At 40.4% G+C, this 139,734-nt stretch overlaps 4 protein-coding genes across 6 annotated transcripts; 3 read left to right on the top strand and 1 right to left on the bottom strand.

Annotated features, from left to right (window-relative positions):
- The first annotated feature begins 5,131 nt into the window (after positions 1 to 5,131).
- On the top strand, positions 5,132 to 25,214 carry LOC124258192. The gene is given in 3 exon segments (XM_046692249.1): positions 5,132 to 5,731; positions 23,758 to 24,036; positions 24,039 to 25,214. Coding segments are annotated over 3 exon segments (1,338 nt in total). The 5' UTR covers positions 5,132 to 5,421; the 3' UTR covers positions 24,788 to 25,214.
- Positions 25,215 to 57,580: 32,366 nt separating this feature from the next.
- Positions 57,581 to 68,502, top strand: LOC124258193 (UPF0600 protein C5orf51 homolog). The gene is made up of 7 exons (XM_046692250.1): positions 57,581 to 57,684; positions 61,684 to 61,805; positions 64,572 to 64,665; positions 64,970 to 65,022; positions 66,004 to 66,135; positions 66,897 to 67,011; positions 67,684 to 68,502. The coding sequence occupies exons 1-7, from the start codon at positions 57,585 to 57,587 to the stop codon at positions 67,911 to 67,913; spliced, it is 846 nt and encodes a 281-aa protein (XP_046548206.1). The 5' UTR covers positions 57,581 to 57,584; the 3' UTR covers positions 67,914 to 68,502.
- Positions 68,503 to 72,078: 3,576 nt separating this feature from the next.
- On the bottom strand, positions 72,079 to 126,644 carry LOC124258198 (calcium homeostasis endoplasmic reticulum protein-like). The gene is given in 22 exon segments (XM_046692260.1): positions 72,079 to 72,191; positions 72,981 to 73,172; positions 74,433 to 74,533; positions 74,936 to 75,115; positions 75,572 to 75,793; positions 77,125 to 77,261; positions 78,409 to 78,456; positions 78,458 to 78,618; positions 80,935 to 81,073; positions 81,448 to 81,740; positions 82,644 to 82,824; positions 83,168 to 83,206; positions 86,312 to 86,320; positions 87,568 to 87,618; positions 88,256 to 88,367; positions 88,567 to 88,641; positions 89,529 to 89,605; positions 90,282 to 90,419; positions 90,981 to 91,076; positions 91,078 to 91,622; positions 95,992 to 96,162; positions 126,506 to 126,644. Coding segments are annotated over 22 exon segments (3,021 nt in total). The 5' UTR covers positions 126,531 to 126,644; the 3' UTR covers positions 72,079 to 72,162.
- A 127-nt stretch (positions 126,645 to 126,771) lies between these two features.
- LOC124258197 (MAP kinase-interacting serine/threonine-protein kinase 1-like) lies at positions 126,772 to 135,098 on the top strand. Of its 3 annotated transcripts, none has more exons than XM_046692257.1 (6): positions 126,772 to 126,884; positions 131,349 to 131,538; positions 131,669 to 132,025; positions 132,169 to 132,317; positions 132,434 to 132,837; positions 133,072 to 135,098. In XM_046692257.1, the coding sequence occupies exons 1-6, from the start codon at positions 126,831 to 126,833 to the stop codon at positions 133,373 to 133,375; spliced, it is 1,458 nt and encodes a 485-aa protein (XP_046548213.1). In that variant the 5' UTR covers positions 126,772 to 126,830; the 3' UTR covers positions 133,376 to 135,098. The 3 variants fall into 3 exon arrangements, with proteins under 3 accessions (XP_046548213.1, XP_046548214.1, XP_046548215.1); XM_046692258.1 differs by lacking the exon at positions 126,772 to 126,884 and adding an exon at positions 129,252 to 129,524; XM_046692259.1 differs by lacking the exon at positions 126,772 to 126,884 and adding an exon at positions 129,870 to 129,980.
- Positions 135,099 to 139,734: the final 4,636 nt, after the last annotated feature.

Here is a 139,734-nt window from a genome sequence, read left to right as displayed (position 1 = left end):
CTAATTACACAAGGGGTCGTATGCACAATTGAAGCGTGGCGGTTTTGCATTTAATGTATGTAGGATGAAAGTATATGATAGTGGCGCAATACATGCAGAGTGGCAGTTGTTCTGGGGCACTGAATGAGTGAGTGAGTGAGTTTTGTTTAACGCCGCTTTTAGCAATATTCAAGCAATATCACGGCGATGGACACCAGAAATGGGCTTCACACATTGTACCCATATGGGGAATCGAACCCGGGTCTTCGGCGTGACGAGCGAACGCCTTAACCACTAGGCTACCCCACCGCCACACTGAATATGAGGCTAGTATATTATTATGGCGTAGTATATTCATGGTGGCAGTGGTATTGTGGCACTATACAAGGGGGTCCACAATTGATGCGTGGTGGTGATAATTTCTTTATTTGTAGGATGTCAGTATTCGATAGTCAGCATTCTTGATGTCGGTTCACATCATCACATGGCAAGGTCGGTATCCATGGTGACATATTCCATGCTGTATGTTGTGCACGGATCAACCACTGTGCACCTGCGTCTTGTGGTGCTATAAACATGGCTTAGAGATGTAGAGCTACATTAGTGTAGACATGGAAGTATGGATCTCCAGGTGGCAGTGATCCCAACGAGGGCCTCAGGCACAGAAAATAGAGTCTAATCCCAACGTGACAAGTGGCAGGCGTGTTTCCCGTGCTGCACGAGCAGACGTCAGTAATGCCCATTTGGTTCATTGGCCATCTGAGATATGTCAGCGGCTTTGCACTTGAGACATCTTGTCTAAGGATGACACGTTGGCGCTGAGAAAAACTGCCAGTTTAAAGCAAAGGACGACTGACCACGTCATTGGATAACTGTACGAGGGATAGATGGATTAGATAACTTGAATATCGAGCCAGTAGTAATCTGTGCATTTTATCAGAGCACGTCTGGGAAAAGGCTCCCAATTTTCACGAAATGGTTATCGAATGTGTTCTGCATCCCCAAGCTAGACATAATGTTCCCCTTTGACTACTTCTGATTCAGCAATATCTGAAGACCGAGCAAGCTGGCCGTCGTGCACCGAGCACTGCAACGACCGACGTAATTGCCACCTCGTCTGGAGCAGCGGCCCCGGATGACCGACACAACACCGAGCCGCGTTGCGTGGAGTTTTTATATGTTCCCAGGCGAACCTTGCCACGCGCTTTGAATGATAATAACTTTCATATTTCAACAACAAACTGCGCTTAGCGAACTGGAACGACCGCGGGGCTCCCGATGAGGGGTTGAGGCTGTACTTGACGGGAACTGGTTGTTGTGGCAGCCAGCTGTAACCAAGCTGGCATGATGAGATGGCTCAGTGGTTTAGTGCTCGCTAGTCTCGCTGAGGGCACGGACTGAAAGATGGAGTGAGTGAGTATGGTTTTACGCCGCTTTTAGCAATATTCCCGCAACATCACGGCGGGGGACACCACGTATGGGTTTCACACATTGTACCCATGTGGGGAATCGAACCCGGGACTTCGGCGTGACGAGCGGACGCTTTAACCACAAGGCTATCCCACCGCCCCACTGAAAGATGGAGGAATGTGGAACATTGCATGAAGGACCCGAATAGTCATTTAGATTCTGATATATCTATTTTAGGCGTTTTCAGATGACAACTGGCGCGTTGGGGTGGTCTAGAAGGTAGAGAATATGGGCTCGTCATGCCGAAAATACGGATCGACTCGGTACAATATTGCTAACAGTGGCATAAAACCACACTCACTTAGACGACTCATCGCTAAGCTGGGTATACTAGTGAGTGAGTGGGTGAGTTAGATTTACACCGCCTTTACCATATTTCAGCAATACTACCTCGGAGGACGCCTGAAAGAGGTTTCACACATTGTACCCATGTGGGGAATCGAACCCGCGTCTTTGGCGTGAGGAGAGAACGGTTTAACCACTAGGCTACCCCATCGCCCCTGTGTCTACTATGTAGTGAATGAATAAAGTTGTTAGATTGAAACAAGGCGTCAAGTAAGATCTGCAGGTAGGTCTAATCCACGAACAGTCCTGAACAGTAATTCGATTGTTAAAGCAAAACGATCCGTGTTGACTCGCCGAAGCATGATGTATAATGTTTTCGGAAGGTTTTATTTATATCAGTGACATCTGATGAATATGTGTTCCTACACTGAATATGAATTACTTTGTGAATATGTAATGAAAAAATGTAATTCAGGTTGTCTTTACGCCCTGATCTGACAATATTGATTTGTCCCCCGCAAAGGGGGGTATTAAACTGAACTCCGTCCGTCCGTGCACATTTGTTTTTTCCGGAGCAGAACTTTAAAACTGTTCAATATTTTTTCACCAAACTTGGCACATAGATAGATCTGGTGGTGTACTGGTGCCTTTTGGTAGTTTTGGATATCTGAATAAATTATTATTTTGCATTTCCATGGCAACAAGTTTGGCTTCAACTGAATTTGGTGGTAGTGCTCCTTTCTGGAGCAGAACTTAAAAACCTTTCAATACTCTCCTTCCACTTTGCTAATACATGCCAAAAAATTGACATAATCATAACTAGTATACATATATTTATGAACAGTATTTTGCCGTTGCGGGGGATATTGATGATTTTGTCTTCTTGCTAATTTCATTTTGAAACGAATTCAATGAATAAGACGCAAAAGGATTACATGCTTATTCACAATATCATTTGCCTCTTCATTATGGCATGCATGGATCGCACTTTTTTGACCGATGTGGCTTGGATCACACATTTTGGACCAATATTGCTTTGATCACACATTTTGGACCGATATTGCTTTGATCACACCTTTTGGACCGATATTGCTTTGATCACACCTTTTGGACCGATATTGCTTTGATCACACCTTTTGGACCGATATTGCTTTGATCACACCTTTTGGACCGATATTGCTTTGATCACACCTTTTGGACCGATATTGCTTTGATCACACCTTTTGGACCGATATTGCTTTGATCACACCTTTTGGACCGATATTGCCTTGATCACACCTTTTGGACCGATATTGCCTTGATCACACCTTTTGGACCGATATTGCTTTGATCACACCTTTTGGACCGATATTGCTTTGATCACACCTTTTGGACCGATCTTGATTTGATCACACCTTTTGGACCGATATTGCTTGGATCACACCGTTTGGACTGATATGGCTTGGATCGCTTGGAGACTGACGTCACGAACGTCAGTTACTGTTATAAACTACCGGACAAAAGAAAGTTATCACTTTAAAAGTAATTGTATAAGAAGCAAAAACGGTGGTACAGGCTCGAACCCAAGCAGAAAACATTCGCCAAAACGCAACGTGGTCCCAATAACAACGCAGCTGTCAGAAAACTTCGTACGAATAGTGCATTTTTCAAAATGTGTAAAACGTAATTGTGGGACATTGGTCCAAATGCACGTACATGATTGTGGCATACAAAAAATACAGACACACTCGCTAATACAGACACACTCGCTAATACAGACACACTCGCTAGTGATGACGTGTCCCTGACTCCTCCTGTCTCATGTGACTCTTTATGCACTTTTGGAACGAATTCTGATTTGTGCAATTTTTAATTTGACCCCTTGACTCTTTCTTAATGAATTTCGGTAAATGCAAGACCAGCATTACGATGAACTTTCAGTCAGATTATTAGAAAATGATTTCTGTTTTTAAAATAATTATCATAAATCTCACATACGTCTTTGTTTCTTTTTGTTGGTCAAGTGAAGTCGGTGATAAATTTCATTTGCTCGGTATTTTAGTTTTGATCGCACCTTAGGATCTAGTTTGATGTATTTCACGCGTTGGTTTCCTAAGGATGACAGTTTAGTCACTTTGATAGGTCGATTGCACTCCGCGAACTGATTTAAGGTTTATCGCTCTTTACGCACTTGTTCAGTGAGATCGATGATCAGAAGGTCGCAAGCTCGACCCCTTGACTTCGTTATAACAAAATATCCTTGAATTATGTTACTTGTTGATACCTTGCCTGCCACTCGGCATGAGTGAGTTGAGGTTTACTCCGGTTTTAGCAATATTCCAGCAATATCACGGCGGGGGACACCAGAAATTGGCTTCACACATTGTGCCCACACTATGTGAGGAATCGAAACCGGGCCTTCGGCGTGACGAGCTAATACTTTAACCACTAGGCTACCCCACCGCCCCTCCTTGGCGTGAAGGGGATTGTAATGATGGAGATTGTCAGCGGTGTATCCATGTAAAACTCAGGAATGGTATACCAGTAGATTGGCACTACAGAATCGGCATAAGTTATTGATAGTCGAAGAAGCCATGTAATGCAAATCGCTGAATTTATTCAATAATCTTGAATGCAACAATATTCCCTTTGAACATCAGGATAATATACGCCATCCCACGCTTATACAAGGCGACACATTTCATAACCCCCCTAGTTGCGTAGATTGATGCTCATGATGTCATTCACTGGTTGGATCGGTCCCGACTTGATGATTTATTGAGAACCATCATTATCCTGGAGTAGTGCATCCTCTATAATCTCCAGGGTATACGTTACGATCACTCTCCACTATATATATAGTGGAGAGTGATCGTAACGTATACCCTGGAGATTATCGAAGATGGGAGTAGTGACGTTAAACAACAAACTAACTCTTTCACCTCACCTCACGCAGATCGCATGTCACCCGTGTTTTAGTTTAATTGCCCCGTAGGCTGTAGTTTTAAGTGCGTGGACATTCAAACACTAGTGAAGTGTACGTTGGTCGTTTTGTACCCAGGGACCTTCTATGCATCGTACTTTTCCCAGCGGTACAATGTGGTCCTGACTGAACTCACAGACACATAATCAATAATTGACTATATCACTAACTTCTTTTTTGGTGATTATGTAAGGATTTATGTACTTAAAGGTTGAATAATTTAGTTTAATTGGGTCTGCTTGACGCGATGTCATCTTTTGAAATTCAAATACAAAATGAATTCTACAGACGATGTCAGTCAAGTATATATAGTACAACTGTTAAAAGTAGAAAGCCATAAACACGCCTATGCTTGAGAAGGCAAACAGAGACCCCCTAAATGGAGCCTCGCGTTACTCACACCTGCCCAGGTGAGTGCAAGGGAGGTAATCCTTCATGGACGGGTGGGTTCAGGGTGGTGAAATCAGTGACGAGACAGGAATGTGGCCCTCAAAACAAGGAAGACTCTTCTCTCTTTTGTGAAGCACAAGCAGTGACCTAGAGAGGCGTAACTAAACATTATCCGCTTAACCCTCGATCTATTACGTACTCGCAGCCATGTTTGAAGCAGGATGAAAATGACAGCGACAAGGAGACGAGATTTTCCTCATTCAACGGCCCGGGAGGATGGTGGTTACAGAACGGGGTCATGATCGGGTGGAAACGTTAAAGACTTGGTGTTGATTATGGGCCTGTCGCGCAAACTTGGAGGCTCCTCAAAACCCGAGCCCCTGAGTGATGTTGAGTATCAGTGGAGCAGCCAGAGCTATACCCTCAGGGAAATTGTGAACAAGTTCAAGATACCCAGGGTAGTCCAGTGTGCGTCTCAGTGTTCGGTACAGTTGTCCAAGTTTCAGTTCGATCTACAGCAACCATTACTTATCTACAGGAAGCGGTATATACGTAAAGCGTACGCCCGGAATCTCAAGTATGATGAGACATCTCAGGAGATGATGGCGTCAGGTCCCCCCGTCATCATCCCAGAGGACTACGATGGTAAGTGTGATGTTTACCTCTCCTTACTCACTCCTCACACTAGAAGAGGGAGATGATTCTTAGGCTTGTAGTTAAATACGTGGGACGTAGAGCATTGATTTCAACAGGGATACTCTACAACATATAGTCTCCCTGATTTCAACAACCACCTGTGTTACGTTTCCTAACCATCACCCTGTATTAAAACTTAAAGGGGAAACTTTGGGACAATAATACAGCTGTGAAGGGTGCCATTTGACAAATGTAGATTAGCACTATACAGGGGTGGAAATAACCCTTTGCCCGACGCCCGAGTCCAGTGTTTTTTTCTGTCGGGCAAGCAAATTTGTATATCACACTGTACCGGTGTCCAGTTGATATTCCAATGTTAATTATGTTGTTTATTTAAAAAATCAACAAGAAAACGGCCGGTATAGTGGAATAATTATCAGGGCAAGTGATTTTACATGTGCCACTGTACCGGAGTACACTAGCAATTTTAAAGTTATTTCCACTCCTGCTATATGTAGTTCTAAGATTAATGGCATGTTGAGCTTAGCGTTTGCTAAATAATACAATAATTATTATGGGATGAGTTACATTATTCGATTTTCAAATGGAACCATTAGACAATGTGTGACATGCAGAGTAGTTTAAATTCTACTATATAAATTCTTTTATAAGATAAACATTATTTTCTATTTATATTAATTTTTAAGTTGGTCTGTCAGAATTTGGTTTTGCATGAATTCGGGGAAAGGTGAGTTGGATGTAGGCACAAAGAGCTTTAATGCCTCAAAGACAACTCTTAATAGAACAGAACACGCGTTCATTGAAGCTTGTTGTTGTCGGGTTCTGTACAAATACCTCCGTACATGTAAATCAGTGGCAGCTGTCGCCCGCAGCAGGATAACACGAGACAGCCATTGTGTGTACAGAGCAGCACCGAGAGCCCAACAATAGGGGCAGACTGACAAGAGAAAGCCGCGTTTTGTTCCTATAGATGTTTAACAGTGGCGTAGATACAACACATGGGCGTCATACACATTGAGACAGGGCAGATTTAGAAGTCAACATGCTGTAGAGATACTCACCAAATGCTCGTATTGGGTGTTTTGACCGTTTTTGTATATTTTATTTGGGTGTTAAAGAAGATACGAATGCCTGTATCTACAATCAATTAAAATGACTTGCCTCTTATATTGTATCCTAAATATACAGTAACATGCTTAAGACGCGACGAACCCGATCGGTGGCCAGGCTGGTAACTCTGTCGATGTTATCGTGTCCCATTGCTTAGATCGATGCTCATAATGTTAATCACTGGATTGTCTGGTCCAGACACGATTATTTACAGAACGCCCTCATGTAACAAGAATATTGCAGCTACATGGCGGCTGTCTATAAATGATCGAGTCTGGACCAGGCAATCCAGTGATCAACAGCATGAGCATCTATCTACGCATTTGGGATACGATGACATGTGTCAACCAAGTCAGCGAGCCTGACAACCCGATCCCGTTAGTCGCCTCTTACGACAAGCATGGGTTACTGAAGATCAGTTCTAACCCGGATCTTCACGGATCGGGTAAATAGCAAAGTGAAACAAACACTAACAAGATTCATTTTGCTGATATACTTGAAATTATTTTTATAATGTGAAATTGGAGCACCTGTAGAATACAGAGTGGTGTATCTATCTATCTATCTATCTATTTATCTATCTATCTATCTGTCTGGCTGTCAAGAAATGATATTCTCTAGATTTTCTTTACAGTATATGGTAAATTTGGGTTTTTCTATGAAGTAGTCGTTAACTCAAAGAATCAGAATCGGGAACATTTCTGTATTTCCCCATCAGTGTAAGATTGCAAACCCAAATCTGTTCACCTGGTATTTCCTTTGTCGCCGTAAACGTGATATCAAACCTACTGAGGCGCAATGTTTGTAGGTCCGTGCACGAGGAAACCCAGTTCATTGACCTAGTGCATCGAAAGCGATGCCGTCAAGCGCAAGAAATCAGTCAAGTATGACTGAGTTGTTGAAAGAATACAGTCTATTAAAATCTAGTGACATCATTTTCTTTAAGGGAGGGACCTGAAATAGATTACATTTCATGTTTTAAATTGTCCATTTCTAACTACTGAATGTATTAACTTCAGCAATGGAATGGCGGCTCTGTCACGACCCAACGTATTAATACTTACTGTAATTACTGTGTCACACACCAACTTCCAGTCACAGTTACCCACACAAGAAGTGGCAGAGACAACATAGGAGTGGAAAACATCCATAAACCACTCTTTAGTTTCGGCTACCGGGTTTCAACGGTCAAAGTTTTTCATCAGACAAACTTCAACAACGTCACACAGCTTCAGTCTTTAAGGAATTAAGGCGAAATCGTTATCTCGAACATCTTTAACAGCATACATATCTTTGGAGCATATTGTGGAGGGTTCTGGTTGATACCATGGTATATCGGTATTCCGGTTAATATGGTTTTCATCATGAGTTGAGACCGTGGGTTAGCCTAGTGGTTGAAGCGTTGGCCCGTCACGCCGATCACCCGGGTTCGATTCCCCGCATGGGTACAATATGTGAAGCCCATTTCTGGTGTCTCCCGCTGTGATATTGCTGGAATATTTTAAAGCGATGAAAAGCCATACTCACTCACTCACTCACCTGCTGTCATATAGTTGGAATAGTGTCAAATGCGGCGTCAAACAAAAGTCACTCATTCACTCGGTTGTATTTATACGATGAAGATACAACTATATCTCGTTTCCATGTAGGTTTGATTCCCGTTCGGGTGATGCCATTCATTCTGTTCCAAAGAAATGATACCTCAAATCGAATCTGTCGAACACATTGTGTTTAGTAAAACGCCGCTATATTGCCTGGAAACTTTCAAACATAGCTTTAAACTCACAGTTTGTCAAACAGTCGCTCTGCTATTCTCAGTTATTCAGAATGTTTTCTCACTGTTATAAATATCTTATAGTATGACCAGAAATTATTGAGAATTTTTAGGAATATGTTTAATTGGATTTCTAGTATAAACAACCTTGACCAGCTATCAAGTGCGTGGTTTCATTCAAGAGAGACAACTCCGTTAATCCTTTTTCATTAGTTTGTGAAGAGTTATCCCCCTTTGTTTACTTGCTAGCAGACGACATTTTCAGTGATCCTCAGTATGGATGATTTAGAGAAGAGGAAGTTGATTATAGAGTATTATAACAAGGACATTAGATCAGCTAAAGTGATTTCAAGTAGAACAGGAATCCCTTTGTCCAGTGACCAGTGAGCGGTACACAGATATTCTCGAGGGACATTTACTTCCATCTGCTCACGTGTTCTATGGAAATGTTTGGATTTTCCAGCAGGACAACGACCCAAAACATCGTTCAAAGCATTCACAGGCCTGGTTTCGGACACAAAATATGACATTATTAGATTGGCCAAGCTATAGCCATGACCTAAATCCAATAGAAAATGTTTTGGGACTCATGAAGGAAAGTATCAATAAAAAAAATCTAACAAATGTTGTTGAAGTGAAAGAAGAGGTGGTCCGATATTGGGACAGCATGGACAACGACTTTCTAACGTCTTTGATCAGTAGTGTGCCCCGCCGCATTGAAGCCAGCATTGCTGCCCATGGTTACTTGACAAAATACTAACTGTTCACCTGTCTTTGAATCTGGAGTTATGTTCTGCTAATATTGACATTTAATACGTAAGTAATGAGTGAAATTCTTTTAAAAATTACAATAAGTTCGCATAATCTGGTGTACACTGACATCCTAATATCTCGTGACTCCACACAGAGCCTCTCGCAGTATTTTTGATTGGATGGCTATTTATAGTGCACTGTTATTCGAATCGACTCGCAACAGGCTAAAATATTAAATGGGTTCACATGATTTGTTTTAAGCAAATGGAAGAACCGAAACGTTTATTGAAAAGTGAAATCTTGTATGTTTAGTGGAGGATTCTATGATATGCCCTGTGTGCTATCGTTATGTACCGACCCTGCACTGCATGACAGGCGAGCAACATGATACGGTTTGATTTCCCCGCATGTAGATTGGGTGGCTGATTTGTTTGTGTATTATGTGTTAATGGCTGGATCGGAACGAGCTCTGTTTCTGCCGTGACTTCTAGAGCGTCATTATCGTCTCATATTTCTCCTTAAGGCTTGCCTTAATGTCGACTTCTACATGTCTCGTGGACCGGAATTCTCCGTCGCGCATTCCATGGAATTTGTTACTGTGCCACCCACGATAAAAGAAACATTCATATTGTTGTGTATTTAGAAACCTATGTGTCCACAAGAATTCTGACACTTGACAGCAGCATTGGTGAAACTCTCTCCGCGATGAAAGTTAAGGAATGCACTGCGCCGCGCCCTATGAATAGAGTATACACTGTAACCGATCTCTTGTTGAGCATTGTCTGAATGAAAACAACTGCATTGGCCATTCGGTACTTTGGGGCAGTTAGGTAGGCTAGTAATTAAAACCCAGGTTCGAATCTCCACAGAAGTATGTGAAACTCATTCCTGTGTTTCCAGCCGTGACAGCTTGACTATTGCCATAGTGGCGTAAACCAATACTCACTCCCATACAGGTGATATTTATGATAGAAGAGAATACAGAAGATTCCTTTGAACTTTTGAAAAACTGCCGGAATGATACAATAAATAATAACTCACATTTTTACGGAGCGGGTGAGTGATATAGGTTCAACAAAGAGTTGGTAGGGAGGGGTTTCATAAGCCGAATGCTAGTGAGTTTACCAGACTTTCACCAAAGGATCAACACCTTTAACTGCTATTCTTACCATTATTTCCATACTAACCGAGTTTAGCCAAACGTTGCGCTGTGGTCACTTCATGGAATACAACCCTGTGACTAGCTAGTTTCGGCATGCGATCATAGGGCTTAATTATGTGCATGTCAGTGATGGAAATATGTTATTCGAGCGCTATGATCGCTTTGTCGCAGGACCACACTGTACAATCGATCTCAGCACTAAAACGACCATATATTAATACTGATTTGCGTTAGTCTTAGTGCTGAAATTGCTTGGTGGTACAGGTCGAGACAACACTGTCAAATTCCATCCACCTGTATCCAAGATCTCATTTTATTTGTCATTCAATTTATAATTAGTTTGTGGAGTTTATATTAACATGGTATACATTGTACAGATAAGCTCATTCGACTCGGCAAGAAGCTTTCTTCGGAAGACAGTATGGCTGCACATTCTCCGAATAGAGGAATTACAAATGGGTATCAGAAGACACGTATACATACGCATGGCTAGTTTTACAGTGAAATCACAAAATAGATAAGCTGGATCTGAATCTCATAAAATGCGCCATGGTGACTCGACATAAACTTATAATGGGGCGCATCCACGGAAGAATGGTCACGGTCTTTAAAAGCACATCGAGGCGAATTCCTCGCCAAGGTCGTAAACTTGGATGTATTTCAACAATAAGTTCCCTGCCCGAGGGTGAACCTATCAACAGTAAGCCTCCCCACCAGACGGTGAGCGGAACCCTTGGGTCATGGCGGTCAACAATACAAGTGAATTCTCTCGTGGGTTAAACTGTCCCGGTTAAACCAGCCATTGACTTATAAGGCTGTAAATATCAAATTGTGTCACGCCCAGTGAACAATATGTCCTTGTGTGTACCAACGACTTCGGCAGCAATGAGTTGTGTATCTTGATATACAGCTGCTTAGGTGATTAAATATGTAGAGACATGGCGGATACTTGATTTTGGTTTATTGGTCAGTTCAGATCTCTTTGATGAGCTAAAGTAGGCTCACCCTACAGTGTTGACTTCACGCCAGACCCACACTTACCTTCCCGGTACAAAGTGTCTGATCTATTTCTGGCGTCCTCCCACTGGTAGAAAGCACGAATCGCACTGATTACGTCTTCCAGAAATATACCCTCACCCACTCGTCCCGACCACTATATGATGATATTTTATATTCATATATTACGTATTTAATTGTAATTGACATGATTGTCGGCAGCGAGGATGACTACGTAGCCTAAGGTGTGGTAGTTCGTTGTGCTGGGTTGCGTCAGGGTACCAGAACCCTTTGTGGTGTCGAATCCAAGGTTTGTCAGCGTCATTTGCAGCACGTGTAGTACGTGCATAACGTCCTCCTTTATGTCCCACAGCGTGGTGACATAGGCGGATCCAGGGTGGGGTGGGGGTGCACCCTCCCCTTTGTCCTGAAAGTTTATTAAATTACCATTGAAACTCTCGTGAAAATGAAGTGTGCAAACCCCCACCCCACCCACCCACCCTTTCTCAAAACGCTGTATCCGCCCCTGGGTGACATGCTGTATACACACTTAACTGAAATAGTGTTACAGTTACAGTTACAGCGTGTTACCTATTTGTTTGCTGTTTAACGCCGCCCTCAGCAATATTCCAGCTTCATGGCGTCGGTCTGTATATCCAGACAATCCAGTGATCAACATCATGGGCATCGATCTACGCAGCTGGGAACCGATGGCATGTGTCAACCAAGGTAGCGAGTCTGACCACCTGATCCGGTTAGTTGCCTCTCACGGCACTCATGGGTTGCTGCAGACCAATTCTAACCCGGATCTTCACGGGAACGTGTTACCGAACCCACTCAAGTGATTGTCGGTACAAGCAACTGACAAGTGTATTCTAACGGTCTCCTCAGCGATGCATGGAGCGAAATATGTTAACGTTTATGTACATTCAGAACTGAATAGTCAAGATTTGGGTTTCCACGTGGTTGGCCGTTTCGCCGTTCAATACCAAATTCCGATGTGAATGGTCAGAGTGTCCAGTAGGGTAACATATTCATGAATCATTATCGGCAGTTCATGTAAGTCAGAAAGCAATCGTTCACGTTTCACTGACAATGTCACGACACACCGTCTCAGGCACGCCAAGAATGTACATCGATATTGACAGAGAGCTGTAAGAACATCAATGTATCGTTGAGTTGCGTGCCTGGTGCTTGATGGTTTAGGATGTGTGTCAGTCTCCCCCACCCACCCTCGAGACGCTGTCAGTGTACACGAGGGTCCCTACACTTGGCCTACATACAGACAATGATTATTCAACGATGGGATACAAATTCAATAAGCGAGCCCACCATCACTTGTGAAGCAACAATATCGCCACTGATGGTAACAGACCCACGTGATCCGGGTGTGCACCCTATGTCGCTATACCCACACATGACCGCGGTATAACGAGGAATAAGGATAGTCTTGAATGGTTCAGAAATTGTTAAAGATACAACTGCTTACATATCGCCGTCCTGACCTGACTCGGTGCTTGATTATTGGTGTAAAATGAATATCGTTAAGTCGAAGTCATGGGAGACGGTCGAATAAATGCCGTGCTGTCCGTAATTCGAATATTGATATTGGACAGCTGAGTTTAGCTCGAATTTCTCATTATCCTGTACACGATAGTGGACATAATTGAGCTTGACTACACGAAGTTTCACTGCGTTGGGGTTCATTTGCACTGACGTGTCTGGATTAATCATTATTGGATGCTAGAATCTATTCTATAATGGCGAGTGTGTAACTGTGTTGGGTTTACGGCGCTTCTGAGGGGGTCTACCCACTAGCTCCCTCTGGGCGTACCGCTTAATTTGTATGTCTTGGCAAGAATTCGTGAGTCTAATATTATTAGTGTAGAGAGCTGATACACGTGAGCTAGACAGGGGTTTTCATGTAGAATTTACGTTCTCATAAGCTTAGATAGGAAAACATTTTAACACTGAAATATCGTCATACATGTACAGATTACCATTTCATGGCATCTGTCGACCGGTACTCTGGTATCCGGAGTACCAAAAGGGTTAAACACACTGTTATATACGACAGCATGTCAGGTCATTTTATGAGTGAGTGAGTTGGATTTTACGCTTCGACCACTGGCCTACCCCACCGCCACTCAACTTGTATGATGAAAGCCAGAAGTGGTGTTGGTCGTGGATGTTTAGCCCAGTTGGTGAAGCCACGAGTACGGATGTGGTTTTGAAAAACAAACAACTAAATTTAAGGAGGACATGGAACTCATGTTAAGCCTGACCGGTACAGCAGGGGTGGAAATAACCCATTGACCGACGCCCGAGTCCAGTGGTTTTTTCTGTCGGGCAAGCAAATTTGTATATCACACTGTACCAGTGTCCAGTTGACTTCTCAATATTAATTATGTTGTTTATTTAAAAAAATCAACAAGAAAACGGCCGGTATAGTGGAAAAATTATCAGGGCAAGTGATTTTACATGTGCCACTGTACCGGAGTACACTAGCAATTTTAAAGTTATTTCCACCCCTGTACAGCTAACCGAAGCAACGCATAACAAGCAAGCTCGCTCCGAGACAAACAACACTCAGTCACACACCTTGCCTGTATAATTCATTTGTGATCTGAAGACATTTTTCTCAGTGAAATGTTGTATGTAATTTTTAAACCGTATCCAGGCTTCACGTCAAAAAATGACGTTATGTCACATTAAAAACACGTACATAATTCTTTCTGTAGAAACAACAATTTTGTAATTTCCCACATCATGACCCGACCATGTTCGACTTTCCCAATCAATATTCCCAAATCCATATCAGGGAAGATCTATTACTTCAAGAAGGACGATCAGAATTGAAACGTGTATTCAACTTCCCACTTACCCCACTAGCCTGTTTACACAACTCTTTACGTCGGTGACCAAAGCCATCGATCAAACTCAAATAAATTCTTTCATTCAACGAAAGCCCGGACTTACATTTAGATTCAATGCCCTTTGACATGGAAGGGAACTCCGAATTAGCTTTAAGAGGTTTGAGTTCATCCCAGCAATTTGTAACACTCAAATTGCTCTAAAGCCGTACAGCAATCAAGGCGTCCCTTCATTGAAGGCTGGCCATGTAATGATAGATAGCGAATGAAAAGGCGCCTCCGAGGCCGATCCCGTAATTTGGTTCTTTTGAAAACTCTCTCAAGAGAATGTTTCTTTGGACATAGTTATTTGACATAGACCGTTGTATACTTTATTCTTGTATTGGACAAAATTGTGTTTTTATTTAATTTCTCGTAGATGTGTTTTTCACGGATGTAGGGTTCATATGTACGGATGCATCTTAGTACAATTACACTCAGTAGAACCCTATCTTCTGCGAACAGTCGATTACTCTTGGAGAGGCCTTGAATAGAAGATGGGGTGACCGCTAATATGAAATTTTCCACGAGACGAATGACTTTCTTAAAGTAGCTCCCGATGTAGATTGCGTCGTATTGTGTAAGAAATTCTTTGGATGTTTTGGACTGAAGTTAGATGTTGTGGTGTTCGTTGGGTTGCGTGGCAGATTTTGGATTGAGTTGGGACGGGTGTGCTGGTGTTTTTCGATTGGCTGGATATTTCGGGTTGCGTTCAGCGGTGACGTCGGTAATAGATAATAAATTATAGTGATGTTGAGAAAGTGTAATTCCAGATTTATAGACCTTCTAATTGTGTAGATTACTAACCACCAGTCGATTCAATGCGAAATTTGGAAGACTAGGAAGCCACTGCGTCATCAGTATCTCAGATATTCACTTTTCAAACAGCTGTACATATCTAACGAGTCATCTGACGTGGCATGATCACGACCTATGTTATAAGACATAGACGTGTTAGACAGGAACGACATATATTTCAACACCTGTCATCGTGGGTTCGAATCCCGGTTCGTCGTGATTTAGTTACGTCTTAAGGTTTGTCAGCGCCAGAGTCCGTGGGATTCACAAAGGTGATGATGGTCTAATGCCTGCATTACTCCTTACGTAAAACCCACTGTTCAAACTGGCGTTCTGGGCCTAAATTTTCGAAGCTCTCTTAGCGCTAAGATAGTCGTAAGTGCCATACATTAACATTACCTTACGACTATCTTAGCGCTAAGAGAGCTTCGAAAATCCAGGCCCTGCACAGCTATCTTGGCGCTACGACTATCGTATAACAATTTATAGTACGGCCTATACGACAGCATTAGAACACAGATTGCTTTGTGAGGCGGTTCTGAGTTCTGTTAAAGGGACTGTTGTGTTTTGTCCACGGTGCTGGTGTTTAGCATAAAGCTTTGTGTGCTGTTCATGGGGCGTTAAGTCTGCTTTGTATGTTGGGCGTATGTTTGACATTGCGATTTTGCGTAAAACTTTCCCACAGCCTTTGGTGACTGTGCTTGTACGAAATGGTTAACGTGCTATGCAATAGTTTTACTGTTAGATATAGGTATATACGGAGCACTGCACGTGGTGAGGTTAACATATTTACGGAGCACTGCACGTGGTGAGGTTAACATATATATGGAGCACTGCACGTGGTGAGGTTAACATATACAGTTAAAATTTCAAAGGGACTCGCCATTGTGTTTACTTATCAGATTTTACTGCAAACTGATAAAACCTGTGAGGTATATGTTGCATATGTAACAATGGACCACTTATACAAGCTGGCTCCAGTTGTCAGAGTATTGCCAACTGCATGACGGTTAACATATGTTTGTTTGACGGAGACTGACATGACACTGTCGGATTATGTGTGCTCGCTAGGTTAATCATCTCTTTTGTTAAGTATTTACTTCCATGGACCGTGAACACGTTTAGTTAAGCGGTATATTTACTCATTTTAGTTAACTTTGTTTAATGCAGTATCATTTTTACTTATTCTGATAACGGCGTTAGGATCTACACCGAAACGTCGCAACTACTACTGCAACAAAGAAGTTGTCATTTGTCCGTTAGGATCTATAAACGTCGCAGCTACTACTGTGTCTGTCCATAAAAAGTGTCATCATCCAACTTCTAGATGCCACTTAAGGAAGGAGGCCTATTTGTTTAATTGGCATTCTAGACGTTGGTGAGACTTTAATGAAGCATATCACTTCAAACGTCGATCTATGCAATAAACAAGAAAATGTTATCCATATAGGCTTATGTTCATTACTGAAAGGAGCTCAGCGTGTGGTGGGGCTATATTTGTTTCTTCACTTTCCATTATGAAATCCCTGACATGCTTTCCTGTCGTGTACAACCTAACTAACATGACAGAATGTGTCAGACATTTGTCATGGAAGTCTTCCTACGCTTTCCTCAGTCTCTGTGCATCCTCCCACACCACTTTCTCAAACTGCCAGGAAGACGTATGACCAGCTGTATCTCTTCACATCATATAAAAACACTATGTATGACTTTAAAAAACACTGTTTGCCCAGGGGCTTCAAAAGAAAGATGATTTACAGACTCCGGAAAAACTCGGCTGTTTATTAACGAGATGGCGAGGTATTTTGGACACCAAATCAATAACACGGACATGTTTGTTAGGTTGAAACCAGAAGCTAGATGACGGGTTGATGGGAGAATATATCCATTTGTTGCCTGGATGAGGCTCTCGGCGCGCATCCCACACATACACCGACAGCACTTACGCTGTTAAGAGGAGCTGAGTCACAGTGCTGCCCGAATACACGGTTTAGTCCATCTCATGAACGATACAGATTCATGACTGTGGCTTTTCTTAAACACTGTCATTTAAACAATTTTGTAAGTTCAATCAGTTCAGATCACACTGTTGTCATCGTCGTCGTGGTAGTCGTAAGCGGTATCGCTACCTTAGATGCCATTGTTGTTGTAAGCGTTATCTCTGCCTCTGAGGACATTGTCGTTGGAAGCGTTCCCGCTACCTTAGATACCATTGTCGTTGGAAGCGTTATCTCTGCCTCTGAGGACATTGTCGTTGGAAGCGTTCCCGCTACCTTAGATGCCATTGTCGTTGGAAGCGTTATCTCTGCCTCTGAGGACATTGTCGTTGGAAGCGTTCCCGCTACCTTAGATGCCATTGTCGTTGGAAGCGTTTCCGCTACCTTAAGATGCTATTGTCGTTGGAAGCGTTCCCGCTACCTTAGATGCCATTGTCGTTGTAAGCGTTATCTCTGCCTCTGAGGACATTGTCGTTGGAAGCGTTCCCGCTACCTTAGATGCCATTGTCGTTGGAAGCGTTATCTCTGCCTCTGAGGACATTGTCGTTGGAAGCGTTCCCGCTACCTTAGATGCCATTGTTGTTGGAAGCGTTATCTCTGCCTCTGAGGGACATTGTCGTTGGAAGCGTTCCCGCTACCTTAGATGCCATTGTCGTTGTAAGCGTTTCCGCTACCTCTTAGATGCCATTGTCGTTGGAAGCGTTCCCGCTACCTTAGATGCCATTGTTGTTGTAAGCGTTATCTCTGCCTCTGAGGACATTGTCGTTGGAAGCGTTCCCGCTACCTTAGATGCCATTGTTGTTGTAAGCGTTATCTCTGCCTCTGAGGACATTGTCGTTGGAAGCGTTCCCGCTACCTTAGATGCCATTGTTGTTGTAAGCGTTATAGCTACCTCTGAGGACATTGTCTTCGTCTACATATGTGCATCCTTTGTCGTGTGTACTCAGAGATGGTTTAGTATGCACGTGTGCATTGTTTTATCATGTGTCCCTACAGATGGAGTATGCATTGCATCCTTTATCACGTGTCCTCATGCAGATGGTATAATATGCACGTGTATAGCCTCTGATCACATGTCCTCATCTACAGACGGTATAGTATGCATCCTTTATCACATGTCCTCATACAGACGGTATAGTATGCACGTGTGCATTGTTTATCACGTGTCCTCATACAGATGGTACAGTACGCGCGTGTGCATCCTTTGTCACGTGTCCTCATACAGATGGTATAGTATGCACGTGTATAGCCTTTATCACATGTCCTCATACAGATGGTACAGTATGCACGCGTGTATCTTTCGTCACATATCCCCCTTTGAAACTCCCATAGACCATACGTTAAACATGCGGGCGGGGATTACACTTACGGAAATGTTTACACTCGTGCATTCAAGACCACCTGATTTCGCAAAATATCAGCCTTCTAATCTATAAATATTTCGGCACTCCCTGTCACTTCCAGTCTGTCAATTGTTTCCATGTGTAAGTGAGTGAGTGAGTTAGTTTAGTTTTACGCCGCACTATATGGCGGCGGTCTGTAAATAATCGAGTCTGGACCAGACAATCCAGTTATCAACAACATGAGCATCGATCTGCGCAATTGGGAACCGATGACATGTGTCAACCAAGTCAGCGAGCCTGACCACCCGATCCCGTTAGTCGCCTTTTACGACAAGCATAGTCGCCTTTTATGACAAGAATGGGTTGCTGAAGACCTATTCTACCCCGGATCTTCACGGGTCTCCATGTGTAAGAGATATGCATAAGAAATACTTGGATCAGAAATCCTACAGCGAAAGGACGTACTCGGAAACATGCTGTGCTCATCCACATGATAAAATACATACCCATTCACCCTTTTCTTCGTCATGTTATAAGGTAAAAATTATTTCAAAGTTGGCTCAGGTTATTATAATAGTACACACCATTTGTTGCAAACCCTTGACGAATCTAAAATAAATACTAAAGTGTTGAATATATATTCTAATCTCGCCCATCTATCCGCCACATGGGACAGAATATATTTTTCAGTCAGCCCGTCAAATACGCATTGAAAGAAGTCGGGCAGTTTTTAGCCCACCACTCGTGATTGTTCATAACACATATCCAGCGTGTTCAGTGTACGAGTTAGCTTTGTGCAACCTCAGGGCAATTTTCCCGAAGAACTTTCTGGAACAGATTATTTGATTTTAAGTCATTCCAATTACCCACCAAAAGTGTCGTAGCACCGTTTAAATTACGTCCCTCGTCCTGTAGTACCCTGACCTAGACAGTCACAGAGGGAGCTTTGTGGCCCGGGACAACGGCTGGGTCGACTTGACCTCGCATGACTTATATTAACGACTTCCGCTCCACACAGACACGTGGGCGGAACGTCCATTAGGCAAGGTTTTAGCTGAGGCCGGATCGATCATCCCAGTCACTCCGAGGACGCGAAATACATATTCCAATGGAACTTTGCATGATGAAAGTAGATATTTATGAGATATGGAGTCATTTCCTGAAACAATTTTGCATGGAGGATGGTCTATAAACGTTAAAGTTGCATGAGGAGCAAAACACTAAGACTGGGTTTACGGGAGTAAGAGATCACCTTGTGTCCATTTTAGTGTGTATTTCCTTCATCATCTGGGCTAAAGTTGTACTACATCATATATTGATCGAAATGTTTGGCAATTGCACTATCTAATGGTTTTTAGCGATTGAATGTGATATTAACGCCATCCGCGTTGCCATTTTGCTTTCTCCCCAGAGTCCCATGCCTATCGTACGATCCGACGTGTAACGATATGACGATGAAGTGTGTTCATGATATCAGTCACTAGTTTGTCTGTCTCTGTGTATGTTGTAACGGAGTAATACATTAACTCGATCGTTACACAAATGATACTGGTACGGTTTAAATGCCACCTTCAGAGCTTTCAAGTTTTGTCTCCAGTCTAGTGAGTGAGTGAGTGAGTTGGCTTTTACGCCGCTTTTAGCAATATTCCAGCAATATCACGGCGGGAACACCAGAAATGGGCTTGAAACATTGTACCCTTGTGGGGAATCGAACCCGGGTCTTCGCCGTGACGAGCGAACGCGTTAACCACTCGGCTACCCCACGCGTCCTATCTCCAGTCTAACCGAATCAAGCAGGGATACGACAACTGGGGATGCTTGTGGTTTTGCTTTTTGCGCACGTGTGTGTGCATTTGTCTCATGAGCTGTAGCATAATGAGACGTCACTAATGTATTATACTATGGTCGTATGGCGTATTAAGGATCACATCATGTTTTGCATTCAGTATACAGAAAGGTCTAAATTTAATGACGTTTCGGAGAATGATTAATTCCTAATTGGTAACCAATACCATCAGATAACGAAGAATGGCGATTGTTGTACTAAATAGCAAAATGTACAGTTAGAGTACAGGTCAAAGGCTCAGGTGCATTCTGTCGCATAAAGTGTAAATTAGGATTTATAGAAAATACTATACAATTAGTGTTTAACTACTTGTATAGGATTCCGATCTATGAAAGTTTCCAAATGTTTGTCAGATTAACAATTGCTTCGACCACACCCCCGTTTTGTGCGGATATATCGTCAGCCATTTGTGTCAAGATCGTTTAGTTGAGAGTCAAAATCGGGTTTCAATCGACTTGCAGAAATAACAATAAAGAATTGGTAGGTGTCATGAGTGGTGCTCGATCGGCCAATCATCCATGATTATGTTTCCATTAAGTTTTAATTGATTGCATGCGATGGTAGCGTAGCGATCGGCAAAGCAGTCGGGTGGGGTGCACCGAAGTGTCCGGCCTTGTCATGATGTATTATACTGTGAAGCATTTCGAGTCGGGGGTCATCTCAAATTTTTGTATATATTTTATAAAATCTTTAATCCCCGCAAAGACACGAGGGCCTGTAGTCTCACATGGGCACAATGGAACTATTCCTGTGTATGTTATGCAGAACCCGATGAAATAACCACACGCCCCACAACCCAGATCACTGTTACCTTGAAATGAATGCGAAACCACGCTTCAGAAAAGAACAATTCCATTAGCAAGTAATGTCGTCCTCTTCAGCCCGACCTCCCGGCGACGTGGTGGATGTAGATTGATGTTGTAGATAAGTCGGCAATATACACTAGGTCTGTGATTTCAGACACAGACCCAATAAGCTGCTGGAATATATTTCCCCGCCACATTGTACATGGGAATTACGACCAATCAGCCGGCAGAATATAGATCACTGCCGCCAGATGTCTGGGAGGTTTTACCAAGTGTGTGATACTGAATTCATTCGGGTTCAGCCGGCTAAGTCCGTTACCTACATAATACGGTGGAACAGTGAGAGTGCATGACTTCACTTTAAAGCGAATGCCCATCCTTCAAGCTACAAGTCCAGTGACGCCTGCTTTAAGAAAAAACATTTTGTCGTGAAAAGAATTACGGAAGTCCTGTCGATATCTATCAGCAGTTACATGAGGTCACGACTGCCTTCAAGTACGTTCCACACAATGCTGGCCGAGATACCTATGGCGTTGATGTTAGATTAGTGACTTTGAATTTTGGCTTGATCTGTACAGGTTTTATCCAGTCTGTGGTACTTTTCAGGCTAGGATACCCTAGTCGATAGATCGATACCTACATTGCCTCATTCGCCGGATTGAAAGCCATGATCAAAGGTTCAACAGCTTGCCTCAGACATAGTAATGTGTCCTTTCGCCTACATCAACTCGGGCAACCCTGCCATAAAGCTGTTACGTGTAATACCACTGAGAACTGTTTAAGTCATCGGGACAAAAAACAAAACAAAACAAAACAATTCGTCATATACACTAAACGCCAAAAGAAACGTTACCCTCCTTCCTTAATGACGGAGGTACCTATCTTCAGCTGGCGTTGTGATGCGTGGACGTCGACTTCTTGGTCTGTCTACGGGGACCCCAGTCTGTCTGAAGCCCTGAATAAGTCTTATAACCGTGATACGGTGGCATCCGAGGGCGTTGGCAACAGCATTGTACGTCGACCCCATCTGCACCATCCCAATGACTCTTTCTCTCTCTTCAGCTGTTAATCGTGGCATATTTCTCGTACTTGTGTATCATATCATGTATTCTAGGCTCTCTTCATACCCTATAGAATCATTCTACATGTGAAATGGATGCAAATACTGCTTGAATATTGCTGCGTTTTGGCGATTGATATTGCTATGTGGAAACAGAAAATGGAAAAATGTTACTTTGCAAGCAAAAATGTTAACAAAGACAATTTTAGATGTTCCTAAACATTTTTTCACAATATCAAAGACACGTTTTACTTGTTTTCACTAATGCAAATCAGCAGAAAATGTTTTAAAAGACTGAAATCATAGGAATGATTATTTTACAATTTTACACACTCTACAACAGTTGTTTCTTGTTTTAATAGTTGAAAAATGGTGACTTTCAATGGTTTATCATTATCCCAAAACAGAAATTTATTTCAACCTTTCTTTTGGACATGAAAATCACTGTTATTGGTTTATTTCGGCATGGACGAATATAGGACAATTTAACTCTTCTGAAAAAGATGCATTTCACCTAAATATGAATGCATTTGAGAATTTTGTTTCGTGATTTGCATAAAGCTGTGTTGTTAAGCTTTCTTGTAAACTAAAACCTTCTAACATATCTTTGATAGTTTTTCGGTAATTCATAAAGGTAGGAAGGTAACGTTTCTAGTCTAGTGTATGTCAGTTCGCTCTAAGCCTGTTTGTTATCAACGTTGTTAACTGTACGGGGAAGGAATATGCATGTTGTTGCTTGCACGACGCTCGACAGATAAGGCAAGGACTAAGCGGTCAGTATTTTGTCCAGCACGATAAAACCACCGTAAATCTTGGCTATGACTAGCAGCCACCTCCTCCCTCCCACCAAACACACGTATGAATCATATGATATATACTGGCAAACAAGGATAAGTTGGACCGGCGCAGAGAACGAGTTTACGAGGAGTAGGCGGTGCACGGCAATGAGCAAACCCATTTGGTTTGTGAAAGGTAGAGCCGATTAAGCTAGTGCACGTGCATTACATGACGATGAAACTGATTCCGCGCGTAGCTGCACACGCCTTGTTCATAGACTCTCATGTGGTCGGTGTAGCAAGCGGTAATATTCGGATATATAGATATATATTTCGAGAGAATTAAACATGTCAAAGTTAGGTAAGCACGGTCAGGTAATACATCCTCAGACCCGAGAAGTGGCATACAATGTTATTACGTACATGGAGAAAGAATGTACATCTACGAAACGGCACTGTTAAAAGCTAGCGCTTCACCCATCGCACTACACTTGATCGCGGACAACCTGGGGCCCCTTCGCTAACAATGGCAAGCGCCAGTGGGCGGCACTCATACATGCTAATACGGTCAATTGTCAGGTCGGTGCTCAACTAATCCTTGTTTGCCAGAAAGTGCAACATATCTAAATCCTAATACACTTCACCTTACAACACACCTCATCAACTCTCTTTTTCTTACAGGTTGGTTCACTGTGGTCAACTCGGAGTCCGACACCCTGCCTCGACATACTAGGATAGAAACAGTCGCAGGATGTCCCTCTGAACGCTTCCTGGTGGGCACGCAGCTCCCGGTACTTATCCATACACCGGGCTATGACGGCGAGGCCCAGTACGTGGTGAGTGACGTCATGCCAGGAGGGGTACTGCGCAAGACCGGTACTTGTGAGAGCGATGAGGCCATGGCGGATGTCATGGACATGTTGAAGAAAGGAAAACCGTGTTTACGGTGCACGGATGAGAAAACGATGAATTGATAATACCTTTCAATCACAGAGCAAAGATGTTTGAAGTGTCTGACGAAACGTCACCTACTTCAAGCGGATTGGTCAGCATCAGACACGTGATTGAGACTGGGGAGGCCTTATTTCCGACAGTTTTACGTCACATGTTCGGAGAACTGCCAGCGGTTTCTTATTGTTTCACGGGAGACTTGAGACTGGAGAGGGTGTTTTACGAGGACAGCGTCCTTGCGTCCACGCTTGACAAAGAAGCGCCATTCCCACTTGAAATTAAAACAGATTCCAAGGTGAGGTTTACAATTGCATTAAATGAAGCAGACATCAAACGGACAAGTGATTACAACGATGCCTTTTGTGCATGTGAGGAGCTTGGAGATAAATATCTCTCGGGAATGAAAGTGTCCTTCACTTTGCAACCGGAAATGGTACCACTGGATCCACTTGATTGGTCAATGTCAGAAGCCGGAAGTGACGCAGAGGATGTTGAGGATGTAGACGCAAAGTCTGAATTTGAGATAGACTGGGATCCCGACAGGACAAACAGTGTGGTTAATTTGGCGGAAAAGACAGAGGGAGTGCTGCGCCCGCATCCGAAACCTGACGTTGTTCTGGCGGACAGAAATGAACAGCCAACGGAACTGCAACACTCACAGACAAATGAGACGCGTTCCCGTAAAACCGACTTGTATATAATTGATAGTGGATTCAAAAACACTGTTTCCTTGGAGAACATGCGAGAAGAGATCGTGTGATTGTACAGTTTAGGTTTTACCCAACGTGTATGAGTGCAATAACTTCCGAGCGTGTATTACCCACATGCCAAATGAACAGCAAGGAATCAAATAGACCACGCATTACTTCTCCCCCGTAAATTGAACTTCAGAATACTTACACCTGGGAAAAATGTTATGCTCACCTGATTTCATGTATTCGTAACGTTCGTGCATATTTTTTAATTATTTACATGTGACATAGATCTAACTTCGATTCCACTAATACCTGGTGAAATGTCTCAGTCTTAAGATGGTCACAAGGGCTTACTAAAGCAAGGAAGTCAAGTGCGTGTGGCCATGGAACACTCACAAAGTCATTACCACTTAGCCACTTGTGATTTTCTATTTGTACATAAATGTGTATCATTTAGAAACAAATGTATTTCGTCACTAAATTGATATATGATTTAATTTCGAAAATAATAAGCGGTGCTTTTCAGTTATATATATATAGTGATATTTATCTTAAGAGAAATGTGTGAAAATTATATCTAATCTTCTACTGGGAACTATACACAAAGAACTTAAGTACCCCCTGTAATTTTGGCAATCATAGGTTTTCAACACGTACATGAAACATCTCGTGGTGACCACGATGGAAAAACATAACGTTTTCTGACCCGTATGATCCTTTGACTCATAAAACCGACAAAATGATTGGAATCCATGTTGAATTTATGATGATAATTGCTCATTTTTAAAAAGAAACAAACACTGATTTTCATACAAAACCATGTCTGTACAAGTATGGCCCTGGAATGTTTAATGTTGAATTTATTGGTGAATTCAAAATGCCATTTTGCCAGCACTCTCCTCCTCATACCCCCTGTCAGCCTTCTGATCCTCAGAAGGGCCAGTCTACGTCATTCCTCGTGTAAAGCAGCCTGCAATTGGACCAGGTTCTGTACAGGAAAGTCCCTTTGTTGCACACGACTACCAATCATGTCCCAGATATACTCAAAGGGTCATTCAATCGTGAGATATGTCAGAGGGTGCTTAACTAAGTTCTTTGTGTATAGTATCTGAAGATTTATATTGTGTTATCTGTTACATTTTCTGTTGAAATACCATGTCCGTTTCCCGATAATGCGCTCGTTGTACTATACTGGGGGGTTACTTACAAAGGCGCGATGTTGGTAATTTGCACTCGTTAAAGTGTGTGAGAAACACTCGAGTTAACGTTACGAATTCAAACACTGAATGCGAAATGGTGCGGTAGGTCACCCAATAGGCGTTCGCCCCGACGGCAACGTTTGGTACGATGTCAGAACCGTTTCATCGCAGGTTCGAATCCCAGTTTCATCCTGATTATGATTCCTCTATTGTCAGCGCCATATCCTGTGGTGAAGGATATCACCATCCGCCCAAACTGAGCTGACACGCCTTGAATCACTGAAATACTAATGTTAAGAGCGGGACTAAGGCCAAATAAAAAAGAATGTTGTGGTTCCGATTACACCTCTTTTACATTTAGGGTAGGTAAGTAGGATTTTATGTTATTTTTTTACATTTTGTAGAAGTAAAGTACAGACTAATAACACATTTATCAGTGTGTTGCTCGGAAAAATAATGGTGTCTGAAAGCTTATTTTATTCATACTGCATAACAAATAGGGTCGACACCAGAATTCAAGGGTCGGTCGGGTAATTGGAACCACAACAATATTTTGAGGCCTAAACGCAACTCCCTCACTCACAGTATGTCACAATGTGTTCCTTAATGTAGTATATATAACTAATGTTGATTTCAGGCACAAATTACATGAGCATAATAATTCAAGGTGATGTCAAGGTATACTTGTTACTAACATTGATATGTCTTTATTTATGTTGATTATTTGATCAATGATCATAACATTTATACAGTGTCATTAAACCTTACGAATTCACACTCTGCGTTGTTTTCTGTCTGTCGTTCCAATTTGCCATTTATGCTTCCTCAAACGCATTGTTTTAACTCGAGTCCTGTCACGTTAGCACCCGAGGAGGCAGAGGTCTCACTCACTCACTCCATAACTCACCCACCCACTCACTCACTCACTCACTCACTCATAGAAATGCATGGTTGATTTCTAGTGCTGGACTTTGGTAAAGTCTGCAATAGCAGCATTTGGTTGCAAGGTAGCGTTCTGAAAATTCTGCACTTGGGATTACCAAGGTAAAGGGAACTCAGGATTTGAATTACTTCTTTGAAATGATTTAAACATATTACTAATTGAAAATCTTTTCAAATGAAAGAGACTTCAGTGTCTCAGTAAAACGAAATAACCAAATTCCAGGAGGACCGTTTAATGAGTCCAACACCTACAATACAACCACCTGGTCCCCATTCCATCACAAGGATCTCATTTGTGTGAAGCGCGGCTCACCATTTTAGATCCACATTACAGAGCTCAGGATTGAAATTGTCCTCACGTATAATTAACGGCGTTAAAGAATCCCACGTGTTAAAAAATCGATTGTTTGTGCAACCCCGGCGTCTCCTGGGACACGACGGAGTGGCCGGTTAATAGCGCAGTAATCCCGTTACGCCGTCTTTGTGACCTGTTACAGATTAATGGTTTTAGTTATCGCGGTCCTTGACGCAATGGAAAATGGGGATTATATTCAGGAGAGATTTTTCACAGCGTTTATATTCCCGAGGCTTCATAGATTTCCTGTAGACAGAATTATGAGACGCTATCAAGAGGAGCGATCAGGAGTAGATCGTATGAAGTGCATGGGATGAGGCTGGGAACATCTCCTTCAGACGTTCTTCATTAAGGATGAAAATCTGAATGTTGTTTTACGACGTCGGAAATATTTCAGAGATGTCACTGCTACCTGGCAACAGTCATTTTGGCGCTAACTGCAGCGTTACAACTTTCACTTACTATTCTGCCCCGAAATTCACCAATCCACTCAGGACGAATTTAGTTGATGCACGGATGTCGGTGAAAATTGCGTCCACGAAGCCTGGTGAACCATCCGCATAAGGGATTGCTACAAAGGTTTGCACTGCTGTTTGTCGATTCATACCTCAATGAACCAAAAATAGGAAAGTACACAGTCAATCCTTACCATTAAATTCCTAAACGAAAACAAAGTGATATCTGCAACAGTTTTATCTGAAACAATTATACATATCTAGGAAGACAAAATGGCTGTGATTTATAAACGATCCTAGCGTAGGATTAGATATTGTGGCGCCACAAAGCATGTCATTGTTGAATTATTGGACAAACATTGACGCTAACGGACAGTAGCATTTAAACAAAGTTCGTAGGGCCTGTCAATCACAAGAGGCCACAGAGTGAGTGTGAGAGTTTAGTTGCTCGCCACTTTTAGCAACATTCCAGCAATAACACTGCTTGGGACACCAGAAATGGGCTTCACACATTCTATCCATGTGGGGAATCGAGCCCAGGTCTTCGGCACGACGAGCGAACGCTTTACCCACTAGGCTAACCCACCTCCACAGAGTGAAAGAACTGCAACAGTTGGATTGTGATGAACTAGACAGATTTCAAATGACATACAGTTTGCACAACTGTACAACTTTTTAAAAATCGGAACCGTTCACTGGAGAACCATTACATTCTCAGTTTTATGTTGATATATAAGATAATGAACTTGAACCTTTCCCCTTTCACGTCTCTTCTCTCTTGCAGAAATTCTGCGACATCATTAGACCTCAAACCGCATGTTTGTCGTAATGACGAACACTCATTGTGACACTTAATTGGCTCGCGCGACGTCAACGAAAAGAGTTTAAGGGTGCTCGTTTGGAGGTTACATCTGAGGTGAATTAACATTTGACAGGGCTTCCTTCCGTGAGAGATTCTGTCGGAAATGAATGCGCCACAATTTTGACAAATTGCCCAATAAATTAAACCATTTCATCGACAAACGCCAACAGTTGCGGCAGATATTCCCCGGAGAGTCAAAACGGCAATATGCTGATTTTTGTTGTCAAAACTGAAAAATGAGGGACTTAAAAGCACAGTCAAAGGATCGAACTTTATTCAGATGAACATGTTATTGTGTCTGTGTGTCTTTATCTTGAGAGTGTTTCTTTTCTATTGAAGTATCAATATATCAATATTATAGCAGCATAAGAAATGGCTAAACCAAATAATTTGTATGATTGATTGAAACATATTTATTAATTCAAGAAAAGGATTGGGCACAAGTTATCCAACTTAGAAAATCTCTCTCCCATAATTTGTTTTAACAGAACACTGTGAAATACTACGTATTTTAGTATAATATTATCTATTTGCTGTATCCTACCATTTTGTACACTTTGGTTTTTCTAACCATTTTAGTTTCCATAACATTTCCGCTTCATTTACAATTAAGTTGGCTGCCTGCTCCACCAGGATCCGCTGATTCTTGCTTCGAATCCCACATTCGTGACCCTTGGTCATATGAGAGTTCATTGGTTGGACAAAACTGATGATACAGAAAAATGTTCCAAGCGGCGTGAAACTCAATTCACTCACTCCTCAAGGTCTTATATATGAAATAATACAGTTTACTATAGAATCCAGAACAGCAGGGGGCAATGCATATAGATTCATTCTGAGGATCACTGCGTCAGCCATATAACATTACTCCGCTACTTAATGTAAATTATCTTCCTATTTTTCTCCCAGAATTATGGTAATGGTGTCATTCCCAACCAGAAGGCGGCCCAACCCGGCACTGCTACCATCAGACTGACAGAACACATGCACACTTCGCTGTCTTCATAATCATATCTGAAAACCATCGTGCCAGTCATGGGTGAAATCGTCATTGATTTCCGATGTGGATCAAGCAGTGAAGTTCTCCAGACCCACTCTACTGTGTAATATACGGGATTGCCCGTGTACATCAAACAGACAGACAAACTTGACTCTTGCAGAATCATGAGGAAATTATTGGCATGCATATCGATTCATAAAAAACAGCCCGTCGATAACCCATCAGAAGGTTATACCGCAATACCTCTTTTAGAGGCTGGGTATTTATTAAACGCCGAATCAACGATTTGCGTGGAATTTATAGATGTCCAGCCGTCTAATACAGGAAATACGGTACGTTTGATATCGGATTCTTTTAGCGATAGCTTTGACGTTCAAGATCCCTTCTTGGTTCGATGATGTTCAGTGACGAACAGGTCATTCCTCATTGAGACATACGGTAACAAAAGTAAAAGTGTTCGGTTCCAAACTAAAAAAGAGGCATTGCCTTTAGAACGGAACTACATCAAATTTCAAAACAAGTTCGAATCTAAATATACCAAATTTTCCCTGTACATCAAACTCGCAGACACACTTGACTCAAACAGAATCACGTGGAAGTTATTGACTCGGAAGATCTGAGAAATCAACTTGACGACCTTTCAAAACCTTTTAAAATATTCAGGATTTATGTGTTCTGAAAGGAACGAAACCTTGCTGCATAGGCGATATGAGTGATGAGTCAGTCGTAAGTCAATGGCAGAATACCGATAAAGCTGAGTCTCGCAGAATAAGAATAAAGCCAACAAACTGGATAATTATTCATATTAAAGTTACATATTATCGACTCGACTCCGAAATTAACTGTTCGTTTCATTGTTGTTGTTTTTTATAATACTGTTGATAAAATGATAAATTGGTCATTCAATAATTAGGGATTATGTTATTCTTAACGAAAACGCAAATGTATTGTCATGTAATAAAGGTGCTAATTTTTGAATTTTAGATAGTGCCGAGGGGATCACACTTGGATTAAATCGGTTTATTACGTTTTTACGCAAACATACTTCCAGTAGCACAGGCAACATGTTTCAGAATCCATGTTCGTTAGACGGGTCCCCTTTCATTTCTACGAAAGAGAAAAGCGACCCTGAACGGAGGATTCTACATATCTGTGTTCCGCCCAACTCTGCGGCCTGTAGTCCGTGTAGCATGATTCCATATTCCTGAAACTGGATGTTATATGTGTTGTAAACAGATCGAATGTATTTACTTTGATTTGTTGCAAAAAGACCAAAACATATACAGTCTAAATGCCCACGGCGCACACTGACAGCCTTTTGTTGTGACAGGATGACGAGCAGCTCCAAATACAGACATGTAGAAAACTGACATGAATTGATGAATGGGGAAATACGGTGACAGTAGCTTGGGCCGAGGTGGGCCGAATGATGAACGAAGTTTCCCAAACGAGTCTAAATTAGGCTACCGTGACACTGTAGAATTCACTAACTGCTAAAGCACTGGGTTCCAAATTTATAATAACAGGTATATATTCTTCAGTCAGACGACCTGAAATTTCAAAACAGTGTAGGTTTTTCTTCTAAATGCCCGCCACTTGGATCAGGTTCTGACAAATGAACTACTTCATCATACCTGACAACCATGGTTTCCATGTCAACAGATATATCACAAATGGTTTCCTCCATAAGATGAGCATGATGAATGAGCGTTGTTGCCGCTCATGTTATTTGGCGGTTCGTTGTGTTAATAACTAGTTTCTATCACCAATGGCCCATACTTCACTGGTTTATGTAAACTACATTATTCTCAGATATAGAAGAGTGGATGATGCTATTTCAACATCACTTTTTGCCCCAACCCTCGCCTTTCTTCTTCTCTTTTTTCTGTGACCTTGACCGTCACTCATGAGGTCAACAGTGACGTCATACTTACCTAGGGAACCTGTTACCTTCACATATAACGCAACAAACTATTCTTCCTTGTGGATCTCGTTACTCTCACATTCACGCATGATGTAACCAGTCAAGACATTCTTTCTCGTGGATGTCATTACTCTGACCTTCACGAGTGGTGGAGTAGCCTAGTGGTTAAAGTGTTGGCTCGTCACGCCGAAGACCCGGGTTCGATTCCCTACATGGGTACAATGTGTGGAACCCATTGTTGTTGGAACCCATTTCTGTTGTCCCCCGCCGTGATGTTGCTGGAATATTGCTAAACGCGGCGTAAAACCAAACTCAGTCAGTCAGTCAGTACTATGGGGAACTGCTTTTGGTGACATTACCACGAATATGATCATATTTATAACGTTCAGCTTACGCCTTACGTCAAGGGTTTCCCCTGTCTTTTGCCCCGAATTTCCTATGTGTCTAGGGTATCTTATGTGTTGTTGTTGGGGTTTCCCATGTATTGTGACTTGGGTTTCCCATGTTTGTTTCTAGGGTTTCCAATGTGGTATGTCTAGGGCTTCTACGCTCTCGGTAATTCATCGACCAGTCACCAGCGACCAGGCCGTGGTGTATTTGGACCAATCTTGAGTGATTCGATGAAGTAACTACTAGTTACAGCTTCACATTTATAATTTCGCCATTGGTTTGTGTACATGGAAAGTGTCAACTTGATGAAAATGTCACGGAGACAAAGTGCTTCTCAATATGCACGTGCCATTGGCATTTGTTTAGCAAAATAAAAGAATATCGTGATGCTGCGACTGCTGTAAAGTTAAACATTGCCATTGCACGTCTGGAGGCTGTGGGGTCTCAATCTGCCTTTGCACGTCACCACAATGTCACCACCACGTCACCACAATGTCACCACCACGTCACCACCACGTCACCACAATGTTCACCACCACGTCACCACAATGTTCACCACCACGTCACCACAATGTTCACCACTACGTCACCACAATGTCACCATCACGTCACCACAATGTCACACCACGTCACCACAATGTTCACCACCACGTCACCAATGTCACCACCACGTCACCACAATGTCACCACCACGTCACCACAATGTCACCACCACGTTCACCACCACGTCACCACAATGTTCACCACCACGTCACCACAATGTTCACCACCACGTCACCACAATGTTCACCACCACGTCACCACAATGTTCACCACCACGTCACCACAATGTTCACCACCACGTCACCACAATGTTCACCACCACGTCACCACAATGTCACCACCACGTCACCACAATGTCACCACCACGTCACCACAATGTCACCACCACGTCACCACAATGTCACCACCACGTCACCACAATGTTCACCACCACGTCACCACCACGTCACCACAATGTTCACCACCACGTCACCACAATGTTCACCACCACGTCACCACAATGTTCACCACCACGTCACCACAATGTCACCACCACGTCACCACAATGTCACCACCACGTCACCACAATGTTCACCAGAGTACCATCAGTCGTGTTATGGGACAATTATCAACAAACCATTACCCCTGTAGCGCAGAATAGGTACATCAGAGGACTCCACTCGCAGAATCGAACTGTCACAGCAACTGTAACTGTAAGTGCAGTGCCTGGTTTGAGGAGAGTGTCGGCGCAAACCATTCGTAATCGTATACGAGAAGCTGGGCTTCCAACCAGAAGAGCATTTGCTGGATAACCTTGGCCGACGCGTACGTGAACGTCAACCGGCCCCCCCAAACGTTACATCAACTGTCACAGGCATTGCAAGAGGAATGGGCCAGCATTCCACAAGGTCGAATTCAAAGACTTATTCAGTCCATGCCGAGACGGTGGCGAGCAGTTTTGGGGGCTCGCGGTGGCTACAACAGATATTAAAAAGACAACGCCAAACTGGGCAGGAACTGTTTATAAGCTATACATGTTGACAAACATTCGATCTTTTATACTGTGAAATGTGGCTGCAACTGATCCATAATTACTTAAAGGTCACATGCAACCAAAAAATCAAACATAATTAAAACACAATTATCACTTCTTCATGACATATAATATGCATTGCTGATTATGAAAAAACAAATAAACAAAATTATAAGCGTATAATCGCAAATCAAAAGTGCAATATTTTGTACTTGGGTTTACCACCCTCGAAACGAAGCAGCCGGGATACCGAACCCAGTCAGAGCGGATGGGTGTGCACTCAAGTGTAACGGCTGGTTCATTAGCAGATGCCGCCTTCACGGTTCATTGTGTGTGTATATATAGAGATGTTGGGTTTTGTAAATACTAGTACATGCTCATTTTTTGTGTATAACATTTTGCAATCAACAGACATCATAACATGTCATGTGTTCAAGTATCACACCTGCCTGTCTGTGTAATTACATAATGTGACAGAGACCGAACTCGGGCCATAAATCAATGCATTTTGTTTATGGTGTATAGCCTGATTGGTGTTAAGTTCAAATTGCATGTGGTCAGTGATCGCAGTTGTGTATTGAATATTGTCATTAGCAGACAGGCAGGCAGACACACAGGTGTCAATTAAACAAGACATTGAGTTTTGTCTGTGACAGCGACATATCTATATCACAGTTAGAAATTGTGTCAACGCTAAATAATGACATTGCTTTTAAGTATCGAACTGAGAAAGTGACTCGGTAAGAAGAACGTGTGGTGAAATAGACAAATGAAATTATATAAACAGTTTATTTACTGTCATAACATATAAAAAGCTCGCGCCTGTGAGATATCAACAAAACATTATGAAAATAGCTCACACCAAAGCCTTCACCGAGTATTCACCAGACAGCCCGCTTCCAAGTTGCGCGAACCTATTTCACTGCGCACGTGCTATGAGCGCAGTCCAGCTGTTGAAACCCGTATTCCCCAGAAAAGTCTGGGGAAAATTAGTGAAACGTTTGAACTCCGATTTCGCGCGTTTTTTTTCATCGCGTTATTTTTCAACTTTATAAGTTGAATTTGCATTTTTGACGATTTGTTTCGGTAAGTCCATACCGAAAGGTATCAGAATCTGCAAAGTTGTGTTTTACGTTGCATGTGACCTTTAAAGCTAGCAGATTAAGTTCGTGAAAATAAAACGATGCGTTTCTTTTTTGGATGAGTATATTTAATATGTAAATGGCCAGAATATATAATCATCTTCAGGATGCAGCTCATCTCTCGAATTTGTGAATTTATTCCAGCTTAGTCACTGACGTCAATTTACATTGTGTATTTATGCAATGTCCTGTTGCCACTTGAGACAAGGATGATCTGAATGTCTTGTGGCAGCTTGAAGCAAGGATGACCTGAATGTCCTGTTGCTACTTGAGACGATAAATTTGGAAAATTTCAGTTTCGCAAAGCGTGTCCTTGAAATGACTAAAAGTCTGAAAACACTTGGCTCAGAGCATAGAAAATTCCACACTTTTTATAATCACGACAATCAGTGACGTCAATTTAAACCTATTTTTCACACGTAATTTCCATGGCAAATACATCATTGATCGAACGGCGACCAACATCGCACTCTTCATTACCCAATAAAACATGCAATTCCTCGTTAGTAATAGTTAAGGCCATTACTCAAAACGCCTAAACTCCCTGAGCGCGAGTTTTATGGATGTAAATTTACATGGATTCCACTGATGTAATTTCCACAGTAAATACGGTAAGGGTTCCATCAGCACAAGAAAGTTTCAGCGTTTTATACCAGCAGAAATCACATCAATAACATGTCTGTTGAGTTGTTATTGTAGAATCTTCTCATTAGTTCCACATCATTCTCCTCCTCATCTCCCATCAGACTCAGAACGTGGACGACATGAACGTCAAGCCACGCCATTCACGACATCTCGCTGGCCATTACACACGAGGCACGAGGCTAACAAAGGGCTTAACCATTTGCCAAATGCATCTTGAGGTAGCGTGTGCTCTAATGTAGAGAATCATTTCATATTCCGTCTGAGGGGATTTGTATCGTGCCTGGCACTGATGGGCTACAAGAACAGTATCGCTCCACATACAGACAGTGTCGTTGATTGAACACACGAAAGTGAGGTCTCTTTACTGCGTACACCCACATCCAACATTTGGGGCACTGTTTGCTAAGTGACACTAGTACCTGTACCAATCGTAAATAACTTCAGCAAACGTTACCAGATCTTTTTGATTCCGATACGAAAATTCCGTGTGTTAAATGTTCACTTGAGTAACACATCGGAAAGAGCACATCCTAATGTACCAATCCTTGTGCCTCTGCTACCGCAATTCAAAATGATTTTTTTAAATACAGGCACCTTGATGTCCGTTTGATGTTGAAACTGGTAGTCAACAGTGTCTCATGAGAACAGTGGTTTCGGCATATAGCTGGACATCAGCTGACCACAGCCAGCTTCGTTGAGCGTATTTATTCGCTTACTGCAGCTTTTAAAATGCAAAACCTCTTTAGGATGGACACCCTAATATCGGGAGGCTGTTTGTGTTAGGAGGTAAATTATGAACCCCTGTCAGGAGTCCTGTCTAATTATGTGAGCTAGTATGGTTTTCCGCCGCTTTTAGCAATATTCCAGAAACATCACGGTGGGCGACACCAGAAATGGATTTCACACCTTGTACCCAAGTGGCGAATCGAACCCAGGTCTTGAGCGTGACGAGCGAACGCTTTAACCACTAGTCTACCCCACAGCCCCTTTTGTCCTTGAACACGAAGATAATACAAAGTCGTTATTTGAAAAAAATATGCTTTTCAATAACATTTGAAAAGACAATGAATTCGTGCTTAAGGTCACGCGAGACAATTATAAATTGCATTATTTAGTGTCAACTTGATGAAAATTTATTTAGTTTTAATTACTAAATTACTAAAATGTGATCATAATTCTGATCCCATTTCCATCGAAAATGGAATGCCACGCTTGCATCACACGAAATTGGCAAAATCAATAATTTTACTCGCAAAATCTTCAAAACTCTCTTCCCCTACGGCTAGCGTTTATCAGAGATTGCAGTGTGCCCAGATGAAGACGGCCTCCCTGTAATCACGGATATAGAAACACGGAAGTCCCTTGTATTTAATCTGTTACATTAGTTCCATTGTTGATACAGAGAATGTTTGCAGTCAGAGAATATTGGAAAAAATGCAATTTCGAGAAAATCAGTTTAACTTCGGATGTTCCTTGGGCAATTTCGGTTCCGGAGATCACGGGTTTGGACATGTTGTAGCTTTCTCCTCGTCAGGCTCTCATCAATCAGCACCATATGGTGACCTGTCGGAAACATAACTCGCACATTAGTGGGAGTAATGTTTTGACAACTATTGGACTCAATCTTCTCTCTTTACTGACATTAATACAGAGTTGTCTCAAATGAACGATGCAAACCATTTTCCCTCAATGGGCGTCGAACACGGACACTGGAGTATAAAGGTATTCTTCTGAGAGCAATAACAGTGAACAGAACAATCAGTTATAGCTTTGAATGTGAGGTGAACAGAACAATCAGTTATAGCTGTGAATGTGAGGTGAACAGAACAATCAGTTATAGCTGTGAAAGTGAGGTGAACAGAACAATCAGTTATAGCTTTGAATGTGAGGTGAACAGAACAATCAGTTATAGCTGTGAATGTGAGGTGAACAGAACAATCAGTTATAGCTTTGAAAGTGAGGTGAACAGAACAATCAATTATAGCTTTGAATGTGAGGTGAACAGAACAATCAGTTATAGCTGTGAATGTGAGGTGAACAGAACAATCAGTTATAGCTGTGAAAGTGAGGTGAACAGAACAATCAGTTATAGCTTTGAAAACAAAGTGAGGTGAACAGAACAATCAGTTATAGCTGTGAATGTGAGAGGTGAACAGAACAATCAGTTATAGCTGTGAAAGTGAGGTGAACAGAACAATCAATTATAGCTTTGAATGTGAGGTGAACAGAACAATTAGTAATAGCTTTGAATGTGAGGGGAAAAGAACAATCAGTTATAGCTTTGAATGTGAGGTGAACGGAACAATCAGTTATAGCTTTGAATGTGAGGTGAACAGAACAATCAGTTATAGCTGTGAAAGTGAGGTGAACAGAACAATCAATTATAGCTTTGAATGTGAGGTGAACAGAACAATCAGTTATAGCTGTGAATGTGAGGTGAACAGAACAATCAGTTATAGCTGTGAATGTGAGGTAAACAGAACAATCAGTAATAGCTTTGAATGTGAGGTGAACAGAATAATCAATTATGGATTTGAAAGTGAGGTGAACAGAACAATCAGTTATAGCTGTGAATGTGAGGTAAACAGAACAATCAGTTATAGCTGTGAATGTGAGGTAAACAGAACAATCAGTAATAGCTGTGAATGTGAGGTGAACAGAACAATCAGTTATGGATTTGAAAGTGAGGTGAACAGAACAATCAATTATAGCTGTGAATGTGAGGTGAACAGAACAATCAGTTATAGCTGTGAATGTGAGGTGAACAGAACAATCAGTTATAGCTGTGAAAGTGAGGTGAACAGAACAATCAGTTATAGCTTTGAATGTGAGGTGAACAGAACAATCAGTTATAGCTGTGAATGTGAGGTGAACAGAACAATCAGTTATAGCTTTGAATGTGAGGTGAACAGAACAATCAGTTATAGCTTTGAATGTGAGGTGAACAGAACAATCTGTTATAACTGTGAATGTGAGGTGAACAGAACAATCAGTTATAGCTTTGAATGTGAGGTAAACAGAACAATCAGTTATAGCTTTGAATGTGAGGTGAACAGAACAATCAGTTATAGCTGTGAATGTGAGGTAAACCGGAACAATCAATTATAGCTTTGAATGTGAGGTGAACAGAACAATCAATTATAGCTGTGAAAGTGAGGTGAACAGAACAATCAGTTATAGCTGTGAAAGTGAGGTGAACAGAACAATCAGTTATAGCTGTGAATGTGAGGTGAACAGAACAATCAGTTATAGCTGTGAAAGTGAGGTGAACAGAACAATCAGTTATAGCTTTGAATGTGAGTGAGGTGAACAGAATGTGAGGTAAACAATCAGTTATAGCTTTGAATGTGAGGTGAACAGAACAATCAGTTATAGCTTTGAATGTGAGGTGAACAGAACAATCAGTTATAACTGTGAATGTGAGGTGAACAGAACAATCAGTTATAGCTTTGAATGTGAGGTGAACAGAACAATCAGTTATAGCTTTGAATGTGAGGTAAACAGAACAATCAGTTATAGCTGTGAATGTGAGGTGAACCGAACAATCAATTATAGCTTTGAATGTGAGGTGAACAGAACAATCAGTTATAGCTGTGGTGAATGTGAGGTGAACAGAACAATCACAATCAGTTATAGCTGTGAATGTGAGGTGAACAGAACAATCAGTTATAACTGTGAAAGTGAGGTGAACAGAACAATCAATTATAGCTTTGAATGTGAGGTGAACAGAACAATTTGTAATAGCTTTGAATGTGAGGGGAAAAGAACAATCAGTTATAGCTTTGAATGTGAGGTGAAAAGAACAATCAATTATAGCTGAACAATCAGTTATAGCTTTGAATGTGAGGTGAACAGAACAATCAGTTATAGCTGTGAATGTGAGGTGAACAGAACAATCAGTTATAGCTTTGAATGTGAGGTGAACAGAACAATCAGTTATAGCTGTGAATGTGAGGTGAACAGAACAATCAGTAATAGCTTTGAATGTGAGGTGAACAGAACAATCAGTTATAGCTGTGAATGTGAGGTGAACAGAACAATCAGTTATAGCTGTGAATGTGAGGTGAACAGAACAATCAGTTATAGCTGTGAATGTGAGGTTTACACGATATCCACTCTATATGGATCTCTAATTGTACGAGAGGATGGTCACGTGATCGTGAAACTGACCTTGTGAAAGCTGATGACATGCGTTTAACGACTCGGTTTTTTTCTTTTCAACATTTTCTCCTGAGTGTATTCCAGAACCCAAGTGAACACTGACGTCTTACTACACATTCCCACTGGTCACGAAGTCCTTTGGAAATTTCCCGCGTGGAAAATACATCCTGTTAAAGATCAGTGGAAAAGCTCCCCATGTCAAAAATACATTATTTTTCAGATCAATGGGAAAACTAGAAGGCGTAAGATGTTTTTACATACAGAACTAATATACATACAAAGTTAATGGAAATTATAATCTCCGGAAAGAACCCAGTTGACTGAACCATTATTTTCCTTCAATGAAACAACGGAAATCAGTTTATCCTTTTTTATAACTTTTACTGTTATAGTGTCATTTTATCAGCTCTGCAAGCATTTCCTCTAAGACAGAGAAATCCATAAGCTTCATAGGAAATCGGCTGGCTTAATGTTTTCTGGGTTGTGCTTTTTTTTTCGATGAGTGACAAAAACTGCTACTTAAACAGCTCTATGAGGTGACTAGGGCAAGTATTTTAGGTTAGTTTAGTTGCTCTTATAAACTTCACATATGTTTTTAGATCATTTGTATTCACTACTATCGTGATAATAACAGTGCATTTCTTTGTGCTCATTGTCTTAATGGTTAAAGTCCGCCGAAGACCCGGGTTCTACATGGGCATTGTGTGAAGCCCATTTCTGAAATATTGTACCACAACTACCTCTGCACACCATACCAGGGTTGTGCTGTTTAGTCATTATATATATATATAAACCTCTCTTTCATTTTATTGTCACATCATTTGTATTCATTAACATCCTAATGATAAGAAATGTGTATTACTTGTGTTACGAGAGTAGGTTTTCTGTAATTTGTATTATCATTGATTAAGTCATAGTTATTATGGGTCACAATGTTTAAAGTTTTGAGTGTGGGTTGCGGCTCACATCTTGCATCTGCATCATGTATGTTCAATGGCAATAGTGTTTTTAGCGGAACGCCTTATTGATAGCGCCCCAGAGTTGCCTCCCTTGGCTTTTTTTTTGTTTTGACCGGTCGTATGTTCGAGAAAATATCCTAATGTTCTGAGTGGATAGTGATGGTGCCTACCTTTACTAGAATGCTCGAGAACTGTGTAAGAGCTATATAAAATGTGGTTGTTGCTTTGCGCAACACGGGACTTATCAAAAGACTGGATTTATGTACATCTGTCTGCCATCGTCAACATCGTCAAAACCGATAGTTCTTGCCTATTATTCGTCTACTACTGTCATTGTAAACAACCTTCAATCAGTATATCTGCTCTCACTGTAAATGTCAAGACTCTGGTGAGTTGATATTATAATATTTGTGACCCAATATGTTAGATTTGTGACTCAATTGCATTGTACTAGAAATCTGTATTATCAGTCATTGTAGTTTGCTTATTGTTTGCTCAATATCTTATTGAATATTTTAGACTTGTCTGTGCTCTATTTTGCTGGTTCAAAGGGGACTCTTAAACCTTTTGTCACGGCAATTCATTAACCGTAACACTTGTCTTCTACTCATTGTGAAGTACATTGCACAGCAATGTATAGAAGACTGACCCACTACCAACAAAAGGGTGTATGTTATATGACCACAGGCAAACAATTACATCGTATCACGATTTCTGTATGAAAGGTGACTGTAACATATGTTATATTTTAGATGACAATGTTCAGATTCTAGTATCAAATGGGACTCAACCCAAAACATACTAGAAATTGTATTTTATTGACAGAATGAAATCTCAAATTTAACATATGTTACATTCATGTCATTCGGCATGTTTATATTCACCTTTAACTGACATCATGAATATCGACCTTATCAATAGGGACAGGCAAACAAACAGCAGCTATATATCTATCATCAACTTTGCACAGAAACTCTCAAGCTCGTGGGGAATTTGATTGCACGGTTACAATGTGTTCTCTGTCTTGCAGAAATTCTGCTGCACAACTGCTCCCCAAACTCATTGCTTGTGGTAAAAACGATTGTTGTAAAACATAATTGTACCGTGGGCATCCAGGAAGAACGCTCAGTGTTGCCCACTTTGGGGTGCCATTAAGATGAATTAACATTTGACAGGGCATCCAAGAGGGATTCTGTCGGCAGAAAGGAATGTGTCACAATTACCGACAAATTGACCCATCAACTAAACCAATTCATGGGCAAACGTCAACAGACAGCAGATCTTGCCCTGGGAGTCAAAACGGTAATCAAGATGCAGTTGTGTTTCAACGAACCTGAAAACTGTAGGAGTTAAATGCTGAGTCAAGAGATTGAAACTTCATTGTGATTATAATACGTCTGTGTGTCGTTACCTCCTGCGTATTTCTGTTTCAGTCAAATGAAAGAATGAGGCTTTTGTAGCTTCATAACACATGGCTAAAGTAAAGAGACTGAACATTTGTTAACTTTATGAATGATCATTGTGAAATATAACATCATCATGTCTATTTGCTGTGTAACCATATGGCCTACATGCCTTTTTCCTATATTAAGCGATTTCCATTTCATTCACATTTTCCGACTGATGTTTATTTAGTTTAGTTGGTTATGACCCCTGGATCTACTGAGCGTTGGTCCGAATCCACCTTCGTGATCCACTTTCGTTGCTTCTATAGAAATGATAGATCTAAAGTACTGTTCCTAGATGTTCACTCACTCGATAGAAACAGCATAGAAACATAATCTACTCATGTCCTTATATGATATGAGCAATTAAACGGTTTTTATTGTCCAATGCAAACTTTATATACATTGTAAATGAATCTGAGAACCAGGGCCCTTATTCTCGAAACGTTCATAGCCCTAAGAATTCGTAAGTTTGATCGTAGCCAATGTGTTAAGAATGGGCTTAAGACGTTCGGAGGGTTACGAACGTTTCGAGAATAGCTAGCCAGGTCGCACCAAATGGTTGATGGCAATGCATGAAGAAGGCTTCTGAGGATCACTGGGTCTACTATAGAGCATTATTCCGCTACTTAATGTAAATGTTCTTTATGTTTCATATGGTAATGGTGTCATCCCCCACCAGAAGGCGGCCCAACCCGGCACTGCTACCATCAGACTGATAGAACACATGCACACTTCACTGTCTTCATAATCATATCTGAAAACCATCGTGCTAGTCATGGGTGAAATCGTCATTGATTTCCGATGTGGATCAAGCAGTGAAGTTCTCCAGACCCACTCTACTGTGTAATATACGGAATTGCCCGTGTACATCAAACAGACAGGACCGCCTCCGTGGTGTAGTGGTTAGAGCGTCCGCCCGGGGAGCGGAAGGTCGCGGGTTCAATCCCCGACCGCGTCATACCAAAAGACGTTAAAATATGGTGACCGTACTTGTTGGTCCCTGTCTGGCGCTCGGCATTAATGGGTACAACAAGGACTTGTAGGCTCGGAGTCAGTATAATGTGTCTGAGTGGGGTATTCCTGCTTCACTGCGGCATGGTATCTCAGTGGGCTAGCACTATAAAACCAGCTTAAGTCTGGGCTAGTACAAGCAGCCGCACATACACATACACACGCATGCACGTCGTCATATGAGCGAAATATTCTCAAGCACGACGTTAAACCCAATTTCACCTCACCTCACCTCAAACAGACAGACAAACTTGACTTTCGTGGAATCACGAGGAAGTTATTGGGGCAGAAGATCTAAGAATTTAACTATTTCAATATGTTTATAATAATTTGAAACTATCTTTAAACATTGTTTTTCTAACAGTAAGAGATCCTAGTACTGAGACTGTCGTAGGAGAGAGACTAAATACAGCCAGGCATGGGGATGTCCGAATCACCATGCTCACATGTTGAATTGTTTGTTTGTTGTTGACTTCAAAACCTTAAAACAGTGTCAGTTTACACCCGATGTGAAGGCGTTCTTATATGTGTCTTGGGTTTCCCATCAAATACATCTAGTGTTTCCAAGATTTCCCATTTATTACGTCCAGGGTTTCTCGCATGTTCTGCCAGGGATTTCTCATGTGTTGTTTCTATAGTTTCCCATCACTATGGTAGCCTAGCGTTTAAAGCGTTTGCATAAAACTAAACTCACTCCCTCCCATGAGATGTTTCTAGGGTTTCCCATGCCTTGTGTCCAGGGATTTTATGTGTATGTAAGTATTTAGTTTTTAGTTTGCAAAGTCACTGATGGATAAAAATGTGAGTGACTGAACATTGTTTAAGCCATCTGTAGTACACGACAGTTTATCAATTGTGAAAATTATGTGAATCAGTGTCTGAAAGCAAGGGAATCATCATTCATACAGTACCTACAGTCAGCTGAGTGGCCTTGCTACTATCTGGTCCCTGTGTAGTCGACTGGTACGTTAAAGACGAGGTCCTGGGGACTGTTGCCTTGGGTCCCACGGGATGGGAATTAATTCTTAATCCAGCCTCGTCGTTCCCACATCATGGCAGCGAAGAGAGACCAACTTCAACAGCGTGAGTCTATACGGAATTCCTGCTGAGATTCAGTTACAAAAATACTCAAGAATTCAATGTAAATAAGCTGACAATCAGTGAATGATATGAGGAATAATCACACGTTTTGCGAGCGAGCATTCTTTCACGTCAGAAATATCAGCATGATACGCCATCTCATCAACAAAACAACAGCTGCTACACTTGTTCAAGCACATGTTATATTCCAGCTGGATTACTGCAACTTATTATTCTGTGGATTACCTCAAGACATTATTGTGAAGCTTCAAAGAGTTCAGAATGCAGCTGCAAGGGTTGTCAGTCATACAAACATATACAGATATAACTACATTACTCCTACACTCAAGGAACTTCACTGGTTGCCGGTGTGTTTCAGAGTTCAGTTCAAGATTCTGACTTTGATCTTCAAGGCAAAACATGGCCCAGCACCACCATACATCTGCGATCCTGTTGAAGATCATGTTCCATCTCAATTTTTACGTTCAGGTTCCAAGAATCTCCCGTGTGTTCCAAAAACATGCACCAGTTCTTATAGTGATAGATGGTTTTCCAAGGCTGGTCCTGACTGTGGAATTCAATCGACTAAGCGACTTTAAGTCTAGTTTGAAAACTCACCTTTTCGAAATGGCATACAACTGAAACATTTGTGTCTGAGATACTCTAAACGCCTTTGAGCAGACTAAGGCGGACTGGAAACAGGCGCTATATAAATAGTTTGACAGTTTGAGCGACATTGTTTTCCCTAATGAATGCCATGAAGGGCAACAGTTTAGTCTTCCGGGTAGTTCTTCCAGCACAGCCAGATATTCAATCCTTGAATGAAACAAATAAAACCAACAATATGCTACACTTCTAGATAAACGATTCCATTTTAAAGCAAACATTCTGTAAGTACAGGGCGGTGGGGTACCCTAGTGGTTAAAGCGTTGGCTCGTCACGCCGAAGACCCGGGTTCGAATCCCCACATGGGTACAAGGTGTGAAGCCCATTTCTGGTGTCCCCCGCCGTGATGTTGCTGGAATATTGCTAAAAGCGGCGTAAAACCAAACTCAGTCAGTTCTGTAAGTACAATGGATGGCACATGTTTGTTCACCAATACTAGTTATCATAATGGAAAACAACTACAACAGCAAAACATTGTGATATGAAGTGTATTCCTAAGAGAACACAGATATGAGATATCAACCGATATATATGTACACGATATTTTAAAACATTACTTACCTCATGGACTAACGGGTATATCTCCATCCGCAGTTCGATGCAAAATATAAGTTTCTTTTTTTTTCTGAATGCATGTTTTGTTTTGTCTGACTTGATCTAATTTCATAAAGAATTAATTACTCTTGTTCATGACGCAACATATATATATGACGCTTGCAAGAATTAATCATACATTTGGGATATACCTCCTCAAGCATTGGTGACCTCGTGCAGCAAAAATATATTTGCAGAATATAATCCTAATTATCAATGCATCATACAGCGCACTCGAGTATGTGAATATAATCAGGCTTAATCACTAGACTGACTTCAATTTACATTATTGTAAATACATGCATGAATATATCCACATTTTTTATGATCACGACAATCAGTGACATCAATTTAAACCTATTTTACACACGTAATTTCCATGGCAAACACATCATTGATCCAACTTGGCAGTCTTTATTACCATATAAAACATGCAATTCCTCGTGAGGAATCATTTAGACCATTACTCAAAAAGCCTAAAACTCCCTGAGCGCGAGTTTTATGGATGTAAATTTGCACGGATTCCACTGATGTAATTTCCACAGTAAATACGGTAAGGGTTCCATCAGCACGAGAAGGTTTCAGCGTTTTATACCAGCAGAAATCACATCAATAGCATGTCTGTTGAGTTGTTATGGTAGAATCTTATCATTATAGTCTGTTTGTAGTGAAAACGTACCGATGAATTTCACTCTAAAAAAAGTAAATCGATTAAAGCGAAATTAAGCGAAATCATTTTGAGTAGTAGACTACGTGGCCTTAAAAGTGCAAGTTCTGACTTTTTTTTATCACGTTTGTGACATTTTATTTCAATAAAATAAACTTGTACAAGTACAAGTTGAAGTGTTCATTTTGTGTAGCAGATTGTATGATCTTAAAAGTGGAAGTTCTGCTCAGCTGAAGTTTGTAACATTTTATTTTGACAAAACAGATTAAACAAAAGTTTTTAAACAAGGACCAATGTTTTATTTATATAAAGATACCCGACAAGATATCGAAATCAGAGGGTAATAAAGATTTTATCAGTTGATTATACAAACTCCTGAATTTTATGTTCATTAAATTCACATGATGTCATGCAACGCGCTTCTTCGAAGTAAATTGTTCTTGGGAGAGTGTCGATTGTAATGCTGAAAACTGCCACGGCAGGTTAAGGCCAAGGTCGTCAATGGCAACGGGCACGACACAATCCTGTTTGCTATGAATAAATGTACGTAAACTCATTATGACAGTGAGATGTAAGTGTCTCCGAAAGAATGGCGACTAGCGCGCTGACAGGCGCCATCAGTTCAACATGTTTTGGTGAATGACGTTTGTGTATACTGTGATATAAACAAGAAAATGGGTGAGTTACCGCTACAAATTCTGAGCAGGGATTTTGGCTCGGAATCGAGAAATCACGAGTTTTTAGCTTCCGAAGACCCTAGCTCCCAAAGTACTGCTTTTGATTTTTGTGCTGTATGTCTCATTTTGTAGGTAAATCTATTGGCTTGAAATGTGTGCATACTTTAAATGGGATAAATACAGTGAGCATTGTTGAATTCGCCCTGAAACGTACCTTGTGTGTTGACCTCGTTACATCCCTTTCCTTTTATATAGTACTAAGACCCCGTCAGTGACAGTATATACCTTGATGGCAGTTTTTAGCGTTACAAGCCCCTGTGGATTGCTATTCATCGTATATTTCCATAATATATCCGTTGTTATGTCTTTTCGGCTAATGGGCCTTCTGACAAACGGGCTTTCTGACTACCAGACCTTCTGATAAACGGGCTTTCTGACTAACGGATTCTGCCCAACGGGCCTTCTGACATTCGGACTTTCTGAGTAAAAGGCGGATCCCGTGCCTGGCACTGACGGTTTGCAAAAAAGTAGCGCTCCAGATACAGACAGTGTCGTTGATTGAACACACGAAAGTGAGATCTCTTTACTGCGTACATCCAACATTTGGGACACTGTTCTAAGTGACATCAGCGCCAGTACAAGGAAAAGGTTACTACTAAGATACGTTACTTGGTTATAAGCAGGTTCTGTCTCTGCTACCGCGAACCAACGTATTGCAGGCTGGGCAAGTGTCATAGCGAGCATCAAAGTAGATGGTTTTACGGGGTGGAATTTTTTTGAAAAATTCGATAAATATTCAGTGTACCCGCCAATCCAAAAACGGATTATTACAGAGGTACAGATAAGCTGCGTATCTGCGTAAATTACGCAAATATTTATATGAAAACTCAATTCCATTTAAGTCTATTGCGTACAAGTACACTTGAAGTTTTGAAAATACTCAACAAATTTGATCTAAGATGCGTACACACATAAATGTCACATTTTAGCTTGCGTACCGGTGGTTAGATAAAATAACTGAGGTATATTTAGAAGGGTTTTTTCAAGAAGTGAACTTGGCTACTTGCAGTCTTTCTTTTAGCTTCTCATATTACAGATCAAATATGAATAGCAAACACGTAAACCAACATGAAAACGTATATGGACTGTACAACTCCGTATTGTATGGGAACCCTGTTTTCCTGAGGGCGATGGGGTAGCCTCATGGTTAAAGCGTTCGCTCGTCACACCGAAGACCCGGGTTCGATTCCCCACATGGGTACAATGTGTGAAGCCCATTTCTGGTGTCCCCCGCCGCGATTTTGCTGGAATATTGCTAAAAGCGGCGTAAAACCATACTCACTCACTTGTTTTCCGGATGCTGTTTGGCTCCTGAAGTCCTGCCTGAAACAGGTTAACGTACGGTTATTGCTTGAGTACATCACGATGTTACGAAGATATAAAAAGCTTATTTTTAATACAACTTCGAAGGAAAATAAATTTATAATTAAATCTTCTCAGAGTACATGTAGAAATCGGAAATACGCAGTAGGATATCCGATAGGAACACCTTTCAGTTTTGTAGTTATTGATGCTTTAAATCAGTTTAAGGTTTTTCGAAATCACGCGGACAAAATGTAAATGGATGAAGTCAAATGACAAATAAAGATAATCAAACCCCTGATTCCATTTCGCATACTGAAAATGGGATGTCACGCTTATATAACACAAAATTCACAAAATCAATAATTTTACTCCCGATAGAATGTTTAGAAATCTCTGCCCTCCAGGCAAGCGTTAATCAGAGATTGCAGTGTGCCCAGATGAAGACGTCCTCCCTGTAATCACGGATATAGAAACACGGAAGTCCCTTGTATTTAATCTGCTACATTAGTTCCATTGTTGATACAGAGAATGTTTGCAGTCGGAGAAAATGGGGAAAAAATCAATTTCGTGAAAATCCGTTTTACTTTGTTAGGTTGTTCCTGGGGCGATATCGGTTCCGGAGATCATGAGTTGGTAGATGCTACAACCTTCCATTCATCAGAATCTCACAGATCAACGCCATGTGAAGTCCGACCGTAGACGCTACAGACTCTCACAGATCAACGCCATGTGAAGTCCGGCCATAGACGCCACACACTCTCACAAATCAACGCCATGTGAAGTCCGACCGTAGACGCTACAGACTCTCACAGATCAACAGTCCGACCGTAGACGCCACAGACTCTCACAGATCAACGCCATGTGAAGTCCGACCGTAGACGCCACACACTCTCACAGATCAACGCCATGTGAAGTCCGACCGTAGACGCCACAGACTCTCACAGATCAACGCAATGTGAAGTCCGACCGTAGACGCCACACACTCTCACAGATCAACGTCATGTGAAGTCCCGCCTAGGCGCCACACACTCTCACAGATCAACGTCATGTGAAGTCCCGCCTAGGCGCCACACACTCTCACAGATCAACGTCATGTGAAGTCCCGCCTAGGCGCCACACACTCTCACAGATCAACGGCATGTGAAGTCCGGCCATAGACGCCACACACTCTCACAGATCAACGGCATGTGAAGTCCGGCCATAGACGCCACACACTCTCACAGATCAACGGCATGTGAAGTCCGACCGTAGACGCCACATACTCTCACAGATCAACGCCATGTGAAGACCCGCCATAGACACTACAGACTCTCACAGATCAACGGCATGTGAAGTCCGACCGTAGACGCCACAGACTCTCACAGATCAACGCCATGTGAAGACCCGCCATAGACACCACAGACTCTCACAGATCAACGGCATGTGAAGTCAGACCGTAGACGCCACAGACTCTCACAAATCAACGCCATGTGAAGACCTGCCATAGTAGCCGCAGCCTCGCACAGATGAACGCCATGTGAAGACCCGCCATTGTAGCCGCAGACTATCACAGATGAACGTCATGTAAAGACCTGTCAACGACGCTGCAGACTCGCACAGATCAACGCCATGTGAAGACGCCACCCACACAGATATGAGAATGGTATTTTGAAAACTGTTTTACAGCCATTTCTTGCTCACGACATAAATGCAGTTGTCTCACCTGGTGCACACAAACCATTTCCCGGCTGGCGTCAAACATGATATATGATAAATATGACTTTCAAAATGAACGATAGGCCTGTCTTTTTGACTTTTTGAAGAACCTGAGTGAGTGAGTTAATGATGTGAGGGAGGCCGAAGTACGACATATTTAACTACTATTACCTCTTTGATGGGGGCGGTGGGGTAACCTAGTGGTTAAAACGTCAGCTCGTCACGCCGAAGACCCGGGTTCGATTCCCCACATGGGAACAATGTGTGAAGCCCATTTCTGGTGTCCCCCGCCGTGATGTAGCTGAAATATTGCAAAAGGCGGAGTAAAGCCATACTCACTCACTCACTCATTAAACCCACGACCACTGAAACACGTGAAATACGCATTTTCATTCGTAAGTTCATACGTTTGACGAGACTAGTCTAGGGATCACGTGATCCATACTGACGTAATTTTACACGTTCCCAGCCAAAACCGTATGATATCACTAATTTGTATTTGTGTTCTATATCAGCAAATATCCGACACATTCCTGAATCCACCTGCAAATGACCGGTCAATTCAGGAAATTTTGCATTTTCAGTATAAAGTACATTTAAGTAAGTCTAATGGCTTTTTACAATTAGAAAAACGTATTGTGGATCAGTCAACGATGGCCAGTGTCATCCAAGTCAGCGAGCCTGATCACCCGATCCTGTCATTCGCTTCAAAGTTCGAATCTTCACCCGAATTATGAATAGTGATATATCTTTAATTACATATAGAGACGTCGTTCGCAGATATAGTCTGTAGTACAGGGTTTCCCGAGACGCGGAGTCCGGACTAACCAGGTTACACAGTATACAATACCAGCGTTAACGAGCCTCAATCAATCCCCACTAAGAACACGTCCGTCCCTGTTATTCTATCACTGCCGATAGTGTCTGGTCCCCGCTAGGCCAGAACTCTCGCAGACCATCTGCCAGCAGGTGAAACTCTACGCTGGACTTGGCAGACAGAGTTTAGCACTTAACAGATTAGATGAGGCGCCTGTCGTCCATCGGAATAATATTGTTGCCTCCCAAACTGTCAGATCGTGTCGATGGATAGCTCCTACAGACCCACTAAAGCTGGCTTAGAGCCATCTCTCTCCATCAACGGCCGTGTTCAGCTGATTTTATTGAGTCGATTTCAGCCAAACAGATCGTCCCTTGTACAAATCTGGTATGTCTGTCTGTCGGTTTTGCCTCGTCTAGAATGTGTCCCCACACTGCGATTCCAGTCTATTCTGACCGGATGAGTATTCCAATGGGATTACCCATCATCAGAAAAGATGCTTTTACATATATTAAACATTATTTTAACCAGATCCCTTCATTCCTAGATGAGGATGGTATCGGCAACTCTCCAGCATTATATATTGCCTAGACAGGGAGACTGTGTGTGTTGCTGATGTTAAAAAAACACTTTGTCAAAGGCCCAGGGATATGACTGTCGATTTAAGTTAGATGGAGTGAGTAATCTGTGTCAACGCTGAAGTTGAACGATGAATTCAGTTATATCACGGCGTGGCAGTAAGGTGATTGAAGACAACCCCATATGGTGCATGTCACTTTTCCACTTTATTGAACCCTAAACCATGGGACGTATGTAACCCGTTAGAAAAGCTGGGATTGTGACGTTAAATCGACAAAAAGAGTAATGGTCCTTCGATGGTTATGTGTTTGATACAGGTTTCAAAGATTTTTGTGTGGTAAACAAACATCCTTATGTTTGCAGCGAATGTTTTCACCCGTATAACGTTTGTAATTGATTGGCCCAATCCAATTATAAAGGGTATGCTTTCTCTTGCCCGGTACATATATGATGAATAATCAAGATGAATCGCTATCGGAATCTATTCTATCATTATCGATTGTCCGCTACCTCAAAATGTTCCTGGAACAATGGAACTACGACAACGAGGTTGTACAACAAAGTGGGCCAGATGTAACACCGAATTGTATTATCCAGCCGGTGTTGCATTGTGGTAGCCTACGCGACGCCACACCCATACAAATGACCGTATACCTCATCAAGAACAAGAGCCTAATTAATGGGTATGGCTCTAAAAGCCAGTCCCATCTCGCAATTAGCAGGGCCACAGCGGTCAGTACACAAATTGACCACCACAATTAATGTGTGGTCATGACGCATAAATCAAAGAGGCAATTTGTCTTCGACAGATCTGGCCTTGAATTCGAGGAATATTACCATCCCCAATGGATGATGAACACGAAACCTGTACCTTCTTCTCCGTCCCTTGCCCCTTGTCTTTCATTGTAAATTTCTTGTACAATCTCTAAGGACGGTTAGCGGAGTTAAGGCAGCCTCGTGGTGAAAGCGATGGCGTTACAGACTGGTGTCGTTAAAGATCCTAGTGGTTACAAAATGTAAGGCCCATTGTTCAGTCAGTCAGTCACTCACTCACTCATACATGTATAGTTTTGTATGTAGAGTCCAAATTGTGGACTCTATTAAAATAACTCTTCCTTTTTTACACTTCGTTTCTCCTGATATCAACAACAGCTCATCTTTGGACATGTATACAATTATGAAACAAACTTTGCAATGGAACCCTGCCTAGTTGATAATATAACAATACAAGCAAGACGTAGGAATATTTTAGGTGAGACTTTCTGTATTTTCAATTAATAAGAATACTTTTCGACATTTTAACTATTTGAAGCCATGAGCATCGGTTTTCGCAATTGGGCCTTTTACGGCAAGCATGGGCTGTTGAAGACCAATTTTAACCCGGAAAAACAAAACAATGACCATTGTATATTTCAGCTATATATTGTACGATGACAAACAGAATTGAGTCTAATAATCATATCGTAGATGTACAGTTTTCACAGCATAAAATACTTGTTTGTTTACACGGCCAATGTTCTTCGCCATTGAAAATAGAACTGAATTCCATTGTAAAACAAGCATGACAAACAGCATTTGGCGTGCACTTGCCAGCTCCTACAAAGTACTCACAGGCCGTATTCTGCATTGTGGTTCTACAATAATATTCTGTAGTTCCCCAAACGATGTGCCGTAAGTGATAACTGGTAAAACACACGAATTATGTAACTTACTAAAAAACGTGATATGGCTTACCACCCATCGCTTTACATTTAGTGCTGCCAGATGTAAGGACAATGCTTGCTGATGGTTCGACTGAATTTGCTGCGACTTTGTAGCCTAGACGATCATTCAACAATAAAACCAGACATTTGTATTTATCAACAACATCGAAGACAACATCACCACAGGGGAAGCGTAAATTTTTTTTACGGCTTTGACATTCAGTTTGTTTCTACAGCGCCAGAAATTCAAACAGTGTAGCATTTATCATTTTTTGTTTGCTTGTTTACCGCCGGTAGTGTTTGTTTCAGTCTGCCAACGTCCCTGGCTATCTTTAATATCTGCAATTTCCTTGACTATCTTTAATGGCATCTGTCTCTGAAAAGCGAATTTAAAGTACATATAATCGATTTTCATTGAAATCGACCACATGAATTCCTTAGTAAACAATGTCATTGATTCCTTTTAAGTTCGAAGAATCATTTTCCACCAAATGCTCATATTTGTTCTTAGAATATCATTCCAACATTCACGTAGAACATGCATCAACTTGTTCTTAACGTTTTCACTCATCAGATGAGTTTCGTCTGTCTAAAACGGTTTCAAATGATCGACAGCAAATTACAATAAATGTTATTCTAACGGTAAAAAGAAACGACGGAATTGCTACAACCGATGCCACGAATAGATTCGATGCTCGCATGCCGGACAACAGTTTTAGAAAGAGCAGATCACAGATCAATCTCAATTTGAGCTCCGGTATTTGGAGCCTCATCAAGATGTAAATTAGCAGGCCTGTGGTAGATGGCGGAACATGAGGGGCACGTGCAGCAAGCCCTGACACGACCAACCTGGAGAAATAGCAGATCTCCTCTCAAGTCCTATTTTGGACGTCTTTGGACGCAGCTCTTAAAATCGCTAGACCTAATCTCCACAACATGGGTTCTCATCGATTTTCCTGGAAAAGAGTCGGATAATTTCGACTTCCATTGGTTACAGTTAGTATGCAGACAGTGCCCGCTAATACCACACAACCTCCCCTGTGTTTAAGTGTTGCTGTGATAGTTACAAAAAAACACCTGATCGGGTTACAAATGATGAAAGTAACACTTTCCTTAAAGTCCTTTTGGCTTCTTTATGACATTTACCAGAATCCTTACATCAAACGAGCATAAATAGGGTTTTCCTTTTGAAGTTTCCAAAATCAGCCGTCAAATGACTTCAGTATATCATGCGGCCAGCGTACGGAATCAGGGGAGTAATATGAAATATGACCCCTTATGTATTATGTAATTTGAGATCAGATCAACCAGACATGTCGAAGATAGTCATTGTCGTCTTATTTTAACCCCAGGCATTTTTCTGAAAATGTGTAACATGTTTTAAGAACCTAAATACATTTATTTGAACACACTTTATGTATCATTTGCTGACCATTTTTAATTCCTGAACCAAGTGAAAACCATCATTTCCTTTAGCAGCCCAGACATAACCTGAAACAACTTAATAGAATCATGGACATTTTCGAAAGCCTCATACAGATAATTGCATGCTTTAGTGACATTCCGGGAAACACTTCAAGCATGTCCTCCAAGACAGTGAAATCCGTAAGCTTCATAGGGAAACTGCTGCCTTAATTTTCTCTCAGATTTTTTAGATGAGTTACAAATAGTGTATTAAGAAAAGTAAAGCTGGAATCGTATGCAAAAAGGACAATCCGTTTATGGGGATGCACAGAGGTTCTTCGGGACTAGAGGTACAAGCAGTGTTGAGGGGATGGAGTGAGTGAATGAGCGTGGTTTTACGCCGCTTTTAGCAATATTCCAGCAATATCACGGCAGGGGACTCCAGAAATGGGCTTCACACATTGTACCCATGTGGCGAATCGAACCCGGATCTTCGGAAGTGACGAGCGAACGCTTTAACCACTAGGTTACCCCACCGCCCCGATAGGGTGGAGGATGGGCCGGGAGAGGTGTGCTTCTTTCTTATTTAACCGCCGTGATACTGCAGGAATATTGCTAATATCAGCGTAATCATACTCACTCACTCACTCAAGTCCCTATATAGCCTTCACGGGGAGTGTGCGTTCTATGGTGTAATGACGCTTTTTTTCATGTTTTCGAAACCATGATTCGCCCCACCCCCACCCCCCTATCTGTCAGACAGGACCACTCGTGTGGATGTTGGTGTCATCAATGCGGAAACGTCTGCGACTGCCAAAGCGACGCTAAATTCTAACTCACCAGATAGCTCAAATCCGCATAGAAATAACTTGTCAGTCAGCATATCTGGCGGCGTGGATTCAGCCTCATACAGCGTTCTACCGGATCCATATCTGAGTAATGCCTCCGTCGTATAAAAGATACATGCTGTTCACATAATGCATTCCAATGACTCAGGAGATTACCCCTATGGCAAAATACGAACCACCATTTATTGGCGCGAGTCCCAGTTTCTGCAGACCATTGTGAAAACAGTTGTTACCGCATTTCATAAACGACACATGTGTGGGTTAGGAATAGATCCATTTCACACAGATTTTCAGTAAGATCAGGATGTGTCGATTTAAATGTATTAACATAATTTACCTATTCTGTGTCTATCACATAATGTCCAGTTATCACCTTGATAACCAGGGAAACGTGGCCAGATGGTCTGGCATGACGGTGCAGAGTTGCGGCCCTTGTCAGGATCCCCCTGACCTTAGATTCGAATGCTACATCCGAACTGTTATTCTAGTATGTTCAGTAAAATACGTTTTCCTCGTAGTATTCGTTTCCTCCAGTGGAGTCCACAGAATCCGGTAGTCCACTTAGTCTACTGAAACAGAACGTCAAGCTGACGCCAAAGGGAGAACCAACTGGTTTAAGAAACGTGGTCGTTTGTGGTCAAAATCACTTCACGTTATTCTCCGCAGGTCTACAAACGCCTGGAATTTGTCAGTCCCGCCTTATCCTTACTGCCATATAAATATATATTTGTCATGGTTCCGATCAAATAATGCATTGAAAATTACTTGTGTGTTGCTATCTCAGAGCAGAATAAATATAATAACGAATGACCTGATATGTATGTTTGCAACTACATGTGTATCTTACTTCTTGTCGTGACACGTGCGATCACTTTCTTGATAAGGGGCGGTGTGGTAGTCACTCCACACAAAAAATTAAAGTGCTTTTCAAAATTGCGACGGATGCCATGAAATTATCTTCATAAATCGATGTTAAGTCATGTAGGGGTTTGACCTTTGTTTTTTTAAGGCAAGCTTCCCGGCGATGTTCGTCACCACCCGCTACTGCAGGACCGGCCATACAGCTCTAGTCTACACCCAAATCAATGCTGCTCCTGTACATGAGCCTCCGAGTGTTTACAGTACACGGAGGAAGTCTGGTGAGGACTGGCTAATGGTGACTACGAAAGACTCATGGCTCCACTGTCAGACGTGAAATAGGACATGATATAGATAGACAAAGGACTCCGGGAGATAAAATAGAATTAATTTACTTGCTATACTATTTCAGAAGACATAGCGTCAATTGGTTAATCTATCAAACGCCCCACGTGTAGGACGATAAGTTGGTTGGCGGTTTATTGGATGAAAGATTCTAAAAGGGTAAATGTCTTTCCGACAATCAGTCATTTCTGAAGAAGTGTACAAAGCCACTATCTAATCTTCAGCAGGGAGGATATATCTACTTGGTCCCGGTAGATTTGATTGATTAATAAACTTCACAGAGAGCGGAAAGGTCAGAGTTCATCTCCTGTCGATATTACATCATGTGACAGCGCCGTGCACGGAGACCCTGGAAGTTCTTGTCTTACGTTGGGGTACCCTGTTGACGGGTGAGCTGTAGTTAATGTGCTGAATCCTTTAGCTGCAAGGGTCAGCTGGGCTAGGTTCCAATCCAAGACACACCAAGATCTATGGTTAGACAGCTACACGATCGAGGATTTCACAAGGTTCGAATCCAAGACACACCAAGATCTATGGTTAGACAGCTCCACGATCGTGGATTTCACAAGGTTCGAATGTAGGATACATCAAGATCTATATAAAGACAGCTTCATGGTCGTCGATTTCACAAGGTTCGAATCCAAGACACATTAAGATCTATGGTTAGACAGCTCCACGATCGTGGATTTCACAAGGTTCGAATCCAAGACACACCAAGATCTATGGTTAGACGTACAGCTCCATGATGGTGGATTTCACTATTTGAAGTGTAAAGACCATCTTCACGTGCCACTTTACATTTACTGACTGCAAAATCGGAATAGCTGAACTAGGTGAAGATTTAAATCATCAGATTAATGAATAAAATATATTGAATAAAGACGAGTGTCGCGTTGCATGTGTTTAAACGTGTAGCTGGGATTTTGTCTATACTGCAAAATGGCGTCAGATTCAGGGAACCCGATTTACGATAACAACTGAAGAGGGATTTGGAAGCGTTACACAGACAGTGATTATAGTTTCATCAAACCAGAGACCATATAATAGTCTACTATATGGTCTCTGATCAAACATTCACTTACACAGTTTTATTATTGATGTATTAATTTCTTCTTTTCTTGGATACAATAATTTCACTTTGCTCATTGAAGTATGCATTTAAGCTGAACGCAATTAACTACTAACGTTTTTTTGCAAAAGGGTAAGAAGATACGACAAAATATATCTTTACGATTAAACCTTCCCACATCCTTTTGCCTGCATGGAATATAAACAAAAATGCTAATTTTATCACCTCAGATGTTAAACCAATATGAATTAACATAAAACGTGGAATGTAACCAGTTTCACGATTTGATTAACAGAATTGCCAAATGAATGGAGCTTTGATGAAACGCTGTTTTTATTAAGGCCTGTCGTGAACTCAATCAGCTCTCTCTGCGACTGTGGTGCTTATTCAGGTTAGTCGATTCAATAACGAAGGGAAGTAACTACAGTTGGGGCTAATAGCGATACCATGGCGGCTCAGGAGGAAGAGACGTTCCATATACGCTCGCTTTTGGATGCTGCTAATAACTTAAATAGCATATTACTAAAGAGTCCAACACCTCAGTCGGGTAAGTAAACAAGTATTGTTTTTGAATATGCTTTCATCTGGAACTTTGTCTCTCATACAAGCCCACAATCGTAACATCTAGTGGTTGAACGAGGTTATCAATCTCTCCATCAGCTGTTTTTCTGTGACCACGCCCACCTTCTAATAAGAATTACACCACGATTGCTGTGTGTTGTGGAGTTTTATGTGATATGATTGTATCTAAAAGGTTTGTGGTTACTAGTCTTCTGTTGGTAATATTTAAGTGAGATATTTTATGTTGAAATATGGCGATGATTTTATCATAATAAGGTCGAATGGACAAAGGATTCCTCCCATGACGACAATGTGTTCCTGGTCGTATGTTGGTGTTGATAATTGCCTACGACCACATCGTTTAATGTCATTAATTCGTTTTGACCACAGCCTCTGATCTGCGATTTCCAATTAGAACTTTCCCATCTGACGTCCCTTATCCAATTTTGCCTATTTTGCCATCTTTGAGGTTCATGGCATACACTTGGGAGTCAATATTGATTTGAGATGAATTTCCTCTTCATTCAAACCTGAGTCACTAATCATTTTATCAAAGAATTATTTCACATTAGTGCAATCCAGAAATTACCAAAGTCAAACAGCAAAACTGATCAAATTAAGTAATCTTGTAAGCATTCTTCTGTTCGAGCATGACTGAGTGAGCAAGTTCTTTTGAACAGAACCATGGCAACAAAGAGTTCAACTGCACCTGTAACACAATTAATACTTTAGAATTAAATCATTAATTAAATAAGACATTATGTGAACAATAGATTTAATTTATATATTTTTCTTTACCAAAATTAAGAAATAATTTTCCTATTTTTTAATGCATATTTATCGTTAATTAAGTTGTTTCATTCCCATCTATACAATTTCAAACTTTTTAAGAAGCATTCCAGTCCATATGTTTCTCTATGTCAGTTGTGAATGATGGAAGTAAATGATTGATTGCCTTGAACAATGCTTGGATCTACAGAACTCATGATTATATGTCATGATGATACATGACGAGAATATCAAGACAAACATAGTTCTATGGATGTCAACTTCTTTATTGCAATTAATGAGATGTTTTGGTGTAGATACTTACACCTCCTCACTTGCTTGATAAAGGTGTTAGTATCTACACTGAAACGTCTCATTCATTGCAATAAAGAAGTTGACATCCATAGAACTTGGTTTTCCTTCATCTTTACAACTTCTAAAATGCCTCTCAAAGAAAACTACAATATCACCAGAAGTGTTGAAATATGAACCATGGGAGAAATTTTATTAGATTCTACTGTCAGTGTATCGTCAAACTAACTACCTAATTATAACCCCTCCGTTCTGTCTATGAAAGGCTTGTGATCACTTCATTATCAATAAGAATAATATAGAGACTACAGATTAATAATATAGTGCATGTATTATCTTAACAAGAGCCATCTATGTTTTGTTGTCATATGTTCAATGACTGTTGAAACACATTGTGTATATATAAATATTTATATATAGAATATGGTTATCATGGGAATGGGAATGCATGGGAATGAATATTTTATGAAGTGTGTTTTCTCAGGCTATGTCAAATAGGGCTGGATATGGCCCTGGTTTTCATATTGCGATATATTGCAACAATTTAAGAGATATTGCAATACATATTGTGATATATTGACTGGAAGGTTTCTGCCCAAGTCTGTGCATCATAAATTCATAGTAGCTCTCTGTGTGCGACATCATCTTCTCAGTTGCTGTTACACCATACTTTCAGGCTCCCCGTCCCCATTGTGTATGACTGTATGTCAATTGTTTACAGATAAATAAAATAATATAGAGCCTTAATGTGGAATATATTGCACCAATGTTTTGTGAACATAATGATAAAGCAGTGTATGAAATAAGCCAAAAATCCAGCCAAATGTTACCAGCCCAAAATGGATTTAACCAGACCAAATATGGTGAATTTACTCAGATGTATAGAACATCTAAAATTTTTACCAGACCATCAGGCTGACTAGCTGTAAATTTAGACCTTCCGTCAGAAATCTAGCCCGTCTCAAGCGGTCGGACGGGCCTTATTTCATACACTGGATAAAGGTAATAGTATAACATGAGTTTCATAGTCAGTGTTGTTTGCTTAAACAGAATGCACTTCAGTGCAGTATGTAATTATTGTTACTGTATGTGATTCATTTCAGACTCAATGTGTTAACATGAACTATTGCCAAATGAAACAAAAACAAGATTTAGTTGATCTACTAGAGATTAAAATCGCAGGTGACCTCCAATAGCTAAGATCCTTGACTGGAATGTCATTATACAGTCCTACAAGACTCAGGGCGTAGATTTTTGAAGCTCTCTTAACGCTAAGATAGTTTTAAGTGCCATACATTAACATTAACTTACGACTATCTTAGCGCTAAGAGAGCTTCGAAAATCTAGGCCCTGGTCTGTAAGATAAATTGATATATGCCCCATTATGAAACAAACACAAATAACAAAATCCTGTGAACTGTGAAATGGTCACTCAGAGCCAGAGGCTCTACTAATAAGTCCAAATAAAAATTGGTCCGTTTGAGGCCACTTAATTCCTCCAAATGAAACCATTCAAACCCACAAAACGTAAAGTATTTGGTAAACTATTTGGCAATTTTGGAGCCACTTATAATGACACTTCCACTTGTAAAATGTTACATGAAACCAACAGAAATAAAAGTATATTTGGCACTTTTAGAGCACATTTGTTTGCTATTTACATCAAGGGCAAATAATTCAAATGGAGCTTACTCTGGATGACCCAATATATTGCAGAATCTGAACCATATCGCGATAATCATATCGCAAGATACTGTAGCGGTATATACCAGTTTACCGGAAATATTGCACAGCCCGAATGTCAAATAAGAATATTTCAAACTTGTGGGGTAGCTTATCGAAACAGGTCCTTTCACACATTACATATATACTAATGATTATGTATGGTACTGTGTAGCATATGACTATGAATCACATTTTTACTGGGATTTTACTGCTTTGAATTCCTCAAACTAGTGCATGTGTACTAAACACTGATAGATACATGTGACGATATGAATTGAAAAAGAAGTTGGAAACCTCTGCACTGAAAACTTTCTCAACATGAACGAGTACGTCCTTGAAGTTGGACAGGAACTGCACTGAGATATCGAGTCAGCTTGCACTGACTGTAATCAGTGCGCTATAAGGGGAAGCAAATAAAGTGTGTGCTTTTCAAATTACAATCCGTTATTAGAGTCTGGTCATGAGGCAAGACCCATTTTCTTAACTGGTTTAATGATTTCATAGATCCTAAAAAACATACAAGTGCTGATAAAAATAAATCTGAAAAGCACTCGCTTGTTTGTTTGTTTGAACTGCTGAAAATAGGTTGCACTACTTTAAACTGAAAATAGGCTACTCTGCAGAACAAAAGGTTAAACTGCTAGACAGTAGGTTACACTATAAGACAGCGGGTTAAACTGCTAGACAATAAGTTAGTGAACATATCAATAGGTTAAACTAACTTACAATGGATTAAACTGCTTGGCAAGTTAACCAAAAAGATAAAAGGTTAAACCACAACACAAGGGGTTAAACTACAAGTCAGTAGTTTACCCAACATGACCATTTATTTATTAACAAGACGAAAGGTTCCACTACAAGTCAAAAAGGTTAAACTGCAAGACAGTGTGTTAACCAAATGGCATCTAGTGGAAACTGCAGTGGCTGAAAGACTTTGTATGCTGGCAATATGTGCCTGACTGTGTTTGAATCCTGAATGGGACTAAGCGATAAACAAGTTCTGACCCATGAGTTGGAACCCATGTTAGACATACTTGTGGTATCCTCACTCACTCACTCACTCACTCACTGTAAGGTTTTATTCCTGGTTTAACACCCATCTGATGTGTTTCTGTCATAAAGGACTTCATACAAGACCAAACAGTGATATAAACCTGAGAGTATATCATATTGTTTGCAGCTGAGGGGAAGGGAAGTCTAGACACATGTCGTCACCGGTGTGATGTTCTGCTGACGAAGTGTACAGAGACAACAGCCATTACTGCCGATACTGCAAAAGACTGCCTCCAGGAGTATGCACAGGTTGGTTCCTAAATCTAGGTTTCTACAGAGAGCATTGTTGACTGATCAGCAGTGAACTAGTACTGTGTACCCTTTACCTCAACGATAAATGGCTGGTCGCTTACAGAACAAACTGGGCCGATGACCAATCCCTGCAATTACTTCTGAACAGGGACGATGAATCACACACCTGGGGAATTGTAATTACTTTGTAGGGATGTTTCAATAGACATTTCACAGGGAATGGGAAAGAGAGTAACCATAGCTTCAATGACCTTTTATCAGGTCATATCAAATATATGTCAGCAAAACCCAAAATGTGTTCAGATGATTAAGTTTTCAAGTACAAACTGTCTTCCCTGTTTCTCCACAAGAAATGTTCAAAGCATTGGTTAAAAAGGATTTATCAAGGATTCTGTTATAGTGAACTTTTGGCGTGATGAGTTGTCTACCCATTGTTGGCCCATCCTATTGTAATCTTTGACTTTTTGTCCCAACCAGCTGACATATATTATATATACTTGATACATTGAGAGTTTTGCCATGTGTCCTACCCTGGTAGGATTCTTAAAAAAACTATGAACGTTTTCACTAAAACCAGTTGTCCAAATAAGCTGAAACTATGAAATATGACCATTTTGGGAGTGGGATTTTTTTCTGAAAATTTAAAAAGTGTTTATCAGGATTTGCAGCTTTTAAAACAAAACTTAGTGAAGAAATTTTGTGTAAAAGATAACCGATTCTTCTAGGCACCATCATCAGCTCTGAAATTTGGCCATTATTGATGACATTGTGAAAATACATTATTTTACAGCTTTTCCAAATGGAACAGTTAAAAACACTATACAGATGTAACAAACTGTTTTGTTGGCCCCAACGCTGTATATTTTAATTTGAAATGCAAAATCAAAATCTGCCCCACTTTCTTTACAAGATGACCTGTGAATAATATAGTGAACTCAGTGTTAACCCTCACATGGTGGATGGCATTGAGATGGGTGAACACCAGCATCTTCCATCACCTGATCTCTGATCTGTATGTAGCCAGACAGACCAGTAAATATCCAGCAATTTAATCCTGTTGATGTTCTCAGCAATATGTGCTTCTAACATGGGATTTCAAGACTCTCCATTTCACTGTAGAACTGTATTGCCATGTTACACTGCACTATCAACCGTGATCACTGGTACAGACACTATGCCTGCAAGAGTTATCTCCCTTGTTGCAGTTATGCTAGTTTCAGTGTTGTGGCTGAAAGTTTAACAGATATTATAAAGAATGAACAAATCTGAACATATTAAGTCCAAATGCCAGGATATTCATGCTTCAGATATTGTATATAGGCTCATGTTATCATTCAGCTACATAAATATCACCTATGTTAATATTTTTTTTAAGAGAACTAAAGACTGGCTGTGCAACTGATATAGAACAGGCATAGAACTAAAATTAACTGATGTAGAAATGAAGGCTCCCCTCATGCACAGAGTAAGAGCAAAACAAATATAATATTTGTAATTTTAGTGAACATAAGGTGATTGTTTGTGGTAGGCTTCCCATTGTTCTTGTATAAAATTATTGATAATTGAAAGTTGCTCATTTTTAGTTTTAAAAATTAAGTGTTTTCTTTCTTTCATCATGGAACAAAAATATTATGATTCATGATAAAAGACTGTGATATAAAGAAAATATGAGTACATGCTACTGAAGGTGAAGCATAAACCCACAAGTCACAAATGCTGTCATTGGTGGTAGTGTCATGAGAAGTTCAACTGATTCTTTTAAATCAACCCACAGGATTTTACTTATTTAAGTCAATAAATTATTGAAAGTTTGGATATTTAGAAAGCTGAGCATGTATGCATGTCATACATAATTTAACAATTGCTCTAAAAATCTAAGTGTTAGACAGTAGTTTTGAAATACCTTTAAAACCGCTCTTTATAGCTGGTCCAGGCAGTTTAGTGATAGATGTCATGATATTGTTATTACATGAGCAACAGTCCACACTATCAACAAGTCACCCAGGGGCGGATACAGCTTTTTGAGAAAGGTGGGGTGCACACTCTTGAGAAAGTGGGGTGCGCACTCCATTTTCAAGAGAGTTTCAATGGGATAAACCAGGATCTCTGATCCACCTCTGTCACCATCCCCACCATCCAATCATTAGGCTAAGAAAGAATGGGGACCAGTTCTTGACTCTGAGAATCAGCATGAGGAAAGAAACAATCTAGAATATTTACAGAACTTCAAAAGGGCAATATTTTGTACTTGGGTTAAACTCCCTCAGAAGCGAAGCAGCGGGATACCGAACCCAGTCAGAGCGGGTGGGTGTGCACTCAAGTGTAACGGCTGGTTCATTAGCAGATGCCGCCTTCACGGCTCATTGTGTGTGTATATATAGAGATGTTGGGTTTTGTAAATACATGCTCATTTTTGTGTATAACATTTTGCAATCAACAGACATCATAACATGTCATGTGTTCAGTATCACACCTGCCTGTCTGTGTAATTACATAATGTGACAGAGACCGAACTTCGGGCCATAAATCAATGCGCTTTTGTTTATGGTGTATAGCCTGATTGGTGTTAAGTTCAAATTGCATGTGGTCAGTGATCGTGGTTGTGTATTGAATATTGTCATTAGCAGACAGGCAGAGCAGACACACAGGTGTCAATAAAACAAGACATTGAGTTTTGTCTGTGACAGCGACATATCTATATCACAGTTAGAAATTGTGTCAACGCAATGTAGAATGTTTGATTAATTGCAATTTTGGTTGCAGATTCTGCTCGACTTCACCTTCATCCATGAGAATGAGCTGGTGGACGAGAACTTCCCAGAGACAACCACCAGCTCCAGGATAGCCAAGATCCTGGGTAAATGTCAGGCAGGGCAACTCACTGAACTGGGAGCTTGGGTAGCCCTGTTGTCTAAGTCACTGTTGAGTCCCTTTGACTCTTTAGAAACCTATTATCTTGGGTTCCAAAGTTGTTTTTGTACATCAAGTTCATGTATTATATCATTTGATCCCTGTTCAACAAAACAGCAAATGTTTGATGAACTTTAGGCTGACAGTTGCTCATTTTCTGAATTTTTATCATTTGTTTTAAATCTATTTTAAGTGCACCTACACTTTTCAAAAGGTTGTTTCCACGCTCTGACAGATGCCTCTGTTTACAGGATACTTCGACAGTTTGCTGGATCTGGCCAAGGAGGTGTTTCCTGATATCCAGGTATGGACTTGAAGATGTTCTCTATGATGTAGTACCTTGAGGTGCTTCTAGATATTTTATGGGTGCTTCAGTGTCTTTCGCTTGCATGAATCCTAGTTCAATGAATGAATGAGTTTAGTTTTATGCCACACTCAGCAAAATTCCAGCTATGTGGCAGCGGTCTGTAAATATTCAGGTCTGGACCAGACAATCTAGTGATCAACAGCATGAGCATCGATCTACACAACTGGGATACCTAGTTCAACAACAGACTTGATGTTTACACAATGAGATCTTGACAGGAAAATTGGTACTTCCACTTTGTGGAATGGAAGTCAGTGTTTCATATTCAAAGTTTATACCCAATTCAGTCTTGTTCAGTGTGATGGAAAATTTTATTTACCAAGAAATTATGCCCCTAAGTAGGTAAATACTGTTTGACTACAAGAAATGGTGCAGCGTTTAGGAAATATAACACAATAGTACTAAATTAAGTTCATTGATTGTCCTAACATTGTTGAAGGACTGGTTTCACCTGACTGGAAAAATGTTGACAATTTATGTGTTTCATTGCCCAGCACCTTGTGCTTTGTCATGATTTTCTTCACATCAAGTGAAAGCTCTCCTAAAGTTTTTGGTGCAAGTGACAAAATGCGTGTGTTGAGTTGATGAATGTGGTGTGTTTCACCCAATGAGAGCCTGGTTGTTGAGTTGATGGGGAATGTGTTGTATTTTGAGATGAGCCAATGGAGAGCCTGGAGAGCCTGGGTGTTGAGTTGATGGGGAATGTGTTGTATTTCAGCCAATGGAGAGCCTGGTTGTTGAGTTGATGGGGAATGTGTTGTATTTCACCCAATGGAGAGCCTGGTTGTTGAGTTGATGGGGAATGTGTTGTATTTCAGCCAATGGAGAGCCTGGTTGTTGAGTTGATGGGGAATGTGTTGTATTTCAGCCAATGGAGAGCCTGGGTGTTGAGTTGATGGGGAATGTGTTGTATTTCAGCCAATGGAGAGCCTGGGTGTTGAGTTGATGGAGTGTGTTCTGTGGCGGAAGGGGGCGCTGTTCTACATGTACTGTCACCAGACGTGGCCGGACACAGACAGACTCTCTCGCAACAAGACCAACTTTCAGCAGGTAGGTCATGATTTCTTTGTCAAATTGGTGAAATACTGATTGGAAATATAATACCCTTGAGTATCGTGCATGATGAACTTGTGTCAATACTCTTCATGGGTCCTCTTTAGATTGTTGTATCCATCTGCACAACTGTTTCAATATCCTGGATCTTCCTCTGGCCAACTCCAAATTAGGACATTGACATCTCAGAGTGTGATATTTGAGTTTTAATCGTGGTGTTAGATGGTCTTGTCTGACTGACTGTGTTTAGTTTTACTCCTCTTTTGGCAATATTCTATCAATATCACGGCGGGGGACACCAAAAATGGGCTTCACACATTGTACCCATGTGGGGAATCGAACCCAGGTCTTCGGTGTGACAAGCCAACGCTTTAACCACTAGGCTACCCCACCACCCCTAGATGGTCTTGTGGTCAGACACTTTGTCCACATGGACCACAGCTTACATGTCGATACAATATACAATTCAGACAAACAGTACTTTGTTCAAGGTGTTTCTAAAAACAATAATATTTAGGCTCATGGTTTTTAATAATATGGTTTTGGAGTTGTAGCTGAAGAATGATCAAGCCTTGGTGCAAAATACCAGGCCCCACTAAATATTACATGGTCGGTCCTGATGATACAGGTTATTTTGCCCATTTGTTTACATACTTCCATATTAAAGAGCATATTTCCTTGTAGTGTACTGATTCGTATGATGTAATGCCTTTTCCAAATTGGTGAATCTTATTATCTGTTTCGCTTGTCAAACACAGAATCTACGTGATGGTGTGACGTACCTGCAGGAAATGCTAGCGGTCAGACGACCACTCACAGCTGACCAATGTTCAGGAAGAGATGATGATGACTCATTCACTCTCATGAAGTCTGGTATGTGATGCTACCATCTCAACAACTACTCCCAGCCATCTAAGAATATTAATCTATAGCACATTCTGACTCAAACTTTACTCAACAACCCCCCTCAGCTCTGATGTATATGGTGGATATGTGGTACTGTATATATATCCTCTGTATTATGACAGGTACAGCCACCTATTGTCAGGCCATCATGCCATTAGACTAACACATAACATCATGACAGATACACACCATGCAGCTATTTACTTGACAACAACAGTTACTTACACCAGTGTATGAAATAAGCCCCAAACCCAGCCAGACGTCAGGGCTGGTAACTTCAAACTGTTTCCAACCCAAAATGGATTTAACCAGACCAGACACCAAGATATGGTGAATTTACTCAGATGTGTGCAATATCTATAAAAAATTACCAGACCGTCGGGCTGGCTAGCTGTAAATTTAGATCGTCTGTCAGAAATCTAGCCCGTCTCGGGCGGTCGGACAGGCCTCATTTCATACACTGCTCACACCTTCCCAAGGGGCATAACTCTTTCCTGTTAATGATCCATACGGTACAACTAACCAAACATCTGTAGGCCCACTACCTGTCAGTTCCAAGAATCTACTCAGATATTCACCTTTTAGCAGTCAAATGTGAGGAAGAAATGTGACTTTATATATCCTCCTTTGTCTGTTCAGGTATCTTCTCCGACACCCATCTTCTAGCACTGATGTATGCAGGGGAGATGTGTTACTGGTTTGTCAAAGGACAGAAGGAAGAGGATTTTGAGAGCATGGCTGACTTCAAGGCCAAGGACACGGGGACCCAGCTGCTCAAGTCCTACATCGAGGCGATAAAGGGGCCTCTACAGGGCTCAGGGTGGAACACAGACAGAGCACAACAGATTCTACGATACTTTGACGACTGATAGTTGCTTGTCCTCCAGAGAGACAAAGACTGAAAAATGAACAGTGACGTTGACAGTTGTGAATGATCCTAGAGACTCTGCTTTACATGTTTATTTATGACTACAAAGAACTATGTTGTGATCAAGGGCATGTAATTTCTAACTCTGTCCTTGATACAATTCAGGTGGCAGTACATCACAGTAGCGTACTACACAACTGGAAGTACATAGCTATGTAACAGTAATGAAAGTTGACCCTGTAGTGCTGTGGCACTATTGTCCTTGTACCTTGCATAGGAGGAGGATGGCCAATATGGCTGAAGACTTTGGATAATTACTTTGAGTTCTTGAAGACAATTCACTGACACGTGACATCAGTCCATTGAGTACAATGGGTGAAGCCCTTTGGTTGTCACCTGGAATTTTGCTGAATGAAATGTCGAACCCATCTCGCCAACTCTTCCCGACTCCATAGTGATGCTCACATTATTAACCACTGGTTTTCTCTTCACAGCTCAGGGCTTGTTTAACAATCTAGCACTAGATTAGACTCAAATAGATGAAACACAGATTATGTAAATATGAACATGATAAATTTATAGTGGTAAAATGGAAAAATGGTAAAATATATACTCCCCAATCACAGCTGTGTATCAATATATGACTATACGATACTGTCTACATTTGATTGCCACACAATATCAGTGAAGTTGTATGTATTGAGTCATGGTTACACTCTCTTCTGTCTCCAGCTGAGACGAACCAAGTATCAAGGCAATATATACTCATGACTGGTCTGAGTGACTTTTACACTTTGACATTACATACCAACGTTTAAAAAAATCGATAATATTACTCAGAACAAAGTTAGACACATGATTCTTTCCTGATACTTCAGTTCATCTGTCATGATTGATGTCAATGCCATAGATGTGTTGAGCTATGTATTTCAGTATGAACACATTTTCCAGATGTTACTAATTCGTCCAAAGCTTCGTCCATTCTTGCCATAAACAGCTTCTCAGGAGACAGAATCTTTTAGAATTATAAACAATTTAGTCTCTAACCAAAGCATCTTTTCAACACCCAACTAGCAACTCTCATGCAGTGCAGGAACTTGAACATCATTCTGAAAGATTTAGCAACTCTCATGCAGTGCAGGAACTTGAAGATCATTCTGAAAGATTTAGCAACTCTCATGTAGTGCAGGAACTTGAAGATCATTCTGAAAGATTTAGCAACTCTCATGTAGTGCAGGAACTTGAAGATCATTCTGAAAGATTTTGGCTCCTGGTGACCTCTTACTGTACGTTTTGTGTGATACTATGTCGTCCCAGGTTAAGTAGGTAGTCCTCTTTATGCACATTGACCTGATAGAGGTAGACTTTTTCAAGAATCCATGCACTCTTTCCTTGTTGTTTTGGTGTAGTTACTGCGAGATGTATCAATCTTGTTTATTGAGTTGTATGTATCTTGTTTATTGCAAGACGTATGTATCTTGTTTATTGAGAGATGAATGTATCTTGGTTATCATAAGATAGATGTGATTGCATAATAGTCATCTTGTTTATCGTGAGATCGATATGTCCTCTGTATTGCGGATTAAATGTATCTTGTTTACTGCAATCAGTTTACAGTGAAATCACACTGGGTTCCGATCCACAAAGAATTCGTAGTGCTACGAAATTCGTAAGCCTATGGTAAACTATAGTTATGACAGGTCGTAATGTTATGAACACTTTGTGGATCGGGCACCAGTGTAACAAATCAAGGGCATCGAGTTTTCCCTTCGTGCACAAATACATTCCAAGCATATGCTCCAGAATGTGGTTTTCTGGAAAAACAGCATTTCATTGGCTCTTGTTTATTGTGAGTTCTGTGCGTCATTGAGATGATGGACTGGATGGAACTGCCAACATGAAAGGGCTGTGTGGTGTACTGGTACGGTGGTGTGCTTTGGGTCACCCACAACACAATATTTTGTCCCCAATATTATGAGTTATGTCAGGGGTGGTGGGGTAGTCTAGTGGTTAAAGTGTTCATTTGTCACCCAGAAGTGAGTGAGTGAGTGAGTGAGTTTGGTTTAACACCGCTTTTAGCAATATTCCAGCAATATCACGGCGGGGGACACCAGAAATGAGCTTCACACATTGTACCCATGTGGGGAATCGAAACCCGGGTCTTCGGCCTGACGAGCGAGCGCTTTAACCATCAGGCTACCCCGCCGCCTCGTCACCCAGAAGACTCGGGTTCGATTCCCCACATATGTGTGAAGCATATTTCTTGTGTCCACCACCATGATATTGCTGGATTATTGCTAAAAGCGGTATAAAACCAAACTCACTCATTAACTCCCTTGTCCCACTGAAATCCTGTCTCCATGTCTGTTGTGCAAGTTCACCCATGGTTACCCTCTGCATGATCAGTGGTCTGTCAACATAGGACCAATGTTTCAAGACCACCATCAGTTCAGTTTCTGCTAGGGGTGAAACGGTACACTCTCTTACTTGATGCATACGTATTACGGTACAACCCTTGGTCGGTCCGTTTCCGTTCGGTATACGAGATATGATCATAATGCACAAAAGAAAAGAAAAGAAACACATAGATTTTAACAAAATGATTCGATTTCTAGACATTTTAGAAAAGGTTAATAAAATGACGGTACAAAAACCGAAAATACCGGGTTTTTGGATGGCATTACGGTATACTGAACCGAAGGCAAAATACCGCGGTTCTACTAATACCACGGTATACCGTTTCACCCCTAGTTTCTGCCCCCACATGAATATATATAATTGAAATACTGATGAATGTTCAACTGAGCCAATTTCTGAATTTTGATTTAGTAGCTTAGTAGAACATACCTAAAGAGTTTTAGGAATTGTCTTCATACTGTGTAATAAGGAAAATATACACCATGTACAGCATAACCTAGCTGTTCATGACACCAAGAGGTGTGAGACATTTGTCCTCAAGGTCAGTACGTCGTAGGCATGTATACACTATATTCCTTATCACCTAGGAATACATTCCACTTCCAAACTTTGAGCTGCATGAGCAGATACATGTACATCATTTCTGGGGCACACATTACACAAGAATATTATAGATCCAGAAACCCAGAAACTCATTGGTTCAGAGAGAATGTCCTTGCACAGGATGCAGACTGTTAGTTGATCCGTTAGTCTAAAATAGTGACTTTATTGCATATCGGTCAAATGTCTTGGCGATAAGGAACACAGAGAATATGTACCCATAAGAGTATCAAGAGATCAATGATGTGTTATCCTATACACTCATATCATTATTACCCTATTTCTTTGTACACCATGCTATCTGAATGAGCTGAAATTATGCACGATTAGATTTTGACTATGTGTTGTTTTACCTGTACGTTTTACTTCAAAATATTGTATCATTTAAATGGAGCTGCAAGCTGAAGCCTGGTGCCATTATGTCATGTTCCTGTGTGAAAGTATCAGATACAAGCAACAACTGCTGTAAGCTTGTGTATAGAAGTATGCTCTAGAAAAGCCTGTTGTGGCGTATTCACTATTTTCAAATAAAGATTCATTGCCAGACTTTGTTGGGATTTTTATACACATATCAGCAGTCAGGTCAGAACTTCACAATGAATTCAGCTCATTATTGTGCAATTACACTTCAAACAGAATAATATCTGTAGCTGTTCTTTCCTACTCAACCATTGTACCTACGATCAATAGAGTGGCGTTTGTTCAAACAAAGCATCGACTTAGTTGTAAGGCTCCCTATGGCCATTTGACATAACGGGACAAGTCGAATGTCGGACTTTGTATGTTGTCACTATATTCTACAACTCAACTGACTGATAACTGACTGTGGGAAAGTCAAATGAAGGACTTTGTGTCTATATTCTGAATACACTATGCCATTTAGAAAGTGGTTGAATGTAACATGTTAAATTTTGGATTACACTTTCTCAGCAAAGTACACATTTTAGTACTTCTATTAGATTGAGTAACATCTGGGATACTGAGAAAGTGTAATTCCAAATGTAACATATGTAGAGTGTATGTTGTCACTGCAATCTACCACTCAACTGCCCCATTAACTAGCTAAACAGAAAGACTTTCTAGATCTGCAAACCTTGCCCTGGAAAGCACTACTCAAAGCTGTCAAATAAACAGGACATTTGCATAAATATTATTCACAATTTATTCTTCCAGTGTATCTGACATGAAAATATACAAAATGAGTGATTCAATGATGACAGACTCAATGTCCTTCAGTCTCCAGACTTGGACTTCTTTGCTCCTGCAACAAAAAGTAATGTGCATGTGTGAGATTTGTCTGCCCTTTGTTTTTCTGAGTTGCTGACGTCAAACACTGTTTTATAACTAATAAACAAACATGAAAATTCTTTTACCATCAAACAAACTAATAATATGGTATCTTTTTAGCTCTGTTATCTGCATTCACTGATAATTAAATCTCAAAACCAATGTTTGCAATCAGTCCACCGAATGAAAGTATTCTACACATATAAAAATATGTTTGCAGTTTTGGAATTAATGATTGAAAAACTCAACAAAACAGGACAAATGAAGATTTGTTTACATTTCCACAACCCTTGTTTTAAGGTAAAATGTCATTTCTCTAAATAAGTTGTAAAATTTGAAATATATTTGGAATATTTCTTCTGAGAGAATTTGGAAAGAGTCTGTTGCACCATGAAGCTAACATCAGTGGTGACTTGAGCCTTTCCCGTTTCACACAAACAGCTTATTCTATAGCACCTGATCAACACATTCAGTAAGTCTTCTACAGTATTTCAGTAATGTGAATGAAACAAATGCTTAATGTTGTACAGCAACCAAACTTCTCTAAACAAATTGAAAATATAAGATATTTGTGAGTTTTAATTTTACGCCGCTTTTAGCAATATTCCAGCAATATTATGGCAGGGGACTCCAGAAAAGGGCTTCACACATTGTACCCATGTGGGGAATCGAACCTGGGTCTTCGGCGTTGATGGGCGAACGTTTTAACCACTAAGCTACCCCACCGCCCCTCTAGGACATTAAGTTCATCTTCCAGTCTCACCTTCTCTCATCTCGTCCCGAGACTTCATGCGCTGGATGAAGCCTTGACTCTTGTTTTTCCGGAACTGCTCAAAGGGGTCCTTCATGTCAATACCGATGCCCTTAAACATGTCCTGCCTGTCTCGAACATCTCCCGCCTCGATTGGGTCCACAATTCCCTGTTCAGAGGCCCCCAGACCTTTGCCACCCCAACCTACACAATGACATGATCTTGATCAGGAGATGTATATTACATCACTGTGTGGCACTGTTATATATAGACCGTTTGGCTCAAAAGCGGACCGATAAATTGCAATCTAACTCGAAAACTAATAAACATAAAATACTCAATGAAACACTGATCATAATCAAAACGTCAGACCAACTCTGTGAGGTTTTTGCAGAATTTATGTCCTAAAAATAAAAAAAGTTGTTTAACAAACTATCATAAAAATATTGACACAGTTCATTATTTGTTACGAGGGAGGAGTGCAGAGAAAGGGACAGCCAGGTGTGCGAGAAAGGATGGAGACGGCACAGCACAGGTTAATGAATCAATAACTTTGTCGGCACTTGTGCACGTGCTTCTCTAACACCTGGCTGTCCCTTTCTCTGCACTCCTCCCTCGTAACAAATAGTGAACTGTGTCAATATTTTAATGATAGTTTCTTAAACACCTTTTTTAATTTTAGGACATAAATTCTGCAAACAAATCACAGAGTTGATCTGATGTTTCGATTATGATCAGCGTTTCATTGCGTATTATATGTTTATTAGTTTTCGAGTTAGATTGCAATTCATCGGTCCGCTTTTGAGCCAAACGGACTATAGCTCTGTACAGTGAGTGAGTTGGGTTGTACATTGTTTAGATAAAGTCTATTACTACATATTTTAACTATACATGTTTGTACAGCAATTATCCAGGTACTAATTGTGAACCTGTTTGCTTTCCAATGATTCTCAGCTTCTGGGGGATTATACACGCCAAGGTTTGCTAGAAGGGTTTAGCATCCACCTTACATACCAGGTTCCCATTCCCTGTAGGGTGAACAGAGGCACATTTGAACTAGTCACTTGCCCAGGGTGACACTACACGTTTTGACCCCATGTTTCGAGTCAGGGGTGGAAATAACCCATTGCCCGATGCACGACTCCAGCGTTTTTTTCTGTCGGGCAAGCAAATTTGTATATCACACTGTACCGGTGTCCAGTTGACTTTCCAATGTTAATTATGTTATTTATTTAAAGAATCAACAAGAAAACGTCCGGTATAGTAGAAAAATCATCAGGGCAAGTGATTTTACATGTGCCACTGCTGTACCGGGAGTACACTAGCAATTTTAAAGTTATTTCCACCCCTGCGAGTGTATGAATGTATTCATGTTTCCACCCTCTGGTCATCCCCTGTTGGAGGAGTGAGTACTTTTGAGTGCACAGGGTGACCAGGACAGTAGTATAATAACATCCCACATACCCATCTTCTTCAGCAGCATGTGACCCTTGTTGTCTTCTCCCAATCGGGGCTCTGAGGAATGTGTGGGGTCAAAGCCGGCCATACTTCCAAACGAGGAACTCCTGCAAATACAAAATATAACATCCTTACAAGCTGACAAAAGTGAGTGAGTGAGTGTGAGTGAGTGTGAGAGTGAGTGAGTGAGTTTACGCTGCACTCAGCAATATTCCAGCTATATCACAACAGCTTGTACATATACTCTTTGCTAGGAAAACAAGTGGGTGACATTGTAACCAGTAACATAACACAATGATACAACAAGCAGAGTAAATGATATGGCATAGGGGATCTCCTACAGCTGAAGTACATGGAGAACGAGGAGTCTATTGAGTCTTCAGTGTAGTACAGTGGCAGTAAAATCACTTGGCCAGAACAGACAGACAAGTATTGGACACTGGACAGGCATGGGACACTAGACATGTATAGAATACTGAACAAGCATAGCAACTGAGGATTATACATACATAGTTGGTGGTGTTGGGCTGCGTGACTTTCCCCGAGGTGGTGGAGGCATCACATCCGCTGGAGTCGGCGATCGACTACTTGGAAGGTACGGCAGTGGTGATCTTGATCTAGACCTGGATCTTGAACCTGATCTTGAGCCTGATCTCGAGCGAGATCTTGATCTGGACCTTGAGCGTGACCTGTTCAAATTGAGAGAACACATTTTATCACTATCCAACTGTAAGGAAAAAGCTGATTGAGGATATGAATACCTGTCTTTTACATATCTACATGAGCTTGCATAACCAATTTTGAACCCAAGATGACTAATTAAAGAGTCTGTTGTACATGAATTCATCATATACTGAGAGAAAAAATAAGGGATCACATGAAAGCACAAGTGTTCCTTTATTTTTGTCCAAGCTGTCATGTGATCCTTTATTTTTCCCCTCAGTATATTTGTGTTGTGCACGAAGTCCCACTTACGATTTAACATTCACTTTGTGTGAGTTGAATGGTGCAGCCTTCAGAGAGTAGGGATGAGTCTGCTAAAATAGTGTGCCCCAAATGGTCCTTATTGTGTCTCTAACTTAGTAAGAAAAACCGTAGCTCAACATACAAAGTTGGAAAAATACTACATTGATCTTGAAAAATACCTTGACCTTCGTCTTCTCTCCCCACTGTTGTATCTGCGCCTCCTCCTGGGAGGTGAAGGTGACCTTGCTCTTGTCGTGGGTGGTGACCATGACCTTGACCTACTTCTTTCACGATCTTGCTGATACTTTCCTGGATTTTCTGCCATCTCTTGCTCTTTGATTTTCTTTGCTCTCTGTTTGGCTTTGAAGAACTCGTACAGCCCCAGTTTCTCCCAGCCCTCACTGTAATGACAAATGACTGACTTCTACTTAGGTGACTATACCAATTAGATGCATGGACCAAAGTATTATTATTAACACAAAAATCAGATATTTTTTTCAGATACAGTCCATCTCTGTTACATAGTGACTGATTCAAATCTAGGTTTTTGTTTTCTATTTAATGCCACACTCCAGCTAAAAGATCTGTAAATAAATCAAGTCTGGACCAGATAATCCAGTGATCAACATCATGAACATCAATCTACACAAATGGGAAACAAAATCTTGTGCCAACCAAGTCAGCGAGCCTGACATCCCGATCCTGTTGTCGCCTCTTACAACGAGCAGTTAAGTGAAGACTAATTCTGACCGAAAGGCTTCATGAATGTCAAATCTGGCACTAGCTGTTTCCTCCTAGGTTTGTCTCGCCTGGGTGCCGTTGTACAAAACAACCTTAACGCTAAGACTACCTGAAGTCTATGTTAAGGTATGGGAGTTACGGTCACCTTAGCGCTAAGATCGCTTTGTACAACGGCACCCAGGTTCCTACACATCCTGGAATCACTGCAACCCTCTGACAATGAAAAATGCCTAATTCTGACAGGTTAAAAGGAGGTATTAATCTTCCATTTACTGCAGACAAGCCACAAAACCCTTTCCACATCCAAAAGAAATCTCTGATTAACGTGAAGTCAATTGTACAATTCCGACTGTATTATTAGCATGTGTTTGTATATCAAATGCAGCACTCATGTCTTTTCAAACAAAAATCATGTGCATGAATACACCATCCTACACATCCAACAATGATAGCCTGTTGATAAACAATCGGAACGGTATGCATTCAATATTGGAATATTATCAATGTTTTGGCCACATCCTGACCATTGTGAATGAGTGAGTTTAATTTAACGCTGCTTTTAGTAATATTCCAGCAATATCAAGGCAGGGGACACCAGAAATGGGCTTCACACGTTGTACCCATGTAGGCAATGGAACCAGGGTCTTGCAGGACTTCAGCGGTAACGCTTTAACCACTAGACTAGCCCATCAGCCCTATCCCAACCTGAGTGAGTGAGTGAGTGAGTGTGTGTGAGTACTGTTTTATCACTTTTAGCAATATTCCAGCAATATCACGCAGTAGGGGTGACCAGGAATGAGCTTCACACATTGTACCCATGTGGGGAATCGAACCTGGGTCTTCGGCAGTGACGAGCAAACGCTTTAACCACTATGCTACCCAACCGCCCCTATCCCAACCTGAACCTGTGTTACTTAAAAACACAGTAGGATTATCACCTAAATAAACAGTAAACTGAATATAAAGAAGTAAAAAGGTTTTGTGTACTGACTACCTATCACGAGGCCTCTCGTGGCTGGGGTGGCTGTAGAACGCTTCCACGGTGGCTAGCAGGCGTTCACTGGGGGGCATCGGAGGCGGCAGTCGAATGTCGTTGGGGTCCAGAGGCTTGTACTCTGTGTCCTCCAGCTGGGAGACAATCAGGGAGAACATCAGTGACTAAATTAAGTCTCAGAGGAGCAAATGAATCTCTATGATACTGCTGACAGCATTAACAGAGACAAACCATTGGGTCTATTGACAGTCACTGCAAACGTGAATAAAGTCAATTCAAAACATCCATTTTGTTTGTAATCTATACGTCAGAATGACAAAATGAGAATGTCAAGACAAAGATATATGTCTACCAGACTTTAGAGCACAGATTCATCAGAGGCAACCAAAATGCTGATACATCTCCCTTTATCTTGCCTCACACATAAATGTCGTTTTCTGATTGGCTGAGCTCTCTTCTATTATTTTCAATGTACCCCGCCTACAAGCGAGTAACATTTTCTATGTACCCCGCTGGGAATGCCAAACTCATTTGGTACTTCGTAGTTGTAATTCTTTATCTCTAATAACATTGAATCACGAATGATGTACGGAAATTACCGATGTTTTGCGAATGCAAATCGATGGAAGGGAGATAACTCTAAATTTGTTTTTCTTGTCTGGTACTCCATACTATGATCTGATACCCATGCTTCAAACAGTTCAAAATTACCATTGAGGTTTTTGGTAAGATAAATACGTTGTTCACTGGTTCCTTGGGGCCCATGGGTTGATGTACCCTCGATGTTTCTTTATGTTCCCCGCCCTTCATGCTCAGGGAACATAAACAAACATCAAGGGTACATCAGCCCATGTCCCCCTTGAGACAGTGAACAACTTATGTCATCTCCTGGATCCTGCATACCTACATAACTAGGTAGGACGCAGGACTAAGTCACCAGAGGCGTACAAAGGATTCAGCTACCCTTTTGTAAACATTTTGTTCAGCATTATTCTTTCTTATTTCACAACCATAGTACTCTTCAAATACAAATACATTTGTCTGAACTGAACAATCTGTTTGTTGGTTTCTTCTTTAATGCTGTACTCATGTAAATAATCAAGTCTGAAGTCAAGTCAGACAATCCATTGATCAACAGCATGAGCATTGATCTATGCAAGTGGGATATGATGACCAAGTCAGCAAGCCTGACCACCCGATCCCGTTAGTTGCCTCTTACGACAAGCATGGGTTACTGAAGACCAATTCTAACCAAGATCTTCACAGTTCACTGAACCTCACCTTGACCAGGGGTGCCATCAGTCCAGCCGGCAGCTCGTGGTAGGGGACGGAGGGTGTGAGGTCCATGTCCAGGGGGAGCATGGGGGGAGGGGGAGGAGGGAGGTAAGGCTGGGAATCCAGGGGGAGGCTTGCTGAGGTCTGGAAGGGGGAGTGGCAAGGGTGCGGCAGGGGGAGGGCCACGGAAATCTGCTGGGGGCATCCCTCGGGGACCTGAAATGAACACAGCACAAAAATGTATCAATATTTAATATTTCTAGTTTAGACCTGAACACAATATATTCTGGCTTTTCATCACTCATCCTTGTAAAAGTCAGCTATACTGAGCATGTGTCTGAAGTGACCCCATTAACATCTATATTTGAAACCAATGGTTTCTTGTTGACGCTTTTCTCATCATTTGCAGTTATCTTCTGCCCCAGTCAACCAATGAGACTCATCCTGTTCATAATTTAGACTCAACCCATCCATGATTTAGACTCAACCCATCCATGATTTAGACTCACCCTGTCCATAATTTAGACTCAACCCATCCATGATTTAGACTCACCCTGTCCATAATTTAGACTCATCCTGTCCATAATTTAGACTCAACCCATCCATGATTTAGACTCACCCTGTCAATAATTTAGACTCAACCCGTCCATAATTTAGACTCAACCCATCCATGATTTAGACTCACCCTGTCCATAATTTCTGTCCATAATTTAGACTCATCCTGTCCATGATTTAGACTCACCCCATCCATGATTTAGACTCACCCTGTCCATAATTTAGACTCATCCTGTCCATAATTTAGACTCAACCCATCCATGATTTAGACTCACCCTGTCCATAATTTAGACTCATCCTGTCCATAATTTAGACTCACCCTGTCAATAATTTAGACTCAACCCATCCATGATTTAGACTCAACCCATCCATGATTTAGACTCAACCCATCCATGATTCAGACTCACCCTGTCCATAATTTAGATTCATCCTATCCATGATTTAGACTCACCCCATCCATGATTTAGACTCACCCTGTCCATAATTTAGACTCAACCCATCCATGATTTAGAACTTACCCCATCCATGATTTAGACTCAACCCATCCATGATTTAGACTCAACCCATCCATGATTTAGACTCACCCTGTCAATAATTTAGACACAACCCATCCATGATTTAGACTCAGTTATCTTCTGCCCCAGTCAACCAATGAGACTCATCCTGTTCATAATTTAGACTCAACCCATCCATGATTAAGACTCACCCTGTCCATAATGTAGACTCATCCTGTCCATGATTTAGACTCAACCCATCCATGATTTAGACTCACCCTGTCCATAATGTAGACTCATCCTGTCCATAATTTAGACTCAACCCATCCATGATTTAGACTCACCCTGTCCATAATTTCTGTCCATAATTTAGACTCATCCTGTCCATGATTTAGACTCACCCCATCCATGATTTAGACTCACCCTGTCCATAATTTAGACTCATCCTGTCCATAATTTAGACTCAACCCATCCATGATTTAGACTCACCCTGTCCATAATTTAGACTCATCCTGTCCATAATTTAGACTCAACCCATCCATGATTTAGACTCACCCTGTCAATAATTTAGACTCAACCCATCCATAATTTAGACTCACCCTGTCCATGATTTAGACTCACCCTGTCAATAATTTAGACTCAACCCATCCATGATTTAGACTCACCCCATCCATGATTTAGACTCAACCCATCCATGATTCAGACTCACCCTGTCAATAATTTAGACTCAACCCATCCATGATTTAGACTCACCCTGTCCATAATTTAGATTCATCCTATCCATGATTTAGACTCAACCCATCCATGATTTAGACTCAACCCATCCATGATTTAGACTCAACCCATCCATGATTTAGACTCACCCTGTCCATAATTTAGATTCATCCTATCCATGATTTAGACTCACCCCATCCATGATTTAGACTCACCCCTGTTCATAATTTAGACTCAACCCATCCATGATTTAGAACTTACCCCCATCCATGATTTAGACTCAACCCATCCATGATTTAGACTCAACCCATCCATGATTTAGACTCACCCTGTCAATAATTTAGACACAACCCATCCATGATTTAGACTCACCCTGTCCATAATTTAGATTCATCCTATCCATGATTTAGACTCAACCCATCCATGATTTAGACTCACCCCATCCATGATTTAGACTCAACCCATCCATGATTCAGACTCACCCTGTCAATAATTTAGACTCAACCCATCCATGATTTAGACTCACCCTGTCCATAATTTAGATTCATCCTATCCATGATTTAGACTCACCCCATCCATGACTTAGACTCACCCTGTCCATAATTTAGACTCATCCTGTCCATGATTTAGACTCAACCCATCCATGATTTAGACTCACCCTGTCCATAATGTAGACTCACCCTGTCCATAATTTAGACTCAACCCATCCATGATTTAGAACTTACCCCATCCATGATTTAGACTTGCCCCATCCAAGATTTAGACTTACCCAGTCCATGAGAGTAATCAAACTGCTGTGGAGGAGGTCTCTGGTTGAAGCCTGGGGGTGGGGTGCTGAACGGGGGCATGCCCGGGGGTGGCTGTGAGAAGGCCCCTGGGAATGCTGGGCCAGGGCCCAAGGGTGGCGGCTGTAATAGAGACAAATCAATTATCATCCAAAACTACACAGGAGATATTGTGTGGCTGAGATCAAGTGATATCTCCTTGGTAGTATCGCTGAAATGAAATCACTTCACAGTGCTTCGAGACCATCGTGACGTCATTGATCGAAGTGGATGATAGTTGTGATAGTCGTAATTCAATTTTATGTTTGTTTGCTGTTTCATGGCGCAGTGTGCAATATTCATTTAAAAGGCAATTAATATTATGAGGCATAATATATAACTAGGTCAACAATCATGATCACATTAGTCATTTTGTTTTATTAACTTCAAGCACTGATTACTTTAAACCAATTCTCATCAGGAATCTCCAGGTACATCAGTCCCCTACATCAGCATACCTGAGACATATTTGGGGGTCCTGGTGACTGTTGAGGGGGAGGTCCTCCATCCATCCCCATCCCTATCCCCATCGTCCCCGGTCTCATGGGTGGGGGTTTGTCTTCCTCAGGTGTGCGGGGCGGGTTCTGGGGGCCTGACGTGGGCGGCATGTTGACACCTGACTGCATGCTGGTGGCCAACACTGGGTCTCCACTATGGGGCACTGACTGTGTGAGTACTGGGCCACCTGTGTTGACAACTCCGCCAGAGACGTTACCCTGCACCATTATGATTGGTGGTGGCGCTGTGGTTACTGAAAGCCAAACGAGCAGCATGTAATATGTCTATCACAAATGTAAACAACATCTTTCATAGCCATGGTCTAACTGTGCCAAAACATTTGTCCTCTAGCCATAACATGGCTCTTTTAATTTTCAATGATTTATCATTTTAGTATAGTACTAAGGATTATAATGAGCTTACTGGGCCAAACAGATGAGGTGAGGTGAAATTGGGTTTTACGTCGTGCTTGAGAATATTTCGCTCATATGACGACGTGCATGCGTGTGTATGTGTATGTGCTGCTGCTTGTATTAGCCCTGACTGAAGCTGGTTTTATAGTGCTAGCCCACTGAGATACCATGCCGCAGTGAAGCATGAATACCCCACTCAGACACATTATACTGACTCCGAGCCGACCAGTCCTTGTTGTACCCATTAATGCCGAGTGCCAGGCAGGGACCAACGGGCCAAACAGAATTTTACTGGACTAGTGATATATGAGTGAGTCAGTGAGTGAGCAGCGAGCGAGTATGGTTTTACGCAGCTTTTAGCAATACCCCAGCAATATCATGGCGAGGGACACTAGAAAATGGGCTTCACTCATTGTACTCATGTGGGGAATTGAACTCGGGTCTTCGGCGTGACGAGTGAACGCTTTAACCACTAGGCTACCCCACCGCCCCTAGTGATATATGACTAACTATAGCAAAGAACCAATACAATGGGGAATATCTTCCTCTGTGGTAAACATAACCCTAAACATAAGCATATACCATCTACGTCATTGCTATATTCACATCATTAGTATTGAGATTGCGGGGAAATCTTTGTGGACAAGTGCAAAGTATGTCAATCATAGCAGAATGTAATCAGTGATGAAAAATCCCTCCAGCTTGTAATGGACACTGAACGCTGCTACCCAAAGTCAATGTACCTGCTTGCTGTTGCTGCTGCTGCTGCAGCTGCAGAGACTGCTGCTGTGACTGCAGCTGAGTCAGCTGGCTATTGAGATGGTTCACAAAGTCCTGGTGTTGCTTCTGGAGGCCGGCATACTGGGCCTGGATCTTGGCCGTCACTTGAGTCACGATCTGGGCATTGTCCGTGATCAGACTCGCCTGTATACAGAAACAGGGTTAAACTTTAGTGAGTGAATGAGTTGGGTTTTACGTCGCTTTAAGCAATATTCTAGCAATATCCTGGTGGAGGACACCAGAAATGGGCTTCACACATTGTACCCATATGCGGAATCGAAGAAACTTTAGCAAGTGATCAGACTGGCCTGTAGAAAGACAGAATAAGCTTATGTGGTGTGCAGCTTGTGTTCAATTAGAGAAAATTGCAATTGTCTTTTGTGTCTTCTGATTAATCTTTGATTATTTCACTAAATCAGAATAATCCCATACATAACCCACTAAGGTATTACAAATGCAGCCTTGACCACCTGCTTATTTAACTTACCTGATAGTTTGACAGTGACTGGCTGGGCTGTTTCATTTGCTAAAATAAAAATGACAAACATAATTTTCTTAAAATCACAACAGACATCTTCAAAATACTTGGAAATGTTATTCATCATATAATATAAGGAAATGTCTTCTTATTATAAAGAATTACTGCTAAAATAATTTCAAGAATTCATGGTAATTTATCATATTTACATGTAAAAGCCTAGGACACCAAGAATGGACTCCTCCCTACCCATCATGGGAATCAACCTTGGACTTCAATGAGAAGCAACATGTTACATTTGGGTTTAAACTTTCTCCGTACTGAGAAAGGAAAAAACTTAACCACTGTGCTAGCACCAGTCCACTCCAAAGGAATTGCAAATGAGTGATGGGACTTTAAATGCTTACTTTGAAACGTATGAGTGAGTGGGTGAGTGAGTTTGGCCTAATGAAGTCCATTTGAAGAGAGAGAGAGAGAGGGGTGGGTGGGGAAAGAGAGGTTGAGAAGGGGGATGGGGGAGGTTGAGAAGGGGATGGGGACAGGGGGTCCAAGGCGTGACTTTACAATATTGATGTTGCCAACCAAAACAGATATCGTGCAAATCTACTTTACTGAGAAAGTGTAATCCCAAATATAATTGAACCAACGGCAATAAAATCTTGGAATTTTAAATACAACTCTGAACAGACAGAACCTTACACTGCACCCTTGGAATGTAAATGAAATACCTTCACCTAAATACACTAAGGCAAATATCAGATGGAAAGTTACAAACAAAACGAAAACAAAACAACAGAAATTGATGTCCTCCCAAGCATGGTGCTGAAGAATACTGACGTGTCCAGAACCCTGACTCCACAAAGCTTCCCTGACAAACATACACAGAACCCAGAAAACTCAACTGAGAAACAAAGAAAGCATAACCAGAACAGTGATAGATTTGTGTACAATGCAGTGGCAGGTACAGGAATATCAGTTATACAAGTAATGAGCATCCCCAACATGGGAACATCAACGCTCAGGCAAGCTGGCGAGGCACAATAAAAGTGAGTAAGTGAGTTAGTTTTATCCCACACTCAGCAATATTCCAGCTATATGGCGGCGGTCTGTAAATGAGCGGGTCTGGACCAGACAATCCAGTGATCAACAGCATGAACATCCACCTCTGCAATTGGGATATGATAATATGTAGTAAACCAAGTCAGTGAACCTGGCCACCAGATCCTGTTAGTCACGTCTTTCGACAAGAGGCACAATTACAAGAAAGTTGGGTTGTTTCTAAACTGTGTGTGTTACTGGTGGGGTAGAAAGTGTATGTGTATGATGTCTGTGTTGTGTGTGGCTGGGGGCATGGGTTTTGGTAAGTTTTATTTTCCTAGAAATTGAACCCTTCCAAAGGTTTTCAGGTTTTTCTCTCCCTGGGTTGAGGATGGACTATTTGTAAGAAAGTATGTGATAAACGTTGAACCAATAAGCTCATAAGCACTTCTAAAAGTATTTGTCTTATATACAGCATGTACATTTAATCTGATAGCAGCATACATTACTCATACAAGCCAATCAAACATCATGTTTCACATGTTAAGTTAAGTTGAACCTTGCATATCCGGACACTTGCATTTCCTGGAACTGGTAGAACTACTTCCAAGCAGTACCCAAAGTGAGTGAGTGAGTGAGTTGAGTTTTACGCCGCACTCAGCAATATTCCAGCTATATGGCGTCGGTCTGTAAATCATAGAGTCTGGACCAGACAATCCAGGGAGAAACAGCACGATCATCGATCTACGCAATTGGGATACAATGACGTGTCAACCCAGTCAGCGAGCCTGACCACCTGATCTCGTTAGTCACCTCTTATGACAAGCATGGGCTACTGAAGTACAATTCTAACCGGACCTTCACGGGTAGCAGTACTCCGAAGTGAGTATGGCTTTATACAGCTTTTGGATATAAGGACAACAGAAATGGGTTACAAACATTGTATTGATGCAGGGAATCGGACCCAGGTCTTCTGTCTGACCAGTGAATACTTAACCGCTAGGCTACCCCTCCAGCCTCTAAGACAGTGATGCCTATATTTTTCTAATACAATAATCTTCAAATAACCTTGCTCTAAATTGATAACACTGTAAATAGGTAAGTTACTTCCTAGAAAAGCAATAAAAACATAATCTGTTTACACTATCCGAAGATCTTTTGGGACTCTGCAGTCCTTGGTCAATTATAATGGCAACATCTGCTGTTACATTTCACATGGGTCCTGGGAATAAGATGATAAAGTGAATGAGTGCATGTAAAGCTCAATGTGACACCATGACTTATCAGCTTTTCTGTTGGAAGAAAGCCTACCGATCACATGTCATTGGGGTTCACTTTTGTAGTGAAAGCAACAAGCATCAAAGTCATGGCAAATCTTACATTTGATCTCGCAACAAGCTAACAGTTGGCAAAAGAAAGTAGCTCTGAACAGCCAAATTAGGCACCATCAGCTACTGTGCAACCCATGATATGTGATGTTTTAGAAGAGACAAAACATCAAGTTAAGAAGCAAAAATGTAAAAAAATCAACTGACAATGTAAAGGTGCGTATTGGAGGAATTATCAGTGAAGTGTATAAACCAGGGAAAGTGTGTATTACCAATAAAAGGCCAGTGAAAACAGGCTATGACCTTAGCGTCCTCATCAAGACAACACATGCTACTGGGTAATTGAAATTGAAATTGAATTGAATTGAAATACTGGGTACCATGGTATCCACCAGATCCATAGGCATTTTCACAGACTTTTACTATCTCATTATACTAGGTACCACGGTATCCATGTTTGTTTCTTTTTTGTATGAGTGTTTTGTGTGGACAATGTGGACAATCTGGACAAAAAAATCCAGTCGCTCACCTCTTGAGCTTCAATCCTGACCCAAGTGAGTAAGCCACACCACCCAATCTCTCTCATCATCTCCTCCAACAAACTTAAGTTCTAAAATGGATCATCATGGACAGGTGCATCGTGGGATGCATGCACAGATTTGAAAATACATGCATATTTATTTAAAAAACTGATTTCAGATCAGTGTACACATTTCCTGACAGAACACAGCGCCCTCTCACAGCAAGCTGACAAGCTAGACACACATTCCAGCCATAAAAAGCTCACCTTCAGGCCCTAGAAAACATGGAAGCAAGACAAAAACACCAAATGTAACTAAAACTCTAAAAACTATTCACAATAAGTCACTAGCATTCCAGCATCAAACACAAATATTTGCCAAAAGCAGCTTTAAAGATGGTCAACCACTTCCTCATCACAATTTTCTTCATTTCTGAACATCACTGAAGGACACTGTGAATATCAGCCACGATTGATCCAAGGGAACAAATTTTTCATCTCATAGTTTTGGTGGCCAAACTTGGCATGACAGAGTTATCTGCTCTTGGCCACACTCTTATGCATTTTAAGTTCTCTTCAATCTTTCATGAAACAATTATAGATGGATAAATAAGTTGAAATGTTGGAAAATAAACTTGCTGAACAAGCATTACATGTACAAACAGTATATCCTTAACTCCCTTCAGAGCAATATAACCACTGTCATTTCAAGAATAAGCAATATATATAATTAGTCAACAATAGTACAAAAACTTTCAAATAAAAGGGTCTCAAATGACCTATTCCTCTGTTTGAAATAAAGAAAGGTTTACTAACTTTACCATAGAAAATTAGAAACAAAAATAAGGTTTGTGAAAAAAGTCAAACTTTAATGAAAATAAAAGAAAAAAGTCACTTGAAACAATTAAGGCCTAAGGTGTGGGTTTCAAATATTTTCTTAATGAATCTTTCACAGTTCCTCAATCAAACACAGTGAGTCCAACACGACTTCACCATCACCCAATTCTGTCTGTCACACATCACGAGATAAACTTTTTAATGTCACTGTACACCTCAAACCCAATATCTAAATACCAAACACTTCCTTTGACTGCCACAAACATCTTTCCCACAAGTAAGAAGGCTAAGAAGGCAGATTTTATTACACCAAATTTAGTATGAGGAGTTATCTCCCCCTGGCCTCTGTATACTGCCAACTCATTCACTCCAAACTTTTACCACCACACTAATCACAATGGCACATGCAAGGAGGTGGATCTAGTTTCAGGAGCCAGCTCAAGGAATTAGAATAATAAATACCAAAAAGGCTGCCGCTAAGGTCCCCAGTGCCCCATGCTTGCATGACAAGCAGACAATGAGACTGGGTGGACACAATGTTGGATCCAGCTCATTTTATGTTGCAGCATCTAGAGGCATGGATGCCTACTGCCAAATGTCCTGGACAAACTGAATCTCTACACGCTGCAGTGACATTGCTAAAATACTAGAAAACAGTCACTCACTGGGTCCTGTCCTTGACATACCTCAATTGTGTCTTGTTCAAAATATTTGTTGTGTTCCCAGAGAGACAGGAGCTACAAAAACATGAGATACAATAAATCACTCAAAGTGTAATAATTAGTAATTGTTTTAATTACTCATGTGAATATCAACAGTGAATATATCTCCTTATCCTTCTTTCAAGTTTAAGTAGCATGCCAAGTGAAATAGAGTTGTCTCCCTTCAATGCTTTCAACACAGGATCATCAATCTTGCTTTTCCTTTTTAGCTCAACAAGCACTTTATGGTATTAGAATACAACTTGTTGAAACATTGGTTTAGCCACTTTTAGGAATTTAACATTGATCTTATACAAATCAACCTCTTCTGGTTAGAAAAAAATCATCAGTTTTACCAAATTAGTGCTGACATATCAAGTTCTATAATATATAAACAATAGAATCTGAAGGACTGACTGACTTGAGTTTGGTTTTACGCCGCTTTTAGCAACATTCCAGCAACATCACGGCAGGGGACACCAGAAATGGGTTTCACACATTGTACCCATGTGGGGAATTGAACCTGGGTCTTCGGCGTGACGAGCCAACGCTTTAACCACTAGGCTACCCCGCCGCCCCAGAATCTGAAGGAACACACTAAAGATGGAACAACCATACATGAGACATATCCTCTGGGAAACCAACAGTGATAGGGTATCGGCTCTGTGAATACCTTTGTTAGTTTCTGTCTGCGATCCTCATCTACTCCAAGACAGGCTGCACAGAAAATGGGGATCACCACCCTCTCCAGCGCATGCTTCAGCTCCTCCACGCTCTTCCTCTGACTGAAGGAGCAATACCAGACATAGACACATAACTGGCACTAACCCATTGAAATTAACCAGTGAGTACAAGTCAACATTTTTCAGTGAGTTTTATAAGAATACTATCCACCTTATCACAATATCTGTAATTCTGAGATACATTATGAATCGTCAGAGAAAATCGTGCTCTTCAAAGCAATATCAGCCAAAGCGCACTTACCAGTGATGAAGCAGATCATTAATCAAATAGATCAAATGCAGCCGTAAAGAAAAGGACGCCTCTTTGGAAGTGATTCTGGAAGAAAAAAAAAAAAAAATGACAATGGAATGTTTCTGAGATGTGTAAATAAGTGAATCATATCTTCACTGCAGTTGGCAAGACTGTACTTAATGGAAACTGTGCCAGACAAACCACTATCTGATAGCATGAGCAAACCATCTTCACCACTGTTAAAATGCCAATGTCAACTGAAGCTTATTTGAAGATAAACACAGAAATCCTAGACCTACCATCCCTAAGATGAGATGTGGGGATAGGAGATAAGGTGAGGTGTAGAAGTTGAGGAGAAATGTAGGTGAATTGAAGTGAAATGGGGTTGAAGGTTGCATTTAAGATTACTGCACCTACATACATGTGACCCCAATTGATGATATTAGGGCAAAAGGCCAATTACTCAGATTGAACATTGTAACCCCTGCATGGAACATACTGTGTCCCATAATTATTATAGGATATTTATATAGCGCACGTATCCATACAATAAGTACACGCTCAAGGCACTGTGGATTTTCCCTCGATGTCAATCTCAACGGCACATAGTATTATCAATCTCAACACCCTTGGGATCATACAACTCTTCATGTGGCCACCATCTGGTCATTTACTAACAGATTCGTGGGTTCTTTTAAATGCACAGGGTTGTGTAACTGTACACTAGGGGTTGTGACAACTCTGAAAGAGTCTGCACACAAAGGTGACTCCAAGGATTTTACACCCGGTCTCAGGTGGACTTGATCCAGCACCTCAAGCTTGCTGGATCACTAGCCTGGCGCCTTAGACAGCTTGCCCACCATATCTCCACAAGCAATGGTGACAGAGGACACATACTACCCTTGAATCCCCATGATAATCTAGGATAGAAGTGTCCAGCATTGCTGGGAGATAAAAGTTCAGCTCCTCACCTCTTGAGCAGGTACTGACTGATGAGGTTACAATGATCCTGAGTCACACAATGCACCATCAGCCAGTTCTTGCCATGCTGAAACAAAAACACAAGTGTCAACTTGGAACACATTACCATATCTGAAGATCCTGGGCCTCCTTCCACAAGTGATCTTAGCACTACAATGATTGTATGATCATGTTTAAGCATTGGAGTTTATGTAACAGGCACTGCTATAAGTGTTCCATGTAACATGAGTCGTGATGACAATGACACATCAGCCAAGAAGTGCATTTTCATTATATAGTTACTTTACACATTTGTTTTCAGGATAGTTATTCAACCATTCCAATAATACTCTACTTTTAACCTTAGGATATGAATCTAAAAAGGTTGACCTACTGGGAGAGAGTAGGATAGTGAATGGACTCCCTTCATCCTAGGATTGATAGGGTTTGAGCTACCAAGATGAGTAGGACAGAAGTGACCTACCAAACTAAGGACAGAGTGAGTGAGTTTAGTTTTACAGCGCACTCAGCAATATTCCAGCTATATGGCAGCGGTCTGTAAATAATTGAGTTTGGACCAGACAATCCAGGGATCAACAGCATGAACATCGATCTACGCAATTGGGATACGATGACATGTGTCAACCCTGTCAGCGTGCGTGACCATCCGATCCCATTAGTTGCTTCTTACGACAAGCATGGGTTACTGAAGATCAATTCTAACCCAGACCTTCACGGGTCAGAGTAGGACAGAAGTGACCTACCAGGATAGAGTCCTTCGTGCAGGAGTCAATGATTGGCTGCACAGTTCGATCTAGCTCCTCCATCTTCATCTCACACTCCATACACAACTGGTTTAAGTTTTTGTCTCGGGAATTAGCTATCGCTTCATCAATCTGGTGCTGAGGAAGAGTAAACAAAATAATGATCACATTACACACAATGTAACAGAATTGGTTTTCATAACTGAGACTTGAGGATAAATCTTGGACAGTATGTACATGTTATAGGGTATGATCTGACTTGTAAGTTGTATTTGTTTCGGGGTATTGGTTTGGTACTAATAACTTGGGTATCAGTATATATATATATATACTCACAATGCAGATATGTATATATTCCACTTGTTTTCAACTCTTTGTATCACATGCTTGATAACGGTGTGAGTACCGTACCTACACCGAAACGTTGCACTCATTGCAATAAAGAAGTTGACTATCCATAGAACTTGGTTTTCATCTTTACAACTTCTAAAATGCTTCTAAAAGACTGAGTTGGTTATTATGCCGCTTTTAGCAATATTCCAGCAATATGACGGAGGGGGACACCAGAAATGGGCTGCACATATTGTACCCATATGTGGGGAATACTTTAACCACTAGGACCCCAGCCCTGACTGACCGATTTAACCACCAGGTTACTCCACCGCCCTGCTTCTCAAAGAAGAGACTCTGGTACCTTACCTGTTGTTGCTGGGTGAGACTCTGGTACTGAGCTGCTAGGTTGGCCTCACTCTGCTTCACCTGCTCTGCTGTGTGATTCTGATGCTGCTGAATCTTTTGTTGTATTGCTGATATCTGCTGCTCCAGTGGCAGTGCTCTGTGAGAGTCCTGGGCTTGGACCCATTCCTTGAGTCGGTACCAGCCCCTGATTTGGTCCAGGACTAGGTCCCATTCCAGGGCCCATGCCAGGGTTTGGGCCCATCCCAGGACCTGGGCCCATCCCAGGACTTGGTCCCATTCCTGGACCTAATCCAGGGCCAGGGCCCATCCCAGGGTTTGGCCCAAGTCCTTGGTTAGGTCCCATCTTAGGGTTAGGCCCAAGTCCTTGGTTTGGTCCAATTCCAGGGTTTGGTCCAATTCCAGGGTTTGGTCCAATTCCAGGGTTTGGGCCAAGTCCAGGGTTTGGGCCAAGTCCTTGGTTAGATCCTATGCCTGGAACAGCTAGTGTTTGACTTTGTGCCAAGGAGGGGTTCTGTGTCATAGGCTGGTTTTGTGTAAGAGCTGGATTCTGTTGCCATGGTGTTGGCTGCAAACCCTGCTGGGATATAACTTGCTGTAACGCTTGCTGTTGCTGGGCTAACTTCTGTTTTTGTTGGCTGAATACTGTAAAAGTAAACATGAGTGTTACCAGCATTTAAGACACATATTATGTTTGGATTACACTTTTTCAGTAAAGTACAGGGCCTAGATTTTCGAAGCTCTCTTAGTGCTAAGATAGTCGTAAGTTAATGTTAATGTATGGCACCTACGACTATCTTAACGCTAAGAGAGCTTCGAAAATCTAGGTCCAGATTCTAGTACTTTGAGGATTGAGTCCCATCCTGGATGAGAACCCAACCGCTCTCAGAGTCAGGCAGCAAAAACTCAGTGATGTGATGTAACCTACTCACACACAGTAGCTTGAAAAAAAGTTTAAAAAATGGACAACTGGTAGTCCAGATCATGTACTTTGTCTACCCCTCTGACAAGAGTAAATTGGCATGGCTCCCACGGCCCCAAGTTATGAATACAAAATGCCATTTAGAAAGTGGTCAAATGTACCTTCTGTTTCAATTGTGTTTGAGAGATGCTAATTTACAATGCAATCAGTAAGATTCATGCAATGTCAAAGGAGACATTTTATAATACCTTTAAGCAGCTTAAATATTTCAATATGTAATAAATCGCTAATCCATGCTGTTATGAGATAGGTCACTCCTGAAAGTGTGAAAAACCAGTCATTTGTCAGGGGCTGATTATGATCAAGCTGACATTGTAACAACTTGACATCTTGATGTGTGGTATGTATCTCCTGTACACATGGTCCTAGTTGGGTTTGGGGTTGGTCACTGCAATGCAGAAGTAAGATCAAGCACTTTCAGCCTGAATTCTCCAAAAACTAGACAACTTAATCAGGGTTTTACCTTGTCTCGCAAACACGTTATTAGTTTTAAGGGTCCTTGCAGGCAATGTGAGGGTCCTAAGAAATAACAGTGTAGAGAACCGTACATTTTGATAATTTCTTTTGAGCATGCAATGAATCGTAGATCATATAGCCTGGTGGATGAAATGATACACACAACTACTCTGAGAGAAACAACCAAACACTTAGCAAAGTCGTAGATGTGTTGTTGGTACAATGAATAACATTGTGCATCCCTCTGGATGCAGATAATTTGGTTTCTGCGTCCAGACTCCATTCTCTACATTTGTGCGACAGGACGTACATATGCGCATCACATAAAAGTCTCACTCAATGATGGACGACAAATATGTTGTCATATGATGATAATAAAACATTAACTCTAATCATTGAGACACATTTATCTATCAACTAAGAAACCTAAACTGCTACCTAATCTTAATGCTTACCATAGAACTCACCTATCATACTAATTACTCATTCTTTCACTGAATTTTAGGTCTAGTACAACATAAATGTGTATGGTAAATTAAAACAATTGTGTTTTTTATAAAACACTTTTGTTCGCTTTATCAGTCCTTTGATCGATGTCGAAACAATTCTACTGTATTTCCTCATCATCCAAGAAACGTGTGTGGTTTAGGTGGAGTAGGTGAAGACAGAAACAACTAAGCTTGGCGGGACGGGGAAGCTGCCTGGAGAACTACATTATGAAAGTGACAACACTGTGGTGTGTTCAGCTCGTGGCCAGCCTCACTTCCGCCACATCTCACAGGTATTCGCTTTTGTTGACACAAACATTTCCTGGAGGGATTCGGGAATTCTGCAGTGTGAGTTGTAGTAACAACCTTAAACAAACAACGACTTACAACCCATGACAGGCAAATCTCAACATGTACTTTTGTGAACAGAGAGGTTGTGCAACAATTAGCACTTGTTTTGTCCTGGTTCTGACAAGTCTCAGGCATGACATAGAGAGGGATTTATCTAGGCGTTCCCAGGTGAGGGCCGATATTGAGCAGTAGGTCTGCAGCAAATGATTGCAAAAATACATGATCGCAACATTTCCTTTTGTAAATTCCAGTTAATACTGTTAACGAGGAATCGTTCTACTATTTAGTTTTACATTACTCAAGTACTGAGAGAGGAGATCAAATAATCACCCTGTCAACCATCATTAATCCATGAAAGCATATCATTCTTCAAATACATATGCAATCCCTTCTGTTGATTTAGCAGCATACATGAATGTAACATTCTGGGACTTCCTAATACAAACAGAGAGGTACTGATGTTACCTTTCACAAACATGCAGCACTGTGTTTGTCTCACAAAACAAGGTACTGAGGTAGCTTTTGACACAACAAGATACTTTGGCTGCCTGTGACAAAACAAGGTCCTAGGGAAGCCTGATAAAAAGGCAGATCAGTGAGGTTGCTTTTATTACAAAACAAGGTACTGTGATTGCCTGTTACAAATATCAGCTATACTTCTTATGTGATTGAAACAATATTTTTTTATTTCCATTAATGTTTACATTTTTCATATTCCACGACATAACAAAATGGAAATAGGATAAGCAAACAGGCGATAAGGCCTATGTCAATGTTTCTCCGCATATAGTTCATTATATACTTCTTATGTCTTCCTAAAACCATCTCCTCATCTGTTATAACTGCATTGCACAAAAATGAATTTGCATTACATCATCTCCTCATCTTCTGTATATGCATGTTACATTTTTCTATGCAAGTGTCCATCACATCCACCATACAACAAAACATGGATAACTGTCATCAACTCTAAAATCAAAAGGGTTCACAGGGAGTGGAGGTTTGAACTCCAGTGCAATTTTAGCTTAAATCTGATAACAAACATATCCAAAACTAACAATAAACAGCACCTGTGTCGATAACAAGCGCACCTTCAAATCAAATGGAATATGCACTTCTCTGCCAAAGGCGTATATGTAATATGACACGATCCTGCCATGAGTTAAGTCCCTGTTCCTGCGTCTGTACAAACATGGGAGGATATTCAATGCCAAGAGGCGTTGCCCATCGAAAATGACAACAGCAAAAACATTTCCTCAAATCAAATAAACTCAATAATCCATATCTTCCAAACAATTCACGTAAATTGCGGCCCACCCTAGGCACAGCCTGACCCCCAAACTTTTATTGACAAAGTTTTTTATAATTGTTTACAACACAATTTTCAAGGCGAGAAAGTGGATGTTTAACAAAGCTTTGTATTGATAGTACGCTCTTCCTGATGTGACGACACCAGCAGGTGTAACGTCTGCAACTCCATCGCTGACAATCATGACCTGGAATGTCGACGCTTTAGTTTGCTCGGGATTGGGAGAGCGTATATGTACAAGCCCAAAACATCCAGAGAACTTTTATCAGTAACACATACAAAGAGTTTGTAGAAGGGATTTGGCTTTGTATCTCAAACATCACATAGTAGAACAGTTGTACAGGATTGTCTGACAGGGCAAGCAACTTCAGGGCAGGTAGTTAGAGCTTCTACCGATGTATAACAATATGTTGAGATTTTGAGTAATAACATGTGCAGGGGTGGAAATAACCCATTGCCCGGCGCCGAGTCAAGTGGTTTTCTGTCGGGCAAGCAAATTTGTATATCCTACTGTACCGGTGTCCTGTTGACTTTCCAATATTAATTATGTTGTTTATTTAAAAATCAACAAGAGCGGCGGTATAGTGGAAAATTATCAGGGCAAGTGATTTTACATGTGCCACTGTACTGGAGTACACCAGCAATTTTAAAGTTTTTCCACCCCTGCAGTGCCCAGTAACCTATGCTTGTTAACTGTAAACAGATCATGGTTAGACTCATCAACTTACGGTAGTTGAAACCATGTCATTAACCCCTTTGCTTGGATCGATGCTCATGACGTCGACCACTGGATTGTCCATCAAAACTTAACTACCTACAGACTACTGTCATATACATAGAGTATTCCTCAGTGTGGAATTAAACCACAAACCATACAATGCATACAGAAAAACTAAGTGATGTTGCAAACTGGAGTTACCTCCCTTTGTTTGTTATGTCAATCCTTCATATTTTGTTTTGTTGTTTTTGTTGTAGACAAGTCATAACTGTACTAACATTACTGTAACTATGCTTGAACGTTCTCACCAATATTCCAGTTTTGTCACAACAGCCAGAAAAGAATCAAATGTGGGCCAGGAACACCAGAAACTGAAAAAAATCAGTCCATGTAGTTTAGGCTACCCCCAATGCCCCAACATTCCAAAAATGTCAGAACCCGGAGTGACTGAGCGAGTGAGTGAGCATAGTTTCATGCCACTTTTAGCAATATTCCAGGAATATCACGGCAGGTGACACCAGAAATGGGCTTCACACATTGTACACATGTGGGGAATTGAACTCGGGTCTGTGGCGTGATGAGCGAGCGCTTTAACCACTAGGCTATGCCCCATCAGAGATAGGAAAATACATCTGGGTTTGATGGAGTGACAGGGAATCCTCTCACAAGCTGGCTTCCCACAAAACCAATACATAACAATATCTGCTTACCTGCTTGTTCCGTGGTCACCTTGCACTGATAGTAGTTGAAGAACTCTCCGCCAAAGAGGAAGGAAAATCGAGGATTGCCTTTTTGTTTCTGCTTTGTCATGTGTTCAAACTCTGGTCCATTTCGGGCAACAAAGTTGGCGAGCTTGTCAATGATGTTTTTCAAATCTAAATCTGGAAGAGAAAGTGCATCATGTTACAAAGGTGAAATGTGATGGGCTGTGTGTGGTGGGGTGATGGTTGTTTATATATTTTATGAAAGGTTCAAATTCTGCTGTTTTCCCTAATACTGCAATAAGGCAATGAAAAATAGCAAGTGTCCTTCAGCCAACAAAACAACTGTAGCATCCTTCCTTGATCATGATTATTGTTACCATGGTTACCTCTTTACAACGGAATCACTTCTTACAGACCAAAATGGTTTGGAATGGTCTTTAGTATTTCAACATTAAAGCATCGACAAGACTTTCACCACTACACCAAGAGTATTTTAATGCTACCCGGAGTAATCACTACTGTCTTTTACATAATGGCCGAAATGATCCAAGTGAGCTTGGCTTATGCTGCTGTCACCTGTATTCCTGCATCAGCTTGATGTGGGAGGGAAACTGGAAGTGGTGCAGGTCTTACCCACTTTGTGGAACTCACAAGCATGGATATTATAACACAGCATTTGTCAGTACACTGATACAAATCTTAAAATGTATTGTGATACAACCTAACTGGCTTGTGCGCTGAGAAAATACATAATTTAGAGCATTTCTTTGGGTTTTATAGAAACAAGGACAAGATGGCTGGCTGCTCAAGCTACATAATCTATAATGTAGCACGATATTGCAATATGTATGACAACATTGCCGGAAGTATGGTAATATACCGAAATACAGCATTCAAAGCAACACATGATACACAGCCCAGCAAACTGCTGACAAAGCAAGGGACACAATCAGGGGGATCTGGCATTCATACTCATGGTCCCAGGTTACTGATTCACAAAAGGGATGCAACTCTGCATAGCTAATTGTAGGCCCTCAGCCAACCAAGTGCCTGTTTGCTCTGAACACTCTCTCATAAATCAGTTTTGTAAGATATCATCACCAGTTTAGTCTTGAATGCACAAAAATTTTGCATGCATACAATGCATAGAGTAAACTCAATGAATCCAGATCAGTCGATGAAATGCTCTTATCTGTCAGGCCAGTTTCAACATATCAGACAGGGAATTCATCAATGATACCATGACAACGCTAATAGTCTTATGTCGAACCCTATTGAAACAAAGAGCATGACAAGCATGAAAAATGATGAAATTGGTCTACATAATAATCAATCTTTTCATGGAGATACAAAAATAAACAATTTTCAGATCATCTGAACAAGATGCATGTTGATTGGACTTTTCGATCACTCCATATTCCAACAATATCCGACCATGAACACCTGAGACACCCTTTGCACACTGTACCCATGTAGGTAAACAAGGTCATGGTTTTGGTCTGTTGATAGAATGCACTTACCACTCGGCTACAACAGTGTAGTGAGTGAGTTTAGTTTTACGCCGCCCTCAGCAATATTCCAGCTATATGGTGGCTGTCTGTAAGTAATCGAGTCTGGGCCAGACAATCGAGTGATCAACAGCATGAGCATTGATCTGCGCAATTGGGAACCGATGACATGTGTCAACCAAGTCAGCAAGCCTGACCATCTGATTCCGTTAGTCACCTCTTACGACAAGCATAGTCGCCTTTTGTGGCAAGCATGGGCTGCTGAAGACCTATTCTACCCTGGATCTTCACGGGTCTACAACAGTGTAAATTCTAACTGTAGCCAATCGGAGCTACACACATGGAATGTTAAATAATGAGTGAGTGAGTGAGTTTTGCGCCGCTTTCAGCAATATTCCAGCAATATCACGGCGGGAGACACCAGAAATGATCTTCACACGTTCAACCCATGTGGGGAATTGAAACCGGAATCTTCGGCGTGACGAGCGAACGAACGCTTTAACCACTAGGCCCCAGAATGTTAAATAACGAGGCATGTATATTTCTCAGTTCTTTGATTCCACAAACTAAAGCTAAAACATATAGAAAATTACCTTTCAAATGAACACCAAACACAAACAGTTATGATTTTATGATGTTTTAATCACAATCCATCTAACAAACTGTGGTTAACATGAACAAAACACAGTGGTCCCTTTGAGTTCATTATAAATGTAGTTTTCCGTATTTAAGTGTGAAAAAAAAAATCTGCATTACTGTTCTCGCTGTACAGTGCATGTTGCTGAAAAAGTATTCTGCACTTGAACAGAATTAGCATTATTATACGTTTCCCTTAGCTTTCCATCTCATTCAGTATTTAAGCCAAATAAAACATGACCACATTCATTAACACAAACTTCTTATATTTCTGTTCACCAAAGCGCATTAGCAAGCACACAATCTATTAATCATAAAGTCTAAAAAGACTACTTGTTGGCTCAAAAAGGTTATTATGATTGGCTAAGTCTCATCCAATCAGACATCATGTTGTGCTACATCACACTCCTCTCCACGTGATCCTTGCCATTCTCGGAGTATCAGGTTTGAGTGCCTGGAGGAATTGCTCACACACTTACTGACACATTAAACATGCACATAGTGCCACATGGTTTCATAACTGATAATGGCAGCAGTGTTTTATGAAGTAGTATAACCATTATTAGACTAACAACTAGTCTCTGAAATGAACAAATTTTACTGAAAAAAACGTTCATAGTAAAAATATATATATATATATAATGAAAAGGAGCCCTGACACTTTCTTCATTTTCAGAAGCTGAGGAAATCTAGACTTGCCACATTTTCTAGACTTGCGTGGGCTTTCTTGGATATATTTGCTTCAGGGTCTGTACGAGAGACTAAATCATTATGAGAGGAATGTAATTTTGTAAAATAAATCTCTAGGCACTAAACCTGTGAAGATGCAGGTTATAATTTGTCTTCTGCTTGTCGTAAGAGGCAACTAACTGATCGAGTAGTCAGGCTCACTGACTTGTTTGATGCTTGTCAATCACAGGACTCTTTACAGACCACCTTGGTATGGCTGACAAATTGCAGAGTGGGGCAATAAACAACAAACAAACAGATGGAGGAACTTGTACAATGAGTGAGTGAGTGGGAGGTTTAATGCCAATAATTTGAACAGTGCTTCTGTAACATCACACCAGTTGTATGACTTGCATGTCATGGAGTTCAATAAACAAGAGGCCATGCAGTTCAGTTTTTGCGTTGAATATATCAACACTATGAACTGTAAATGTCCTACACCATGAACTGTCAATGTCCTACATCATGAACTGATAATGTTCTGCACCATGAACTGATGTCCTACACCATGAACTGATAATGACCTGCACCATGAACTGATGTCCTACATCATGAACTGATAATGTCCTACATCATGAACTGATAATGTCCTGCACCATGAACTGATAATGTCCTGCACCATGAACTGATGTCCTACACCATGAACTGATAATGTCCTGCCCCATGAACTGATGTCCTATATCATGAACTGATAATGTCCTACATCATGAACTAATAATGTCCTGCACCATGAACTGATAATGTCCTGCACCATGAACTGATGTCCTACATCATGAACTGATAATGTCCTACATCATGAACTGATAATGCCCTATATAATGAACTGATAATGTCCTCACATCATGAACATCAAACCAATAATGTCCGTCATGAACTGATAGCGTCCTACATCATGAACTGATAATGTCCTACATCATGAACATCAAACCAATAATGTCCTACGTCATGAACTGATAGCGTCCTACATCATGAACCGATAATGTCCTACATCATGAACATCAAACTAATAATGTCCTACACCATGAACTGATAATGTCCTACACCATGAACTGATAATGTCCTACACCATGAACTGATAATGTCCTACACCATGAACTGTCAATGTCCTACATGATGAACTGATAATGTCATATTATAATGAACTGATAATGTCCTACAGGGATTGGGAAAGGCTGGGGCCATGGGCCATTTTGCACATTAGAATAAAAAATGGCCCACTGAAAGTTTGTAGTTTACTATTGATAAAGGGCAGCGGCCCATTCTAAATTCAGAAACTAGCTAATAATCCTGAAAATGGCCCATTGTCAAAGTTCTCTATCCCAATCCCTGGTCCTACATCATGAAAATCAAACCAATAATGTCCCGCACCATGAACTGATAACATCCTACATCATGAACTGATAACGTCCTACATCATGAACATGAAACCAATAATGTCCTGCACAATGAACTGGCAATGTCCTACAGATTTTACTGGAGGTGAGGTGAGATGAGGTGAAATTGGGTTTAACGTCGTGCCTGAGAATATTTCGCTCATATGACGACGTGCATGCGTGTGTAAGTGTATGTGCGGCTGCTTGTACTAGCCCAGGCTTAAGCTGGTTCTATAGTGCTAGCTCACTGAGATGCCATGCCGCAGTGAAGCATGAATACCCCACTCAGACAAAGTATACTGACTCCGAGCTGACCAGTCCTTGTTGTACCCATTAATGCCGAACGCCAGGCAGGGACCAACAAGTACCATATTTTAACATTGTTATCAAACAACGTGTCCAATGCTTTTGATGCAAAATCAAACAAATCTTTGACACCGTAACCCATATCTCAAACCCGGCCACTCTTTATTAGATCAATTAAATACTTGCCAACGTGCATTTACCACATGAGCAGGTCATATATGTACCACATTGCCATGTTGGGACATCAATAAGTCTGCCTCACATGGTAAGTAACGTGAACACGGTGTCTGCATGTGGCAGGCAACGCACCATCTGTTAACTTCTACAGGAGAAGTGAATGTCCTTTATCATGGTTATCTAAAGTCACTGCAACATATGCTCAAGTCAGCCTCTTGTTAACAAAGAACGACCTACTGACAAAATATTCAAGTAGTACACATACATGAGGTATGAATATGTCAGTAACAGTAATTGATACTGCAGCTCATGTATCATATGCCACTGAGTTGGAATATATTGACACAAAATCTGGAATATTAACCTGTTTATCTGAGCTTCAGTATATATGAGACAGCGAATACAGTTGCATTGTATAATTTCACAAATATTAACAATATCATTTTTTATTAACAATCTGAGTAAAATATCTCACTGCTATTTGGATGAAATAAATCAATGTCAATATGATTAGGACATAATCTAGTGGTCAGGCTCGCGACTTGACTTGGCTGATGCTTGTCATCATATCCCAATTAGCAAACACTGATGATCATGATGTCAATCATTGGATTGTCTGACTTTGTCCTAGCTGAGATTATTCACAGACCTATCGTATCGTATCGTCAGTAAAATGTATGACTGGATAACCCCTACTGCTGGCTGATGTGGGGCATTGGATTGTCTGGTCCAGCTGAGATTATTCACAGACCTTCGACGTATGACTGGATAATTGCTGAGTGGGGCATTATATTACAAGAAAGCAGATGGAGGAACTTGTACAGTGACTGAGTGAGTTTTGGATGAGTGAGTGAGGTAAAATGCCACTTTGAAAAGTAGTTCTGTCATCAGATATATGACTTAGATATATCAGATATATTTCAATCAGTTTTTCGATGAACACAATTCAATTATGAACAGAATTATATTATTTTAAAAGTCAGGAATCACAGATAATCACTTATGCTCAGTGTCCCATGTATGGAATGGACTCTAAGAATCATCGTAACAGTTATTACTTGCCTCCTTTGGGCGTTTGGCTTAGGACTGGCCAAACTCTCCATATTGCTATTGAAAGAATAAACCTCTTTGAGCCTCTATTAGTCTGGTCAATTTATTTGGTACCATCAGCAGCAAAAATCATTGCTGTTTTTCAATCACTGGACTATTGGTGGAGACTTAATTAATGCCCAGTGAGTGAGTGAGTTTAGTTGTATGCCACACTCAGCAATATTTCAGCCATATGGCGGCAGTCTGTAAATAATCGAGTCTGGACCAGACAATCCAGTGATCAACAGCATGAGCATCGATCTGTGCAATTGGGAAGCGATGACATGTGTCAACCCAGTCAGCGAGCCTGACCACCCCATCCCTTTAGTCTTACGACAAGCATGGGTTACTGAAGATCAATATTCTAACCCGGACCTTCACGGGTCTATTATTTCCCAGATGTAACATCCTGCTGACTGTGGAGTTACAAGACGCATGGCCATTATATGTTGTGGAGAATTATACCTTACAATCATTATGAGGAATGATCCATAATGTCAGGAAACTCTGACATGCTATCAACAAAGTCACGGAATCTGTCAACCAGGATTAAGTCACTTCATGACAGGGATTGGTTCCTGGGGACTTATCTGCTGCATGAATCCACATAATTTCTAATCAACTTTATTAATGATGAACTGGTTTGTTTGACAACAAGCAGTCAGTTGTGGAATCCACGATTAGTTACTTTCAACTCATGTTTGTTCAATGTGAGATATCATAGAATTCAGCTTAACATTTTAGAAAAATCTAAATAATTGACGTAGTTTCTGCTGACAAGGCATCTCAAGCGCTGTAGGCAATGATGAATGTTGTCAGCGTAATGCACAAGCGTTCAGCTCACAGATCTAGCTTGTAGTGTAGAAAGCTTTACTTTTAAAATTCACAAAAAGACAGTGAAATATATGTTCAACTGGACCACTGTATGAGTGAGTGAGTTTAGTTTAAGTCACACTCAGCACTATATGGCGACAGTCTGTAAATAATCGAGTCTGGATCAGATAATCCAGTGACCAACAGCATGAGCATAGATCTATGCAATTGGGATATGATGACATGTACAAGTCTGCAAGCCTGACCATCTGATCCCGTTAGTCTCCTCTTACGACAAGCATGGGTTACTGAAGACCAATTCTATCCCGGATCTTCACGGGTCTATTGTGGTAGTGGGTTTTTTTAATTTGTGATAGTATTGTGGTTATTGCACCTCCATATTGTGGTTGAGGTTATTGCTCAAATGTGGTAGACCTATCAAAATGTTACTGCATCCCTTTCTCTGGAGTGCACAGGTTGATAGTTAGTCTCACAGTCTACGAACCATATTATTTTCCCTACTGCCTGACCCCTCCCTGGAATGCTAAAGTCCTAAATAAAGCAAATCCAGATTTCCCCAGGTTCTGAATCTCTCATCTCACTGGAGCTCCTTTCAACTTTCGCAGAGACTAAGCCTTAGTCTAATAACTGATGTCATGTAGTGTGTCTCCTGCAATATTAAATTCACCAAGGGCCTAATTCATATGACAATTAGATTTCGTAGATGATGCATAGTCCGAGTATCCTGATTTTTGCCACAGATTGAGATAGGGAATATTTTTGGCAGTTCTCCACTGTCACTGTTGACCTCCTTTATCAGCCAGTTGTCATTTCTGTCCTTGGTTTCCACAGCACATGTGTTAGTCTACAAAAGGCAGACATTACTATACTATTAATAGAACACTGACTTACTTATGCTGACCTGTTTACTCTATCAAAATCAATTTTCTTTTATACAACATGGGGGTCATTTGTTCACATCAGATGAAACACATGCAGTACTAGCAGGATCAGTAGAGACACCACATCTGGAGCCAGATGAAACTTCATCTCTAGGATAAGATGAGACATTTTGGGCCAGATGAAACGTCATCCCTAGGATAAGATGAGACATATAGGGCCAGATGAAATGTCATCTCTAGGATAAGATGAGACATATAGGGCCAGATGAAACGTCATCTCTAGGATAAGATGAGACATATAGGGCCTAGATAAGAAACTTCATCTCTAGGATAAGGAGACATTTAGGATAAGGGCCAGATGAGACATCTCTAGGATAAGATGAGACATTTTGGGCCAGATGAAACTTCATCTCTAGGATAAGATGAGACATATAGGGCCAGATGAAACTTCATCTCAGATCTCTAGGATAAGATGAGACATATAGGGCCAGATGAAATGTCATCTCTAGGATAAGATGAGACATATAGGGCCAGATGAAATGTCATCTCTAGGATAAGATGAGACATATAGGGCCAGATGAAACTTCATCTCTAGGATAAAATGTCATGAGACATATAGGGCCAGATGAAACTTCATCTCTAGGATAAGATGAGACATATAGGGCCAGATGAAATGAAACTTCATCTCTAGGATAAGATGAGACATAGGGCCAGATGAAATGTCATCCTAGGATAAGATGAGACATATAGGGCCAGATGAAATGTCATCTCTAGGATAAGATGAGACATATAGGGCCAGATGAAACTTCATCTCTAGGATAAGATGAGACATGGGACCAGATGAAATGTCATCTCTAGGATAAGAAGACATATAGGGCCAGATGAAACATCATCTCTAGGATAAGATGAGACATCAGGGCCAGATGAAACTTCATCTCTAGGATAAGATGAGACATATAGGGCCAGATGAAATCATCTCTAGGATAAGATGAGACATATAGCCAGATGAAACTTCATCCAGATCAGGATCAGATAGAGACACCATAGAGTATCTCTAAGGATAAATGATGAGACACATCTGGAGCCAGATGAAACTTCATCTCTAGGATAAGATGAGACATATAGGGCCAGATGAAATGTCATCTCTAGGATAAGATGAGACATATAGGGCCAGATGAAACTTCATCTCTAGGATAAGATGAGACATATAGGGCCAGATGAAACTTCATCTCTAGGATAAGATGAGACATATAGGGCCAGATGAAACTTCATCTCTAGGATAAGATGAGACATGTAGGGCCAGATGAAACTTCATCTCTAGGATAAGATGAGACATTTAGGGCCAGATGAAACGCGCATCTCTTGGATAAGATGAGACATCAAAATCAATTTTCTTTCATACAACATGAGGGGTCATTTGTTCACATCAGATGAAACACATGCAGTACTTGCAGGATCAATAGAGACACCACATCTGGAGCCAGATGAAACTTCATCTCTAGGATAAGATGAGACATTTTGGGCCAAATGAAACGTCATCCCTAGGATAAGATGAGACATATAGGGCCAGATGAAATGACATATAGGGCAGATGAAAGATGTCATCTCTAGGATAAGATGAGACATATAAGGGCCAGATGAAATGTGAATCATCTCTAGGATAAGATGAGACATGAAATGTCATCTCTAGGATAAGATGAGACATTTAGGGCCAGATGAAACATCATCTCTAGGATAAGATGAGACATTTAGGGCCAGATGAAACTTCATCTCTAGGATAAGATGAGACATTTAGGGCCAGATGAAACGTCATCTCTAGGATAAGATGAGACATTTAGGGCCAGATGAAACGCCATCTCTAGGAAAAGATGAGACATTTAGGGCCAGATGAAACTTCATCTCTTGGATAAGATGAGATGAAATGTCATCTCTATCTCTAGGATAATGAGATGAGACATTTAGGTGCCAGATGAAACTTTCACATGCATCTCTAGGATCAAAGAGACAGACATCTGCAGCCAGATAGGGCCAGATGGAAAATGAAAGCGTCATCTCTAGGATAAGATGAGACATCTAGGGGCCATCTAGATACATGAATAGGGCCAGATGAAGCATCTCTAGATGAGATGAGATACCACCTTTAGGATTAAATGAGATACCACCTCTAAGATGGCAAGATGAGACACCATATCTAGGATTACATCAGGGTTTGACATGAAACTCACTGATTTCTCCCCACTTGCCAAGAGGAGCAAGTAGAGGAAAATGTTAATGTCTAGGACTATGCAGATGAGACTCCATCTAATACTACTTGCCCCATGTTACTTATGGTATAGAAAGAACTATACAAACAAAACACAGCAAGTGAAGAGTTTTAATGAATGAATTGAGGTTAGAAGTTGAAAAAGATGTACTTGCCACTAGGGCAAGCCTTTTATGGCCAGATGAGATTACTTGCCTAGGATTAGATGAGTACTTGCCAGATGAGACTCCATGTCAGGACAAGATGAGTCCATGAACCCTGGATCAGATGAGATCCCACCTCTATGGCCAGATGAGACTCCATGTCTAGGATCAGATGAGATACCACCTCTATGGCCAGATGAGACTCCATGTCTAGGATCAGATGAGATACCACCTCTATGGCCAGATGAGACTCCATGTCTAGGATCAGATGAGACCACCTCCATGAGACCCATAGATGATGAGACTCCATGTCTAGGATCAGATGAGATACCACCTCTATGGCCAGATGAGACTCCATGTCTAGGATCAGATGAGATACCACCTCTATGGCCAGATGAGACTCCATGTCTAGGATCAGATGAGATACCACCTCTAAGACCAGATGAGACTCCATGTCTAGGATCAGATGAGATACCACCTCTAAGACCAGATGAGATGAGACTCCATGTCTAGGATCAGATGAGATACCACCTCTATGGCCAGATGAGACTCCATGTCTAGGATCAGATGAGATACCACCTCTATGGCCAGATGAGACACCATGTCTAGGATCAGATGAGATACCACCTCTATGGCCAGATGGTGGTATCTCATCTATGATCTAGATCTAGGATCAGATGAGATCCATCTGGCCAGATGAGACTCCATGTCTAGGATCAGATGAGATACCACCTCATGGCTTGAGACTCCATGTCTAGGATCAGATGAGATACCACCTGTAAGGCCAGATGAGACTCCATGTCTAGGATCAGATGAGATACCACCTGTAAGGCCAGATGAGACTCCATGTCTAGGATCTCATCTGATCTAGGATCATGAGAGTCTCTTCTCTGTCAGAGGACTGGTTTCTCATCTGATCTAGAGATGAGACTCCAGTCTAGGATCAGATGAGATACCACCTCTATCCAGATGAGACTGTCTATAGAGATAGATGGTCAGATCTCATCTAGGATCCTAGACATGGCCAGATGAGACTCCATGTCTAAGATCAGATGAGATACCACCTGTAAGGCCAGATGAGACTCCATGTCTAAGATCAGATGAGATACCACCTGTAAGGCCAGATGAGACTCCATGTCTAGGATCAGATGATACTCCTCCTCAAGCATCAGAAGAGACACAGTCCCTAGGACAAGGTAAACATCCTTGAAGTCATTGAAACAGATTTGAATAGTATTTTAAAAACATGTGAATGCATCCACAAACTTACCTTATAATATTCAAAAAGAGAAAATATAACCAAACAGTTCTGTTTATAATATATACTTTACTTGAAAATTAACATATCTTGGACATGTTGGAGACTTAGTAGGGCCAAATTTAACAAACTTTCTTTGGTGATGTTCCACAAGCTCCATCAGCTGAAGGGAAACCTATTACATTTATTCATGGCTAACAATAAACCTGCTGTTCCATGGGCCAATATCTTTGACAATCAGATCATAGTGCTTATTACCACTGAAAATTTTACAATACAGTTGATATCAGTATGACTGACCAACGTCTAAAGAATAAAATGACGTCAGTGTTTGCCAATCAATGGCTTCACAATACTAGACTCAAAATACTTAATTCCAATCAACACTTTGAAAACTATTTTAACAATGTTTTCAATTCAAAATTTGAAAACTGAAAAAAAAGGTTGTGTTAGGTTGTACCTGACAGAACAGCCAATCATGTGACCTCTAAGTCTAGATTGTGATCTTCCAGTACACTCTGTCCTATAAATCAATGATGTTTCAATCCAGTGGAAATTACCTAGTGGACAGAGCACATGCTGTCGGCAGGGAACCAGTTTCACAACGCTGCACAAGACTGTATCATTAATATACTGCTTTAAATATTAAACATGAAACTAATGAATAACTGAAAAAAGGGGCAAATGAAAATCAACATGTCCATAAAAAGAGTGATTACAAAATAAAAACTGGGCCATGAGATTGATTACAAAATCAAAATCATTGTAACATGTACAATGAGGGACATGATATAATACTGATGAATTATCAACATTTTTAAATCTGATGATCAGCAGAGAAGAGCGGATCATACGATGCTATTATAAACGACACATCACTTCATATCAGGTCATACCACTAATACATTGGTGTCATGTCTAAAATTATATCCAACTAATCTGGTTATTCCACTTCACAGACCCATTGTTCACTAGTACATGAGGAAGTTTCAAATCAGCTGGCAATTGGTTGTGGGTTTTACCAAGCTGCTATTTTTAGATCATACATCAATGACAAGGGCAGGTGTGTATTTGAATGGCTGCATATTAATGAGCAGACTTTGTATGATTCACGCATCATGACTAACATCATCCAACACAAGTTGCATCATGAAAGCTTTTGGCATTTATCTTGATTCCTATGGAATACTTTACCCAGCTTTTCAAAAGTACATGCAGCTGTTGACATGAACATTAGTCCTCATTGACCATAGTAACAAACTCAAAATATTGACAAAAAGGGATAATCATTTGCAAAAGTTAAATTATCCTGCGACCATGTCAGATATGAATACAATCTTAATCTAGATTGTTATATCTCCTAGATAAAGTGTTACTTTCAAGTACGTTCAGCAATAACAGCATAGTACATTTGATGGAACAAATCTCCAGGATTACATGGGGAGTATTTCCATGGTAACCTGTTTTGCTTTCCACAATTGGGGTACGTTTAGTGTCAATGTTTTCCATTTTGGAATACCGAAAAAACTGTTTCACCTCTTTCTATTTAAAACACATGTGAAAATGACTAAGTCTATGACAATATTTTAACAGTAGTGTTACATCAGCTCCAAGAACGTCCCTCAAGGAACCAAATTCCAAGGACTCAACCTAACCTGAAACATATACTCCCCTGAATAACAGTAACATAGGACAACACCAAAACAGCCAGTAAGTCTACAAGCCATCACTTTACTGTTTACATCAGACAAACTGATGGGTTGTGCAACGTTGAATTCCTGCAAACTCTGTTAAACTCAATCAAGCAAAAACAAAACAAGTTCCTTGTACAATACGAAGTAGGTGTCACATACTGACAGAGTGGGTTCAAATACTGCATGGGATTCAACCCCTGAAGGACAAGAATTTTTACTTTACTGTGAAAGGGCAATCCGAAACATAGCATATATATGACCACTTTCTAAGAGGCACAAGTACTTTTGTCCGAGACAAGTCAATTTCAGAAAGGATTAGTGGACATTTGATTGTAGACTACTACTTTTTACAGAAGGTAGATGGCAACTCTGTACCAGTTTTGTTGACTATTGAAAATTAACATTAATCAATAATCTTTCAATCGAACCTTTCACCTACTCTCCCCGCATCAAAATGTAGACTTTTTAAGTCCTACATCCCTTGCGATGTCAAGAAGCTAACCTTGAACACTGATCACATTGCTTGTGGGTAGAGAGGATCTCAAGGATCTAAACTTAGCCACCTCTGTCCCAACATCACCTGCAGCTCCATGTGCCGACAAGATGCTGGTGCCATGACCCTCGATACCGACGTCAAACCACAACCAAAATATAGTCCGTCACGTCATTGATGTGCGCTGGGGGTGGTGTGACTCGATTCACTTGTACCGCCAAGCTATTAATGAGATTACTTTAAACATGATAAACGCTTCATGCAAATCCTCTCATGTCTATGTGGGACTTAGCGGAGCCGACACACGGAACCTTGTCACAGAATCTAGAGTCTAGTCTCTCTCGTGTCCTTGGAAACTGACTGAAGGCACTAAGCACATTTTCTGATTTCTAACAAGTTAAAGATATTGTCATCATGAAATATATCATGTCCAGCAAGACTGATTAACAATGATTGCATGTGTGATGGTAGACAATGAACACATGGAGACACTATGTCAGTTTATTGCACTAATTACAGCAGATCTATGACAAATTGATCAAATCAGATAGATTGCCTGATGTTTGCAGAAAATGGGAAGTTTTGATAAACATTGCTATACCTTGGGATGCTTAAATTATAGAAAGTGTACAAATGATATTAAACTCTTAGATTTCCAGTACAGATTCACTCACAAAGTTATTTATACAAGAAAAGAATTAGTAAAAATGAAAATAATAGATAATGATCGCTGTACATTCTGTAAAAAAGAATCTGAAGACATTGTACATGTGTACGTTTTATGTGATATTGTTCAGACTTTCTAGAATGACTTAAGTATATATATTAAAAATACTGTTAATATTAATATCCTATTTACGAAATTTACAGTATTATTGGGGATTTAACACTGGCTACCTTTTTATTGATAACATCATTCTTGCTGGAAAAAGGTTCATATACCTAGCCAGTATAAATGATAGAAAACCGACTTTGGACAAATTTCTAAATTCACTAAAAAATCTTCTATCAATTGAAAGATATATAGCCAGAAAAAATAACAAGATGGCAAAGTTCCAGAGAAAATGGCCCAAGGAATTGAAACTGTAGTACCAATATATATTTGTAGCCTGACTCTACTTTATTTTGTGTGTGTACCAAGTACTATTATCCTTACCTGGCATACCAGACTATACTACTTGCTATGCAAATGCTGTTACTTCATCATACATTAGAAAAATAACAACATGGCGGTTATAGCCCAAGGAATTGAAACAATATCCTTTTCCTCACTGTATTCTCTCTTATAAATTTACGATGCACTACCTACTATAAAAGTGCACTATGCTAGTGTACCTATTGTGCTTGGTTATAAGGTTTGCTATGCCAACATTGTTATTTCTTTGTACCATCCTCACCATGGAAGGAACTGAAATAGTATCCTCAAACTATGATTCTTGCTTCCACAAGGAACTGATGCAATATCCTTTGCCCTTACTGCATTTTTCTCTTATAAATGTACGATGCACTACCTACTATAAAAGTGCTTTACGCTATTATATCTATTATACTTAGCTATAATGTGTGCTATGCCAACATAGTTATTTCACTGTACCATATTTACCATAGAAGGAACTGAAATAATATCCTCAAACTACAATACTTTTTTCTATAAGTGTATCATGTGCTATTTATTGTATTGTTTTGGTTAGACCAAAATGTTTGCTATGTCAATATGGATATTTCACTATATTACTTGTTGTATGATGACACTTTATGAAAATCAAATGTAACATGTGTCGGGTTCGGGACTACACCTTCTTAGTACTCGATGCGTATGTCATGCTTGTCTACTATTTCATCAAATTATATTCATATGCCATCTTGTATGCTTCACTGAAATGAATAAAAATATTGAAAAAAAAAATTACAGCAGATCTAGACCTCGACAGGAAATGACCACCACAAAAACACACACTTCGGAGAAGGTGAAACTTCAATTCACAGGCAAACATCACCATGAAAGTGCCAGATGTTATCTCCTAATGCTAACCTGCTAATTAAGCTTCTACAGAATAGCCACCAGGAAACGGTGGAAGTGCTGATCCCAACTAGGCTGCAAGAAAATATCAGTAGTCCTTCCAAAAATTTGCCTTGGACAAGCAGACTTTGATTAATTTTGAAAACTGCTAATTGTGAATGTGCATGAATTGCTTCACCATGTTAACTGATACACAAAACAAGCATAGCGCAATGCCACTGAAACTAAGGTGGATATATGCTGATTACAGGTGTAAATGCCACTGAAACTAAGGTGGATATATGCTGATTACAGGTGTAAATGTCACTGAAACTAAGGTGGATATATGCTAATAACAGGCTACGATTTCTCGAAACAAACTTAAGTCTGAGTTTTGACTTAAGTCAGAGTTTTTACTCAAATTTGAGAAAACGCAGGAAATGCATTTTCCAGAATAACCTGAAATCAATATTAAACTCAAACTTAGTACACAATTTGAGTTTGGTGGATAGATTACTTAAGTTGTTTGGGCTTTTTTATTTAAAAAATGCAGTTGAGTTAAAAATTCAGCTGTTTCAAATTGTCAAACTCAGTTTGAAATTTGAGAAAAACTTAAGTTTGTTTCGAAAAATCAGGGCCAGGTTTAAATGTCAGTGAGGGTCAACTTCAAAAACATTGTTGTCCTCAATTTTCTGCAGAATTAGTCAGGAAATATGACAATTCCTCAGAAAGAATATAACACCATAATTCAACAAGGTCATAGTTCTAGTACTAACAGGAACATGCCGTCCATGACACTATACAGGATCAAGTCTAGTTAAGGCAAACCGGCAAGTGCATTATCAATGTCACAGGCAATGACGTCAATACTGAGCCTTGACCAGAGTCAAATAAGGTTATACAACAAGTGATTCACAAATCAATTCACATTGTTAATCATTCAATTTCTCTCCCCAAATTGTCTCCTAGCTTATTTGGGTGTGGCTCTGACATATAGATGGAGGCCTCACAAGACAAAACAGACATTGACCGTCTTGTATGAATCTTCTTTTCCACCCACTAAGCTGCATCATCTCACCCAGCAGTTACACAACACTAAGCAGATCAGGAACCTCCATGCTCATGTACTGTACAGGGTTCACAGTTGAGACAGAAATCTGAAGCTGAAGCTTTTTCACAGTTGAGACAGAAATCTACTCTTACAATATTCCACAAAAACACTGCACTGGACACCAGATATCAAAGGAAAAGAAAACCCTTTTTGTCCTACTTTTACAATATTCCACACACAACTACACGGCACCAGAAATCTTAGGAACCCCCTTCTTCTTTCATTATTACACGACAACCCTGCAGACATGTTTATGGCAAAATATCAGGCGCCATTAAAGGAATAAATAGCACAGGTCTTCTAACTGAAATGGTTAATTCGACCTTTAATTGACTTAAATCGACCTTTTGACAACAGTGCACAATTCTCACCCAACTTAAAATTTCAACCAATCAGAGCTGCTGCTGACTCTGTGGCGTCATATGAGGAATAGCTTTGAGGGCCGATGCAGAATTCATCTACATTTTAGGGGGTAAATTATCTTGTTTACAGGCTTGTATAAACCTGAAATCGTGACAATTGTTGTGGAAAATGAAAGCTATATGTTCTCACAATCTACTGTCATTTAATTTTGTCTCCTGCTTTGCCTAGTTTTCCGAGTTACAACTTGTTTTCATAGAGCGCTTCTGTCACAATTGATTGGTGTCGTTAGGCCCTATTTGTATAATGACTGATCCAAATTGATCACATTTCTGTGTTTTTTTACCTCGATATTTAATCATGTCATGTAAAATCTGTTTGTATTCTCAAAACAGTGTCGGCCCATAAGTTTTCACATGCAATACAGCAATTAATACTCCCTTGTTGTAACCCGTGTTAGGTGGTATAAACCTACACATGTTATTTGTCATCATTCACTTGATGGTCAGTTAATGAATTTAAAACAGGTATAATTAGTGGTAACACACTTAGATTACCCTAAAAAGGTTCCCATTTGGCATTTCTTGTGTCTGGAGTAAATATTCAACATTATAAACATCGATCAAAGGATTAACCGATAACACGCTGATTGATTATTAATTACTTTTATCTTACACAGCGGAATTGTCAAAAGGTAGTGTTTATGTATGTAGATTTACTAATCTATACTGAATACACTCTGTCGTGTCGGGTGTCTGCGTGAAAACAACGCCCTTCTTTCAAAGGATTAACCGGCAATACATTGATTGATTGCCCATTATTGGCTAACTAAATTACTGTTTTTAATGAAAGGCGGACATTATGCAATTAGTTGCCAGGTGTGCTATCTTGGGTGACCAATGAGACTATACACCAATACCTGAAAAGATTGATCACTTTTTCGTATATTAAACTGTTAAAAGACACATCATTTGGAACAGTTTTGTGGATATTGATGGATACATTCCTCAAACAAGGTAATGGCCTGATATTGTTCCTATAACTTTAATCTGTTTTAATTTTAATATTTGCATTTTTTGTTTTTTATTCATTTGTCGTAGCATTCAACAGAATCATTGTTTTAAGCCATGAAGTGTAATGAGACAGACAACATACACTAGGGTGTGTGTAGCAATTATGATTCACATTGGAAAACTATAAAATGTCTAGATATTACAGTTCTGTTATAAATTCACTATAAGTATCAGCTGATCGTCAGCTTTTATTTAGTTTCAAAATGCATAAAAAGTATGATAATAAACTAATTAGAATTATAAGACCAAATATAAAGACGCATTTATTGACTAGTATCTACATACTGGTGAGTGGACATTAACCATGTGAATGTAGCAAGAAATTTATCGCAAGTATTGTGACTATGACCCCACCTGCGGCTTCCGTGGAAGAAATCGTTATGTTATAAGTTGTGTCATGCAAAATCCTTTTGGTTATGATTCCAATACATATTTAACTTCTGAGTAGAAAGTAGTTTTGATTTTCTAACTTGATGAAAACAAACTATAATCTCATTAATTCTAACAGACTTTCACGATTTTCAAAATAGGCGCTCTGTCGGGAACATCCGCCAGTCTGAGGATAAATGGTATTTAGGTTTGTTTTCACCGAAGTTACAAAATCAAAACTACTTTCTTACTGGTAGTAAAATATGTATTTTATTGATGGCCAATAGGATTTTGCATGACATACGATAACATAACAATTTCTCTCGTGGCAGCCAAGTGGGTGTCAATATAATACTACTTACAATATTATTGTTACTTCGACCACAACCTCACTTCGAGGAAGAAATCGTTATGTTACAAGTTGTGTTATGGAAAATCTTTATGGTCATCAATCATATACATATTTTACTACAACTAGTAAGTAGTTTTGATTCTTTAACTTCCGTGAAGCCGATCTGAACACATTAACACAACTCACTTAATATCAATAAATCTCTCAAAGGTTGATTTTTCCATATTCAGAGAAGCAGACGTCATTGAGACATCACAAATCATTCCATCAACAATTCACCAGTTTTGAGTAGAAAGAGTTGTCTTCAATACAAAATGTCAAAACATCTCAAAAACAGTGTTTAGAAATATCAACATGTTGACAAATAAAGACATTTTAACCACTTAGTCATATTTCAAGTACTTTCAAAAGTTAAGGGATTACAGGGAACATTCCTGCTGATGGGTGGAAAAAGGCCAAAACAATCCTATTCTTTTAATTTTCTCATGCACTTCATTTTTACTAGTACATAAAAGGAGCTTCTTTAAACTGACTGACTGACTGAGTTTGGTTTACGCAGCTTTTAGCAATATTCCAGCAACATAACGGCGGGGGACACCAGAAATGGGCTTCACACAATGTACCTATGTTGGGAGTCGAACCAGGTCTTCATGTTTAAATGCTTTAAACATTAGGGTACCCCAAAATAAATATCTACACCAAAATCTTATATATTTGTTTACAGGAAGGATACAAATCTGTTAAAAGCAGGTCTTGTTAAAAGCAGGTAAAATTTAATAAAATTTCACCCTGCATATATCAAAGTTTTTAAAAGCAGCTTAAATAAAACTTCACCCTATATCAAAGTTTGTCAGCTGATCTGCACAGCAAGTAAAACAACAGTGGCCTTACACAAATCCATTCTTAATCATGCGGACCATAGTTTCTTCAAGGTTATCAGTAGCCAGGGCCTCACTAATTGGAAATTAAAATCAATACTAGTATATTGATTCAGAACTATTACGACAGATCAACATATTGATCAACAAGATTTATTATTCTGTATGTGCACAGATAAAAATTAATCCTGTAGACCTGCAGTACAATGCTATATATGAACTAGGCTGATCCATTAAGAGTCAAAGAGTAGTTATTAGTAATCTTATTCACGTGCATGTTTCTGTTGCAGCGAATTATTAATTCATTGTCAGCATTCATGATTAAGTGTTGAAACCGGGTCAGTTTAAACAATTCACCTGTACATGGATATCCTGATACACAATGACATCCCCATTATCAGATAAGTACATCACCCGATGTTGATCTGGACATCGGAGAAGGCTGAAACTCGGTAGACAACAACAACACTGAGATGACTGTCTGGTTCAGATAACCCATAATATCATGATTAAACCTTATCGTGTAACACATATTATCGACAAGTGTAAACACTGTGATATGTCTGATGGTGGGACAGACCACGGTGTCATCATTCAGCATAGGACGTCAAAGCCACATCCAGACACAGTGTGCTGCTCATTATCTTTTGGAGGTCAGAACATCAGCGTGTTGTGACCCACACAGGTGCCGTCAGCATCAGTAAACACTAATTCAAACACCGAGGTTTCAAATCTCAGTAACCACCAGCAAATTCAAATTATCCATATTTCACAGATAACAATTCTTTCTTTATTGCAGTTTGAAAATATCAAGTACATTTAGTCAAAAGTAAAAAATGCAGAGTTGCTAGCAGTTACTATACAATATTCAAAGTGTGCGTGACAATACATCTTGGGCAGAAGACGCTATCAGGGCTCCAGATAAGTTTTCAACATCAGGAGTACGTACTCCTTATTTGTTCAATATTGAGTACTGGAAAACCTTAAGTGTACATTTAGAGTACTGAATGGAATTTAATGGAGTATCAGTAATCTTGTATTTCATTTCATATATGCACCACAACATTGCTACTCTTGTGTAAACATGTCAATAAACAATAAAACAATACTTTTTTTCAGATAAATACGTCTGTAAATGATTCTAAGACTGTACACCATTGCTGTGGTGCGTATCTGCTACGTTTTCTAAATGATTTCCTACCGTATCGTACATATTTTTTACCCGTACATACGCCGATACGGCCCTTATCTGGAACCCTGCGCTATAGTAAATGATTGAAAAGAATAAGTGTAAAATTTGAAAAAAAGAACATTCGACAACAGAGAAATCCAATTATAAATCCACCTGCAGGTAATGCCATATATTTAGTATCATAATGAGTAAAGTGGCATCATAGTCAGGATAACGGTTGTGTGATGATTCTGTGTGAGGTTGCCGGCCTCATGATGGCGGCTGATGATGTGGTAGGTCCCTGCTTCACACCCTAAATGGGGGCAGTGGGGTAGCCTAGTGATTAAAGCATTTGCCCGTCACACCCAGGTTCAATTCCCCACATGGGTACTATGTGTGAAGCCCATTTCTGGTGTCCCCTGCCATGATATTATGGAATATTGCTAAAAGTGGCATAAAACTAAACTCACTCATCAAACTTTAAATCTTTTCCTACAGTGAGAGATAAAGGACATGTATCTGAGGGATCACTGCCATATTTTCAGAAAACATTTCCAATGTGACATCACAGATATTCAGGCATGAGGTATATCTCAACTGCAAAAGAGAATGAAGGGGCATCATTCACTGTTGTAGCAACATCTTAATCATGTTTAAGCATTCGCAAAGTTTCACAAAATGCTTTACTGGCAGAAGAGACCATGATGACCGTCTGTGCACAAATTCATGTACACGCTGTATGTCATTGGCAGTGAGTGAGGTGAATGGTATGACAATTTTTATGGATGTACAGCTTCTTTTATTCTGTGAAAGGCGACGTTTTGAAATAGATTCTAACGACATTAGAATCTATGTCGAAATATAGCCTTTACAGAACAAAAGAAGTTGTATCCATAAAATTGTCATCATTCTTCATCACCTCAACTTCTAAAATGCACATCAAAGAAGTGAGTGAGGTGTTTCTCTTGTGGCTTCCAGAGTCATTCCATCGCTAAGGTGGTGACCAGACAGACTAAGATAAGAATGGACTTCACACATCTTACACCTAAGGTGAGTTGAACCATGGTCTTTGGTGTGATGAGCTGATGCTAAATCTACCAAGACACTCCACTGTCCACATGTGTAAGGTTACCTCCTTTCCATAACCTTCATATAACTGATGTTCCCTGCGGGCACTGGACATAACAGTGACCATAAATTGACAAACATGAGGTGATTCTGCCTTAGGTGGAAACTACCCAGGCTGTCACAGGCTTGTCATGCTTCTCCCTCCTGTTCTGTCAGTCATTACTACTCCATACATGGACTTTCTGGCTACGCTCAGTACAACATAAGAAGATTTACAACTTAATACAAGACTTAGACTTTAAGCCAAAAAGGAAAACTGATTACATCAACTCAGGCAGACTCAGTGTCCTCGCCTATGAGTGAGTGAGTGAGTGAGTGAGTGAGTGAGTGAGTGAGTGAGTGAGTGAGTGAGTGAGTGAGTGAGTGAGTGAGTGAGTGAGTGAGTGAGTGAGTGAGTGAGTGAGTGGAGTGAGTGAGTGAGTCTGTAAATGTGAGTGAGTGAGTGGGGAGTGACATTTGTCAACCAAGTCAGAGCCTGACCACCACCCGTGAGTGAGACAAGCATATAGCGCTTTATATAGCAAGCATGGGTTGAGTGGCTAGTGAGTCAGTGAGGAGTGAGTGAGTGAGTGAGTGAGTGAGTGAGTGAGAGTGAGTGAGTGAGTGAGTGAGTGAGTGAGTGAGTGAGTGAGTGAGTGAGTGAGTTGGTGAGTGAGTGAGTGAGTTGGTGAGTGACTGAGCAATTACCAGCTAGCAATATGCCACCTATATGACAGCAGCCTGAAAACAATCCAGGTAGGGTCAGACAATCAAGTGATGGATTTATTATCATCCACTTCATGGGGGCATAATGAACCCCAATCGATGAAGTCACCAAGGCTCAGACTACCAAGTCAGTTAATTAGCCTCTCACAAATACCAAGGAATACTGAAGGTCAATTGTAACCTGTATTATCATGTCAACAGCTTCTACTAGAGATCTGACACTGGGAGTAAATAAAAGCTCACAGCTCAGGTGGTAGTGAAAATATCAGGTTGATACCTAGTCTATGAAAACATGGCTTCAAAGTATTTTAAATTCAAATTTTTCCCAAAAGAACTTTTCCGCTGTAGTTGAATCAAGGAAACCAGATTTGGTTCAGCTGGATCTAGACCTGAGTTGACTTTCAGTCAAAAACTGGCTAAGGACTAACCTTAATCAACCTAGCGATATTCCACTGGTTTGTAATGTATTCTGCAACACACATGTAAGCCAGGGGCCATTCACCGTAGTTCAATAGAATATCACCTCTATGGTGGGTTAGTTTGTCAAAGAGAACCTGAAGCCAGTCTAACTGAAGATGTATAGTGTGAAGTCCTGTGTTGCCTCAGTATGCAGAGGGAGGAAACAAAAGTAAAATCCAAGAAATTAAGACATACATTTTTCTGTTTCCCAATTTTGATTGCATAAAATGTAACAATCTACTATTTTTCCCCTCTTCTGGTAGGAGCCAGGTTTATGCCAGTCAACTAAATAGCTGTATTCAAAGATGACCCATTGAAACAGAACTGACTTTATGAGTAGGATCTTAAAACTTTTAGACAACTGTTATTGAAGTTACTTAAAACTAAGTAACAACATTTTCCCTTTTGTCCTTGAAACTAAGGAAATAGTCAGAAAATCATGCCAAAGTGGCCTTTATCACCACATGCCTAATTAAACAACAGAAAGCTGGAAGGAAAATGTCCAAATATAACAAATGGTAAAACAACACACACAAGTGAGTGAGTATGGTTTTACACCGATTTTAGCAATATTCCAGCAATATCACGACAGGGGGACACCATAAATGGGCTTCACACATTGTACCCATGTGGGGAATCGAACCCAGGTCTTCAGCATGACGAGCAAATGCTTTAAGGAACCATTAGACTACCCCATCGCCCCCACAAAACAAAGCAGTTAGTAGTGAGTTACTAATCCATTAGGTTTGTCGCCAACTTTATACAGAAAGGAATATCTTTCCCATTCCATTCAAGTTTGTACCATTGCAGACTGACCTAAGCCATGTCCAGGGTGCCATTGTACCAAACAACCTTAGCACTAAGACTACCTTAAGTCAATGTTAAGGTATGGGAGTTACAGTCACCTAAAATCACTTTGTACAACAGCAGCTCACTAAGGTATCTGGAACTGCTCAGAGGTGGATATTCTAACCAAGTTCCCAATTCATCATGTTAATTATAATGTTATGGTTTTGTACAGGTATCTTGATATTAATTATATAATGATCAGTGAGTAGTGATTAAGAATGGTTTTATGCCACTTTTAGCAGTATCAAGAAAACCCAAAATGGTCGGCGTCACACAATGTACCCATGTGGGGAATTGAATCTGTGTTTCCAGTGTGATGAGCGAATGCTTTAACCACAAGGCTACCCCACCGATCCTATTATGGTGGGTAATGAACAAGAGGTTTAAACACAGTCTTATACAACTGCATTAAAATGCAATCTCATAATACATTCATCAAATATCTCTTAATCTTAAGAAAAATAAATAACCTTATAAAAATCCCTATTTTGAAAATAATAACATGTTTTGTAAATGTGTTATTCAAAATATAGGTACAACTGTCGTAGGGATTTTTAATAGACACATAATTGCTTTTATAAGTACCCCAAGGAGGAGGACTTCTGAAAAAGAACCCTATTTTGAAAATAATAACATGTTTTCCCAATTTGAGTTACAGGGGCACTTGGTTTAGAATCCTTCTTTAGTACATGCAGGTAGCACGCAATTAATGTCTATTAAAAATGCTGACCTGACTATTGCTAATCTATCTTGTGGGTCAAGAAACAAACAATACATGAAGAAAATACACCCAACTATACAAAGTACTCATGAGAGATAAGCAGAACTCTGTAAGTGACTCAGTACAGATATTTCCTATTTTGCAAGTACTGGAAACCAACAGGTGGCAACAGACAAACAGCCTTGCTGTCACGAGACATCCAAGTGACTCATATGATCTTCATTTTTCAACATTTTTAAGTGGATATGTCATAAACAGTATAATTACAAATATGTATTCATGTTAACACAGAAACAAACATGTGTAACAGATTGGTCTCCTCCCATGCTGACATGCATTGATGCAACTGAATTACTTTTGAATAGTCAACTCAAACCCACTCACTAACAATAGGAGGAGAGTAACTGGTCAATAAGTCATAATCTTAGCATCAGTATTAGAGCATTAGTAGACTGTTATTAGCAATGGTTACTAGACCAAACATATTATTACTAGACTTGGGCCTCAGACCAGTGGCTAAAGTCACAGATTGCTAAAGACACAGCTTTTGCACTATCACTGACTGACTGAGTGAGTTTGGTTTTACGGAGCTTTTAGCAATATTCCAGCTACATCAAGGCGGGGCACACCAGAAATGGGCTTCACACATTGTACCCATGTGCGGATTCGAACCCGGGTCTTTGGCGTGACAAGCCAACGTTTAAACCACTAGGCTACCCCACTGCCCCTTTTGTACTATCACATGCTGAGGGATGAAGAAAGAAATCCTAAAACAGAAGGTAGTGACTGTGCTGACAATGCTGACAGTCCATCTTGGTATTTCACCAATTTCGTGATGCCTTAAAAATAATCAACATGGGCTGAAAGCAAGAGCTTAATTATGGTAACAGGTCACAGACAATGAAAATAACTAATCATCATTTCTGTTGATTCTTCAGTCTGGCATGAGTTCAGGGGCACCATATGGTAGGATGAGTGAGTGACAGGGGTTTCATGCTGATGATAAACTAACATTATCACTGGGATGTACATGCCAAAGCATTTTTTTTCAGTCTACAAGCCAAAATTTGGTCATTAGCAATATTTTCAGAAGAATTCTTCAGTATGTACTACTGTCAGCTGAGCTTACAAGACCAAACAGAATTGTAATAGACTTGGGCTTCGAACTAGCAGTACCAGCCACAGACCGCAAGCCCACAATAAACACAACCCCTGCCATGGTAGGTATCCAATGTTATTAGGTATCTGGCATCTGGCAAGGAAAAGACAGCATACCATGTGACACAGTAGTAGCCAAACAAAAAGATCTGAGATCCCGAGAACCCAATATTCTTGAGCTATTTGTTCACCTGGCCTCAGGTTTCTTGCCAAAGCTTTTGGAATCTGGGATCCCAAGAAACTTCAGCTGTTGAGTTATGATGAGCACCAACCACCCCTTCTTTAGCTTTATAACGTCATTTAGATACTGTTATAGTGTCAAACTATGCTACCGCATTTAACTTGTATTAGGACTAGTGGTGGTCCGATTAATTGAAATAATCGAAGATTGGTCGCAGTGACTAAACGACCAAGCAATCGATCATGTTTTCTCATAATCGAACACAAACAATTTTGGAACACTTGTTTTCATCAACAATATTTTTCACAAGGTTGGTTTTGTCTGTTACATTTCATAAGCACTACAAGCTTGTTCCAAGTCATCAATGAATTGATCTTACAGACATCAAGAAATTTATGTTCCTAACGTACTAGTCATCCTTTAAAGATGTGAAATTTTGCCCCCAAAACCCCCAAAATAAGGATGTTTTTTCCTTATATGTTTGTGCATTAACAAATTTCATAAATGACGCTAACCAATTATTTTCGATGATTGATCGGCGGTAATGAACCAATCATCAATTATCACATTTTAACCAATTCCCAACACTAATTAGGACTACTTACTAGCCAAGTAGAATCTGTATTTACTGAAAATACAATGTTTGTATACAATGAATTATTTAAACTTTTGACACTTTAGTCAATCTTCACTTGATTATCAGAGGCCCTTACAAACTACATATGAAATATAGAATGAACCCAACAAAATCAATCAATATGATCATAGGCCACCATTATCAAATGCACCTAGATATTGACTTTAGAAATTTGTCACTTTCTATATCATTCCACAAGAATTAAAATCAGTCATATCTTAGGTATGTGTCAATTTACCTATATACGCCCGAAAACTTATTTGTCAATGGCTGACACAAATCACCCTATCCACAGCTGTCACGCTGACTCACGTACAAAAGAAGCTATCAACGCATTTGTTATTGCTTCCCAGCAGATCATAACATAATCACACAGCAGGACAGTCTTTGTGTTAATTAACACCTTCTTATCTTACCCCTTACAAAGACGAATCACAATGTTAGGACCAACAAACAGTGAGTATTATGACACAATCATGTTAATCAGCTGGACTTGAAATATTGAATTGACCCAAGATTTTGTTTATTCTGGAAAGCACCTTGGTCCCTGGATTGGTGAGTCTGGAAATTCTAGGTAATAAATTCTGGGGTCTGACAAGGAAGTAGGCATCCCAGGATGACCACTGTGTCAACAGGAAAACACTACAATGTCGGTGCAGGGATAAAGAAGTATCTTTTCATGCATGTTAGAACAAGTTAAAGCATGTAATGGGGTGCTGACAAAAATGTTTGATTATACCCATTTTGAATGTAAGTGCCAAATTCATATCAAACAAAAACAATATAGTCACAAATCAATTAGATATGCCACGATACATCGATACATTTTCTAAGCCGATACAATTATCGATACATTCAATACTGTATCAATATTTAGTTTTGAAAGTATCGGTTTAAATATGCTTATGTATTGTTTACATTTTGCAATCAAGTTTTTTTATGTTATGAGAGTTATAAATGATTATTTTTCATGCACAAAGATGGGAAATTAGAACTTTTTAATCTCTGAGAATACAAAATGTAGATCTTTTCATGTACAGTTATAAAATATGAAATATTAATGTTCAAAATGTAACTAAATTTACACAATAATCCCGTGAAAATAGGTATCATGATACGTATCAAATCGTGACATGATTATCGTGATACGTCTCAATTCCTGAAACTTATGTATCGTGACATCCTAAAATCAATGCATATCTCAGCCCTTTCCAGGAGTTACGTTCAGGTTACTCAGGTACATTTCCTTCTGTTTTTATGAAACCGAAAATCATAACAAGGAACTGGTTTTAAAATGTAATTTATCAATGTGCACAGGATATTTATGTGAACAATGTCATTATGACATGACATGCAATCACTTGCGGTTTATTCACTAGCTAACGTCTGAACCCACAACTGCTGCTGGTATGTAACCAACTGTTATAATGTTCTCAGTTGTGTTTAGCGTGTTACTTGCTATCAAGGCCAAGGTAAATATTGTTACTCTGAGGTTTGCCGGAAACAAACAACTCCAAGAGAACATTAAATGAGTGAGTTGGACTTAACAATCCAATGCATTCTGTATCACAGCCTGCCAGCATCTAAGTGTTGCGATTCTTTGACCACTTTGATGACACGTTCACGCATGGGTATAGTGCTTACAAACCTGGAATCATGATCAGGCTGAACCAGGATTCGAACCCAAGACAGGTTTCTGCCATTTCTAACACTGTAGCCCTCCCCAGCAACCTGGCCATGTATGTCCTAGAACATTTTATGCCTAACACAGGCACCAGTTGATGAGCACTATTATCATTTCAGTATATGACACACATATATATGATGTCATAGTGCTTTAGTACAAAGAGTACTTGTGTTTCCATGGGTGTCTGTTGGCTTGTGCTATGATAGTAATAGTGGAGGGGGTCTAAGAGGGTTGTTCTCACATGTCATTATGTTGAAACTATTACTGCTTGCAGTAAGGATAATCATTAATGGCAGGGACCAGCAAAGTAACTGCCTCCCCTGATTCCTAATAACACATATTCACTTTTACCAAAAGCATATAAGTTCTCATTATTTCACATGATTGCTACCTCTAAACATTGTAAATTGACCAGTTTCATTTCCATAAGAATTTCATCTTCCATATGCAGAAGTACATATGAGTTTTCCAAGTGTTCAAGCTATAAACATTCATAAGGTACTAAGTCTACAAGTGCATGTTGATAACTTACATGAAAACAGTACCACTCCCTAAAGTTCTATGGCAGAAATCAGTGCCATGAGCAAATTAATAACAGGACAGGAACAATTTCACTATCTATATACCAGACAACCCCTACCCACAGAGATTTGTACACAACAAATATGGCTTATTTGTACCCCAAATTCATGTCATAGTCATACCTCTTTTGGATCATTTGTATGTATTGGTTTACCTGCACTCAAATTTAGATGACTCGTACCCAAATTGGGATGATTCATACCTAAATTTGGATGATTAAGACCCAAATTCAATGTGCGCGTGTGTTATATCATTAACAAGAATATCTTTTGAGAACATGTTTATTCTGTGTCATCAGTATGCAGTGGTAGAGCAGATACTCATCAGAAGTGGCTGAAATTAAGGATTTTCCGGATTATAAACTATCAACTCATAATAAGATCAGGTCACCACAATGCCCCCAGTCTAAAAAATCATTTCTGGATCTAGGTCATTTTTTTATGCAAGTATAGATTACTTACACATTCACTTCAGATATTAAATATTTCTTTGAGTATTTCATCTTTTGAGGAACAGGTCATCCAGTTCTTTAGGTACAAGTGGGGACGGGTTATCCTATATTTTGGTATGAGTTTGCAAAAAAACTTTGGGTACAAATCTCTGTGGGTACAGACTGTCCAGTTCTCCACTACATGTATTTTAGCATGGCTTACTGCAGGTATATCAATTACAAATGTTTAAAGTGTGATTAGAACAAAAAATACAGGTGTAATTAGAAACACTAATATAGGTCCGTCTCCTATTCTCGCAGGTTTCCTATTCTCGCGGTAAACACGTTTTCTGCTAAAATCGCCAATTCGCGACACTTAGCGGTTGTTTACATCACCTACTGGTAACTAGGAAGTGAACCAAGTCTATGAGTGATCAAAATCTTCCAGTGTCACGAATATTGGGGAGTTTATACCAACTTGGACATATCATTACTTTTTCCCGCCCTTTCCAGCAGGATTGCTCTTACATACACTCAATAACGTTAATTCCTGGTAATACCGCGAGAATGGGAGAAGCCTCGTTTCGTCAATGGCATTGTTTATCACCGGGCTCACGAGTGGTAATTCACCTGATGGATCTGACAGCTGATAGATGTAGATGTTAGAGGAGAAGGCCCTTCATTTAAAAACAACAAGCATTAATACGATAGGAATTGTTTGTTATTTTTTCAGCCGATATCTGTAAGTACCGCGAGAATAGGAAACGCCTTCCTACAGCATGATATAGTGAACATGTAGCTTGTCTACTAGTTTCTGTTGTTTCTAGAAAAAAAATAAGTTAATAATATACACCTGATCTTGCACCTGAGAAAACTGGAACTGGAACGTTTCGATTCATTGAAGTCAAACGATTTAAGGAGGAACCAGTTGCTATCCATTACACTGTCATTAGTTTGAAAGCACTCATTTATGTCATAGGAATAACTTACTATTGCCTGCTTGTTGGCACATTCTTTTATCATAATACTGTAATATGGGGCGATCAGATTGGTACGAAACGTACTGAGAGCTTTCGCCATGAAAATATACTTCGCATAACATCTGAAAATATCGCTGTAAACAAATCAAAGAATTCAAACTACTGGTTGAGGCCATGTGAAATAGCACGAAAACAGGTGACAAGCTCCCAATCTGTTGCTGATTGCTACTTGCTCGGGGGTTTCCAGAAGAATTTGGGGTGCAGAAATTGTGAAGATAATTATTGAATATAGCTTTATAAACTCACCGTCTGGGGGCTTTGGGAGATCCATACTTATTAAGATTTTTGTTTCGATTTAGTCACGGCAAAACACCAAATGTCTGCAGCTAACCTAACTTCCGTTCTACACCTTCCAGGGCATTGTGGGTACAACTTTTCACGCTTTTTTTAACTTGTTTGGTCAGATGAGACCTCGTTAACTTCAAAGTGATGTGATGTCGTAATAGCCGCCATTGTGAATGCTTGTGATTGTTTGATGTTCTTCCATTAGAAATAACAATATTTTCTATTAATTTATGCAGCCTCGTTTCTAAGAATCCCTGTGGCGGCGGTCTGCAAAAATAATGGAGGGATGCGAGTGCATGTAATGGAAAACAACCGGATTTTTAACTTAGAAATGACTAAAGTAAGTGTCATTTTCATCGGAGCCCATTTTGAAATTTTACAAAGGAGCAAATGCATTCCAGTAAATTATTTATTATACAATAGTATACGTGTAATCGGATTTGTTTTGAACGTCCCAGAAAGTTCTAAGAAACTTTCGTGCGATGTAAACATTCCACAAAAGAGTGCTACTTGTAGCACGACTTATCGGCTTCATACACTTCGTTGAGCTGGCGCTCAGCTGCAATCTGTTTTTGTTGAGCCCTTGAGGGAAGCCCTTGCAATTAGAAAAACATGATGCTTCTTATCGGAACTGGAAAATAAACTGAAGATTAAATATTAATGATCATGCATGCAATATTTGCTTCTGAGTTCAGACAAGACACTTGCCACCATGTTTATGCCTGTGTTGATAGATATATTTGATTATATCAGAGACCATGTCTCTGATTATATATATTCATGTTTTAGTTAAACAAGTTATCTTGTTCTGAACCTTTCCTTGTTCAATTCATGTCAATGTTTTGCTTATTCTGGATGTAGTAATGTATATATATGTTTAGATCTGACATTTTTCCTGAGACAATGGCTCTTTGTTGGCGTATTGCTAATTGTCTCTGCCATGATCATGCAGGCTTGATCTGGTAGTTTATCAACACCTTGTGCCTTAGGCACTGTGGGTTATTGGTATTGAATACTCACAGCCCCGTGAATAACACAAATCAACTATTATGAAACATTTACAATGGTTGCTAATATGAGTCAATATGTTGGGTGTGTGATTAACCATATCACTGAGATTCTAGACTATTCTGTGTGGAACATGTATTGCAAACTGTAACATGATTGTAAGTTTTGTACTTACCTCTCACTTGCACCTTAAGACAAAGAAACATTGGTGTTCCAATACAATTTGTTCACACTTTTCTTATCACTTTAGTGTTCAGGAGACTGCTTGGCATACAAATAGTCTTTCAACAAGTTTGGTATACTTTCATTATTATTTGCTTAAATTCAAATTACATGAGGATATATCGGGTAAGTCAAGTATTAATAAAGTAACAAGAATGGCATACAGATAATTGTAATAGATAGTAGGCATATCAAAACAGCTATTGAAAGTAGTAATCAACATGTTCAAAACTGGTGTTGACCAGGATTGTGCAAGTAGAATATCTAGAATGCAAACTGTGAAAAGCACAACCTTTGCCTCAGAGTATATATACAGGGCTCCAGAAAAGGGCTGTATCGGCGTATGTATGGATACAAAATATACACGATACACGTAGCAAATAATTTAGAAAGCGTAGCAGATATCATTACGGCAATGGTGTATGGTCTTAGAATCATTTACAGGCATATTTATCTGAAAAAGTATTGTTTTATTGTTTATTGACCTGTTTACACAAGAGTAGTGATGTTGTGGTGCATATATGAAACGAAACACAAGATTACTGATACACCATTAAATTCCACTCAGTACTCTAAATGTACTCTTATGGTTTTCCAGTACTTCCTGTAGTGAAAAAATAAGGAGTACGTACTCCTGATGTTGAAAAATTATCTGGAGCCCTGATATATTATTTATTGCTGTCTGATAAATGTGGTGTAGTCATTTGAAAGTATACGAGTAGCCGTTTTGCAGCGGTCAAGTTTGAATTTGTTTCACAGACTTCTGCTGAAACTTATGATGTGAAAATGAAGACATGAGATAAGATTGTCAGTGAACAAATTAACAATCGTATATTCAACATCAGACAAAATAAAGTCTACTTCAGAGATATCTAGTTGTGTTAAATGTGCAGTGAGCAGTATTTCCTTAAACCTATAAAGCACATTGTTAATCCTCCGAAGAAGCCTACACTTTGTGCACCTGTGTTATGTTAATGAATAATGTTTGTATTCTTTAAGACTTTGACAGGCTTCAAAATGAAAAGTTTAGTTTTGCTGTAACCAAGGGATTAATCCTGTTGTCAGCAAAGTAATTAAGGGTAATTGACCTTCACTAAGAAAAACAAACACTTCTGTTAATATCACACTATGTTTGTGGAGGGATTAGCGCTAATTTAACTGCAATAAGTTATTATCTCTGTCGGATGTCACATTTGAACTTTTGTCTTGTTTTCTTGCGGATAATAACGCAGGTAGACATATTATAATCAGTGTTTTGCTAGCTGCGCAGCCTTGTAATAGCACATTCTAGATGATACTAGCCAGAGCTCGAACGTGACCCACTTGCCTGGCGAGCCCAGCTCCGAGCTAGTGATAAGGCAAGCAGTACAGCGAGTTTGTAGATGTAAACAGCGTTGAGGTGACTGTCTGGCTTCTTGATTGGTGGTCAGGTGGCGTGACTCAACCTCCACGTAGCAGGGCTGTGCTATATAAGGCTGAGGCAGCCGTTCACTGGGTGTAGGATCAGTACCACAATGGAGGAAAGCGAGTGAACGGGAAAGTTGGGCTTTTAGCCACCTAGCTGTTATGGCAATGCCAGTTGAGCAAATTGAACGTTGGAGAGAGGCATTTTAGAAAGTCGATCGAAGCACGGCTACTGTTCCTATCATCAGGGCAGGATATTTTGGAAATTCAATCAGAAAGCACTGTGTCAGCAGAGGCTTCAACCACCAGCGCCTATTTGGAAAAATTATCATTCATTATGAGAAATGTAAGTATTCGATGATGTCATCTTTGTAGCAAACATTGTAAGTTAAATTCAGTGTTACTGTCATGCCATCGAGTTGTGATGGGAACAGTTTGTGGATGTCTAGATCACCTTGGTCATGATTGAGTCTAGCTTCCTTTGTTGTTGTTATTGCCAGCGCTTGAGCCACACAGTGATTGTGAGGTAGGCCAGCTATAAATAGATCTTGATGTCAACAGCTCCGCTCGGCTGATGCAGGGTTAACCCCAGTGGAAGGTTTCGTTTCTACCTCATTCATTGCCCAACCCGATGGTAATTTTAGACAGGGCCAGATATTTACCTGCTGGCTGGCAAGTGATCAGTTCAGTCAGGAACAGGCGAGAGAGAAGACATGTTGGTTTGTAGCGATAGATTGGGAAAGAGCTGGTGAAGGTATTAGCGGTGCTGAGGGAGATAAGATTCAGAGGAAGAAGCGGCAAGGTGTGGAACTTTAACATTTTATCAAGTGTTTTTCTTCCTTACAGTTGGTTATTTGATTAAGTTTTGACAAAGGTAGCAGGTATTTCAAAGTAGTTCAGATGGTTTAATTTCTAATTGTCAGCTAATGGAAATTTCAACTTAGTCTTAATTAAGAGAAGTAATTAGTAGTTTTAATTAAAAAAGTAATTAGTATTCAAATAAATTCATGTCTAATGAACTGTATCTGTAGTACACCTTGTTTAAGGTACACTCTTGATGATGTAGTGTTTGATATTAGTCATTCTTTGGCTTTAGCAAGGCAGGATACATGTATGTTACTTTGGTTACTCAGGGCTTGTAGTAAGGTGCAAGCCTATTCCTGAACAGGATAGACATATATGTAAAAGGACGTGCAGATTTGCAAGTTCCGTGAGTGGTGGCTAACTTGCAAGAAGGAAGTGCAGCACAATGACATGTCTTAGGCTTGGTTAGGTCTTAGTATTAGCAAACTAAAATAAGCAGCCTTGAAATACCTGTGGCATAAGGCAGATGTTTGTTTAACTTGCAATGTGTGTAAGGAATGTTTCGAAAGGAAATTAATTTTTACACAAATTTACATTTTGCTGTTATGGCACATTGTAGAGTTTGTGGTTAAGCATACATACAGTCTATAAAAAGACAATGGTGCCTGTCAGCATTTTCAGACACTTGTGCTGACAAGCAATCAATTATCCCTTCTGTTTGTTTTAATACTCTGTGGGCCATAAATACTTCAATGCTATCAGCTCTAACCCTCATTAAGAAATACTGTGGTCACTGGACCATCACCTCATTATAGAGGCAGGTGGGGATAGTTAATGGATAGACTGAGTGTGCTCATTGTTCCATGACTTAGTGGATGTAATGCTAGCCAGGGGCTGTGTCATGCATGTATCCCCTGCTTGGCTGTCATCCAACCTAATATGGTGTAACAATTACCAGCAGGCTGCTGCCATCATAGGAAATCCCCTCTTGAAATAGACTAGTCATCACGTACCACTGATAGGTTGTTTCTGATTGGTGGAGGTTAGTTTCACGGGGAATTTCCCTGCAGGGAGAGTCACAATTTGTATTGACAATCTGATTGGTTCTTGATATTTCACTGTGCATGAAGGTGGTGTTAAGTTCAGGAAATTCAGTTTGTGAAACTGAATCAACAACTGATAACTGACAAGTGAAAGGAATGAATTTAGTTCGAGGTTGGAAGCTGATGAAGGCAGGCTGTCTGTATGTTGATTGTTTTTGAGCTTCTTGTTTTTAATCTTCAAAGACTACTCTTTACTTTTTGATGATTTCTCTTTTTGCATCCTTGTTTTACATAGTATGCTTACGGGTCAATTTTCTCTTCAGCTCGACAGTTCATCTACATCACGACCAAGTCCACCACGACCGAATTCTCTGATGTTGGATAACGCACTGACAATGGAAATGGAGATGGTATTCTCTGATATGGACAACAACCACAACCACTTGAACAGACAAAAGGGCAGTCGCAAGAAGAAGCGACGAGCCGCAGACATTCCTGTCAAGAAGTTTGATGGTGAGTACCTCTTCTCATTTTCCATAAGTCAAACTGAATAAGCTTTTGTTATGTTATATATTACTTGTTTTTATGTAATGATTTAGTTATTTGCATTTAAAGTAACTATTTTTGTGTGTTATCTTTGCAGACCTCTATAAACCAACAGGTGAGGTCCTTGGACATGGGGCATATGCATCAGTCCAGACCTTCATCAACAAAGATTCCAACAAGGAATATGCTGTAAAGGTCATTGAGAAGCATCACTGTCTGTCGCGAAGTAAGGTGTTCAAGGAGATTGAGATCTTCAGCATGTGCAGTGGGAATGAGCACATCCTCAACCTGGTTGAATACTTTGAGGAGGAGGAATTCTTCTACCTGGTATTCGACAAGATGGCTGGTGGGACGCTGTTGGCCAACATCGAGAGCAGAGGACACCTGTCAGAGCGAGAAGCCAGTTTGGTCGTCAAGGAAATTGCAAAAGCTCTGGACTTTTTACATGGCAAAGGTAAGGAACTTTATTTCAATACTTTTAAACATTTATGTATCTGACCTTAAATTTGTTTAGTTGTAATAAAATAGTGATTTTGCATCAATGAGTTTAGTTTTCAAAAATCAGGTTTTGATGGTCTTTGCATTATATTCTTGCAGGAATTGCTCACAGAGATCTGAAACCTGAAAATATCCTTTGTCAAAAATCGGATGAGGTTGTTCCATTGAAGATCTGTGATTTTGACCTGGCTAGCGGAGTACCAAAGAGTGGAGATTCAGATGTCCGCACCCCAGAGCTTCTGACACCAGTAAGTATTCTTAGATAAGATTCAGATCTTTGAAATGAAGTAAAATGTAAATTTGTATTTACAAGAGGCTAAGATCTTCATGACAGTATTTCTAAATATATTGCTTGTGTTTGCAGGTGGGTTCAGCTGAATACATGGCCCCTGAAGTGGTGGATGCCTGGGTGGGCGAGTCGTTCTCCTATGACAAGAAGTGTGATCTATGGAGTCTTGGCATTATCCTGTACATCATGCTTTGCGGTTACCCTCCATTCTATGGCCAGTGTGGAGAGGACTGTGGCTGGGAGCGAGGCGAGTACTGTCAGGACTGCCAGGAGATGCTCTTCACTCGCATCCAAGACGGCATGTTCGAGTTCCCAGAGAGCGAGTTCTGTGAGGTGTCAGAACAGGTTAGGGATTTGATTCGCCACCTGCTGGTGCGGGACCCCCGAGCTCGTTACTCTGCCGCTGATGTTCTCAAACATCCCTGGGTCAGCCAACCACCAGCGGCCACACCACTGGCTACTCCACATGTGCTCACAAGGTGTGTTGTGTTTCTGTTAATCTCAATTTCGTCTCGTGTATAGTTGAAGCATTCTGTGTCTAAAACTAAGTTTCTTTGGGGTCCTTAGATTCTAGTAACATAGCAGATTATCCTTGAGGTACCCATTTGTAACGCAATAATGTGATTTGATATAATCATATTCACTGATGTCACTGATTCTTGAAATGTTTGTATTTTCAAATAATGCTTATAATTTTGTGTTTTTGTTTTCAGAAATAACAGTACCAAGGATTTGGAATCTTTTGCGGAGGCAGCTATTTCTATCAACCGTATGATGCAACAACACCTGATGATATCAGACCCACCCTCTTTCTTCGTGGGTCAGTCACTAACTGAAGAAGAAGATAGTGACTCAATGGAAGAACAAATTCAAATTCGCATGAGACTTTCGCCCCCTGGAGGTTCAAGTCTGGCCAAGAGGCGGGCGATGCGGTCTAGCCAAAGCGATGAGGAACACTACGGATCAAGCACCAGTGTTGACAGCCTCTCGTTGCCAAGTTCTGGCAGTTGGGCATAAAATGACTGTTTTACAGAGAGATAATATCAAGTCAGACCAATCGCCATGTCTTTCATCATGTTGGGGTGCGTAGGGAATAGGGGAGGGAAGCCAAAACTTGTGGGTTGGGTGAATGAGAGAGAGAAAGAAAGAGAACGAGTGGGAAGATACATCTTCTGGGAAGAGATGTTGCATAGACTTGTTACAAAGATTCAGTATTTTAATCATTACCATTTTACATACATTGTTCATTATTTCATCATCAGTGTGTATCGTCCATTGTCTACGTCCTGTTTTATTATGTTTGTATTTTTGACACATTTGCATGTATTTTTTTATTGAGCCTTTGAAATCGAACTCGGCAGTGAAGACTGCCTAGAGGTGCATGTCGAGTTTCTGTTTCACTGGTTTTGTTACAACTCAGGATATTAAGGCTCTGCTACCTTTGACTCATTGTGGAGAACTACATTTGTAGGGGTGATCTCATATTTAAAAAAGAAGAAAAAAAACTCACAGCAGAAATAGTGCTTCTGATAGCTGCAAGAGACCATGAACTCTTATACAGAAACTACAATGATTGTCTAGGTTCTGAGCCTAAGCATTCAAAATATGTGTTAACTGTTCCAGAATCATGTCCAAAATGATCACATTCATTGTTGGAGTGGGCATTGTATGGACTTCTCCTCCAAACTCTCATGACCATTGTCGCTATCATATGTACCCTGTCACCACAATGTCATTGCCGCCATCATGTTGTCTGTGTATACAGTGCATTGTACATTACTATCATTCCACTGTCAGTCGAGTGGATCATTCCGTTGTCATTTGAACAGTGCATTTTGGTATAGATATGGGTGGGAAAACTATGACATGTTTTCTCAAATTAATCATGGAAGGCCTCCTTGCTTATGAGACTAATCGGTTTTTGCATGTTAGTGGACCAGCATACACTCAAGTAAATGGATGTTTTGAAGTAATATTTAGTTAAAATAATTTTTTGACAGTACCTCTACACATTTAGCTCAAAATGACATTTCAGAGATCTATCTCAGGGTCCTAGAATGGGCAAACAAGAGCTATTTGGCTTGCATAATGGTGTCTTGTAAGCAAGGAAGCTTTAAAAAAGGTTGTAAGAGAAGCAAGGTTAGAATTTGTCTCCAGTTTCGACAAGTTTGGTGTGTGTCCAATGTCGCGAGACTGATTCTGAAGGAAACTGTGATATTTGATGTTGTATACTTGAATGCCAAACAAGCATAAATGGCAAACTCAGTGCTTCTGTGTGTACCAAGCTGGAGGTGCCTTGTGATTCGGGACTTAGAATCTCGCATTTAATTCAATCAACCTCTGAACTATCTCACCAAAGTTTCAAATATCAACTGTTTTATACTGATGCAGATTATATGACAGAGATACGAGATGAGTAGAAAATGTATAAGGTAATTTTATGACTCAGTTTTGTTTCTCCAATTTTAAGGTTAAAATTGCATTTTTGTTTTCATTATTTTTACCTCTGAAAACAATCCTCAAAGTTAAGAGTTCAAGTCTTTCAGTTATCTCGTGCAATTGTTTACACTGTAAGAGAAAGACTTAAGTGAAATTATGTAACTGTGCAAGAGGGAGACTCATCGGCAATGAACTGTACAATCCTAGACTGTTAATCCATGGGTGCTAAGTCTTAAGGTGAGAAATGGAGAGTCTGTTCACGATGTGAAATGTCCATCTTAAATGTGTGAAAAAGTGCAAATAATTCCATATGATAGAAAGCTCCTCTGTTACACCAAACAGGGGCCTGTGATGATGAAGGTGTGATTGTACCAGCAAAATGCTAAGGCCATTGAAGAATGGTGGGATGTACAGTTTCTTTTTGGAAACGACATTTTTTTTTTAATTGAGAAAGTTTTGCATAAAATAAATCTATTTTCAAAAAAATGCAACTTGTCTGTTTTTCATGATTTTCTTTTCAGCATTATATATCAGGAAGTTCAATGTCACAGGATGTAATCCGTCCAAGACAATATTGTATATTGTTCTCCGGATACATCGAAATAGGTTGTGATGGTGCGTTGCCAATGGGGTTTTTAACCTGTTTAAACGCACACGCACACACACACACCTACAGAGGCATTCAAAACATATTTACATTCTTTATCTTTTTTAGATCAATAGGAGTGGTGTAACAAGTGAAATGCATGGTAACACTGACGTCCCAAATATTTATTACACAACATGAATCCCAAATGGAACTGCTACAAATGATGTAGCAGCACCTAAGCAGGGTCACTCATGAACAGCCCACATCGTTGCATAGCTCTCTGCCAATCTGTGATTGTAAGGCAAACAGAAAATAAAACCTTTCTGTACTCAGTACCAGGAGTAAGTTGTGAATAGCTCTATCAAAGCTTTAAAGAGCTCTATCAAAGCTTAAAAGGCACACGTTGAATTCAATGTGAGTATCATATGCTTTTGGCCTTCTGTCAAAACAACTTTTCAACCAGCGCGATAGAAATTTTTCATAGCTGTCATACCCTGTGTTAGTTTAATGGTCTCGTCCATCTAGGACTCTCAACTTTGTGGACTAGTCTAACCTTGTTTATTCTAGGGAGGAAGTGCGATGTCCTTGCCCCACATTCCCCGTGTTTACGACAACACCCTGCTGACATGGGAGGCAGATCCACGCATACTGATAGTTTCATGTGACGGAGGGCGGTGATGTTAAATTGTAGGGGTTAAGGCGCACCCTCGGGCGCCGGCAAAAGCCAGGTGCGCGGAAAATTCTCGTTCTCTTTCCTATGGCCCGGTTAATGTTATGGAGTAATGCGGTTGGAATGTTTTCTTGTTGAGCTCGGCAGTTAAAACCAGCTGCAGTTTATCTTGTTCATCTTTTAATTCATTGATCATAGGGCATCAGGTTCTTAGGGAAACAACGTCAACTGCTCTAATGTTTCCACATCGCGGATCTGTTAAAAATTGATCAGCTTGAATTTGTTGACTACCTTGACCGGGCTTGTTTACATTTCAATATTTTAGGTTTAATAGGTAGGCTTATAACTGTGTTGGGTCGAAGTACATATCTATCGGTAAGGTGTGAGGTGGACCTGTATGGCGTATATAAACGTGTACCGCTATGACATCAACGTATATCTGTATGGCCATATACCTGTATGTTTAAGTATACCTAGATGGCATGTCAGTACTAATTAATAAGGTGTATTCCCATGTCGCTTAATTGATATGCCTTAATGGCGTCTAATGTATGTCAGTGCGATATGTAAGTGTCTGGATGACTTAAGGGGCGGTTGGGAAGCCTAGTGGTTCAAACCGTTTGCTTGTCACGCCAAAGGCCCGGGTTCGATTCCCCACATGGGTGAAATATGTGAAGTCCATTTCTGGTGTCCCCTGCCGTGATATTGCTGAAATATTTCTAAAACCATATTGACTCACTTTTAGACATACAGGTATGCCTGTACGATGTCTATGTGTACATTTATAGCGAATGAGAATCAGAGGGTCTTTCACCTGGAAACCCCAGCTTTGTAGCAGTGAGTGAGTACTTTCAGCAGACTGAGGGTAATTGTGGTGCCAATTCAGCGTAACAAAGATGATAATGGATCATGATGGCAACCTACCATCATGATTAGTATCGACACAAAACTGGATTCGATCCCCGACATGTTCAGGGACACGGTTCGATTTTCGGCCTTTTCACCGATTAGGTCGCCCATACTGGATCACCCATGAGATGTGGTAGGTTGATTTAGCGTGTCATCTAAGCCGACAACACGGAGAAGTGCTCATGCACACAACGCCACCATATTGATCCCCCCCAGCTGCTTCTTGCCCAGTACTGACTTCCGTCCAAGCCGCCGAGCGAGCTGTAGCGCTTGGCAACTAAGGAGCACACGTTATTGCTTTGCAAAGTTGCGTCCCTTACTTGTTCCAGGATCAACAGATTGTTGGCTCGAACCCAATTTTGGCGTTGATTGTATTCACTGGTTAGTATACCACATATACCCTTGCTGTAGGGTTCAAAGTGGAATTGGAACGTCTTTGGCGTTATCCCCTTTCCTTTTATATTTCCCTGATTTAGAAGAATGATGATAAATTTATGGATATACAACTTCTCTATTCTGAGAAGGTGACGTTTCGACATAGATTCGAACGTCGTTATCACCACTTGTTTGACAACGGCATTAGAAACTATGTCGAAACGTCGCCTTTCACATAATATAGAAGTTGTATATCCATAAAATTATCATCATCCTTCATCACCTCAACTTCTGAAATGTCCATCAAAGAAGTCGGGGCGGTGGGGTAGCCTAATGGTTAAAGCGTTGGCTCGTCACGCCGAAGACCCCCGGTTCGAATCCCCACATGGGCACAATGTGTGAAGCCCATTTCTGGTGTCCCCCGCCGTGATGTTGCTGGAATATTGCTAAAATCGGCGTAAAACCAAACTCAGTCAGTCAGTCAGTCCATCAAAGAAGTCATACCCTGATTTAAGTGACATTTTCCGAAGAGGCGTCACTCACTCAGTGTATCCCATTTAGACAAAATCTAAACTAATTGATCGATTGTTACTTATCTTATGTATTTTTCTGGTGGAAAAGTTCAACCTCGAATAATTCAGCATTAATGTGTATAAAATGCTGAGATATTAAATAATCCTGAAGAGATTTCTAGCTACACATAGACGTGAACGTTTTCAAAGGAGTTTAAATTTAGAAATCGCCAAATGAACTATAACCCACGAACATGCTAAATGAATATTGTCATTATGACATTAGTTCTCGTGACCGACAGGTGATGCATATCTGAGTGATTACAGGTTGCATTTCCTTAAACAGATTAACAGGATAACGGAAAACTACCTTTTAAATCCACCGGGAAACACGTTGTGTATCTAAGTATATTTTTATTACAGATTTCCTACAAATCATGCTGTAAATCGTACGGTTTGAAAATGCGAACACGTTTTATTTCAAATGAAATATTTTATTCAAAAATGAAATCGTTAACATATTTTTCTTTTGCATTTAATATAGCTATCTGCTTCCTTGTTTTCTTCGCTCGATGAAGGAATAAGAATGTTCACCGAAACGTCGTGTCGCTCATGTTATAGAAGTTGACATCCACTGAATTTTTCACCTTCTATGCATTTAATATATTTTAAGAGCTCTAACCGAAAGAAGCTGAGGAGGGAAACCATCTCCTATAGAGGAATTTTCGATATAATGCCTTACTGATAAGACCCTTGAAGGTCCGGGTTAGAATGAACCTTCAGTAACCCATGCTTGTAAGAGGCGACTAACGGGATGGGGTGGCCAGGCTTGCTGACTTGGTTGACACATGTCATTGGTTCCCAATTGCGTAGGTCGATGCTCATGCTGTTGATCACTGGGTTGTCTGGTCCAGGCTCGATTATTTACAGACCGCCGCCATATAGCTGGAATATTGCTGAGTGCGGCGTAAAACTAAACTCACTCACTCACGTTACTGGATAATCACTTTCGGGTCTCAAGTACATAAATGTCCCTAGTGCCTTTTCGTCTGTTGTAATGACCTGGATTATACTAGGAGGATTGTAAAAGTGTTTCGAAGTGAGTGAGTTTGGGTTAACGCCGCTTTTAGCAATACTCCAGTATTATCACGGCGGTGGACACCAGAAATGGGCTTCATACATTTTACTCATGAAGGGAATCGAACTCGGGCCTTCGGCGTGACGAGCAGACTCTTTAATCACTTTAACCACCGCCCCTAAGATGTAGATGGTCCACCGCTTGTTGGTATGTCATACTAACGCTGAAACTAATCTATCCAAATACAGTCCATCCAAGTCTGTGATATTTGGCAAGTCAGATGAGTTGACTCAGAAAATGGAGAAAGTCTCTTCGCTCTTTTTTATTGTATGTAAAGTACGTTTATAACGAACGTGTTTTGAACGAGACCCGTGAAGATCCGGTTTAGAATTGATTTTCAGTAACCCATGTCGTAACAGGCGACTCACGGGACCGGGTGGTCACATGTCACACATGTCATCGTATCCCAATTGCGTAGATCGATGCCCATGCTGTTGATCACTGGTTTGTCTGGTCCAGAATCAATTATTTACTGACCGCCGCCATATAGCTTGAGTGTGGCGTAAAACTAATCTCGCTCACTGCTTATAACGAACGTATTTGTTTGGTCTCGGCCACTTGCTTCAGATTCTAGTCGAAGTGCTTACAACGAACGACGGTAAAAGCGAACAAACACTAGTCTTCCTTTTAGCTCTTTAAAACACTAGTACACTGTATATAATTTAAATAATGTAACAACTTTTTTAACAGCTGGTTTACCAGTCCGAAGCGGAATAGATTGAGTATAACTCACAGAATCACTCT

Source organism: Haliotis rubra, unplaced genomic scaffold, assembly GCF_003918875.1.
Source record: "Haliotis rubra isolate DU_JTF1 unplaced genomic scaffold, ASM391887v1 Scf686, whole genome shotgun sequence".
NCBI classification, from domain to species: Eukaryota; Metazoa; Mollusca; class Gastropoda; order Lepetellida; family Haliotidae; genus Haliotis; species Haliotis rubra.
The sequence above is the reverse complement of the archived record's forward strand: the minus strand, read 5'-3'. Positions and strand labels throughout refer to the sequence as shown.

What these genes read in the sequence shown, in the direction of transcription:
- LOC124258197 (XM_046692257.1), top strand. Translation starts at nt 126,831, where the DNA reads ATGCGAGTGCATGTAATGGAAAACAACCGGATTTTTAACTTAGAAATG. An exon ending in TTAACTTAGAAATGACTAAA is followed by an intron (nt 126,885 to 131,348) that starts GTAAGTGTCATT and finishes TTTTCTCTTCAG; the next exon opens with CTCGACAGTTCATCTACATC. An exon ending in ACTCCACATGTGCTCACAAG is followed by an intron (nt 132,838 to 133,071) that starts GTGTGTTGTGTT and finishes TTTTGTTTTCAG; the next exon opens with AAATAACAGTACCAAGGATT.
- LOC124258193 (XM_046692250.1), top strand. Translation starts at nt 57,585, where the DNA reads ATGGCGGCTCAGGAGGAAGAGACGTTCCATATACGCTCGCTTTTGGAT. An exon ending in GAGTCCAACACCTCAGTCGG is followed by an intron (nt 57,685 to 61,683) that starts GTAAGTAAACAA and finishes TATTGTTTGCAG; the next exon opens with CTGAGGGGAAGGGAAGTCTA. An exon ending in ACAAGACCAACTTTCAGCAG is followed by an intron (nt 66,136 to 66,896) that starts GTAGGTCATGAT and finishes TGTCAAACACAG; the next exon opens with AATCTACGTGATGGTGTGAC.